Source organism: Pezoporus flaviventris, unplaced genomic scaffold (genome assembly GCF_033815535.1).
Source record: "Pezoporus flaviventris isolate CSIRO_AGI_PZ_B2104156 unplaced genomic scaffold, CSIRO_AGI_Pfla_v1 ptg000011l, whole genome shotgun sequence".
Taxonomy (NCBI): Eukaryota; Metazoa; Chordata; class Aves; order Psittaciformes; family Psittacidae; genus Pezoporus; species Pezoporus flaviventris.
In genome coordinates, this window is record NW_026892559.1 from 153096 (window position 1) to 296924 (window position 143829).

The following is a 143829-nucleotide window of genomic DNA, read 5'->3' on the forward strand; positions in this document are numbered from 1 at the left end:
GTCTCCTCCAGAGGAAGAAACAAAATATTCCTGAGAAAGAAGGAAGAGAATTGCATACAAGTGTTACCTGTGTTCTTGAGGTCAGTCCTGTGGTGAGGCTTTGAAATCTCTGTCTCCCTGCTCCTCTTCTCCTCACCACCCCCTCTCCACTTCAGCTTGCAATGAGTGACGTGTCCCTCTTCATTTCCCCGCTTTCCGTGTTTCCACAGTCTTTCCGTGGAGCCTCCTCCAGCTGTACCTCTCCTATCCTTCCCTCCTACTCCTGCAAGTTAGCCATCTCCCCCCACACATGGGAACCTTATGGGAAGGAAAGCCTGGGCAATGGAGCCCCTCTTGAAAGCAGTTCCCATGTATTTTTGCCCCTGGTTCTTTTGGGCAGCTCTCAACTGCTGGCTCTACAGCACAGCTGTATGACTTTTCTTACTCATCACAGTTTCCACTATGCAGCGCTCCTCTCTGGCTGCTTGAACCCTCTGGCCATCCAGCCATGAATTTGTTCACAGCATTATTCCTGTCTTTTCACAAACATGCCAATTAATTCCCTGCTGATTAGTTCATTTTTGATGCACTCTGCCAAATCTATTTCTGGTGGAATAAACAAGGAGGGATGAATCGGCTGCAGTGTTGTTATCTTTTTTTTCCCTGCCCCCCTCCCCGAGGTCCATGCCAAATCAAACCAGCTCAGGTCTGGTCAGTACTCGATAAAGAAATATCCAAAGAACTGCAAGGTGTTAAAGTGATGATTTTTGTGAAGCAAGGGGTGGACGCCTGATTCTGGTCTCATGTTCTTGTCAGACTGACATTTTGCTGTGGCTTGAGAGGATGTGTGGCCACCACCGCCTGAAGCCGCACAATCGCTGCACACCCAGGCTCATGACTAGACCTATGGCACTGCTTGTGAGTGCCTTGGCCAAATCTGCATTCTTCCTGATATTACTTCTCCAGTATCAGCTGGCAACAACACCCTCTCTGCTTCCTGACTAGCCTATTCTGATTTAACTGTATTTTCCACAGCCAAAATGTCTGCATTCAGCAGCGAAAAAAAAAAAAAAGACTGTCCAGCCACCCAGAATAAAAACAAACACACAGAAGTAAGGAGCCAGAGGATCGTGCAACTCTTATAGACAGAGCAGTTACAAACACAGTATTATGATTGCAACAGTGATGCTGGTTTACCCCAGGTAAGGAGAGGATCAGGGAGGAAAGTTGAGTGGCATCCTACTAAGCATAGTCCATAAACATCAGCCAGCACTGTTATTTAGTCAGCCACTTAAACCCACTCAAGAGAGAGGCTAAACTGGGACCACACTCAGGGGTATCTGTTTCTCTGACATCAGAAGCATGTGGTTTTGGCTGCGCCTTCTCTTCCAGTCCCACTGGCCCTGTGGCAGGGAAATTTCTGAGAAGACTGCCTTGTTTATGGAGCCTTGCCACTGAAACAGCAGGATAGTCATTTGCAAAGTTATAATACACCAGTTCTCAAAAGCAGCCCACGATATGGAGCCTTAACACAGACCAGCCTCCGGAGGAACTGGTAACCTATTTCTTCAGGGCTCAAACAAGCAAACAAAATGTCCAGGCAACAGGCAAGTAATCCAAACAATCATCTGTCTCCAGCTGGTCCCCATTCAGCATGTGGAACACACAGTCCTGTTACACTGCAGTTGCAACTTCCTGAGACGAGGAAATGAACTGCTGACAGTTAGTGTGGGATGAGGATGCAGGGTGGAGGAACACTTGGAGCAAGAACCCCTCCACAGCACGACACAGCGACACCAGATGAGCCAAAATGATGGGTAAACCCACACAGGCATGGCAACACACTCCCAAAGCCCTGGTCCAAATCCAAAATGTGCTGGTGAAGGGTCGCAGTGTGTGCCGAACGTCTTGGTCATGTGCTGGCAGCGTGCTACCTCAGCATGGCTCGCAGCAGGCAGGAGTGTGTGTCATAGAAATTCCCCATTCCCTGTGCTTCCTCATGGATTAGTGGGGGAAGCACGATAGGAGGGAGCTGTGGCACTTCCCTGCCTGTCCCCTGCCTGCTACCATCCATGTTCCCAGTGACATGAAAGAAGAACCGCCCAGCCCACCATCACCACCATGCTGCATTCAGACAGGGATACCCAGCACCCACGTGCCATCGCTGTACCACACTAAGCAGAGACCAGGAACTTTAATACAACCAACTTGCAAGAAACTCCCTCTTTTCTTTATTGCTATGTTTCTGTGTTGTAAGCAACTGCAGGGTGTTCAGTCTGCTCTCCTGCATGAGAATTGCTGCTTGCAGTCGGTTGTGTAAACTTGAGTGACAGCAAGAAGCTACTGAAAGAGGTGACACTGGAAAGGTTTCCTTATGGCATGTTCCACCAAAGAAGGCTTTGCAAAGTCTTCTGCATTAGCCCTATTAGGCAGACCCGAGATATCATTACAACTTGGATAGCTCAGGTGAATATTGCATACTCATAAAGCAACCCCAACACACCAGCATTTCAAAGGGTCAGGTCAGAAATCAGGCATGGCAAATTTACCTTAGAGAGAGTCTTCACCCTACACAGGACAGCAGGAGTCAGTGTGAGCAGAAAGGGCTTGCACAGGCTTATCACTGATGAGGGGCTGGTGGCTGCATATTTTCATGCTTTTTAGCTTGTAACATTTTTCTAATAGACCACATTGCAAACCCAAAGCTCTCAGACTTCCAAGCTTAACCCCAAGTATCTCATTTTTCAGCATCCGGCTTTTTCAAATTGCTTTGGAAAAAAATAAATAGAGTGAACAGCAACATTCACATAAACGAATGATTTATTTGCAACTTCAGTTTTATTTTCACAGCTTTTTGATTGATATTGGTATACTTGGCAGGTCCAATTTATATGCAAATTACCTTACATTCACAATGTAGAGAAGGAAAACTTCAATCCTCATGCTTTGCAAATCATTGCACCCTCTGAACACTTTGCTTAGCCATATGTTCCTGAAAATCACCAGGTTTCACCACAGATCACTTGTTCTGGCTATCCATTAGCCTCACAGAGCTCTCAGGGCTTGGGGAACAAGCCATTTTTGTGGGGATGCATGAAATTAAGAGTAGGCTGGTCTGTACCACAAACGCATGAGTGTTGTAAAGTATGGGCTCTTGCAGTGTTTGTGTGCCAGATGCTAGATCACATATGAGGACACCAGATTTTCCAGTGCTTGCTTCTGGCAGTTTCTGCCATACCTTTGCTCCCAGCTCTAATTGGTGCCAGAAGCATTTTCTTAGAAAGAGCCACTGGACAGCTCTTGTTCCTGTGTATCACAGGCATTGCTAACCAAGACTTGAAAAGCATCCAGGATCTCTCCTGTAAATATTTACGCAGATACAGGACTGTCACTGCTCTTAAATCAAAAAGCAGAGGAGGAGAAATGGCATATGGATTCTGCACTTAGAAAGATCTGAAAGGGAAAGAAACATGATGACTGATGCCTTCTCCAGAATTTGCCACCTGGGACTGTCCCCACAGGTGCTGTGTTCTCAGAAAGGTTCTGAGCTGAAGCCTGATGACATCAGTGGAAAAAAAGCCCTCTGGTAAGAAAAGGTTTTGTATCAGACCCTGTTTACCATTCCTATCTGAAGAAAAATATCTGTTCACCAGCTAAACCACTGGGTATTTCTCTTCTGCTCCCTTTTTATTGCAATTATATGGAGTTCAGGACAGACCAGGACAGGAAAGGGTAAGCATGTTATTTGCAGGAACGGTGCCTGAACCAGGGGAAAACAGCAGCAGCAGATGCTGAGGAAACCCAACGTGTTCTTTAGCCAGTTGGACTCTCTTTTGATGTATTTAGCCAATATGCCTTTCTCTCCTTCAAGGAGTCAGCCTTGAGAGCTCTCATACAAACAATGACTTGAAAGTGGTGGTGTTGGATGACTCGTGTATGGGCCTGGAAATTAGGAAGTTGGAGCCTTGTGGCTTTGGGGAAGCCACAAAACCCTCCTTGTTCAACATCCCCATTGTGGGAAAGGAAGAGTTCACTTTTCCATTTACTTCGGAAGGCTGTGTTGAAGATTGAGGACAGCTTTGGAAAATGCCCTGGCAGTCTTCTGTAATTAAACAAAGAAAAACAACCCCAAACCACCACCACCAACAACAAAACAAACAAACAAAAAAAAACAAAACAAAAAAAACCAAAACAAACAAACCCCAAAACCACTGCAAAATAAAACGAGTAGGTCAGATTTAATCCAACCAAAAACTTCCCAAGAATGAGGGCATATATTTATACCAAGAACAACTCAAAGGACTTCACTTTCTGTGTAAATCCCTTAGGACCACAAGCCTATTTTTGCATGTTTGTGCCCAGCAGAGTCATGCAGGCTGTAGAAACCTGGGTTGTCCTTTGTTACAGCTTGTTGACACCAGCCCCCACCGCCCTCAGGATCTCTGCCCCTGTAAAATAACAGGGAGGAAATAAAGATCAGTGGAACTAGTGAAGTGCTTCGGTTTCGGTGGGAATCCCAAACTTACGCCAACTGCGCAGCCGGTGTTTGCGGGAGAGCAACACTCCCAGCTGCAGACCCCTGCCCCATCCCACCCTCAGGCCTTCTGGCTCCCGGCAGGCGCAGCGCCATGGGGAGAGGCCCTCCCACCTGTGCCTTCCCACCGAGCTCCCCGCGACAGGGCTTCCCGGGCTGCCCCCCGCCACCTTTATCCCTCTGTCCCAATGGAGGGAGGCCGCTGGGACGAGAAGCGACGCAGGTATGAGACCCCGCTAGGCTTAGGGTGTGCGCGTGTGGGGAGCCTCTGTCACCGCACAACTACAACTCCCAGCAGGCAGCGGGAAGGCGTGGGGAAAGAGAGGGGTGGAGCGCATGGGTACTGCGCCTCTCCAGCATGGCTACGGTGCTGTCGCGGGCGCTGAAGCTGCCGGGTAAGGGGTCTGCACCCGCGGGAGGGGGGACGCACTGGACCGTGCTGAATCAGGCCGGATTGGGCCAGGCCGTGGCACCCACGTTCGGGTATGAGCCCGGCGGCGGGGAGGCGCCGTTGTGGCTGCCAGGGGGCGGTGGGGAGCGTTGCCATGGTGATGTGCCGATGTGGGGAGAGGCCTAGGCTGGGGCGAGGGGCAGGCCCGGTCGCCGTGGGGGCGCTGGCGGTGGGGGCTGAGTTTGGTGGCCTCTGCCCGTGTCCCGAGGCAGAGGGAGGGCTGCACCTTGGGGCTCCGGGAGCATCGTGTGCTTCGGCGGGGGGTTTGGGCCTGGCCGCGGAGCTGTGAGGAGCCGTGTGGGGCTCAACCGGAGGAGGCGCCTAGGCCCGCAGGCCGCGCAGAAGTGGGCACAGGGGTCACACAGCCACCTCGAGAAAGCCTTAGTCCTTCTCTGATCCGGTCCTGGCGAGTTTTACCCCCAAAAACTAGTCTGGGAGTCCAGTAAGTGCCACCGGCATTACCCAGATAAATGTTTAAAGTCTTGACTACCACCTCTGCATACCTTCCAGATGGAGAACTTCACCGAGATGAAAGCATATTCAAGCATAAGGGACTATTGTGTTGAGGAACCAGATCTTTCAAAGATAAGGCTGCAGTGAGCAGCAGCCCAACAACCGTTCTATTCAGTGAGCAGATTAAAAGGGAATGAAAATAACATTGCAAAACCATATCTTGAGAGCATGATAGTTGCTGTTGGATGGCGCGGAGACAGTGCCAGTGCACCTGGCTGCATTAACCTAATGGCAAAGTGCATTGTTGCTTCTCCTGACCGTGTCTTGCCTTTGGGACAGCTATGGGGCAGAGATAGGTTCCCGCTGTGCACTGCTGGAGGAGGGGTCCTCCCTGGTACCACTCACACTCACCACTGCTGTCCTGAAGTGCCTCAGTCCATGAAGCTGCACTCAGTGGCCAGCTCATACTTTGCTCTTCCATCGGTCTGTGAAGATCACAGTAATGTCTTCAGAGCCCTTCCCACCAGCTTTTAGTAACCCATATTGGAAATCATTGTTTTTAGTTTATGTAGTGCCTATTATGTATAATCCAAAGAAGTTTTGTTTGCAAATCAGTTTCTTCCTAACTATATATATGTGTCTGATTGGGAAGGAGTATATTTTACATGAAGTTTGTTTAGCAGAAGTGCAAACTTATGGTTATAAGTGTGTGTATTGGGGTGTGACCACTGGGGAACTGTACAATAACAAGTACAGGTCTCTTCTGGGAACTCTGGAACCAGCATGATCTATTTGATATCTGCTGTTGGGAGGCACTTGGAAAAGAGAACACACCTTGCAACTGCTGTTAAGAAAACTGTCTTTTCATTGGTCCTTAGGTTGAATTGCATATATCATACCTTGTTTGTGTGGTGAAAAATGCAGCTTTCAACAGCAATGAGAAAGCAGAAAGCCAGTTGCTAGTGCTGTTTTTTTCCTGCTGTATGTCATTAATTACATCAATATGTGGCAACTTATCTCCCCACGGGCTTAGAGATATGTCTGTTAAGGCCCAGTGACTGGCGCCTGCCAACTGCCAGCTGGGGGGAAAAAAAAGCAAAATCAACAGAACATGAAGTGAGTACAAAGGAGACTGGCACCAGTATGTCGTCATTAGAATAATGCACTGAAAATTGTACTTGTCTAAAGTCCATGATCGGCTCTTTTCACTCCAGAGTGAGTGCAAAAGAAGAGCCTTTCCAGTAAATCAAAACCAGAAAAAAAGATTGCAATTAATATCTTTCAAGCCGTCAGCACGAGAAATGAGTATTTCATTATGAGAGGGATCTGATTCTGACACAGATCACCTCACAGATGCCTCCTTTCCAAATCATAGTTCACGAGTCATATTTTCTTCTTTAAGAGGTTGCATTCTTCTATTGCAATAGTTGGAAGAGCTGCCTGTGCAAAAAGTACTATTAGGCGAATGCATAGGGGATTTGCAGTTGAGAGTCTAACTGCTGTTGAAAATCAGCGTATTTGGGGCATTTTCTCTCTCTTCTGCCTTTGAAAACCTCCTTCTTCAGTATTTGCTTTTTCTTTCAGTGGCTGCAGAAAAAAGAATAAAACCCAGGGTGACATGACCAGTAACTTACCCAAAGACCACAAGCCACAGTTACTTACAGTTACTTGGTTTTATCACTGGTACCATGGGGGAAAATGGGATATGATTTACAGCAGGTCAGAACAGAAGCAGTTTATTTATTTTACCTGTAGGAGATAGCACAGAGCAGCCGGGAAACTGACTTTGCTGCTATGATCTGCTTCCCTGTAAAGTAGATGCAAGGTTTATATACACTTAAGAGACACTATGCAAAAGACCAGTAGCAAGATGGGAATTATACAGATCTGGTACATACACAAGGCCACGGAACTGCTCAAGGTAGGTCTGGAGTCTCTTTTCTTTAGCACAGGGACTAATTTATCATGAAGGTTACACAATGTTTATTGGTGCAGGAGATAGGGTGAGAGTTTGACCAAGAAGCTGGCTCATGTCTCTTAGCATTTATACTTTTGCGGTGGAAATCTGGAAACTGCATAGGAGCATTGGATTTTCTGATAGCTGATCATTTGCAGCAGAGGCACTTTAAGCTTTCTCTTGATGGACAAAGTGTCTTTCCCCAGCCTGAACCTTGTCGTTGACCAGAAAGGAAAGAATTTGACTTCTGGAGCACTTCTCAATAAATCGTAGTTCTCCAAGTGGTGTAAGACTGCCTTTATTTTCACACATTCTTTACTGATGTTTATGTCTCTTTATACTTTTCTGTTGAAAAATCATTTGGGAGCGATTAGTGGAAGTGCTGTCCCTTCTTCCCACACTATGGATACCGGGTGTGGTATCCTTCTTCCCACAGCAAGTGACCTAAAACTCAGAGGAAAAGGTGCATTCCTTCTGCTCTCCTTCCAGCCAGGTGAATCATGAGTTATGTATTCTCTGTAACGTAGAACAACTTTGGGATGCCAGGCTGAGCACGTCCTCACCAGCCCTCCAGACACATTCCCAAAACACCTACAGTTTGACAGGGCTCTCTCCGAACAGTGGCAGGAGAGCATTTGAATCCTCTGAGATTAGATACGCAGTTGGGTTTCCAATGAATGCTCCAGCAGCCATTGTTAAAGGACAGGGTTTTCCATTTTGTTGGCTTAAAAAAAATAAATCAACCAGGCATTTTATAATTTTATGCCTGACTTTACTGAGTGGTTGTGCCTTGTGAGAATGACAACTGATCTTCTGAGAAAAGATAGAAGGAATGCCAGTTTCTGGTTCCTGGTCAGGCTTAGCTGTGAAATACGACTGAACACCTTTCTGCTTTATAGCTCTTCTGTAACTCTATAGACTCTTTCCTGAGTAGATCACCTAAAGCCCTAAGTCATTGTTGTGTAGTAGCTGTTTTTTAGCCTTTCATCAGTGGTTCTCAGCAGAAAAGATGTTCCTGTTACAGATCATTTGTAGTTGACAGCACTGTCGATGTTGCCAATATCTCAGTTCCCTGCCAGTTCAAGAAGTGAGTGAGACACAGTTTCAAGGTCCTGTCTGCCTCCTAGAGATTCAGAACAAAACTATTCCAGGTAAAGCTTGTTCCCCTGTATGCTTTTAGTTGCCCCTAGGGTGGACAGCATGCTTTGGTCTTCTGGGTTGACTGTCTGGAATGAAAATAGTTTAAAAGAATGACAGTATATCTGAAGTAGAAGTATGCTGTTGAGTTGTTTTACTCAAAGCACACCAATTTCCAAAACTGGGAGTAGTCAAGTTAACATAATTGCCTGAGTTTGACTTCCCAGCTACATAGCATTTACTCTTGGGCAAGTAGCATTTGCTTTAAATACCACTCTGACCTGGCTTGAACTGGCGCATCTGGATCTGTGATGAGAAGCTGCAAATACCCTGCCAGCAAGTTGTCTCTGGAATTTCTTGTTTTCACTGAGTACTCTTTCAGCAACTTGTCGGCACAAGTATAGACATCTGTATAGACATCTGGGAAATTCACACTGTGCTGTCACTGCTCCCTGAGCAGAGAGCTGTGCGTTGTCAAGGTCCATGGCCTTCTCTGCTGTTTGCAGGATGGAGCCATTGTTATCAAGACTTCCTGAAGAATCCACACTTTGAATGCATATTTAGGGCAGATCTGTGTGAAACAATGCAATGTCCCACAGGGGTACACTGGACCGTCCCATAGGAATGTAATATCTTTTAGTTGGGTGCTCTCCAGGAACAGCTTTTTGGAGTGTGTATGTGCACCAGATTGTTTTGATGTGAGTCTTTTGTAGAAGCGTCTAATTCAAAAGGGTCTAATTTAGGTATGAGATCTCATTGGATATCTTTTATTTCCCTTTGTTCAATATGAGTGTGTTGTCGTGGCTGCTCCAGTTAGTGTGGGGTGTTTGGCCTTTAGTGATATTGACCATTTAAAAGTGGTACAGGAAGTTGGAGTGAAGGTCCCTTTGTGGGGTTAGAAATGAGAGAAAAAATGAGATGCACGTGCTGCAAGATAGATTCTAGATGATGCAAAATAGGGGTGTTATACTAGATACTACAGTACCTCTGTAACTGTGAGTCTGCCTTTAGCTGGAAAACCAGAAGTAAGGCCGGTTTATGTTATGAACTTAGGCAGAAATAATAATCATGAAAACCCTTAAATTTCCACTCTGCAAAACCTTCCCATCATCTTACTGTCTGAGAGTGGTTACAGCTTGCATTTGTATTCTTATTATTTATGCCTTGCGTGTATCACTTCGAGCATCTTTGGGCAGAAGTTAGCTCCTGTCTTGGGTCATCTTTTGGCAAAGGGAAATGAGACACATATCTAGGATAGTAAAATCCTACCTTGAGATAGGAGAGAGAAATAGGCAGAGACCCTGCAATGATCAGAGCAGTGGCCATGCCTGGTGGTGCAGGGCAGCTCCCTGAGATGTGATCCTGCACTCAGCTCAGGGCAGTGAGTCTGCCCCGATAAACAGATGGTCCTGGCCTTAGGCGAGTATGCACAGCCAGGCTCTGCACATGCCCTCCTCACAGTCATGCTCTCTTCATCTGTCTGGGGCCTGGGGGAGAAGCCCTAGATGTGCCAGGCATCTGTGGGGGAGACACCTAAAGCTAAGCTGCTTTCTTGCACCACCACCTGAAGGCATCAATACTAAGTTCTTTATCTTGACAAGGCCAAGCACAAGCTGTCGGCTCTGGTAGGAGCAGAAACCAGAGCAGGAGCACTGTGGTTTTCTACTGCAGGGGCTGGAGCAATTGCTCTCACAGTGCTGAGCTATGCAGAGAAGGTGGTCTCTTAGAAGGGCAGCTCTGGTCCCTTCAGACACCGGGATGGTAGTGGCCCAAAAGGCAAAATCACTTTGCCCTCATCTTCAGGGATTCTATGCCCATTTTTATCAACACTGCAGGAAACCATGCACAGTGTTCTATCCCTTCTATTCCTCATGAAGCAGGACAGCAGATGTGGCATACTAGAAGACAGCAGTGCTGCCTGGACCAGGCAGGATGAGGAGGGGGAAAATGAGTTGCAGATGGAGGCCCCCTTCAGAGAACACAGGCTACAAGTGAAGAGGGGCTGTGCCAGGATTAGAGGCTGGCAAATGCTAAGGATGTTCAGTGTCTGAAATCAAGAGAATGCTGCAGTTTAGGTACTCAGAGCATTAGCATAACTTCATGTCAGTGTGTCTCATAACCAAACGGTACCAGAATGCTGTGAATTCCATATGTATATGTACGCACACACACACATACATGTGTGCATGTATGTATATAGATAATATATATTTACATCTTTATCTCAAGGAAATAAACTGTTGGCATATTTTCTCCTGCAGCTGCTACTCTGAAACATGGAGAGACCCTGTCTTTTCTCTCACACCTCTCACTTGGACCCGTTCAAAATGCAGGCTGCTCTGTTATCCCCTTTGTATCACTCTCCACTGCAGCCATTTTTAACACTGACATCCCAGGAAAGTGAGGAATTCATGCTTTATCATCTCTCTTAACCTCTTTCCTCAGGAAAGAAGAGCCCAGACCTTGGGGAATACGATCCCCTCACTCAGGCTGACAGTGATGAAAGTGAAGATGACCTGGTACTCAACATCCAGAAGAACGGGGGAGTCAAGAATGGGAAGAGCCCCCCTGAGGAGGTGCAGGACCCTGACTCTGATGTGGAGGTTGGGATGACAAAGCAGCACACGTCAGAGAGCGCACCTGAGGGTTATCCTGCAGAGGCGGCTGGGAGTTTGGAGCAGAAGTCTGCTCCCTCCCTCATGCCATACCTGCGCACAGCGATCTTTTTGCTCACTGTGGTGGTCTCGATGATTCTGGTGCTGGTGTGTGCGTTTCTAATTCCCTGTCCCCCTAGAGACTTGCATAACACGTGGAACCGCAACCTAGGGCAGGGAACAGGTGAGAAAGCCCCAGGAACAGCATCTGGTGTGGGGGAGGTGGCAGCTCCCAGGATGAGCATCAGTGGGAGAGACCTATCTGGGAGAGCCAGGTCAGAGCAGAAACCGTTCCTCACCACTGCAGATGCTCTGAGATAATAGACAGGTGGCTGTGTCCTGCTCACTCTTCTAGCTGAGGCCTGTGAAATCTGCCATCAGGAGATAACAGTACCACAAAATCTTGTTTCTGTCAACACCAAAAAACATTTTGACTCATATCCCACCTTTTTGTACAGATGGTGCACTTTGTTCCAGATGGAGGTGGCCGAGCTCACTTTAAAACATACCATCTCCCTTTCTGCATCCTGGGTTTCAGCAGCATCTCCATGCTTAAGTGTGTGGGTGTGTTCAGGAGGAGAGGGATAGAAAGAAGTGTCTTCTAGCTGGCTTAACTAACCTTATTTCTTTCATCTTCTTGTCCTGCTTGAATCCACAAATCAATATTTGGGATCTTTTGTCATCCTATATGGGCCACTGGTAATATTTCTAAAATATCTCTTATTCTGACTTTTGCAGTAAAGTAACAGTGGTTTGTGAAATAAATTCTGTGAGGTCTAGATATGTCTCTCCCTCCTTGCTTTCTGCCCGTGGCTTCCAAATCTAAGCCTTTCATAAGGCATGTGGCTTCCACATCACTTTGGAAAGTGAAGTGAGAAGCACAAATCTTTTTCCATTAGCTCCTTCATTTTTACCTTTCCTTTCTCTGACCCAGATACTGTATTTTGGCCTTCCCAAGTGTGGGAAGTGTGGTTTGAGCTGCCTGGCATTGGTGCCTGGCAGACTCTGTGGCTTGGCTGCTCATGAGTCCCTCTTTGGGTCAGCCTGCCTCTCACAGTGGGCTGGGTAGCCTTTTTGACAACAGTGTGGTGGTTCTCTATGGCTGTTGCAGGTGGTGTGTTATCCCCACTGGAGCTGTATGATGTGAACGGCGATGGGCTCTCTGACATCCTGATTGTCTTCACTGCCTTGATGAATGCTAGTGTCATGGGTAAGCACCACAGCTCCTTTCCATTCCTCTTTCTGTACATGTCAGTACAGACCTTTGTATGTTTGTCGTACATATGGGAAGAGTTCCTGCCACTGCAAATCCACTGCGTTGCTTTTTTCAGAGTTACTTAAAATGGCTGGTGGACTGTGCCTGTCCTTGTGTAATGCTGCTTATAATTTTCATTGCAAGCCTGCGCTCCCATACCTGTTAGGTCAGGGATATCTGTTTCCTCTTATCTCATCTTGGGGCAAGTCTATCTCTTTGTCTTGTATTTGTGCACACTCGATTTGTGGACAGAGCTAAAGTGATCAGAAAGCACGGCTCTTCAAACAGCAATTAGAAATAAGGTGGGAGTTTTCCCCCTTTATTGCATCTCTGTAAGCCCATCGCAAAAGTATTTATTTTTCATCACGAACGTGTACAGTTCTCAGCATGCTCTGAATGTAGCTAGTCGTACCTAGCTGCATCCTGGAGTACAGCTATGTTGGAAGACAAAAAACAGGCATTAAAGTTGGTGTAAACTCATCACAGTCTTAAACACACACAGCTGGACGTCAGCCCTCCTGTAGTTAGTGCAAAAGCATTCACACAGTGTCAAGTAGGGATAAGCTTGGAATAGATACCTGATGGAGTGAGTTATGACATTGTTAGCTGTTTCTCCAGCTTGTACGCACAACAGCTGTGAACTGCATTCAGGAGTTAGTTGTGCTTGGTCCCTGCCAACCCAATGAAGAGAACTTGGGCTGGGGCAACCCCCTAGCATTAACCAGCTGCTCCTCAGTTTGAGGAGAGAGTGGGTTTTGATTTAGAGAGTGGGCTTAGACTTGCTTTTAGTCAGTGGCACAGATATGCCTTTTGTGTAGTCAGGTCACATGTTTTGCTAGTAAGACAGGAGTCAACTGGGACTGTTGTTATTTTGAAATGTATGGGAGTTTATCTTCAGTTGTGATAGGACCATTCCGTGTGGAGATTACAGTAACCACAGTTATGTCTGTGAGCAGGCTGAAGTAAAAGTTGCTTGCATTTGGTATCAGAGCCAAGAATCCATCGAAGCAACATAGAGCTTTTTTTTTTTTTTTTACAGTTACTTTGTGCTTACTGGTGAATTAAGAAAAGACCCCTGAGGGACACCAATTATTTGCATTCAGTCTGTTTTCCACAATAATAAAACTCATTTGGAAAGAAAAAGGGCAAAAACTCTCATTGCAAATCACCACCTTCTGCTCCAGATTTAGAAAGAACCCAGGACTTTCACATGAGGTGGCATCTGTCTTGGCAGTCACTCAAGGTTACCCCTTGGTGCTAGCAGGAGAGGGGATTGGAAGGATCAGTCAATCAGTCTTGTTTGACAGCAGTACATTTCACACCAGGAAGTCAGCACAACTGAGCAGGTGATCTCCAGGATCTTGGTTCCTCTGTGCCCAGCTGATCACATTTCTTGCTGTGAGCTCAGGTCCTCTATGATTGTGCTATTGGTTGACAGCCCACCTTGTCTGGACATCGCTGCTGTGGGGTGGGATTTGACCTTTGCTTTCAGGCAGTGTGGATGTGGCTCACTTGAGCTACTCAGCTCTAGGAGCTAGAGCTGGAACTCAAGCAGAAAGACCAAAGGCAGCATGGACATAGCCTCTTTCTCTCTTTCCTGCTTCTTCCAGGTGTCTCTAGGCCCTCTGTAACTGTGGTGGCCCTTTCTGGTATGAATGGCAGCACCCTGTGGTCCATCCAGCTTCCAGAGGAGACAAGGAGTGTGCAGTGCAAAGGTCTGTCACTGGGGGCACCTGCAGAGCCTGTCTGCCTTGTTACGGGAACATCAAAATTCCTCAGCCTTCTCAGTGCCTCCACAGGTAGAGTAAACTACCAGCATATTAGAAATATGCTACTGGTCTTTTTGTTTTCTTTAAAGGACTAATAAACATGAATGATTTCGTGCTGGCACTTCAGAGTGGCTGCTATCTAGTGATACACAGGAAGGAGTAGAAACAGTAATGAGTTTCTGGTTACACAGGATAAGAAAATCCAAACCGTTGCAGCTCTGTGGAAGTATCTTCATCATACCATCTCAGAATATTTCAAAGTTTTAATCTGACTCTGTAGCATCCCCATGGCATAAGGGGTATGTAAGGTCCGTTCTCATCAACATTAACCTTTTAGTACAACTTGGCGTTTACATAACAGCACTGAAAAGCTGAAAACCATTCTTGGAGAAGTTATATAAGGACATGTGCTACAGCCAGGAAGCCTTCCAAGGAAATTAGGCCCATAAAAGGATTGGTTAGATGTGAATGAATACTGCATTTTTAATCAGTCGATCATGTGCACCTCCCTTCTCTGATTGCTGTTTGGTTTACCACATTAATTCACTGGCAGAAATATTCATAGGTATAGGGAAGTTTTTGGAATGAGAACGGAGAGTGGAGACATACAAGAAACCTTGTTTTTAAGTGACAAATCTAGTCAATGAATGCCAAAGCTTTCAAATTCTTTTAAGGACCAGATTACTTGCACAGTGTTTCCATAGCAAGGACCATAGGCTGTCTCCTTTGTCAGCAGTAGTAGTGTTATTAATATGCACAAGTGTTTGCAGGTCTGGTCTTTGGTTTGCTTTTGTCATGTAGGGGAAAACTCTACCCTATGGAGCAGCAGCAGCAGCAAAGCATTTTTAAATTCTGACTGAAAAAGCAGAAGTATTGGCAAAAGAATCATGGAAAAATCACCTAATTTCATTTTGCCTTTTTGGGGTATTTATTTGCCAATTTGCTAAGATCAGGTTTTACTGAGTTTCCAGCTGGGGCCATGCTGGACTGCTGAACCATTTGACATCACGTCTGCTAACATGCTTTCACCCTGAGGTAGAGTGAGCATGCCATGTTGGAAGGGCTATTTGCTGATGGGAATTTAACAGACACACAAATTTGCACTTTGAATATCAAAATTGCCCATCTGTTCCCTTTCCTGGCACCTACCTACATACTTTACTGTTGGCTGAGGGAAACAACTGCTGTGCTGCAGAGCAGCACTTGCATTTAGGTTCTCTTTCCAAGAGCAAACCTCAAATATTCTGTGTTATTTCAGGAACTGTTTTGCACTCAGGACTTTCTAGAGAGATGCTAAGAAGGAAGAGCAGCAGGACTTAAGGCATGACTCAAAGACAATCTGCAGAAGTGCTGGGGAAAGGACTTTGCTTCCTGCTACAGCTTGTCCCAGTCTCTGGCCTTGTCTTTCCTCTTCTCAGAGAATGGGAGAAATAACCTTTCTTGCTCTCTCCTTCAATAAGGTTTTGTGGAACCCTCTGGGGATGCCTGCTGGTTCTCCAAGTGCTTCAGGCATCTTTCATCCTGCTTTTCCACAGGCAAGACCATCTGGACGCTGAATTCCATCCACCTTTCAAGTGGGATCTTGGCTGCACCAGCTGCAACTCTTCCAGATGTAGATGGAGATGGTTTTAGGGATATTGTTGTTCTGGCTCTCAAAGAGACACAGGTACAGCGTATAACTGCTCAAGGTTTGAAAGGACTGTGACTATGTAGAGGCAGAACAGGGAGCCTGATCTGGAAAGGCTATAACAGGAGCTGCACAAGCCCCTCATTTTCATTCCCTTGCATGTCCCTGGAAAGCACGTTTTTACTTTTAAGACGTCAGAGCAGTGAGATCAAGCAATAATAATACTACCTGCATTTCTTGTCAACTGGGAATGAACAGAAGGGTTATTATTTACCCCTTGAGAATTACCTGTTTCTGTTCAGTGAAGTCGTGGTTTGAGTTGCTGTTTAGCAGCAGCATAGGGAGCCATGTTGAGATAAATCTCTGGAGAAAGGAGGATTCAGCTTATATAAAAGAAATACTTGTGTGATTAATGCTGATGTGGATTTCCTCTGTGCTCGTTCCTCCAAAATTCTAGCATCAATATTGTTACAGGAATTCAGGTTTTTGAAGTCCTTTCCATCTCTGATGCATTTGCAGTCAAGAGAAAAGGACAAATGTAAGATGCCTAGGAAGCCAGAGAGAGAGACCGCTAGCTAGACCTTGCAGTGGGGGGAAAGAACAACAGAGCTTCATGCTAGGGGGACAGGGGAAGATTCTGAAAGCACAAGTGTATGAAAGCACTGATAAAATTTTCTACATATGTCTCTGCAGCCTGATGTGTTTTTCATCTTGGTGTCAGGAAAGACTGGAACTGCTTTGGGTGGGCCTGTGAGGTACAGCACCAATGGGGAAGGGAAAGTGATTGGTCCCCAAGTCCACATCACCAGTCGGGGAGCCATCTACATCCTGTTTGGTTTTGGTAAGATGCACCTTGCCTCTGCAGCACTTCACCTTACTGAGAAAACATTAATTTTACTTAAAATGGCCCAAAGAATCCCTGGGGTATTTTGACCATGCCTTTTGCTGTAAAAGCTAGGAGTAGAGGGCATGGGAACAAGTCTCACTGCCGTGGTGGAGAAAAGTGCATGACCACCAATACCTACTAGTCTTGAATACCTTGGAATTTCCCAAAGGCACATCAGTGCCAGGGATGTTCCAGCTCTGGGCATTTATTTGTTTTGTACTACAACTGCAGTTGTTCCAAGCACCTTCTGTACTACTAGGGTGCTAACTTTTGCAGGCAGGACTCTTCATCTATACTCTTCCTGGCAGGTAATATTCAAGCAGTTGCCCTGAGGGATCTCTTTACTCAAGCCAGAAACCGGGACAGCTTTTCTGCAATGCTGCAGCAGGAGGAACCTGAGTGGGAAAAGCGCAGATCTGTCAACCTGTCAGAGCTCATTGACATTTACAGGTAGGAAGTGGACGTATCATCTTGCTTCTGCTGGGAGAGGAAAAGGAGGATAGGCACCTCTTAGTGCTCCTAGAGATGGTCACTTCTCCTTCAGTACTGTGCTTTTCATTGTACAATTGATAACAGTACTCTGGGCAACCCATTGTTTCCCCCCTGCCCTGTATGAATTTCAAAGTATGATAAAAGGGAGTCCATTCAGCTTCTTGTCATTTCTCCCAATGCCTGTGCATATCTGGAGGGGAAAAAAAAAAAGATGTTCCCAGCTAACAGAGTCCCTTTGGGAAGCTCAGTCTATGTACAGCATTATGCGCCTGGATTTCTCAGATCCTTCTTCTTTACTGCCAAAGTGTGGTCAGGGTCAGCCTGGATATGAATAAAAGGAGGGAACAAATGTGAACCCACAAACTCCTTGTTTTGTGTAGTAATTCAAGATGTTCAGAAGATCCCACATTAATTTAGTTCACTTAACTGAGGAACCCCCAAAGGAAGGTATGCTTCATCACTGTGAAAAAGATGGGCATCTCCAAGAATAGTTCTCAAATGTTAGGTAGGATGAATTGTCATGGAGACAGGTAGCTGGTGCTGAGATGTGCAGATACAAGCCTTGGAATCTCCTCTCTGCTTTCCATTTGTCCCAGTGGGGGTGTTGATTTCCTGCAAACAATGAAGACACCTGACACAAACTGCAGCAGTCTGCTCATCACAACCAAAGAGGGCTTGATCCTACTGCGGGGGCAGGACCTGGAGCCCCGCTGGACCTTGGAACTGCAGAACATCAGCAGGTCACATACTGGGAGTATTTTTCTGCCCTGTTTCTTCCTCTACCATTTACTGCCTTTCACTTGTAAGCTCATGTGCTCCTTAAAAAGCAGTTGGGACGAATTCTCCAAATCTGCAGAGAGATCTAAGAACTGTAGGTGTGCAGATGCGTTGCTGAGCAAGTGAGAAAGGCAGGGAGAGTAAGGAACAGACGGCTGGAAACTTGAGCTGTGTGATTATGATTGATTATGAATAAGGGGCTTGATTCAGGCACCCAACACTGGTGTCATGGGAATGTCATGGTGTTGGAATTTAGGGGTTTACTCGTGTGTGATTCAGCCCAACTCCTGTCCCGAGCTGCCACTTCCCAGCTCAATGGAGAGGAGCTGTTGCGTTAGTGATGTTAAGTATTTAGAGAAAGGTGTATTGAGTGTGGCTAATGGATCTTAATGTTCCTTGAAAGTTGAAAATGAGCATTCTGATTCTGGAGCTCATTCAGTCAGCACACCATCTATACTAAACGTAAACCCTAAATTAATACTACTCATCCTCTCGTTTCACACATGGAAATTAAGTAATTTGCAAGATCTTGTGGGTTGATAATAACCATCCATTTCAGCTTGCACAGTATTGAATATTTGAAAAGGGCAGTTGGGCACAATTGAAGGAAATTGCGTGAAAAACAAATTGCTTGCTCTGCTATCTAGAGGGAAGAAAGCAGCTCAGTGTTACCTGTCAAAAGCATCTATAGGAAGAAGGCATTGGAACTTCATTAAGCATAAAAATAGTTGTTTGTCTAGGTTTGGTATTCAGATAATGGCCACATTCATGAGGTCTGATGGATGACATAAGCAATGGCTTTTAGGAATGGCTTATATCTAGTGGATCATACTATGGGGAGAAGAGAAGGGCTAAAGATGTTTTGGGTCCAGAGTTCTGGACCTTCTGGATGTATCTGGGGTCTAGTTTAAAGGGTGTGTACTGACTAAGCAAAGCCATTTATAGATGCTGTAAAATCAGTTACACACAAGAAATTTCTAAGTAGACCCACTAATAAATTGAAAAAATCCTATGGGTTCAAATCAGGAAGAGCGGAAAGCTGCTTTGCCTGTTGTATTCACAGAATCACAGTTGGTTTGAGGTTGAAATGCACCTCTGGAGATTGCCTGGTCCAAGGTACCTGCTCAAGCAGGATCAGCTAGTGCAAGTTGCTCAGGGCTGTGTGCTGTCAAGTTTTAAATATCACAAAGGATGGAGACTCCACAACCAATCTGAGCAACTAGTATTCCAGATTGCTGCGTGCCAGCTCTGCTTTTTATGGTTCTGTGCCCCCCCAAAGGACAAAGTACAACACATATACAGGAGCTGCCAGATATGCACTGAAATACAGTAAAAGCAATTCTCGGTCAAGGCCACTGTGATAAAGCCCTGGACTACCTGTTTTCTTAGAATTAAGAGACACATAATTTGGTAGACTGAATATATTGTGCACAAGCATTTATGTAAGAGGGTTTTGGGTTTTGTTTCTGGGGGGAGTAGGACTTTGAGAAGTCCTGTTTTAGCAGTGCAGGCTGGGGGACAAATTCAGCTCAAGGGGGTAACCACAGTCAAACAGACCGAAATGCAGTTTCTTGTTAGACAAAGCTTACAGAAACAGGTGAGAACTCCCCTTTTTGTTGGTAAACCTGCCCAAGCACACCATTCCAGCCAGGCAGACTGAGTCCAGCACTTTGGGAGCAGTCTCTGAGAAAAACAGCCTGGCTGCTGCAGATGTGCTGCATTTCCAGATTGGTTTGGACAAGATCACTGGAAAACCATGAAGACAAATCAGTAGTCATAAAACAAGGGGGGAGTTCAGAGACCATGAAATTGAGTAAGGAGTTGAAAATTGTGTTGTAAATAGATGTTTCAGATGAGAGAGGATTAATAGCATGTTGCTGTGGGGATTACTGTTGGGCAGTAATAATTACTTAGCCTTCTGGTTCATTTGAGGAAGTGCCATGGGGATTTTTCAGTTGATTGGTAGCATCTAAAATACATATGTCTGTCTACAGTCTGTGGGATTTGCTGCTGACTGTAACCATAAGAGGCATCTGAAGAGAGGTTTTAAGTTTGTGCCCATAGGATACAACTACCTACTACTTTCTTTTGCTGCTTGAGGGCTTTCACGCTATAGGAGTGTCCCGTGATACTGCCTTGAAAGCATTGGTTCTGGTTGCCAAAGGTGTCTGTAGAGTGAGTGGTACTGCTGGAGTATGTATAAATAGTCAAGCCACTGCTGTACTGTGATACTGATGTTCAGGAGCCATACTCGTATCCACATTTTAAAGAGGAAGCTGTTAAGAAATGGAGAAAAGGGCTAGAAAAAAAGCTTTAGCATGGAAGATTTAAGTCAGTGTGTTTCTGTGATGAAAGAGAACCCTGACAGATGAGTTCATAAGCATGTGTAAGTCATAGGAGCTAACAGGGATTTTCATCTTGCTATAGCAAGAACAAGTGCCTTGCAGCAAAAGCCATTCATGCTCAAGAAGATGAAAATGGAAGCATGTTTCTTTGGGTGAGTTTAATCATTAGAACTGACTGTCACGAGAAGAGATGAATTTATCTCATCTTTGTATTTCTATAACAAACCTCATGGATAGTCTAGTCAGTGTAAGCCTATTGACACTTGGTTATTTGGCAATCAATTGACAGCAATCTGTCATAAACAATAAGAGGGAGGACATATTCTGATGAACCTTCCTTGCCATAAAATCTCTGATTCTGTGAATCTTGAGGAATCGTTTGTACTTCTTTAGATCCATGTGTCTAGCTGTAGTGAATTTAAGAAAGAGCTAAGACTCAGAAAGCCAAAGGCAAGCAAGATGGTTTGAAGACAGTTATGAGAGATATTCAAGTAATAGTCTTCTGTTTCCCAGAAGGGAGAGAGTGAGAGGGGACTTCATTTCAACTGCTGAAGGTTATAAAAAGGCTTGTAAAACCGCTGGCAGTAAGAAAACAAAGAATCATGGGCTGACATTAACGGAAGGTATATTATGAGCCATTTCACACAGCTAAGGCAGGTTGGGAAATATACTTGCAGCAGGAGGTCAAATCTACCAATGCATTTTGAGAGGGCTGGGTAGTTTTTTATGACTGTAGCAAAACTGTGCAGGTTCTCATGCTAAGGAGAGAGTAATAGAGAGTCATGTCACAGGGTGGTAAACGCATATCTACACAGCCCAGCAAGGGATTTCGCCCCCAGACAGCTCTGAAGAATGGGTAACAAGCACCATGGGCTGCTTGATCATTTCTCACTTTTGTGATCCACCAACAAATACTTTCTGACTGTCAGAACAGTTCTGAGTGGATGAAAGCTCTTATTTAGCATGGCAAATCCTACCTTTTCAAGAGGCAAAATGGAGGATGAAAGCAACGGTGCTGCCTCCATCTGAAATCCCTGTTTTTCAGCCATGGGGTTGAGTGATTCTTTTTCCAAATTTGCAGCGAGCCCGTACCAGGTTACTTCAGTGGTGACCAAACTCTGGACTTCCTGCTGCAAGCACAGACCGGAGATGGGAACAAAAAGGTAAAACAAGTAAAGGCAAGGAGGGCAATGGCAGCATAGGAGCGAGGGAGGTTGGGTACAAAAGGACAGGCATTCCCTGCTCCTTGCTCTTTCCGTTTCTGTGCTGACACTTAACCACTGTGTGGTCACAGGCATGAAATGGAACAGCACAGACCATGCAACTGCAAGGGGACTCTGCATGCCCATACCTGGACACCCATTAATGCTAGATCTCTTCCCTGTCTTGAGGTGATGGTGGTGGATGGCAAATCTGGCCTCCCTCTTTGGAACCAGGAACTGCCATGGCAGAAGCAACAACTCGATGCACTGTCAGTCATGACTTTGGACAAGAAGTCTGTTTTTCTCTTCTGGGCTGATGCAGCACAGCCTGTGTTACAAAGTTTGGTGAGCAGGCATCCTTTCTTCACTTTGAAGTTTGTCTGTGAGACATATAGAGTCTCTGCCTTTTATTCCTAATGTAATTGAACTTTAAACCTGTCATATAAGAAGGCTGTCAGGGACATCTTTTCCTCTTGTTTTGACACTTTTGACTTCTCTGAGCCTGAAGACAGAAGTTTTTGTGTGCTAAGTCGTCACCAGAAAGCTTTATTGACAGAAAGTTTGCATCCACAAAACCAAAACTTTCTGTGTGAATTTAATGTTTTTTTTTCTGCAACTGAGGTATTTTTACTGCAGATTTGTTCCCAGCCCCAGAGCTTTCCTCTGCATGAGGGCACGCAGGTCAGCATGGGTACTCAGAACTTCTAGACTGTAGCCCATCAAGCTGTCTTTGACAGAGCCAGATATCAGCCTTGCCAAAGAGAACTTGTGGAACAGATTCTGTTTTAGAAATAAAAACTTTACAGGATTTAATCTGTGTAGGACCATAGAGTTTTTGATTCTCTGATCCGTATAAAGACAGCACAGTATCAGAAAACATCTTTATTTCTTCAGCAAAGCTAGACTCCTCTTTGCTAGACAGTTGTAAGGTTTTTGTCTGTCCTTGGTTCCAACAGCATCCTGGTCCCAGACCTGAGCGCCCAGGGCTTCACCACCTCTATCTCCTCCATCCTGTTTTTCCTACAGTCCTTTTGGACCTCACCAATGCAACAGACAAAGTCATTGCTTCTGCAGGTGAGTACAGATGGAGGAGAAACTATGTCGGCTAAGCGAAATATGGAGGGAGAGGTAGCTGTGGGAAACAGTGGGGTGTAGTTAAGCCTTTAAAGGTAGCACCTGAGGTCCACCACACATAGGCCAGCAATGGGAAGTAAGATTCATCTTATTTGGTCCTGTCCAAACCCTACTTTGCAGATAAAAAAACAGTAAGTTTCTTGCACATGTTTAAGCAAGGAAAGGTCTGAGTTCGATTTCATGAATGTTTTACGCCAGAGAAGTTTCCTTGCTTTCCATGGAGCTATTTGCGATTTAAGATAGTGCTTGAAGAATCACTATAAAACTTTTCTCTGTCACCTCAAGGTACACTTCTGCCTTTGTTGGCCATCTTCTACTCCCAGGGGAAGCAGCTGTGCTCTGTGCTCTTTCTTCATTTTTCTTTTTGGACGGGGAAATACAAAATATTTAAATGTGTGTTTTCAGGGAAAAGTGGATCTGGATTTAACATCTGTACAGGACTGTACAGTCCCTGTTGGATTTCCTTGTTCTTTCTAAAGCAGTTCAGCCAACAGCCAGCTTATTGAGCATGGCAGCATTTGGGATAGAAGATCAGTTCATCCAGCACAGAGTCCAGTGGGCCAGGAAGCATAGAAAAGCTGCTACATAGTGATACAGCTATTTGGGTTTGTATCAAAAAACACAGCTCAGTCAAGAGCAAATAGAATATAATTTTTAGAGGAGTTTATTAGAAACTGCAGTTCCTGAGGTCCGTACAGGTTATTTTGCAGTGACTGGAGTGAACCTACTTGCTCGTGCTCTATAGTGATTAAACAGTAGCTGCTAAGAGGTGTGAGAAGGAAAGCTCTCTGAAAGTGAGCTGCATTCATGAAATTTGTGCATCTCTATGTCAAGCTCCAAAACGTCTCCTAGAACCATATCTTTTTATTTCTGATCTAAATTTCAATTTATTTCTATGGAAAATTTTTAACTTAAAATTATTTTCTCTGATTAACTGAGGTACATGCAATTGTAAAGGCAAACTTAATATACCTTCAGTCTAGTGCATGTTTTGACTGAGTAAAGACTGTAAGATTTATTTTGGAAGAAACATAATCATTTACTCCTCACCAGTATTTTCTTGCCCTTTTCTGATGGACTAGTTGGAATTAACGACCTCCAGAAGGATGCATTTCATATCACTGTGACAACAACTGCAACCTCTGAAAAACAGCCAGGATTTCTCTCGGTCAGCAAGCTGGGCCTGAAGTGGGCCATGATGAGCCAAGGTCGAATGGTGTGGCTGAAGGACACCACTACTCCCCAAATCAGCCGTGGAGAAGTGAGAAGATTTCTTGCCCGGCTGAAATTTGTTGACTTTCCTCAACGGGTGAGATTGCACAGGAATCCCTAATGAAATACAGACCTTTGAAAACATCTGATCTCTTTCCTACAGACACAGTTAAGTGCTCTTTGTAATGCAGAGAGGATGTTTGCAGAGGCTTTGCTGAATGCAGAGAGACTTGCGCAAGACTGGCTGTCCCTTTTGAATTTAAACTGCACAGATTGTGAGGTCTAACTGTACTTTGACAGTTGGACAAGGAGTGGTAGCTTAGATAGAACCAGGGATCAGCAACTGAGAGATTCACAGAGGGAACAGAGAGGTGGGACAGAGGTCACTTGTTTTGATATGGGCAGACAGGTGCCCAGATTCAGTTGCTGACCTATGAATTGTCACTTTTCTCTACCAGACTTTATGATAATAGGTTTTGACTTTATGTTTTTTGTTTGTCTTTCCTTCTCCAGCTCTAGCCTGCTGGTTCCTCAGATTTTGGTTGGACGCGTGGCCTGTATGGGGAACACAGGAAGCTGTGGATCTTCAGGAAAACTGTTGTGTAGAGGAAACGGGCTAAAAGCACTTCCCCTTTCTACAGCTCTGTGGGGACTGCTGCTTGAGGCAGGTTTGTCCAAGGCAGACCTGTCCTGTACCAGAGGAACTTTGTTCAGCATCTCCCCATCCATATGCTGTTCTTGCATGCTTCCCTCCAGGTGACACAGAAATGTGAATTTAGATTTTATATACATATATATATAAACCCCCAGGTTTTATATATATATGTATCAATTTATAAAATATATGTATATTTTTTGTATGTTTAATTTATAAATGAGATTTAGGACACTCCTTTTTATGTCCAAACAGTATTCCCAGACAGTCAAACAAGCTCTAGGCCTAGAGTGGCCATTATGACTCAAGGCAAATGGTGTGGCTAAAGGCACCATCTGCTTTAGTCTTTTATATTTTTGGACAGAAGCCTCTGTCTGGCCCCTGCAGGGCTAATCTTGTCTACAACCTTTCCTGCGCTCTCAGCCCTCTTCTCCATTCTGACTCCAAACTCACAAACATGTTAGGTCTCTGGCTAAATTACCCAATCTAGAGAAAGATGGTTCCCACAGCATTTGCTGGCCCTTGCACTTGTATATTTCTTTCCGCAGTTCCAAGTTCACGACAGGTTCATGTGGGTGATGTAGAAGCAAAAGGTTCACATTTATATCCATTGCTAAGCTTTTTATAAATGCAAAATGCCACTGTAACATCACACTGCAGTCCAATGGACAGAGTCCTTTGCAAAAGCATCACAGTCCTTTTGGGATAGGTTCCCAGCAGATCCCCCCTGGCACTGTAAAGATAACACTAGATACAGTCATAGCAAAGCTGATTCTTGCACCACTGCTTCAGGGTTTAGAGCTCAGGCGGAGGCAGAATTGGAAAGCTTTTCTGTGCAGTTAACCCATATTCTGGGCTTAGCATTACCATTCCCTTGCCAGCCCAGCCCTGTGTGCAGTTCCAGGAGGAACAGGCTACCCCCAGGGCACATTTGCTCATAATATGTTTAGTGCTTTGAAGTGTGCCTCTGAGTGTGCCATCAGTCTCCTGTGTTGTAGTTGCAGAGCATTTACATGTATCTTCTTGGACTGGAAATGACCATATAAAAGCAACCACTCTCTTGCCTCAGCAGCTTCCCACAGTACAGGACAGCATAGGAACTCTTTTCCTAGTATGCCTTTCTAGGTCTGACCTTTGACATTAGGCAGAATCAGGACGAGATGAGAATTGCAAAGGACTCCTCTGTTCTCCTGCTGACACATGCCCTTCCAACCTCCCCATGCTTCCCTTTGAGTGGTGAGGTGATGGCAAGACTTCGACTCTCCCTCCAGATAAACACATTTACCATGGGTTTACTCTCCTGGGCTCTCGACACCTCTCCTTGCTATGTCACTCTCTCTTTGCTATCCCTGCTTCTCCATATAAAGTTTTAAAGTTTCCAGGATTTCCCTTCAGGATTAGCTGTAAGCCCTAAGGCTGGTTCTTGGGCCCTCCACTCCTTATGTCAGAGCCTGTGAACAGTTTGTATAGGTTTAATGTTTTTTTTTGTGTAAATAGCTTTGTATATATTAGCCCAACTGTAGCAATGTCTCCAGGCCTGGCTTTTTCTTCCATACAGGGGTTAGTATTTATAATATATAGTCAGTTAATACAGCTGCATAACGGGGACTGAAAGTGTGAGGACCAGTAACAAGGATTAAATAGGAGTCCCCTTCCCTCCTCTTTAGCCACCACCTTGCTGGGAAAGGTGAAGTGACTGTTACCTGAAGTAGTTATTCTCCTGAGGTTCTTCTTGAGAGAACTGGTATTTGAGTGCAGTGATGTTTACTGTGAGGGTGGTGAGGCACTGGCACAGGTTGCCCAGAGAAGCTGTGGCTACTCCTTCCCTGGTAGTGTTCAAGGCCAGGCTGGATGGGGCTTGGAGCAACCTGGTCTAGCAGATGGTGTCCCTGCCCATGGCAGGGGGTTGGAGCTAGATGAGCTGTAAGATCCTTTCCAACCCAAACCACTCCATGATTCTATGATGCTATGTTAGCTCCTCCATAATGTGAATTCACCCTGCCCGCACACACATCCCCACTGTGAATAAAGAGTCTGTCTGTATATTGTTGGGAAAATGTATTTGAACTGTGAACTGCAGTGGAGCAAATAAATACCATGTACAGCATCGTGTGTCATGTGAATCAGTGGGAGATTATGAGCTTGCTTGTTTTGGGGATTGCTTGTGGTATTTTTACAATAGGGAGAAGGGGACAGATGAAATGAAGGAAAAAGCAAAAGCCCAGCCAAGGATCCCTAAAGATTGTGGAGGAGCATAGTAGAAAGAGATGGGCAGGAAAGTACCACAGAATGGGAGATTTTGGGGCAAAAAGCAAGAAAGCGTCATGTGGGAGTAAGAAATAGGAAAGAGGAGGAGAGAGATGTCTGAAAGCAATTCCCCATTCCTATTGCAGCAGCACTTTAAATCTGGGGGCAGGGAGCAGAGGAGGTTGGGCCTAAATATGAAGAACGAACAAGGTGTTCAGAGAGGATTACAGCCAGTCAGTTAAGAGCACCAGTGCTCTTCACTGTTAACACTGAACCAGGGGTTGCTGGAAGGTCAGTGTGACACCATCCAAATAGGCCCATCACTGCAATTTGCTAGCTGGATGGTGCTATCTATTCCCAGGTACAATAGTGCTGGGATTAGGACAATTGCCTCAACTATCTGCAAGTCTGAAGAGACAGCTGGCACCAACAACACGTCCCTCTGGTTTCACCCTTCCCAGATGAGGACACCAGTCAAACTGTGATCGGGGAGGACCTACCTTGCTACCGCCTGACCCTGCTGTTGCCCTGTCCCAGTGCCCACCTTCTCACTCCCTGAACTGTAGAGAAAGAGCTCCCCAGGAACTTGATAACACTGGTGCTAGTGTTTGGCTCAGAGCTTTTGTGCTTCCTAGACCCCACTGCTCTGCCCCTGTGCACTCATCCCTAACAATGGTCCTCCCCGATTGTCTGTCCCAAGACCTCATCCAGATCCAGCTCTGGTTCCCGCTGTAGCACTTTCTGCTGCAGATCAGAGTAGAAGTCGACTCCCTCAGAGACTGAATGGAGGGGCTTGTCCTGGGGCCCATAGTAGCTGCTTATTTGCCGCTGTATGAAGCACTGGTGGTGCTGAGGCTGATCCTTGAAGCACCCGTCATAGCCCTTGATGTGGTTCCTTTTGAACTCCAGCACCGTCTTGGTGTAGGTGTTGAGAGTGGTGACAGCAGAGGCCATGCAGCAGGTGAAGGAAACCCAGGCCATGCTGCAGGACAGACACAAGAATAGCACATGCTGTGAGAAGCCAAGTAGTGTAAGGAACTGAACTGCATGCACTGTGATACACCCTGACCTGCCAGGCAGGAGCTGCTGGGCATGGACATGAACTAGAAAGACTAAGGCTCATAGCATTACAGTTCTAGGGGTTATTCCACCGCAAAATCCTTCTTAAATCAGCAGGGTAAATACTGGTGGCCTTCACAGCAGCCTGTCACAGGGAAGGGAGGGATACAGGGAAAATAAGAAGGGCAGTAGGAAAGTCTGTAACTGGTTAGAGCAGGACAGCACAGCTTGAAAGTAAGTTCTATATTACAGGGCTGCTCAGTGTCTTCCTAGATATCAGACACAAGCATCATCAAATGGCCACACTGACATTTGAGGTCCATGGCTGGCACATAGCACTGGAGTGTTTAATTCTTAAGAATCAATGTGGTCATCATCAGTGCAACATTGCAAACTGAGCCTGCACTTTCAATGGGCAGTCTCAAGGCTCATCCAACTGTTTTTCAAGCCAGTTATGGCACATAAGCTGCAGTTACCTTCTTTAGCCTTTAGGAAAAGCAACAGTGAGCCACCTGCTTTTTGCAGCTGCTTTTCGCAGCTGCTTTTCCTACCTACAGTGTCCACATCTTTAACCATGTGTCTGGACTCAGTGCTGCAAGAATAGGCCCTTTGGACATTGGTTAATGGAAATGTCAAACCAGCATGCAACTTACTGAAATGCAGAAAAACAATGCACGTTTGAGAGCATCATCACAAGTGTGACACTGGCCTCTGCACACAGCGAAGAGGTGAGACCAAACAGGGCAAACCACCATAGAGGTAAACCTGATCCGTAGCCTGGTTGAAGGCACTTTTTCAGGTGTGACCCAATTGTTTTGCCAAACTTTGGTAGCTACTCAATGAGTAACTCAGCAGCTCTTTATTAAAGCAGTGGATGAGGCAAAGAAAGATTAGCAGTAGGAAAATCACAGGACACCTGTCTTTGGAAACAGAACGTCAAGAAAGGAGGAGGTGGGTTTGGCAGGGTGTAGCATGGCTGAAGCCCAAAAGGCTGGGGAGGTGAAAGTGGCTTCAGAGCTCACATACTAGAATGCCCAGCCATAGTCCCAGGAGTGCGGTCTCCAGTCCTCTGGTCCCAGATTAACCGTTGCCTGAAAGACTTGAGTGTACATCATGTGTGCCACCATTCCAAGGAGACCTGAATGCAAAAGACAAGAAAACAAAGTTACAGCCAGAGCGGCATACTTCAGCCTTGTGGGGAAGAGGAGGCTGGTATTCCAAGCCTGCAGTAGCGCACTTACCTGACAGCACAGAGGAGACAGCAGCAAAGGCATTGAGCTTCAACCCACAGACAGGATTGCCAGTATGCAGCATTTCCACCATCAGGAGGATGAAGCTGATGAGCAGCAAGCTGATGTACAGCATCTCTGATCCCAGCGACAGCCACAGGATTCCTATCAGAAACCAGAGACTTCTCATGTCAATACAGGATGGCTTTTTCAAGGGAGAGTACTCCCCCTTCCCAACCCAATCCTGAAAAGATGTCCTCGGGAAAGAAGGAAAAACAACATGCAAAAGCCTACTAGCAAGGCTCAAGGGATGCTAAAGGTTACAAAGAGTCTGCCATAGAAGATAGCTTGGCTAATCTGGCATGGCAAAAGCTGAGAGGAACTAAAATGCTGTCTGGAGGCAAGGGAATAAGAGAGGGGGAAAGCTGGTTTGCATTAGTGCAAAACCCAGTGGTTGTAGGTTGGCCGTGGACACATCTGAGCTGGCCATTAGGATGTGCTTACCCATTAGCGTAACGACCTTCAAGGTATTTTTCTAACCACAACAATGGAAGCAAAAAACTTTTAACTTGGGACTCAACTGGTTAAGTAAAGAACTGTATGATACATCCATGGCTGCAGCTGGGACCTTGCCTCTGGAATTCAGAAAGCCACTTGCAGGCCTGTATTTCTCACTGAAGCCCCCATTAAAATGAAACTGCATTCCTTGGAGTAGATATCCAGCTGGGGCAATTACATTCACCACTCACCCTGCTGCTTGAAGAGAGTGCAGGTACTTTCATGCTGGGGTTATGGTTGGGACTCAAGTGATACCACAGATCACAGCTGAGCTCCCTGTGCATTAGGACTTGGAGGAGAATAAAAAAAGGCACTCTGTAATGGTGAGCTGTGGAAAGGCACAGGATTCACTGAGGAAGAAATATTAACCTGACAAATGAAGCAGCACTGTGAACACTACTGTTAGCAGCTATTAATGCCTGTAGAGGAGACATTCAACTGGAGAAAATGGGTGTGAAGAAAATCCTCATTAATGTAGCACTTACTTGACTCTTCAGTGTTACTAGTGCCATAGAGTCACACAGCTCTTCAGCAGGAACTGATGAGCTGCATTCCCTGCTTACAGGAGCTGACTTGCATGCTGCAGTACCATCAAGGAGACTATTTCATTAGGGCTCAGACTGCTGAAAGTTTCCTGGGGGCTGCAGCACCACATGGGCACAGAGATCTCTGCATCACTTTCTCTGGGAATCCAGGCTGGTGACTACACATGCTCTGTAATCTGGTCCTGTAATGCTGCCTATGTATTGTGGAGCTGCTCTATGCACACCCAGCTCAGCCTAGAATCAGCAGTTACAGCACATACCACCTTCTCCAGTGCTGGCCCAACTATATAATGGCAGCAGTGCTGGAGGCCAAGGTCATCTTAAAAAGATGTTATGTGCAGGAAGAGGTGAGGGCAGGTGACAGAGTTGTTAAGATCACAGTGTTACTACAAGTTAAGCTCACAGTGACCTTCCAATTAATTTCTAGGAGCTCAGTGTCTTACATGAGTCTTTCTATCAGTGTTGGGATGCAATTAGACAAGGAGCAGTAGGGGAGGAGTGTAAGGGGGACAGACAGAAAGATTTACAAAGACTCGTAATCTGGTTGCATAAAGCTCCTTTCTTAGCAAAACAGTCTGTAAGGAAGACGTTGGAAGCAACAGAGCCAGCGGCCTGGGCAGGAAATGAAGCACAAGAAGATGAAAAAGAAGAAGAATGCATTGCTACTCCCTGTGAGTTGAGCATTCTGCAGGAAATGCAAGTCATTCAGTAAATGCAGGTGAGTCATTCAGTAAATGCAGGTAAGTCATTCATTTTAAGAAAAAGTGGAGATCTGCGTGACTTCAGAATGCTCTTGTACACCAGCAGTATCTGAATTGCGTGCATACTGTTTCCCAAAAGAATAAGTAGGTGAGGTTTCTCTACTCTGCTGTTGTGCCAAGAGTGACCCAGGTTAATCTGCCACTTGCACAAGACCCTTCACATGGGAATGTGCATCACTTTATAAAGGCAGGTCATCAGTTTTTGCCAGTGTAAAATAGGGGAAACAAGGCAGAAAAAGAAGATGAGCTCCCTGAGAGTACTCATCTCCCTGCTGGCTGTTGCAGTTTCCCATTTCAGATGGAAGGAGGTTTGAGGTTTCCAGCACTGAGCTCACAGATAGCAGTGGTTTAGGCAAACATCTGTGTTTAGCAAATATCTTTTCTCTTTCAGGGTTTCATGCCTGGCTCTTTGGGGAGTCACCCTGCTGTCCTCACACAAGTGATATGTTGCAGATCCCCCATCTCAAGGAGGTGCAATGGGCAGCTACAGTGAGGTATGGGGATTTGCTCTTACCTCTCTCTGCTGGCGGTGAAAGCTCAATAAAACTACGGCATTTCTCTTCTGAAACACAAAACCAGAGAAAGGCATTAGTTCACAAAACAATGCAGGGTACATAAGGGAAAAGAAAATCTCTTCCTCTCTCTCTTCAATGCATAGCTCCAGTCATCCCTGAGTCTACTCATCAGATCTTTTCACCTCTGCTCTCTTTCTTACCATCTTTCCAGATCTTCACTGGGGCAAGATAGAGGAAGGCAATGACTGCCTGGAAACTAGAAGTGTTTTTTCCAGATAAAAAAAAACGGCAATTTATAAACCTTATGAGGCTCTGTTGAATATAAAATTCTGTTGCTGCTTATTCACAACAGTACTGAGGGTCAGGCCTATTAAGTGTGCAGCTTATGACAGGCTGCAGACCCATCACTTCTGCTGAGGACTTGAATTCCCACTCACCCCAGTCTCAGCAGAGCAGTTCCAGCACTGCTTCCCAAAGAAGAAAACAAAACAAAGATTCTTCCTAAGTGAAACTCTGCCTGACAGGGATGTGAGTCCCTCTTCTGTGGCAGAGAATCACACAGAGATATGCATGGTCTTCTGTCCTCGCATTTTAGGCATGCTATTTGGACAAATGGTGTTCATATTTACTTTGGCTTTTTACATTGGCCAGATGCAAATGATTGTCCCAGCTGAGAGTCCAACATTATTATCTGTGTCTCTTACTGCCTACTGTATTATTGCATTTGAGGGTCCTCTTCTCTACTTGGCACAGTATTTTCTCCCAGAAGTATCCGGCTGCCGCTTTTCATTGTAAGAATCTCATTTTCTTAATTTCTATCCCCAGTTCTAATCTCTCCCAATCTCCTGTATTACTTCTGTCATCCACAGCTCTCAGGTCACTACCCAGTTTAGTGCCATCTGCAGTCCTCATTAACTTGCAGTTTGCTACTTCACCTAGAACTTTAATGAGGTTATTCACTAATGGATCATCTAGACTGATCCTGAGATTAGCCTGAATAATGAAATCCTTTCTCCAGCTCAACTCGAACTCCTTCTGCTCATAGCAGCCCCTTTTTTATTGTTATTGTCTGTGCACTTGCTTCAAAAACCCAGAGTGGCAGGTGGGTTGTACTTGATTTACAGGAAGCAGGGGATATAGACTATGTGCTCTACCCCATGCTCTGCTGCAATCCAGATGTAACACTGCATTCCTTCAGGCATCGGGGTTATTCCAGGACAGCCGGGTGGCCAGACAGTTCTTTCAGAGAAAGCTGTCAAGGGATGTAGTCCTGTTCCCACAAGCACCATGGAAACACACCCCAACCCAAACCAGTCCCAAATATACACATCTCCCTCCACATCATGTCTGGAAATGCTCATAAAGAAGCAGCCTTCTCATTACGACAGGAATTTCAAGCACATTCTCTCCTGCTCCCACCCCCCTTCTGTCTGCTTTTATCCACCAGTTCTTTATTTTCAAACTCTGACAGCAACAAGATAAGAACATAAGAAATGCTGTAGTAGAACGGTGGCTTAGTTAAAGGCGAGATGTCTGCTTGGAGACAGCTGGACAGAAGGCTGTGGCCTCAGGTGAATGGGCCTGACGAAAGTGACTTTCATCACCGCATCTTTAGATACAAGTCTCCCTGTTGGCCACCTTCTGGGTCAGTTCTGATCCTAGATGTGTGTGCTAGGTCATAAGGAGCATCCGTGCACTGCAGAGCATCCACCTGTGCTGGCATGGCACAGGTTTCATCAGAAGGATGTCTGCAGGGCTGGGCAGAAGCAAGCCAAGGGTGAAGGGAGGCACCAAAGTGGTATAGTACAGGTTGCATGATCAGCCCCTGGCACTCCAGGCCTTATAGTGCCAGTCCCACATGGTCAAAAATCATAAATGAAACCAGTCACAATATCACAAAAGCTGCTAACAAAATTACAATACTGCAGTTCTAACCCTCAGGTCAATTTGCCTCCTAACTTTAGTTTCTTTGTGTTCAGACCCTCCAGGTTTTCCAGGTTTTCCCTGTATCTATAAGGCAAACTTCTCTCTCAGCTTAGTCCCTGTTCAATTCACAAAACCTCTCAGTTTGGTGATTTAAGAACACCATCTACTGCAGCCCTCACAGTGATAACCATAAATTGTCAACACTAACCACTCCACTTAGATCTCTGAAGAGACATGCACAAATGTGCCCTGGGAATGTGTAGTAAGCTGTGTGTAGGAATGGAGATTCAGGGAAGGGGATAGGAGGCTCACTGCAGTTCACATCAGGTTGAATGACGCTATCACAAGGTCACTGCCACCACCATCACTTGCACTTCACAGCCCTATTCCAGACTGAAGAGCACACCAGAGACAACCATTCTCCCTTGCCCCCTCCCTAAACAGCCTAATGAAGGATGGAACTATAATGACCACAGCAGTGCACAGGGCTGATGTTAGCTAGGAAAATGAATAAGGCTTTTCTCCCACGTATTATCAACCTCCCACCTCTCATTTCCAAACTCCTGTGGAGTAAATACAAGGGAAGAAGTTGTGGCTATCTAGCCAAGACGCTACCTGGCCCTTCCATGCTCTCTTCACAGGAAAGCCACATCCCTGTGTGGAAGTATCGGAAGTCAAAGCGGTCATCCCCTGTCTCCCAGCTGTAGTGCACCACTTCCTGGGATGAAACATTGCCTGCACCTGCATCGGACGGCATGGGGACACCAATGCACTTGGTGGCCTTGCTCTTCCCACACAAAGGCTTGGGTACTTTTTGGGTCCCAGTGCACCAGTAGCTGCCAAGCAAGGCAGTGGTGGAGAGGCTGAGGGCAAGCAGGTTGAGGATGACAGCCAGGAAAGCACGGCGCCATGGCAATCCCTTCAGCAGCTCCATCTACAACACACAAACAGGAGGAACTGTCACACCATCCACGTATCCCATATAGCCTTACAAATCCAAGCTCTTCCCAGTGCGCACCTGCAGGGAGGGGATATGAGCACTCTGCTCTCCTCACAACATCCCAACAGCTCACTAAGCATGAAAGAACCATTTCCTGAAGGCCAGGGCAGTGGAGCAATAGGTTAGCTTCAGTCATTTAATCATTTCAAAGTACTCTAAATATCTGTGCAGGGGAAGAGAGGGTGACTCAGTGGACATTGCAGGGCTGAGAACATCGGGGTGTGTAAGCACATCAGCAAAATAAAAGGGAAGTCATGTTTGCTCCATCTCAGAGATGGTAGGGAAGAACTGTTAACTAACTTCCCAAAATACTGTATGTTGCCTTTAGATGAGGCATGATGAATGCTCTGTCCAGCTAAATGAGAATTCTTGCTGCTGGGTCTCCCAAAACACTTTTTCAAGCTGTTCACTACTATACCTAGGGAGGTAGGGAGTCTGTCAATTTCAGAGTGGGAAAAGGCAGGAAAATGTTCCCAGGTCACTGAAGATCATGTATCAAAGCAGTGACCTGCTCAGAAGGGTGACACAGCTATCCAGATCTGGCAGCTGGAGTTTAAGCCCTACAGCAGCACCTCCCACCTGAGCAAGCACTGCTCTGCACATCAGAAATTGGGGATGGTGGTGGGATGGCAATGTCTCTGCTCTCACAAAGTGCCAAAGGGCTTTTTTTGGAGAGCAAACGCTGCCATGAACACTCTTTCCAGTTCAATCTCATCAGAAAAAGTAATCCAGAAAGCAGTTTCTGTACCAGGGTCCTGTGGTCTTTCTAACTCAGAAGAAGCTTCAGGTTCCTGCAAAACCTTGCACTGACTTCTGAGAACCTCAACTTATCACTCCATGGATTGATTAGATGTCTCCTACCCACACAACTTTCATGTAATCAACGCCATGTCTCTTCCCACGTGGCACTCCCTATGTTTGGCACAACTTCATCCAGATACTCCCACCCTTTCCTATTTATGACTCTCAAAATCTATTTGCCCATGAATTGATTTGAGTTTGTACAGACACTGCCTGCTGCTGGTCCTCTTCAGATAACTTTGGTTGACTCACCTAGGGCTGAAAGGCCCAGCATGCTGTGGATAGTACTGTAAATAAACAATGTGAAACTGAGGTTTGCTTTGTTTGTGGGTGCACCACAGCTAAAAGTGGTGCAGTTAAAAGCATTTGTTCTGCAAACCAGCAAGCTTGGAAATGCGGTCACTAATGATGGTGCTGAAGTTTCTCTTGGAAAGCAGGACTGTCACTGCACTGAGGAAACAGTGCGTGATGCAGAACACCCTCATTGAAGAATGAGGGAAGAAAATACCCAGCTCCTGAAAAATTCCAATATGTTTTTATACTCTGGCTTCTTTTTTCTTTTCACTAGAGCATTTCTTTCAACAACGGTGATGCTGCACCCTGGAGATGGCAACATCTTAGTAATAGCATAACTAACAACTTCCGTGATCTGAAGGCATGTTGGATACCAAAGTTTTCACAAAGCAGGTAACTCCTAGGAACAGTTAATAATGTGAAGGTTTCTGGTGGCAAATTTCTCAGTGAAAGTTTTTTCAGTGCAAAATTTGGTTTATGACTGAAAAGGAAATTATAGATACAATTGTTCTCAAAACCATGATTTTTCATCTGAAAATAGTATCCTTCAGCACACATAGTTTTTCATTAATGCTCGCTTACAAGATTTTCTGTCGTCAGGTTTCAGTTTGCTTCTGCTTTTATGTTTTAAAAATATCTTTCCATTCATAATATTGACAAAAATATTATTTTTAATTTATACCTTCAATAGTGAGAAAAATATTACCTCCTGTTGCTTTGTGATAGTATTTGAAAAGCCATATAATTTCAGAACTGATAAGGAAAAGGCAAAAAACGATATGAAACAAATGAGTCAGAAGAAGGAACTGGATCAAGGATGAGAATGCACACAGAGAATGAGAAACAAATCTGAACTACTCCTCCATGAGTATATTGTCAGAAAAGTTCCCCTCCATGAAACTAAGCACTTACTGACAACAAGTGACCGCAGTATCTCGATAGATGAAAGAGAGTTGAATTTACCTTGGCAGCAAGTCCTCGAAGTCCTGTTAATTCGTAGGAGCAATACAGAAATGAGACTCACACTTTGTCTGCTGGTTTTCTTATCTCTAGATACTCCAGGAAAACCAATTGCTTCAAGACCCCTCTCTCCTTCATCTCCTCCCCTCTTCCCCCACATCCCCAGTGATTATTAAGTGCTTTCCTTCCATCCAGCAGCTGTTTTGTGGAAAATGGTCATTTTGTAATCCACAATGCAATCACAGCACAGCTGTTCTGGGAGATTATACAGGAAGTGATTGGTGATGTGCCCTGGGACTAAGTGCAGAACAGTGACCTGTATTGACTGAGCAGAAAGTTTTCATAAAACACAGAAAGATCCCAACCATCTCCATGTGGTGGCTGTTTGGGAGCTTGTATGGAGCGAGCTGAAGGCTTTCTGAGGGACCTTAGCTCAGAAACTACCAGTGTCAGGAGTGACCTTAGTATCATGTCACCCCTTGCCTTGTGCACTGTCTCAACAGAATGGCAAGAGGCCACAAGCCCGCCAGCCCTGGGATGTCTGCCTGTCCAGACCTGCCAGTTGTGGAAAGGGGAGAAGAAAAAGTAGTGGTGAGAGGGAAGTCTGCATCTTTGAGGACTGAGGATTTCAGACCCTTAAAAGATGCTAAGCCAGCTCTGCCTATGGGAGGATTTTATTGACAAAAGGATCCCCTCAGCAGAAACATTGCTGAGTGGCAGACCAGCATCACCACCATAACAGTGATGAGTCAAACAAGTCCCATATTCAAAGGATGGGAGCATAGGGAAGGCTGTCAGTGTCCCTCTTAGTGGCTGCTTTTACCAAGGTGTGAAGCTCACCAAGAATCCCAGCTCCCAGCAGTTTCACATCGTATGAATCTGGGAAGCTGGTAGGGAGAGACAGAAAGATTCACACTCACGCTAAGCCCCTCTAAGCTTTTGTCCTGAAAGTTTAAAGGCTCCTACAATACCTGAGGGGATTGGTACACCTTGTTTGGCATCAGAACAGTGAGAAGTAAGAATGGCATCACCTCTCGTGAGAATGAGCTGTCACTTAAAAGGGCATGAAGCAGTGCCACACTGAATCAAACTGCAAGGAGCATCCTGAAAGCATTCACCCCATCTTCCCTGCAAAGGCCTTGCCCAGTGTCAAGTGGGTGAGACCCCCACCACCACTGGGAAGGATTGAGGCAGATTTCCTGCGTGTTTGCCCTGCTGCTCTGACGGGACAGAGGAAACCAGTGCTCCATCTGCTTTCATCCCTGGTTCCAACACCAGAGCCCAGAGGCTGGGAGGCAGGCGTACGAATCTCCGTGGGTGACAGCCCCTGCACAGCAGAGGCAGCAGACAGAGCTGACAGGTTCACAGTCCCATATGTGGCCTGTGCTATCACAGGCTCCTGACCCTTCCTGCCCTGAGCAGAACAGTTGGTAGCGCTGAGGCTGCTTTAATCCTGGTCACTGCATAAACTCCTCTAATATAGATAATCATTTCTAAGACGGGCTAACTGAAAGCAATGCTAAATGTTTCCATGGGCCATGGACTGCCTGCAGGTTACCTGGTTAAGACAAAGGTTCTCTTTGACACGGGTGTGCTTAATTTACTGGAGAAAGTAGAATAAAGTTGACACTGTTTAAAAGGAGAGTGGTAACTTTTATTTTATTTTCATTATTCAGTTTATTTCATTATTAAATCTGGACACCTTAATTTTGGCTTCTAAATGCTCAGTAAAAAAAAAGCCTGTTTTTCAGGCTCAGTCCATCTCTCTACTGATAATCCTTAATGTTAATAGGTTCCTAATTTTAAGCTTGATAAAATTCTCATTAAAATCCAGGATGCTATGTCAGTTTCTAAAGCTGTGATCACAGCATAAATGTTGATGAAATGCAAATTAATTAGATTTATATGGACAAGAATTCAAGTTGAAAAATAAATTTATCAGAAATATGCTACAGTTTCCAAAATATGAATGTATGAGGTTTGGTATTCTGAATAATGGCAGATATTTATCCTTCCAGAAGATGGCAATCTTTCTCTAGTCTTTTTTGGGGGAGTCTGCTGCTCAAGCCTATTCTGGGGAGAAGTAACGCCCAACTTTAGACTTCTATTCTTTCCCCACCCGACACCCCCCCACCCCCCCCCCCACCCCCCCCCCCCTTCTATTTTTTCTTCTATCTTCCTCTTTTTTTTCCATTTTTATAAACACAGTTTCTTTACCTTGCCTGCAATATGGGGGCTGGGTCCTCCTCTTTGAGTTATCTGAGCGTGAGGAGACTTCATTGGTAAAAATCATTGGTGAAAAAGGAGGAATGAATGCAGGAGCTTAGCAGGGTATTTGTTCCACCGTCTGCCCTGCACAGAACTATTCTTTCTAATACATTTTCCAATATTTTGTCAAGTACCATATTAACTTTCTCAGTGTGTTTCCATCTCCAGGTTATTGCACGCAGCTTAGAGAGCATCAACTCCAGAGCACGTTTCCTGATGCTCAAAGAACTTCCCTCAGTGAAATTTTATGGTGGGATGGGTTTGATTTGGGTTTTGGTGGTGGTGCTGTTTTTAATCTCCTCTCCAGCCTTGCCTTAATCTGACCATTTATGGACCGGAAAACCAAGCTGTATCTGTCTTTCACCCTACTGTGCCTTCCAGTTTTCTCCTCTTTGTATCTGATATTTCTCACCATAACTTGGCTTGGCTAGAGGTTTTGGATGTCTTTCTCTTTGAACTCAGCAGCAGCCAGTCCCTGATGACTCATTTAAAGTTCGCCCATTGAAGTGAATGCCCATAGCAGTTGATTTCCAGCACAATCAGTCAAGTGCTTTGCTTATAGAAACAAAACAAGGAAACGAAATGTAGAGCACAATCTTAGAACAACACTTCTGTGGAGATTGCCAACTCTAAAAAAGCCTAGGCATTTAAAAGTGATGCATTTTTATCCTGGCTGTACCATATACATACTTTGGGTGTATTTTGCCCCAGTGCGACACCCTCGACTCCAGAGGCTGTTGGTGGAAAAGAAGGACAAGGTGCCCTTATCAGATAAGGCCCAAAATTGCCATACTTAACTGGCAAGTCTCAAGAGGCACACGGCTCTTCATAGCCCTCCATGCAGCAATCCTCCCCAGGGGTATCAGGGATCACACATGCAGTCCTGACTTTGGTACTTCAGCTATCCTGAAGAGGAAAAGAGAGGAGAAAAAGTGGCTATTTACACTGGTAAGGTCAAAGACGGGCTCATACTCATCCCTCATTCCACACATTCCTCACACTTCCCACTGCTCCTGGTTTTGCTGCTTTTTACAGAAAGACTGTCCAGCACTGCAGTCCCCTCTTGTACCACCACCGCAGAAAGCAGGATGTCTCTGGGTGGCAGTGACACTGAGAGAGCCAGGCTTCTCAAACCCGGTGACAGACTGCAAATACCAGATTTCTCCCTGAGCTCTGAATAATTCCACTCAGATTGTAACCTTTATTTAGCTGTTTGCATGATGCATTAACTCTTGCTCTGCAAATGACCTCGCCAGGCATATTTTTTCAAGTCTAAGCACATTTAAAGGTGAATTCTGTTTTTAAACATGAACTGCTTACATTGCTAGACATTAAGTCTATGGCAGAACAGAAATAAAGATTGAATTGGAATAAGTAAATGCATCTTAAAGATGAACAAATAAGCTTGCCATCAGTTTGGACCTAAACACATTTTCCCCTTGTTTTTTTCTTTTCATCTTCCTTTATTTTTTTCTGGAAACAAGTCTTATTTTGCTGGATTTTTTTATAATCTTTATGGTTATCAATGATTCATAAACCACACAGAAAATAGATATGAAAAGAAAAGAACCTCAAATGCAGCAACACACACTTTGAGGACCCACTGGGGATTCTAGATGCCTCAATTTCTAGGTAGGCAACATAAGGCTATTTAAAGGGGGTTACTTTGCACAGAGTACTTACACTCTAGCAACTCTAGGATGTGTTCACCTGAGCACACAGAAAAAAATGTTAGTTAAGAAATTTAGCTTACCATTAAGAAACTTAGCTAATGGTAAACAGACTAGAAAAAAAACCCCACCTTTTTATATAGATCTATAAGGATATTAAAGAGGAACCAGTCCATGAAAGGGTGCATACAAACCCCCAAGTAGACAAACACCTTATCCACTGCTCACTATCCTCATCTGCTCTTCTGAGGCATCCACTGAAATACTACAAGGTGATCATGGACTACCTATCCCCACTATTGCTTTCTGACTGAACATGTAGCAGCCGAGAAATTCCATGAGATCTGACCAGATGCTTTGAAATGTACCATCTGTCATTTTATTGATGGGTTAATTCTCTCTGAGCTTGCTAATTCATCACTGTACTTTATATCAGCTGCAGTTCTGGCAGGGCATCCACTTCTGCGGAATGCATCTGTAATTTGGTAGTCCCTTTCATGAAAATATTTGCCAGTTTTAAATCTGTCACTTATGGGATCTCAGTCTGTTACTCCACAGAAACACAAATACCCAGACTTAATGACGGGCACAGTGTCATGGGATTTTTTATTATTAAGAGGGACCATTGCAACCACATAATCTCATCTCAGACGTAACAGAATCCAAAGAACTTGAAACAATCATTTCCAGTGATACACAGAGCTCCTACTGGAGCTATAGCATGTATTTAATACAATTACCTAGTATCGACTGTGCAACAGAATATGATGGAAAACCATCACATCTTTAGAAAAGTTATTCCAGTGGTTAATTAGCCTTGTTCTTACAATTTTTCTTTTGATTTGTAAGCAGGGTCTGCTTTAGTTTCCCAACCTCACCAGGTTGCTCCAACACACAAATAAATAGCCAGTGAAATGATTTCCTAAAAATGTTATTGTAAGAGTCATAAATCAATGCGTTGCATTAGAGGCACACAGTGTGAGCTAACAAGCTGGCTGACAGCCCCAAATTCCTGGTTCTGTACTTGGCTCTGACACGTAATTTTCCCCTCCCATTAGCCAAGTCATTAGTGGTGCATTTACACCGCAGTCAAAGCAGTGGCAGTGATGGGGAGTAAATATTCAGTTCTTGTTTTAATTGGGTGTTGCTAGCAACTTCCCTCTAGCAACATGGAGCACAAAGCAGGGTACAAACCTCAGTCCAGAAACGAGCAGAGTAAGCTGTGCTGAGCTACACATTGACATGGCTGGACTGATATCTCAAAAATACTTTTTGTTTCCCTGCACTAAAAAGTTGGGTCTTCATAGTCATTCCCACAGATGCAAATCTACAGCACGGCTTATCCTTTTTTACTATTGTAATCAGCCCAATGCCAGTGGGAAAGAAACATTCTGTTTTGATAATGACAAAACTCGAGGATCTAAAATTAATCTGTGCAAAGAGTACATCCCATGTGCAGGTGACCTTGGAGTCAAAGAAATATTTAGTATCAGTTTTAAAGCAAAAATAATTGAAACAGTACAGCTGAACCATACTGCACTTTGGTTTCATGCATGGAAATGAGTAAGACAAAGCAATTCTTCTTTGCTTCAATTTATCTTTTCCTCCATTTCACTGTGGTGAATCAGAATAAGCTGATCTAGAGGAAGCCTCCAAAGTTTATCTAGTCAATCCACCTACATCAATATGACCTCTGCACCCTGAAGACCTTCAAGCCTACTGTTAAAATTTTCTGCAAGTCAGATACTATTCCATTCTGGACTGAAGTCTGTATATTCCATTGTCATATCTTGATTCTGATCAAATCACAATATCCAATAGAAAACTTTTCCATCTCTGCTAAATGCCATGGTCTCCATCCCACATCTCAATTATTTACTCACATGGATTGCCCCCCTGGAGGCCATTGGAGCTACATGATTAACAAAAGTTTTACTCACATGCTAGTATTTGAAGAACCAGTGCTTCAAAGGAAGACTCTAAGCTAGCAGGAGAAGTTTGGAAATCAAAAAGAGTGAGTAAGACAGAGAGTTAGCTTTTCTGAGGTGAGGCGTGGGAGGTGTTTTCGTTCTTTAGCTATTAAAAACTCCTTGCTTTGGCAAGAAAAAGAAAAGAGGGGAGAGAAAACTGGGAGGGGAAGGATTCATGAATAAAGAGGGAGTGTGGCAAGAGGTACAGCAACCAGGGAGGCCAGAAGGCACAAAGGAGTTTCTCAGGCTAGCTTCCCTGATGGAGCAGAGATGGTTGTAAGCACAGGTCAGATAAGCCAGAGACTAATACACTGGTCTAAAGGGAATAATAAAACCAGCTTTCTTTACAATGCTGAGTAGAGACGTTATGATACAGTGGGCGCTTTGAAAACAACAGTGCTACATGTTATAATTGCACCTTTTATCTTCCTGGACATCCTGCTAATTATCTAGGATTGACAGCATCTCCATTTTTTCCCAGATTTAATGAGGTTTAGGATCTCTTCCATTCCTTCATGGCATTCTGGAGCTGTGGCGTCACAGTCATGCTGTGGAGTGCCATTCCTGGTGCTCAAGCACCTCATGCCCTTGCACACTGTGTCTGGCAGCACATCAGACCTGCTTGTACACTGGGGAGGGGACAGGTCAGGACAGGGTAGCAGTGGCACGAGTTTGGGCCCCCAGCCCTATGCCTTGGAGGCCCGGAGGGTGCAGGCAGTGCTGGGAGCAGGCAGTGTGAGTGCTACGGGTACAGGGTGGATGCAGCGTATGCGTGCCATGGCTGGGAAGCTGCAGGGTGCCCAGGCTTCCCTGCATGTCCTGGGGGGAAGGAGGGGCCTGGCAGTTGAAATGGAAAGGAGAAGTACTTTGGGCACTGCCAGCAGAGAGGCTGGGTGTCTCCCGCTCTTCTGCTGGGTTATTTTGGTTGGGCTTTGTTTTGTTTTGGTTTTGTATTTTCGTTTCTCTCTCCTCCTCCTCCCTGTGCTCCGCCCTGTTTCCTCACAGCCAGGTTTCTGCTTGCCTGGGCAACCCTCGTACCACACTCAGAGTGGGGACACCACTTCCCACAGGCAGGTGTCCAGGAGCGATGACACCATCCTAGGCTAGGAGAGGTCAGAGAGAGGTGACCCTGTAGCCACAACCAGGGCCCTTTGTGCAAGTGCATTGTAACCTGGACCTTAAAACATGTGCTATTACTTTTATCAGACCCACAGTTTAAAAAAATTATAATTAACTATCCTTCCTGACTCCTGTTAGTTTTTTCTTTCTGAGCAGTATCAAGCTATAATTACTCAAAGGCTCATTATTTAGCTAAATTGGGGGGGGGGGTGGTGTGGTGTGGAATTTTGCCATAGATGGCAAAAGGTGTGTTCCTGACAGAAAAATTGTGATTTATTTTAAAGCAAGCCATTGCTCGGAAGGTGTTTCTTTAAAAAAGAATGCATTGAGATTTTTTAAAATGTGGATAAACCAAAATATTCCTCTGCCAGCCTTGTTCTCAGAAACAGCTAAGTGGTTTTGACTAAAAGTAAAAACAAACCTGAAAAGAACCTAATAAAACAGCTGAAGCAGATGTGAGCTACATGATGCTGACTTCAAGTCTGGCAAAGACAAAAGCAACCAAAGCCAAATCTTGTGATGGGATGTGTGAAGTGGCTATTGTAATAAAAGGCAATGCTACTAGCAATGTCTTATATGTTCTGTGCACCCATTAGCATGCTAATCTCAACATTAGTCTTTCCCAGGTAACCAAGGATTACAATTGCTGAGTTTTAAAACTAAATGTGGCCAAACAGCTTGACTTAACAAGAATTATTTGCCATCACCTGAAGAGGGTAAGCATGAAGGAGGGAAAACATTTGGCTCATGTGTTACCATGGGCAGAGCATAGGGAAATTAGGTCAGGCAGAATGGAAAAAGAACCTTCAGAAACCTCTTCCAAGCAGTGAGAAACAGTCATCTCATGGGAAGCAAAGGATGTCTATTGCTTAAATCATACACAACCAGACTGGCTAATGCACTGGAAAATGAACGGTAGGCAAGAATCTTGCAGGAACTGGACTGGGCTAGAATGTGAGAAGATGGGCCGAATAAGCTAGCAAGATTTTCCCATCTCTAATTTCTGTAAGTTATTTTTATTGTTTAAACTGGCTGTAGTTTGCATTGCTTCAAATTCTTTCACACGAGTTACAAAATCTCTGAGCCAGGCAAAAGATGGGGCTGGGGAAAGAGAGGTGGGTGTGTTTCCTGAATGACACACAAAAAACAGAAGCCTGCAGCTTCACAGAGGCTGTGAAACTAGAAAGACTGGCTGGAGACAACAGAAGGGAACACAGCTCAAAGGGGCTGCTTCTGCCAGCCTGAGCTGTGCTGAGGACACCATGGATGAGGAGTAAGGATTGGGTCAGTAGTAAAGAAGGTGGCTCTGAGAGAGCCATGATCCTAATTAAGAATGCTGCGGTCACTCATGGTCAGTCTTCAGCACTGGAAATAAGTGGGAAGGCTCAGCTCTCGCTGTCTGCATGACTCTCCCCTGCTGTTTTTTCCTGAAGGATTTTTGAGCTAGAAAAACATTTGGTTAAGGGCTTTTTTCCCACTGTTATTCCTTTTAAAGCAAGAATTTTCTGGTTTACTTTGGTTTGAAATCAGCTTTCAAAGCTCCGGATTAAAACATAGATTGCAGAGCTGGTCCTTCACTCCTTTGTTAATCCAGCACTGGACACAACAAACATCCTTAATTACTCCCCTTACTGAAGCCTCACATGCAGCTTTACCAGTGCACCACAGACCTGACTTTCAAAATCCCCAGTATTTTGCTTCATGACTGGATGCAGTCACAGGTCAGCCGCTCCCCTTTCATGAGACTCAAAACAGGTCACTGGCCTGTGCGACAGCCCTTTACCACTCATCTTAAATTTGTCTGTGTTGCAACCCTAAGGGTGTCCTAGAGGTCCACTAATGGGCACCTAAATGAGCAATCCTCAATCAGCCCTAGGAAAGTCTGTCTGTCCTACTGTACCACATGTTTTACTATTCCAGCCTTGGAACACCTCCTGGTTTGGGCTAACACAGCAGTTCAGCATAACACCTCCCTCTGCAGTAGTCATACTCTGGGTTTGGGATGATGGTGATGTCTGAAGTGCAATATTGCTAAGATTCTCCACAGAACCATTCTGGAATGTATTGGTGCTTCTTTCCACCTACAATTTATTACAGACCTTAAATATGTACTTCACAGCTTTGTTGGAGCTGATCTGCTGATCCCCTTAAAATGCATTTAATAGTTATTAAATGAAAACTAAAATCTGTAGTGATTGAACTGCCTCACCTCCTTCATAGCCATTTTTACAGCTGGCTTAACCTCTGCACTGGAGATCTGGAGACTTCTTTTAAAAATCCTAATGAGGCCCTCAAGAAGCATTGAGATTCTCTAGGATGGAAAAGCTACTGAAGTCTTTTTGTTGTTGCTGAAGAAACCTGTGGGTTTCAGATGAAATCCGGTAAGGCACAAGGTGTCCCAAACAGCACCAATTGCTGTCTTGGGGAAGTATCCTGGCGAGTGGAGGTATGGACGTCAGAGGAGCCATACCTCCAAACTGTCCTTCTTTACTGTATTTCCTAATGGGAAGATTCCTGTACCATTTACTATTTCTTCTCCACTTCTTCACTGTCAAGCTTTCACTGGGGCACAGACTCAGATACCTGGCTCACTAGAACATAAACAAAATGTACATCCAGGGAAAGCGACTTGATGCCTGCAGGATCTCAGCCAGTTTATTACATCACTGCTGGGAAAACGACCATGGCTTGAAATGCTTATGTCCACACCCAGAAAGCTTCTCTCTTTTTTTCTGAGCCCCTCCAGCCCCTCTTGGCTACTGGGTTATATGTAGGTACTGAGACTTCCCACAGAAAAGAGCAGCAGGGAGTATAGGGATTGCACTTCAATCTCCTACCCTAGAGGCAAAGAGATTTAATCAGGTGCTTTCCATAGATCTTAGGGCTCCTAGCAGGGATGATGGAGAATGAGTCTCTTTCTGATCATTAGGAGGTTCTTACAGAGGCTTTTCCTGTAGTGATCACACCCTTTAGGGATACAGGTACATGTTCTGGACACTGCAGAACCCTGTTCTGACCCCATCGTGCACAGCATTCACCTTTGGGCTCTCTCCGGCCCACACTACGGCCACGTTTCTCTGACATCTCTGTCTTTTTAGGATGACATCCAAACTGGACTGAAAGACTTCAAATGACAAGGAACTGCTGTCCTGAAACTGTCCCTCTGGCTAACCAGACTCACACTTTGGAGTGCACACCCTATTTCTAGATGGCCTTCAACTGCCAGCCACTGAGGTGACTTCTGTAATAGTAAGCTATGCAGCTGAGACTATGCACATGCCTTGTCATGCAATTTTCTGCATTGTTAAACTGTTAGCATGCTTCACAAAAGGCTTTGGCTTGTGACAGCAAGTATTCTCCTACCGACAGCAGGGCTGCGCCTGACACCACAGGTCAGGACAGCGTTCCCAACAAGTTATTTGGCCAAAGCTACCTTCTCTGGGGAAGAAGAAATTTTATTCAGAGGGATGTTGTGCCATCTGCCCTCAGGTTCAGAAAACCAGCCCTGGATCTCTTTATTTATTAGTGTAGGTGTAACGAGATTTCAACAAGACCTATTCTGCCAGCATTGTTTACTATTAGATATCTCTCTCCCAGGTGAAGTATTTGTACACTGTGACTAAGTCAGTTCTCAACTTTCTCTTATATAAACCACATTTTGAGTCCTTTCCAGTTTTCAGCATCCTTCGACAAATATAAACAGGAAAACAGAAGACTGTACTCTGATATGATCTCACCAGCCATGCCTGTACTCCAGGTCCTTCCCAGCTTCCCTTACCCTTATAAGCCTAGCACAGGGCACAAATCCTCCTGTTCTTACCTCTGTACTTCAGTTTCAGGGCCAGGAATTCTACATGTATGGGCAACTGGACAATATACTAACCTAGTTCATAACATGAGCTGTCAGGGGACCAGGACTTTAAAGGGACCAGGACACCTCTTTGACACAGAGGTTAGGGGGACTGAAAACATGAAAATGTCCCATTTCTTATTCCCCTCATACATTTAGGAGTGATGTCTTTCCTAAACTGTTGAGGTTTTTGGCTTAAAGATTATTTACCATGATGCCCACATCCTCTGTAGTGGCACTGTGTTTGAGGATACTGACTGCAATATCCTTGGCACATCCCACATACATACAACACTTTGCTATGAGAAGGTAGCCATGGCATTTCATTGTTGGAATGAACTCAAGAATCCATCTCTGCCTGTGCAATTTGAGGTGACTTTGCTGTTGTTGCCCTCCCCACTATTATTAGTATTACATGCAACTATACCAGCAATTGAATTTTTCTGATAAATGAGTTCAGTACCATCAGGCTAAAAGTTTACCTCCATAGGAACCCCACTAGAAGGGTTCCTATGACAAGAGGATCTCTCCCTCGGATGTACTTTCTGAAGTCTAACCATTGATAAGCTTTCATGCAACACAGGTTGGGTTGGCTGTCTTTGCCTCTAACCCTGCCATCCACAAGGCGCCTGCATCACAGCCCACACACTCTTACATGCCACAGTCTTGATTATCACATCATAACATGAAAATAACTGTACTACAGATGAGAGGGTGGTTTTGTATGTTAGGCATTGCTCTTGAACACAGTTCCAAGCTCAGCTGGTCTACAGAACTGCCGCTCAGCCACTGCATGTGTCCATAAGAGCACAGCAAGGCTTGGTCTTTTCTGCTCGCAGGGATGTTGGTAATGTCAAACCAGGGAGCCACTGCAGGGTGATAGAAATTAGGTGAGCACGTAGGCAGTGTCAACCTGTCACAACACCCACTTGCATGACTTGTGGTTACACTGGGGCAAGCACTGCACTGTTGCAGAACAAATATTGCAGAGTTTCAGCCTCACCAACCCTCTGGGGTGACGCAGCTGTCACTGCCACCAGTAGCACCACCTTGCTAGGCAACCATCACAACATGGTAATGGACTGTCAATATATGCAGGAAGGTCAGAAAGCCAAATCTTAAGCAGCAATCTCCAGGACTTCTTTTGTAGAGCTCCTCATGGCTAAGTATCTGAAGAAATGGAGATTTTCTCCAGCAAGCAGTATTTGCATGGGTAATTAAAATAGAAAAAAAGGAAAATAAAAGCCTCATGCTGCTTTGCAAGCACAAGGGCAGATTGCAGCCATGAAGCTGAATTTCCCAGCCATCGTATCTGTCCCTTTTTTCTTTTCCCCAGGACAAACCCTGCACTCTCTGAATCAATGGCAAAGTTTTAGGGGTTAAATCCAGCCCCCGTGTGAAACACCATACCTGCCACATTGGGAGCTTAATGTCAGCCCTTGAAAATGACTGATAACATCTACCGGAGTGCTGCTGCTTGGAGGGACAAGACTTTGCCTTCAGCAGAGAGCAAGCTAGGTGGCATTAAGTGCCACTAGATAAAGCTGAGCAAGCAGGAGACTTATTGTGCTAACCCTTATCTCCAGAAACACCTTTGACATGCAGAATGTTTGTTCACTGTGATTACCTGGGTGGAGAGGTTACTGTTGCTCAAATTATTTACTTTTAAAACCACAGTTATTTGCCTCCACCCTGCTCAGGCTGCCCTGTGCATCCCAGCACTAACACACTTGAGTGTAACTGGGGAACACCAGGAAGGACTGTACAGAGCACTAGGAGGATGTCTCCTCAGTGATACATCTTTCGAGCCACAGAGACGTCCACAGGGACCAGCCATGAACACAAGAGACCAAAAGTGTTGCCTATTTCTGCTACTGGGCAGAGGAGTCCCAGGGGAGCAGAGGGCGCAAGTGAGGAACGACCAAGCCCAGTAGAAAGGCATCTATTCTTTCCCCTTTTCCTGCCTATGCCAGATCAGAGGCCAGGGTGGGTTTCAGTTAGGCCAATAAACACAGCTGTACAGGCCTTATGTACGGCATGGATGTGCTCCCTCCCATCCCAGCTGGTGAGAAGTACATCTAGGTCTCTCCTCCTAGCGCTCTGTGCATCTGAGAGACACTTGCACTCTTGTTCCTTGACAGCTGCCTGAAGGGAGCAAGTGGCAAAATTGAATGGAAAGGCATAGTTTTGAAAATCCTGATAACTGTGCCATCACCACTGCACTGACAAGAAACACTTCCAAGTGTGGAAGGGAGCTGGAAAATCAGCACTGGATTACTGTTTAGTAGGAGCCTGAGTTCCCTGAGGTCACTGGAAACACTTGCATTGATTTTTTATGAAGCAGGGTCACACCCATAGTCTTCTTCCCAGCCAAAGCAAGTTCATTTCCTGGCCTGCAGTGTGCTCTCCTGTGTCCAGTTCAGTTTGGGACCAGACCAGAACTGACAGGCTAGGCTTCCATTACTGGGCTTCCTTTGGGAAGCTATTCCACACACCAACAAAAGTCAGTTGCTAGCAAAGATTTCCTGATATTCAGCTGAAAATTTCCTTCCACTCAAACTCTTTCCATTACTGCAACTATTTTCTTTTAGATCTTCTCCCTTAAGCAGCGTATTCCAGTTGCTTCCATCCTTCCAAGACAAAGTTTCATCACTGTGTGTGCAAGCCCAGCTTTTTAGACCTGCCTGTCCCAGCCCTGCCCTGCCCTGCCCTGGTTCACCCCCCTGTCAAAAGGAAGCACACCACCTGCAATGCTGGCAGCAAGAGCCAGTGACAAGAAACCACAACTCCAGAACTATAGGAATAGCATCTGTGACCATGTCCTGCTGCCCACAGCCGGTGAAGAGCCTACAATCCTGACATGACAGGACTGCTTGCTTCCAGAGGCAGGTCTCACTGCTCATGGATGACATCCATGTGGTCACCAGCAGCAGAATAACTGAGGTGGGAAAGTCAGTATCACACGTATAGAAATCTTCCTCAAGGTATCCAAACTGAAGAGCACATACAAAGAAAACCGCTTTCCTTCAGGCCAACCCTTGCACTCTGAAACAGGGACTCAGATCTCTGTGATGGCCACACTAATGATCACGACTGCATTTTGGCATCACACTTACCTCTAAGGACAGTGGTGGCTTATTATATTTTTGACCAGCACCTAACACACTGGGGCCATAGCTTCTCAGTATTGCCATAGAGTAGATAACAGTAATAATCATGAGGAGTAATATAGTTTGGTTTGTTTCCTCAGTTAGAATAAGATGTCAGTAAGAGTAATGAACATTATGCTTGCCTTTTATACCAGTGCAAATTTAATCCCAGCACTAAAAAGGTATTTCTTTATGTACACAAAGCCTTAGGGACACTTTAGTTCCAGGCACAAACAGCCATATTCCCCAAAATACATGTCTATTCCAAATCTTCTAGTGATTGTGTCATACAAAGAACAATTCTAGCTTGATACAAGAAAAAAACGTAACTTGTTCACCAGAGCTACTAATCACTTGTCCTCAGCAGTCTTCTCAGGGAAACAGTTATAACATGTGAGCCAAACTGAAGTAGCATATAGGCTGAATACAGCCCAGATAGGTGCAGACCATTATATTACGTTACGTGGAACAGCCTAGAAAGCTAAACTGATTCAGACAAGTCCCTATAAAATGTGCCATAGTTTAAGTCACTTTTGTTCAGTGGTTTATTACTGTCCTCTCAACTAAGACACAGGAGCTGAACTGGGCCTGTAGTAGTATGAAGTGAAACAGGACAGCATGAATCATACCCTGCAATAGTTAACTTTTTAAAAGGTGAATGGGTGCCTTTAATCCATCAGGGGTTGAGAACTAGAAAATTGATACAGCTCTTTTATAATATATTCTTCTGTCTCTTGAGTGCATGTACATTAACATCTATTCTCAGAATAAAGCTCACTTACTTAAACAGTAAAAAATTAACAACCAACCATTAATGGTTCCCAGCTTATACTAACGTAGAAGAACATAGCCTCTCTAGTCTGCTCAGATTTGCAGTACAAGAAGGAGCATCAGGGTGGATGTTTCCAGGCAAGCAGGCATACAATATGAGTGCAACAATACCTTAGTGTATTGCTAGAAGTTAAGGTAGTTGGACCCATTCAGGTCCCAGAGACCCAATACAATATGAAACACCCCAGACCAGTGAGCTCTTCAGGGAAAAGGATGTGTCACAGGGCACAGACGGTCACTGGCCTTCATCAGAACATAAAAGGAGACAGAATTCCATTGAAAAAGAAACAGGACAAGCCCTTTATTTTTTTTTTGTTTGTTTGTTTGGGTTTTGTTTTGGTCTTTTTTTTCCAGGTTTTTTGGTTTTTGTTTTTTTTTTTTTTTCTGTAGGGAAAAGACACACCTGCTTTCTGTGTGCCAGGCTTTAAATACCAGATCAATTATCTTTGTCCTACTAATCATGACAGGGGCATTTATGACCATGATGAGTGTGGTTGCTAGCACTGTAAAGCACTCAGCAATGCAGTCATAGATGAAAGCACATACAGGCTAAGCAAACACAGAGATAACAAGTAAGCCTCTGTTCCAAGGTATTTAAAATGGAATTACAAATTATCCACCTTGCTGGCAAGAAAGGGTCAGAGTACAACAATTTATGTGGGCAAGGAAGATGCAAGAAATCTAAAGTTTGGACAGTTTGGAAAAAATCAGTTGTGGAAGTTGGAACCTAAACAATGCTTCAGACAGCTTAATTTAACTGTTGCTGGGTATGTTTCACACCCCAGAAAAACAAAGCTCCCTTTTTGAATTGCTTTCAAAGTGGATATTTGGCAACCTCAAAACTAGGAAGCCCTAAACCCAAATAATAATTGCCTTGTGAGGAAGAAAGTTTGTAGTCTCAATGTCTGGCGCTTGCAAAAAGATGTAGGGATCACAGGCTTCTTCATGGACTCTCCTCACAAAGCTCCTTTCTGCAGAGTATTTAGACAGAAGGTTACCCGGGTTGGATTTCAAAGCAAAGAATGTCAGAAGAGATCTTGCAGCTGTGAATGGCCTCCAGATGTGGGCTTTCCTTCTCCAGGCCTGGGGGAGGGGATGAGAATGCCTTTCGTTTGTCTCATAAAATTAAATGGAAAAACATTGTCTACTGAGGACGGTGGCAGGCAGAGAAGGTGGAGTCAAACTGGGCAGAACAGAACAGGAAAGAAAAAAGCAGAACCACAGCTGAAATGGTTCAGGACACATATCATCCTAAATGCTGAAGTCTCTGAATAGATGTTGGTCACTAAATGACATGGCTCACATCAGCAATTAAAGCATTTGAAATGGAAAGGGCCAGATAAACCAAAATGCAGTTTTGTTTGCCGAAAGTATATTGTCTCCTTCCCAGAGCTGCAACATGATCTTCCTTTGTGAAACAACCCCAGAGAGGCTGTGGCCAGGACTGCTTGATGTCTGAAACTGTGCTAAGCCACAGCCAACATGTTTCTCTTACCATTAGCCCACAGTCCTGGACCTGTAGCTAGTTATCGTCTCCTCTGCAAAGATTGTCCTGGACAGTTCATACTTCCTTCCAGCTTATTAACGTAAAATTATTCTCCTCAATTGAAATTAAGCCCCAAGCAATGAATCTGTGCAAGCTGGAAAGACCAGAGACCCTGGGGACAAATTTTACTCAGTTATTTCTGCAAAACTCACTATAGTAAATACATAGAATCCAAATTTCATTGCTGATATGGAACTTGGCATTCCTTGCTTGAACAGGTGTAACTGGATCAGACAGCCAGACCGTATTTACTGCTCATCCAGCAAGAGGAGACTATGTGTCTCTTCTACCTATCTCCTAAATGTATAAGGATATCTACTGTCCTGGCAAAGCTAATAGGGGAGCCAATGCTTCTCTCATTTTAAAAAAATGACCACAATCTTTACCTGCTTTCACTCAAAAGTCCCTATTTCTGGTTTAGGACATGGCAAAACACACCAGTGCAAAGAACATTAGCAATGTCCATAAGATCTTCATCTGGAAGTTTGTGGTCTTCTCCAGCTCCTTGGTTCACTTTCCACTTCTCCTGTAATATCACACCAGGTGTCACCTATTAATTTGGGAAATGACCATAAAAAAAAAAAAAAAAAGTGCTGCTAAAAATGTAAGATTACCTTTACAAGCTCAGGCTGAAGAACCAGTAGCTCTTGTCTGGCAGTCAGAAGGTATTAAGGAAAGAAATGTATGAAACAGAGGAAACATAAGTACATCCCATTACACTTGCTCACCCACCATTAGTCTGCTGTTTAAGACACTTATGGTGCACAGGTAGCACCTGTGCTGCTTCAGTCAGCAGTAATGAATTCATTCAGGAGGAATTCAGGAGGAAATATGCTGCATAGATGCACCCAGCCCATTCATGCATTGTCTTCCACATTCAGTCTGTGGCAACAAGTTCCATTATTCCTTGATGCCTACGTGGAAAAGTCCATAGCTTGTTTGTTTTAAATCTGTTGCCTAACCATTTTATCAGGTGCCATTAGTTTCTGTGATATGGGGCTGCATGAATGTTAGTTCTCTGTTGACATTCTCCATACCATTTTTTATTTCCTTTGAGCTATCTCTTTTCCATGATTAGCAATCTGTGCTTGCCCAGAAACTATCTCCTACTTCAGATCACTGTTGATGTCCTCTCTATTCTTACTAGTGTTTCTTTATGCTCTTCAAATGAGTAACCAGAAGCACTCATAACTTTCAAATTATCATCAGACCATGAAGTATACAGAAGTGTAATCATGTTCTTTGTTTCTTCTGTACTCATTCCTAACATTTCAGTTTGGCTTTTTAACCTCTACAGAGCCTTGAGAGAGTGTTTTCAGCAGGCTGTCTGCAATGAATCTGAGATCTCTTTCTCTGCTGGCAGCAGCTGACTTAGAACCATTCAGTGTATCTGTAGAGCCAGGCTGTTTTCTTCCTTGTGGAGTTCCCTTGCATTAGCTGCCACTGAATTTCATCTTCCATAGAGTGCCCAGTCACTCAGTGCCAGGAGATTTTCTGCAGTCCTTTGCAGCCAGCTCTGTATTGCCCCTCTGGAATGACTGTGGGCCATGAGTAAACTGTTAACTTGCTGCTCATGTTCCTCTCCAGATCATAGCAAGTGTGTTGAATAGCACTAGTGTTAGCACAGAGCCCTGTGAGGTCCTTCTGATGAGTTCTTTGTCGAGACTGACCGTTTGAAGTGCTCAGGTTGACGCTTGCTTTCTTACTTATGATCCCATTTGGCAGAGATCTCCACAGTCAGGGTTCTCCTTTGAGAGTGGTCCAGTACACAGGACTGCCTGGCACCAGCCTTTTACAGATGCAGTGTGCTCAGACAGGAGGTATGTGAGGACCCTCTTTGTGATAACTAGATGTAATTGCTTTTATGGCCTGGACCTTAATTAAATATAGCAAATCTGTGATAGAAGAAACTGGACACAAATGCTTGCTGGTTTCTCTGCTGTTGAGTTCCAGGAAATGTGAGGGCTGCATAGGAAAATTAATTACTGCATGGGAAAGGATGGGACTCTTCAAGTGAGTGGAGTATAGTGTGCAGATCTGTACCATCCCGCTGCAGCTCCTCCCCTCCCTTGATTTGGATCATTCGTGATATGTCCCTTTACTTTCTCAATGGGGCTGTGATGGCAGACAAAGACGCCTTGGGCAAGTTTCCACCAGCTGTGAACAAGTCTGCACACAGAAGGATCCTCCTTGAGCCATCCATCAAGAGTGGGATGGATCAGAAAACAAATCAGTGGGCCAAGTGTGGGCACAGCACATCGTCCACTCTCCTCTGTGAAAACACAGGCTCTCTGAGCCAGAATGTCACCCTGTTGTCTTCTTCTGGGTACCCCCCAGTTCCTTTATATCCAGCCCCTCCCAACTGGCATTCGGACCTGCAAAATACGTCTTCTCCTCCTGACTTTGCAGCTGTAAATAGGCTCATGATCATGTGGACCATGGTTTCAGGTGCCACACTGTCTCCAAGGTGAGAGGGGCCACCTTGGGGGAAAGCAAATAGGAAAGTATCCCAGGCATGAAAATGCTTCTGTGGTTCTTGAGACAGGAATTTCTTTCACACCCATCCCCTCCCCTCTATTCCTCCCCACTGCTCAGTGCAGCTAAAACCCAGCAGCAGCAACAGCGGGCAAGTTTAGTCATTCCACCACCTGGGTATCGATTACACATGCAGGTGGGAACCAAGGAAACAAAACCAAGATGCCAGCTTTGCCAGAGGATTCTCCTCAACTCCCAGTTTGGGCCTAGTGCCAGTCCTCACCCTGTTGCATTTCAGCATCCCAGCTCTTCCCATGACAGCCTGGCAGGTGTTTATTCAGGCAGAGGCATTTCACTTCACATGTCTTCAGCCTTCATAGAAAGGCAGAGAAATTCCAGAGCTGTTTTCCTGAGTAGCATTGAGCAACCCAACACCACTGACAGCCAGGACAGGCAGAAAACAACAGCTTCTTTGTGTCTGGGTCTTTACTTGTTTTTTGCCTTGTTTCTGCCTGCTGACATTTCCCTAGACTGCAAAAGGATTTTTAAATCACAGAGACAAGCTGCCCTTGTATTAAGACCTCAGCTTTACAAACAGCACCTGTACCCAGCAAGGCACTGGCTGAACAGCAGCCTGCCTTCAGAGACTGCTCTCTTCTGAGGAGAAGCCTCTAGCTCCACAACTCTCTCTGGGCGTTTTCGGAAGAACACAGTGCATACCCAGTAAGCCATGCTGGTGAGCAGCATTAGCTGCTGCTGGGACAGACTCAGCTGCCAGCCAGCACAGGGAGAAAGGGCAACCAGTAGTTCGTTGAGTACTGGGCAGGATCAGTTTTCAGCAAAGAAGGCTGGAGACATATATCAGTTACCAAAGACTTTGCAGCTTCCATTTTTCATCCTGCTTTCACTCTGCAATACTTTGGTATCTATGACATGCAGAAGTCTCTGTTAACTTTCAGAACTCTGTCATGTCCACTCTTTGGCCAATGGCATGGATATCACCTCAACATTGAACCATGAAGGTGACAGCACTGGACTGGAATAACCACATGGGAGGCAGCAGAAGGAACCTCCCTAAGCAGCAGTGCAGCCCACAAGTGTTCACTGCCTGATCAGAGCTCGTCTACCTGGCTGCACCACTGCTGCTGAGTCACATGGAGGCCATCCTTGGGATGCACTCTTTACCAGTCTGCCATGTCGTTTGCTTCAATTCATTCATTCATTCTCATTTTTCTCTGATTGATCATATATCTCAAAGGGCTGTCAGTGCCCAGGTACACCTATAAAATTCAATCAATTTTGTGCCATTGAGACATCTTGCTGATTTTTGTTCCACACTTCACAAGCATCACCCTTTATAAGCACACTTGAAGTCAAAAAGCCCAGGCTTTTTATTCTTTGTGCTATCTTATCCCCACAGACAGGCAATATGGTAAATGCTCCCTTTCTCCTCCCGCTTGTCTAGCCCATGTCTTCCTACATGCTCCCAGCATGGACAGGGACATGATGTCTCTGACTAGTATGAAGGCACCACAGACCAGCCAGGCAATTCCTCAGTCCCACAGCGCTGCTTGGACTACACTAGAGTAATTCCTTGCCATAGGATTTGAGGCAAATCCTCTCAACAGTGAGAACCTTCAGCTTTTGCTGTCATTGCCACTGATAGGACCACTCAGGGGTGAAATATAGTTCTGAGGTTTGTGGATGCAAAAAGGACATCAGCAGCTGAAGAGCTCTAAATTACATTGGCTGCCTTCTCACTCTCTAAGTGCGTGCTTTATCACGTTGCAAGCTCTTTTCCAGCTCTCTGTCTGCTGTCCTTGTTGTTTCCAGTTTTCCTTCTTTCACAAGTTCCAAAGGTCCCGCCCTCTGAACATCTAACTTTGAGTTTATTTTTCCCCCAGATAATAGGTTTTCATTTTTCTAGTTTGAATCTTGTGTTACTATTTTCTGCCCATATCCTGCCTCAAACACAAGGGAGCCATGAAAGTGGTGACTAGATTACAAAAGGAGAAGGAATGGAGTCATGAAAATACTTGTATTTATGAATGAATAAGGCACAGAAAGGGAACATGTGTGTATGAGGGAAAGCAAAGCATAATTTATGTTCCTTTTCAGAAGACCATGGACAGCTGACAAGAAGCAGGCAAGCAGGTAGCAAGGAAGAAGAAAGAGATTACTTCAGTGGTCAGTCTCTGTGCTTGTAGCTTTTCCCCCTCACAAATTCTCTCTTTACCACCAGTTTCCTGACACGGTAGCACTGCTTCAGCCCCTGATTCAAAATTAGAAAGACTGCTATGAAGTTGATGCGAGTTTTTCCAGTTCTGCGCTGATGCAAATAAACTCAGAGGCTGGCCCGTATTGTGACATGTGTAGATACTTCCTCAGTCAGAAGGGAACCATGCCTCTGTAGCCAAAGGAATAATTTCCCTCTTTGTCAGGGAACGAAAAAGAAAACCTAGAGAGTGACATATCCCTTCTGCCATAAAACAGCAACAGGAGGGAAAGGACTTCCAGCCTCCTAAGAGTGCTCTGCACTTGCTCAGGGACTTGGAGCAAAGAGGTACTTTTCATATTGGCTGCAACACCCATGGTGTTCAGCCCTCTCTGCCCTGCCCTGACCCTTCCAATGCCCAGCTGATCTTTCCACCTCAGCTACACTCCCCTGTTGTCCTTCTCCTCCCTTCTCACTGTGGTGCTTTTCCCCTCCCACCAACCCTCCCGGTTACGAGGACACCAGTACAGGTACCACTGTTCTCCCTAGCAGACCTTCCCTGGGCTGTTCTTCCAGCTTAGTTGAGTAAGTAATCTGCCTGCATGGTTTGTTCATACACCAGGTCCCTTTCAGTCTCCACCATTTATTTTCCTAGGCTAGCACTCTCCTTTCCTGTATACATGTAGAGCCTGTGACCCTATAACATTACTTAAATAAATGCATCCTAGGATTCAAAAAAGCAAGATGTTGCAGAAGTGAGAAGCAAGTACAGCTGGCCTTCACACATCCTCCAAACGTTATCTCTGGCTGCACAGCGAGGTCTTACAACTTTCTGAGGACACCAACATCTTCTCTAAGTCCAGAAAATCTTGAGTAGAGCTAACACATGGAAACAGCATGTGGGAGCACCAGGTAAATAGAAAAATGTCCCATTATTAAATCTCAAACACAGCACAAATGGCACTTGCCCTTGCCTTGGCCTCTTAGTCAAGGTCCATTTCTACAGCCAATGACCCAATTGCAGTCCAGGCTGCAGGGATGGTCAGGCTGCTAATTCCCTTTGTCAGCACTGAATGAAAGGACAATAATAAGGCACGGTCAACTCATGCCATTTCTTGGTGCTTGCAGAGTTTTTTTTCTTCACTAAAGTGGTAAAACCTGCCGGTGAAGCAATTGGTAGCATATACTGCGCAATACAGCAGCCACAGAAGGCAGAGATAGAAATGAGCCAGGAGCAGGAGAAACCAATAAAGAAAACCTCCTTGGCTGGCAGAAGGGATGACATAGGCTTTCTTGTGCAGGTGGAGAATACCACCAGCCACTGCCTCTTTGATGTGGAATGGGAGAGGTGCTTGGTGAAAGTGACAGCTCAGATGGGTCTGCTAGGGCAGAGGTAACACTGGCTTGTTACAAGCAAATGTCTTCAGCTGGGCTGTTTCCAATAATAAAAAAATAAAATAAAAGGAAGAGATAGAGGTAGAGGTTAAAGTAAGGGAAAACAAGATGCAGAGTGGTTTCCCCTGCCATAAAAATAGGGACAGACCAGTGAAATCATAGAAATTATGGAAATAATGGAATGGTTTGGGTTGGAAAAGACCTTAAGATCATCCTGTTAGAACCCCCCTGCCATGAGCAGGGACATCTCATGCTAGACCATGTCACCCAAAGCTCTATCCAGCCTGGCCTTGAACACTGCCAGGGATGGAGCATTTACTACTTCTCTGTGCAACCTCTTCCAGTGCTTCATCACCCTCACAGTAAAGAACTTCCTTATATCTAACCTGAACTTCCCTTTTTTCAGTTTGACCACCTCATTTCAGATGGCTCTCATCTCACCACACCTTTTGCTCCACAACATAGAAGAAAGTTATGATTTCATAGGTTTCATGTTTTCCAGGTTCAGGTATCTATTCCCAGCCCCAGTCAGTTCATGCTGCCTCTTCCAGGTGTTCAGAACCTCAGCCTGAGGACCACATTAAGCCCATGCAACAGTGTCTGGGATGGCAAGGCTTAACTGGCCCTCTGAGAACTAGTCCAAACCCCTTGGCCAGTTGCAAATGGGTTGCCATTTATCCAGTCTGGCAGAATCTCCAAAACTGCTGCAGAGACCACAATGTGAATGTCTGTACTCTACAGCAGCACGAGATGTCAGAGGAATCATAACCCATCTTCATCTCCCTCTCCAACATAAGATTGAAGTATATGGTCCTTTTCATACGGCAGGACAAAACTAAATTCTAATCACTTTGCAAATTATGGTAGGAATGGTTTCCTTTTTTTTATTCCTATTAAGAAACAAGGCAAGTTTGGGGGGCTTCCCAGATGTGGTAAGTGGGATGTGGGGAATGCATTCTGGCATAGACCCCATTCATAGTGCTCAAGTCCTGGAGGAAACAATTGCAAGTCTTGCCTGTGAAAACTTTTGACAAACCATTCCTACACAAATACTACAAACCCAGGGCATTTTCAACTCTGTACCTGTCACCCAACTTAGAAGACCAGTCAGTCTGGCAGTTTTTTGGAAAAATCAGATGTAGATGTTTCTGTTGGTTTTGTTCTTCGTACACTTTACCAAAGTATTTGGGTCAGACAAAACCAAACCAAAAAAAAAACCTCCACCAGCAAAAGAGAAGACTGTGAATGGGAAGAGTTATATCTGTTCAGTGCTGACTGCACAATCTTCCCCTTTCTTGCACCACTGAGCTTGTAACATCAGCTTCCCTAAGTACTGGAAATCTAGCAATCCTTGGAGGGACAGGAACATGACAGGACACATTAAAGAAATGACAAAAACCATAGGTGTGACTTCCAATATCTGCTTCCTCAGAACTGAATGAAGTTATAAAGAAAGCACCGCCCTTTCCTCTCAGGTGGATGGATGCTCCCATTTGAAACCCTTCAGGTTCACGAGTGACAAATACAGTTTATCATATGGCTCTGAGACCTATCATATGGCTCTGCAAATTACCGTATCACAACAATAGGTGTGATATGAACACACAAACATATCAGTGGCACCGCTACAGAGAAGTATGAAACTTGCTGGTTTCTATTTTTTTAACCCACATGTTAGCTCAGGCTCAACCCCACCTTCTCCATGTCATGACAAGCAAAGAAATAGCAAGCGCCATGAAACCTAACACTTCCACTTTTTCTTCAACCAGCCAGAAGGATGTTGCACAGAGTAAATAGCACATTATAGAGAGGAAAGGGTTTAAGTATTGTCAGGTGGAAAGACATGCTATTTAGACTGAGGGGGTTAACGTGCAACGTGTGTTTGCAGACAGCTATCCAGAAAAGCAAGTCCCAACAGCATATGTTGAATTCATGCTGAATTTGTACTTGAAAGTATCCCAGAGAGCACGGGAACTCAGCTGCAGACCTCTCCCAAGCGTAGATTCTGGCATCTAAAGAAACTGGAGAGAGACCATGGCCTATTTCCCCTACCCTTCCTCCCCCACGCCGCCCCCTCTAGAAACAGAATGTTCTGGATGCTTCAAGCCAAGCTTGTCCATACCTCCTCCACCCCTAAATCCACACCCCATCTCCCATTCCCTGTGGTCCATTCCTCCTTTGATCTGGGCTTGCAAAAGCTCGATGTTTGTCTTATCTAATGTCACTGTGAATGCTTATCTTGTTACACCAAGGGCTACTGTGCACACGCAGTAGTGATGTCTGCAAATGTGTGGGGCATGACAAAACAAGCAGACATACAGCAGACACGAGCTTCAGCAAAGGCATGGCACACATGGGACAGCTTCACCCCTATTATTGAACATGGAAATGCAAGTCCAGATTTCCACATCTTAAATTCTCATGGCTTCGACCTGCCCACCTTGTATTAGTTGGCTGTTGGCATTCAGAAAAGCCTGTGAAATGCATGATGCCTAGGTGAGGGGACACTGTTGACTATGGTCTGAGGACCTTAGGCACACTATGGTGTGAGTGCCTTAGTATGTCAAACTGGCAGCATGCTTTATTCTTCTGATCCCATGATGAGACTTTTCATATGGTGAGTTTCCTATTGCAACCTGCCTTGTGAAAACCACACACCCTAAAGGAAGAAGTTGCTGGAGGCACGCAGAAAGACCAGATGGGTGGATAGAGCTGGCTCTCTGTCACACACACAAAGGTTTAGTGAGCTAACTTCATCCACAAAAAGCTACAGAAAACATGATGAATCTTATCAACATGAAATGTTCTCCTACCTTTACCTATCACTTCTACTCTGTCTTCTCGTCCAGATGCAAGGTGGAAATATCCTAAAGAGCTAGTAATCTGCTCAGTGGAAGCTGAGCTCTCCTGTGGCCTCACCATATCCTGACATTAGGGGGTTACCCTGACATTACGGATTAACTTTACTTGCTTAAACGAGCATCTTGCCCACATGCAGCATTGCTCCCAAACAGGAGCAGATATCCACACATTTGTTCCCTTGACACTCACTGTTACCCCCTCTCCTACCTGGCTTGACAGGTATGACAGCAGGGATGAAGCCAATTGCTGGCAGGGTACCAGTGCTCCTCCAGGGCCATAGTCACAGCCTATGTGGCCTGTTTGGTTGCTTTTCTTTACTCTGATGTCTGGGCACCAACATTTCCAGATGGAGAGTTAGGAAGCAATGCTCCTGTGGGCAAGCTGACACTGCAGAATCCCACTGCCTCCATGTGATGCATCTGATGTTGGCCATTGCCTGTCAGTCTCCTAGGCTAGAGAGCAATTTATACAGAATGTGTTTGCTCTCTCTGGACAAATAATGTTTTGCCATTCATGGATCACTTTATACCCAACTTCTTAGGGTGCTCCCCTGTAGTTGCCCCATGTGAGTGTGTTTTAGATGCAGGTGGTTTTGGCTACTGGATCTCAGATAAGGAATTCTCTGAGCGTTCAGGCAGCTGCTCTCTGGCAGGTGGGCAGTCACCTCTGAACAGATCTGGGGCAGAGGATGCTTCACCACAGCTGAACTCTGGTCCACAGATTCTGCTTTGGGACCACATACTGCAGTATTTTGTGTACACTTAAGCATCCCTCACTCCAATAAACTCTGCTGGGAGACCAGGGAAGGGCAAATGGACAGTGCAGCTCAATGTAAATGCCAGTCCTTCTGCAGGGTAAGCAAATACATTTTAATATCCCTGGATATAACATTAATGCAAGTCATCAAGAAGCACTTGTTTAGAATAATACCTATTCTAACCCACAGGTATTAAATATACTTAGGGTTATTCTGTCCTGGGGAAGAAAAATCTGTATTTTCCATCAGTGGCAAAATTCTCATGGGATTGTCTGGGCACAGTGTCTTTCCCCATCAGTATCATCTTTGCTGCTGTTTCATCCACACTTCTGTTTTTATGCAGGTTGCTGTAGTCTAGAAATTAGACCAGACGCATATCAATAACACCAGAGGGAAAGAATAATCTGAAAAATAGCAAGGACTTTTAATCTGTGTAGACTTCAAAGAGCATCAGCTTTGTCTTTCAAATAAAGGCAACCCAGTGTCCTCCTCATGTAAGTGGGAAAGGCGTTGTTTCCCAGGTTTTTTATCAGTATCTGCTTATCTCTTTCTGGGCCTCTGCAAAGGCAGGCTTGATTCCTTGCAGTATCAGATCACCAACTCTATCACAATATGCATCACATTTTAACCCAAATGCTTTCTGACACACTTCTTCCCCCTTCACCTACGTCTCAAGCACATCCCCACTGAATATTGCCCATAGCATCCACAAGACAACTACACCAGCCAATTCTCTGCAAATTTCAAGGATCTATTTTTAGAGGTCTTTAAGATGACAAGAAACGCTGACCTCAGAAAACTGTGAAACACAAACTCCTTATTTCATCTTCCTTGCCTGCTCTCTCTCCATGGAAGCAAACCACCACCATCTGGCCAACTTGCTCCGGAGTCACCACCAAAACAACGCTAAATCTTCAGCATCTCTGCTCCTTGGTATATTCCCAAAAGTTTTGTCCATGACAACCCCACATGTCCAATTTCCGTTCCCCAGTGCTGCCAGCTTTGGTGACTTCTCTCTGTGCAGCACGGGGAGGGGATACTGTGACTCACCCGGCCTCATGATGAATGACCCCTGCCAACCGGCTGTTTGTTTGAGTGACTGCATTGTTGAAGTCCCGTTGCCACATTTGTAACTATACTTTTTTCTTTTTTTCTTCTTTTTTTTTTTTAATGACAACCCGAAGTTCAGTTTTATAAACAGATGCTGTTGTGGGCCTCTATTACTCAGCTGGATCAGCGTCAATCGTTTTTCCAGCCTGCGGTCTCTCTACTGCACACTGAGTCAGATGCAGCCCTGCACAGACTCCTTTGACTCGCTGGTTTCCTCCCAGCGACTCTTGACTCACTGCCAACAAAGCAGGGCGTAGCTCATTAATTTTTCTTCCCCCCCCTTCCTTCTCCCTCTCTTTAAAGGCAGACTGATTCATAGTAACTCCTTTAAAACAAAGGGGAACGGGGAACGACACCACCCTCCCACACCACCGGAGGAAACTTAAACCACCACCAGGTCACTCCCCTTCACTACAGCTCCGTGCTCCAGGACATCAGCTCTGCAGCCCAGCACGCTCCTTGCTTCTACAGGTGCCAGCCCGCACGGTAAGACCTGCTCTCCAAAATTCTCAGCAACTTTTCTCCCTTCTCGGTGGCTGCTGCCCTCGCTCAGCAGCTCCTGCCTGCTTTTCTCCTCTACTCTGCAACGTCTCTTCGACTTGGCACATGAGCTGGCAATGAGATGCACCTTAACTTTTCAGCCTTGACTTTGAAATCCAGCTGCATTATGGGGTAAAGTGATGCTGCAAGGCACCTGATTGCAACCCCAGAGCGCTGACAGCAGTGATGTTGTTTTCACCTCCAGAGCATGTGCAGTGAGGGGGCAGGCAAAGGGTGCCCAACCTGAGCCAGCGCTGGCATAGGAGCTGCCATGCTTTTGGAGTAGCATTGTTTACAAACGTGAGAAAACGCCTGCTTGAAATGAGGGCTGCTGTTTCAGCATTTCTGGCTCTTACTCACATTTTTCTGTGTGTCTCTCTCCTCTTCATTTGTAGTTTGCCAAGCTTTACTTTAAAACAAAAACCATTCCAATCCATGTGAAGTATGAGAGTCCCCAAAGCTGCAGATTTTGGGGTACAATGGGGAGGAGCTCTCATTTTCTATTGGGGTCCCAGCTCTTGAGGGTGAAGCTCTTCAGCAAAGCCACACGACAGACAGAAAGGCATGCTATGCCTTCCTTGGCAGCACAGACCCCAGAGTAGGGAGCACTGAGAGGTGAAGTGAGGAAGCAGGGGGAATTGTGAAGAGCACCACGGGCTGCATGGTGGGATTTGGGGAGGGAGGCACTGACGGGAAGTGTCGGATTGCAGGGACTGGCAATTTTCCCTATTCACCTGCCTTTTTCCAAACAACCACCCTTCCCTCTTCTTCAACAGTTCTCTCACTTCATCTGTCTGCTATGGTTTGCATCCTGTGGTCAAATCTGAACTATTTTTGAGGTCTGAGAAAGGGAGTGAAGAAAGACAGTTTGTTGGCACCAGTCTTTGGTTCATGTTGCAGGAACCCAGCCCACCCCTGCACAGTTTCATGGATCTGGAAGAAGTTGAAGCAGTATTTAGCCGAGTCTGGCCAGAAATGGCTGGGGCTCAGGCTGGTGCTGGGGACAGTTACTGTATGAATGGCCAAGAACGTGAGCTGACCTTAACCTTATGGCAGAAGGATGGATTTTGTGCATTTCAAGTCCCCTCTGACTTGTGGCTTGGTCATGCAGGGATGCCTCCTGCCTGAGAAATAGATGTTTTTGAGTGGTAGGGAAGCTGATTGAGGCAATGAGTGTTTCCAGGGCAGTCAGCAATCAGTCTGGGTAGAAAGTGTTCTCGGAAGTTGTCATTTAACATGGCTAACAATGAAATCAGTTTGGAAAAATTAATAATACAGAAAAAAATGTTGTGGTGACAGAGCAACTTTCACTCAAAGGCTTTGAATTCCTCAAGGCACCTCTGAGAGCAGCTTTGCCCTGGAACTGCCCACTTGACATTTCTGGACAGAGTGGGATTCTTGTCTGAGCAAACAGGCAAGAGTGAGCTGGGTATGAAAAGTGGAAAACCTGGAACCCATTAGCTATTGTTCCTATGATAACAGGGGTTTAAGTCAGTCAAATGCCTCCACCCACCCTACCTCACAAAGCTGCTAAACCTGGGAACTCTGTGCACTGAAAGAGTGCTGCCTCAATGGCAGCTTATTTCTATTTGCTTTCTTTGGGGATCAGCCTAGGGAAAGGATGAAAACTGAGGCATTTTACTACCACTAAGTGCTGTGCCTGGAAGCACACCCTGAAATGCAACTCGTTCATGCAAGGCACTACACACCCACCTAAGGAGTTCCTCCCAGTAGGCTCTGGTGGAAGCTCCCTCCAGCTATGACTAACCATTCAAACATGAGGCACACGGCCTGAGCCATTCATCCAGGCTCACCCTCGTGTGAGAGCAGGGCATCCACAATGGGCACGTGCCACCCCGAGGTAGACATCAGAGAGATGGAATCATGCCACACCCCAGAGACACATTATTGGAGGAGGGACTTGGGATCTTGTGGAGAAACACCCCATTTTGGAGCAGGAGCCTCAGAGCTGCAGGGCTCCTAAGTGCTCCACAGTACCCTGCTGAGGACAGAGAGCCCTGGCTTGGAAAACCGGCCCTTCTGGCCCAGCCAGTGGTCTTTGAATTGTGCAGTGTGCGAGCAATGCAAGTGCATGGAGGAATTACTGTTTTGTGGCCTGGGGTGGAACAGAGGTTGTATTTTGAAACAGCTGATAACAGCTACTGTGTTTGTGGTAAAAGACCCACCTCAGGGCCTTCTTTACGATGAGATGGGGGAGATCTGCTGCAAGCACTAATTCTTCTCTCATTATCCTCAAGCTGTAAGGCTGGCAGACATCACTCTGCCGGCCAGAAGTGGGAGGGGTGGTGGGTACAGCCTTCTTCTGTAGCCCTGTCTGCTCCCATGGGGCTTCACAGGCTCCATCAATTCCATGTAGCAGCCATACACCCCTTCCACAGCACATTCCGCTTGCTTACCCTCCCAGTTGCCTTTGGCTGCTGGATGGGTGCTCTGTTCTTAATGGGGTGCTACACTCGATGGTGATACACTTAATGGGGATAGGGCAGGCAGCTGATATGGGCCTGGGATTTGCCCTTGGACACTCGAGTGTCCCACAAGGCAAGCAATAGTACTACAAGCCCTCTTTGATCTCAATGGGCTCTTGTGCCTGTGCTCTTCAGCAGGGAGGTGACAGCAGTGTCACCCAACACAGGGTGCAGGGTGCGGCACTCCCAGTTCTTCCCCTTCCTCCTGTTCTCCTAAAAAAAAAACCAAAAACCCAACAATGAAAAAGGACCAAAAGATGAGATTTCTTTTCCCTTCCTTCAAGGCAGGGAGGAGTAAGAGACCCAGAGGCGTTCTTTTACACCTCCAAAAGGGAGGGCAAGGGATTTCCTATCTCCCCATCTGAAGATGGATGCTTAATATTTCACGGGTCTTTTCTGCTGAGGCAAAGCTCCTCTCCATGGCCTTGCTCTTTTGATAGCACCTGCTGGTACTGATCACTAACTGGTAGCCACAGTGCTATACTAGTGACGTTGACTAAATGTGCTGAAGCACCAGCTCAAATGTGACTATGCAGATGCTCAGCCAGAGCCAGTCTACACCCAGTCAACCCAGAGCATGACACAGGGCCCGGTAGCAGCCTTCCTTATAAACTGCCCAGAGGGAAATCTATAGTGGCTTCTTTCTTAAATCTGCATTCTTCTGTCAGACTGCAGGCAGGGCAGCAAAGCAGCACATCCTGGGGCTGCCATCTAGAGCATGATTTTTTCCAACCCCACTGGGAGGATTTTGCACAGTATCTCCTTAGAACAGCTGGACATTGAAAAAAGGAAACACCAGTCAAATTTGCAACCCCACACACCCTCCTCCCAAACTGCTTATAATAGGGCAGAGACTACATGGAAGCTGCTGCCTAAGACCAAATGTAGCCCATGCCTTGTCGTAGTAGGGAGAGACAGGTTAGAACAATTTAGCTCCAGAACCCATGTTGCCCAAGGGAGTGACCGGTTTGCTAAGCTCATGATTAAGATCTATCTCCTTTAACGTGTGAAAACCACTTTGTACTGCAGGCATAGAGAAACGTCCATGATGGGAGCCCAGGGCCAGATCCTGGGCTAGGTCAGCCCCAGCCATGCACAGAAATGCAATAAACTTAATGATCATTGGAGTGGCTGATAGCAGGTGAGCTTGTCTGAAGGCTGAGCTCTTGCTATATGGGGCCACCTGGCAACACATTTGGATTAGAGTAAATCCTGGGCAATCTTGGCTGCCCTCTTGCCCTAGAAGGTCTCAGGGAGGGGAGCTGCAAAAGCAGCTGCCATGAATGGGCCCAGAGTCCACATTCTTCTCATTCCAGAGAGACACCTCCCCTATGGGCTCCAGCAGCGCTCCCCCCCCCCCCCCCGGAAAGGACAGCGAGAGCAATGGGAGCAAGACAGGGGAGCTGCAAAATGCTCACGGCTAGGAGCAGGCTGGTCAGGGCATTACTGAAGGTCAGGTCCAGGAATGTGGACCACTGCCGAAGGAAAGCTGGGTTCTGAGGCTGGCACAGTGTCTGTTGTGCAGGCTCAGGCAGCTGAGACAACTGTCTGCTAGCTGTCCTCCAGCAGCTGCAGCCCAGCCAGTGTGTTGTGCCCTGACAAAAGAAGCTCTTGATGCCTCTTGGAAAGCCATTTCTGCATGCAACACGAGCTAGAATGACCCTTATGCTGTTCTGCAAGACCCTACTAATCACAGGTGTAAAGAAGCCCTCTTGAAACCAGACGAGTCATTTTACCTCATACCACCTTTATACCACACCTCACAGAGCACTGATCAACTCCAGGCTGCACAGCATCCTCTTTTGCTTTATACTCATGCCCCTGCTCCACCCAGTCCACCACTTGTGCGCTGTGGTTTGAAAGAAGGAACTATCACAGAGTTTTGCAATTTAAACCTGCACAGTCTTTTGTAAACTGGATTGCAGGAACAGGGACACCCTGGAGGTAGACTGACCTAAAAGCTCAGACTCTTTAGATGCCTTAGTTGCATTGACTTCAGTGTCTCATAGTCTGTACTGACGTGTTCAGAGGTTTTGCAGTCTTGAGAGGGAGGGATGCTATCTGATAAGGAGCCATTTCAGAGTTAGTCCTTTGAAACAAAAAGGGAAGATCTGTATGAAACTGTCTATGTTAATCAGGGAACTGAAGTTTTAATTAAAAAATGCAGCCAAAAGCACAGCTGATGTGGGCTTCACAGACCTTCTACCTCTATCTAAAGGCTGTTGCAGGGAGGAAAAGCTGGAAGTCCCACCAGAAATGATCTGTGTGCTTTTAGTTCACACCACACTGTAATCTGAACTTTTCTGTTAGAGCTGTCAGATGGTTTCTCCCACGTGGGCACTGTCAGTGTTGAAGTTCACAGACAGATACATGCACCCATGAGGAATCTGCGCATGAGCACACACACAAACAGACACGTGCTCACAAACACGGTGCAGCTCTGCTCAGAGACAAACCGCGGATGCACACTCCCATTCACAGTGTGAGTGATGCAGAACTGCAGATGCACACCCCTACACACATACCACCTCATCACCCAGACTGCCAGCCCTCCCACAAGCATTTCTCCTGTCTCTCAGCATCTTGTCTGAACCCCTGCAAGTCTCAGCAACTTCAGTGTCTAATTAGCCCACCCTCGCACTGAGGGGTGAGGGTGCTTCCCATCACACTTCCAAAGGCACAGAGGAACACTCGTGTGCTTCCACTAGGTCTGAGGTCTTCTTACCCACCCCTCTCTGTCACTCGCTGCCCATGAGTCCCAGCCCTTCCCTGGTGTGTCTAGTGTGAGGGGTGACAGTGTTTTCCTCCAGCAGCAGCTGATGGCTGCCTGACAGGCCCCAGGCAGTTGTCTCTTCTGACTATGAAGTGAGCTTTGAAGTTTCAGTTGGTGTTGTCACATGGCTGAGAGCTCGAGGGTGGTTTCTTCTGGAGAAAATGCCAATTTCTCACTGTCTGCCCTAGGAGCTGATATTTCCCCACTCTCATATGAATCACGAGCATGAGAGCTGGAAAACCCTTGTGTGTCATCTTTCGTGGCCCCTCCCTTGCATCTCTCAGTGAGTGTAAGTTTGTTACCAAGGGTGGATTCTTGAGGAATTTGTATGGTCCATCACAAAAACGTGAATCAAGAAATGATTCACCTGCTGGACCTTTACCACTCCCCTGGGAAGGCAATTCCCCTGATCCCTTGGAGACCATACCACCAGGAATACTTCCCAAGGACCAAACAAAATCTTCCATTTACTTAAGCTTATTTTCAGTTATAGCCCCTCAGGCAGCTCTGTACTTTCCTTTTGGTTGGCATTGTTCTGCTATGTTTACAGCCTAACTGTACCCCATGTGGTCACCACAGCCACTACCCATGCACGCAGAAAATCTTCTCATTGCCATAAATCAGAGGCTCCAAAGGTCTCCATGTGCCCACATACATCTCCTTCCTAACCCTTTTCCCACACATAAAAAAATTTCTTTCCAGAGGCACCAGCCTACTCATCCACATGTCTATAAAAAGCATCTGACTTGTAGACTGAGTCAGTCCAGTCTTTCAAAACCAGGTTGCCAACAGCAGTGCTGGCAAACAGTGGTTTTTAAAAGTCGGGAGTCAGCAAGGACTTTAGATTCAGCTGCACCCAATGCAAGAAACAGCACAAAGGATGAAAGCAAAAGGATGCTTCCTTGTGGTTGTTTAAAGTTATCATGAACTTTCTAGTAATGATGTGATAGGTCCAAAGTCACAATGCCACCAGAATACCACAGAGATCTTCACATCTTTGTATCCTGCAAAATGACCTTGGGCACAAGGAGGACTCATGCTCTTTTTTTTTTTTTTTTTTCCTGAAATCCCCTTGTTGAAGAATTGAATGTATCAACCCAAGGGACTTCAGCTGAAAACCTGAGTTTTAGAGAGTCAGAAGTTACAGTGGTGCCCATAGTGCTATTCAGATGTCCTCTGTTTCCTGGACACTGCAGGCTGCTATAGGCTATTGGCTGAGTTCTCCCCTCAGCCAGCATCTCTCACAGTATGCCTCACCAACTCACCCTGGGAGAGGCAGTCCCAAGCAGGATCTTAGTTCAGAGAAGAGAATGACAATGGAAGTCAGATGAGCTACATCCCTTAGGAACATTTCAGATCTGAAATATTTCAATTTAGTTGAGAGTGCTCTGATTTTTCACCCCAAACAACCTGATCATTCCTGAAGAAATATGCTCTACAAATCCCCTCTACTCCTTTCGCTGCAGTGCACTTTCTGCCAGAAGCAAAGGACCACTACCTAATCTGGTTTACCCTCTTGAGTAACCCACTCCCTCTATTTGAGGAACTATACTGCTGGCCTTTGTCATATCTCCAAGTGGCACTCTGCATTCCATCCTGATGCTTTGCTAAGTAGCAAACCAAGGACAAGGACTCACTTCTCCAGATTGCTTTCTGTACAGAAGGATCCAACCCAGTTAAGTAGACAGAGGGGAAAGATGGGTGGCTACACTTTGCCTGCATGAGAAGACTTTATCTTTGTTCTTAACGGATAGCACTTGCTTGCTTGAACTTGAACTAGGGTGCAGCAGAGCTCTGTGTTGTTCTACAGCATGTGTACTCTTGCATGGTCAGGGAACACAGATAAGAGTCTGTCATGCTTATCTGTAGGTCTTTTTGTGCTGAAGGCTGCTATGGTGATTGTTATTCATGGTTACTGTTGGTGTGGCTTGTTATTTCTCCTCATCCATCATCCCAGGAAAAGGAAATTCAGTCTGCTGTCATCAGTGCAAGGTCTTCTCTTGAGTCATGCAGGCTGTTCAGCAGGTGCATAACACTGACTTCTTCCCCACTAGCCTGTCCGACATCAGTAGTTATTCTACTGTCATGTATCAGCTCTGTTTTTCTTGGCTTAGCTGGGGTCTCTCCTCTAGAAGATGTGCCAGGAAGCTCAGTGCAGGATCCACAACCTGGTTGCTTGACTGGTTCTTGAGAAGCAGTCCTAAAACTAACAGAGTTTCCTGAACACTTTCAGGGTTAAATAATTGTGGTTTGGGGAGCCTCAGGCTGAGTCACTGGAAAAAACTGGCAGCTCTAGGAAGTCTAAGACTGACTCATAGGCCAAGAAGAGCCTAAGGAGGTCCAAATCCAGCTGCAGTTTAGGTAGGGAAATGGAAGAAAAGGCAGTTGCATGCAATTGTGTCCTATTGTTCCAGCAATGTGACCCCACCCTGTAGCAGAGAAAGATATCTCACACTTAGAAAATGGACAGCTATCCTGTCAATCACCAGTGCTGTGCCTGCTTCCCTAAGGGTGGAAAGGTCCATGCTGTACCATCGTAAACAGAGATGACTGTACTTCTACGTCGTTCATTCATCCACTGCTCCTTTGGGATTTTTCCCCAGTGTTTTACTTAAAAGCTAGGAAGAGATGAAGGAAAGGGAAAAATAATGAATAGAAAGGAACGTTTGTGTTTTAAGTCACAAAGAATCAAAACTAATCTGTGAGCACATATCCCAGGGGGAGTTTGCATTTTATAGAGTGTGTATTCAGGGAGAGGTGCCGACCTTCTCAGGAAGGAGGTGCACTGAAAGCACCTGAACTAACAGTGTTCTCAAGCAGTGTGAAAATGGGGCAGAGAAAGCAAAGAGAATAAATATTTTAGGATTTTTTTCTTAGCACACTGGTCAAAGTTCTGAGTGTGGGTTGTTTGTTTTTTTTTTGTGAGGGGGTTTACATTTAAAAGTAACATTTATCGCTCATTTTCATTTCTGAAAGCAAAGAGAAGATGCATTTTAAATGATTGTTGTAGTCCTTTAGGGTGTTATGAAAGTTCATTTTCAGTCTTTCAAGAACAGGGCTTTTTGAAGATCCTCAAAAATAATCAGCAAGTTAACTTGCTAAATGAATTTTTAGAGAGACCATGGAAAAATAAATTTACCTAAGAAAGAAGAAAGCTTAGCCACTGTTCAGCAAAGGCAAATTTCAGGCAAATTTGCCACAATTTGGTGTATGCATACCCAACACACTGGTGGCAAGAGTACTTGTTACGTTTGTGTAAGAACCAATAATCAGAAAAAAGGATGACAAGTAGTCAAAGGTATGGGAAGATCTGAGTCAGAAGCTCAATTCAAGCCACCTGCTGCAGTGATATTACTTAGTCATGGCAATAGCAATAGTTTCTCACCTCAAGCTCAAGGTACAGTGGTGATATCCATATCAGTTGCCATCCAATATTTTGAAACCCTCATTCCTTTTGCAGTCAATGGGAAGAAGGGTTTTAACTCTCAGGTCAGGTGTGTTCGTTCGGTAGCCTGCATATGGTATTGAGAACCTGGATTTCAGCAATGCTCAGCTCATAACTGATTGTCACTACTCTTAAGAAGGCTGTACTTTCACTAAGTTCATCACTAGGGGAGGTACTGTGACAAGAGAGGACACAGGGACCAGGCCATCCAGGCAAATGAAGCCCTAGAACTTGAGGAGTTTGCTAGGATACTCCAAAGTAGACAAGTAAGCCAGGACTAAACAGCTCCAGAGTTCTCCCAGGTGAAGGAAATTTCACAGCAGACAAGTTCTTGCTGGGTAGATAGGACCAATCAGTTACCAAACCTAATCTGTCCTAAGGAATGGCCTCATTTGTGTGGGAGAACTGACCTAACAGAGTTGGCTCCTTGAGATCCTGAATTCAAGGAATTTTTTCTCGTCATGAGCTAATAATGAACTTGACAAAGAGCCACTGACGGAGAAGCCTGTCTGCCTGCCTGCTTTGGTTTGAGAAACTATATCCAACGCAGTGCGAGGAATAGCTGTAGCACTTTACAGGAATACACTCCCCCACACATGTCCACAGTGAGAGGAAACACAGGAGTGGAGAAGGTGAAGTCATTGAGTAAAAAAGCCCACATTTATGAGACTTCACAAAGCCTTTCATTACAGTTTGTGTGAAAGACATCAGAAAGTATAATTGTGTTGCTCAGTGACAATGTTACCACACCCTGTACAAATGGTGACAGCATCAAACCTTACCTGAGTCACCTGGACCAAAATAACTTGACAGCCAACATTAATCACATCCTTGAAGCTGCTCTTCATTACTAGCACTACGAAGAGAAAGCAACACAGCCCTTTGAAACTTTCTAGGAAGCAGTCTTTTTCACAGAGTGGACCTAGTAAACTTTTCTGCCCGATTTCTATGGCTATACTCATGATTAGTAATAAACGCCTGGGTGGAGGGGAAATATACTTACTCACTTTCCGTGAACTCAGTCTCACAACTTAGATTCGTTCCTAGTACTTTGCATTTTCAGGGGATAAGTCAGCAGCCTTGATGAACAGTGTCATGAGCTATTCAAAGCACATTCCACTCCCTTTCCAATTACATGTTCATCAATGACAGGGAATCTTCTAAAAAGTAAAAGCTTGCAGAGTAGAGAGGGGGAAAAAAACCCAAACCCTAAACAAATCACAGAGGAACTTGTCTTACAAGAGAATCTTGTTGCAGTAATAAAGCGATCTGCATACCTCAAGTTTTCAAAGGGAAACAGACAGTTTTCATAGCAAACCTAAGCATCTTCCTCTGCCCCAGAACACCTCCATGGCATTTATGTTCTGGTTATTCTCCTCTTCAAATTGAGTAAGGGCACCCCCAGTCCACTCTACCACTGCTCAACACATGATGCACCCAGCAGCATACAATCCTGCACTGCACAATCCCCCTGGGCAGTGTCCCAGACCAACTGGAGGAGGCTGCACCACGAGAGGAAAAGGGAGAAGAGGAGTAGAAAAACTTTCCTGACCTCTGCGAATCCTGTGGGCAAAAGCTCCTCTTCCTGGCGTGTAGGCCTGCAGTATATCATTTTTACTTTACATAACCACACACCAATTTAAGCAACCTGTGTAAATACTCAGGTTATTTTTAAAATGCCCCTAAGCTAACTACCCCTGCTCTACATCTCCTCCCAAACTGGTTTCTTTACCTCCAGGCTTTCTTTAACCTCTTGAGCAACTCGCTTGCAGATTTTGACAAAGGCGTTTGCTTCCAGGATGGATTTAAGATCAACCTGTTTTCTAGTGTGTAAATAAAGGTTATAGTAATGTCATTCTTTGATTCATCCCTTCACTTCACATCCTCCCTCTGCTCTCATTCTCTCCAGAGCTCTCTGTATCGCTGACACCACCCAGAAGGGATCAAGATGTTGGTGCTACTGGCCGGTATCTTCGTGGCTCACATTGCCACTGTCATCATGCTCTTTGTCTCCACCATTTCCAACGTAAGTAGACACCCCCAGTGAGACAAGCCTGTAGCAGGAGTAGCCAACCCTTGGGTGCTCAGGTCTCTAGGTGGGGACACCCGCTCATGGCCATGACCGAACACGAAACTGCTCCCAACGCTGCTCCTGAGGGAAGCCCGACCTAACAGGAGAAAACCCCACGCCGCCATGGCCGCGGGGGAAAACCTGGGCGAGGGCGACCCCTGGCGGCTCCGCGGGGCGGGCGGCCGCGGTGCCCCTGCATAAAAGCTGGGGCGGGTTTTGGGGCCCCCTCGTACCTGCTCGGCGCTGGCTCGCCCCGCCTCGCCTTCTGCCGCTCCTACTGTGGGAGTGAGAGGCTCGTCTGAGCGTACTCCCACCCCCTGGCTGCGGGAGCAGGCTTCCGGGTGTGCTGCCTGGACCAAATGCCTTCTGGTTCTGAAGAATGCGTTATGTGCACCCGTGCAGCTCTTGCCTCGCGGCACTTGGGCTACTCTTGCTCCCGTTACGGTTTAGTCTGACAAGTGGCCGGAAGGGCAAAGAAGCTCCCCTCCCCCTTGGTGCAACTCTTCCATCCTGTTTCAGGTTTGGATGGTGGGTACTTACAACAAAACAGTCTCATCTGGACTCTGGCTACTCTGCAACCAGACCTGTCGTGAGCTGCCAGTCAGGAATGACGATGCGGGTAAGCTACATCTCCATCGTGGTGGTGAATTGCAGGACCTTGTTGTACAATGCCAAGGATGAGTCCTGACCCTCTCAAATCTATTCCCTGTGTGTTTACAGCTTCCCTCAAAACTGTGCAAGCCTTTATGATCCTCTCAATCATCTTCTCCGTCATCGCGCTTGTTGTGTTCATTGCTCAGCTGTTCACCCTGGAGAAAGGCAAACGTTTCTACATCACTGGAATCATCATGCTGGTTTGCTGTAAGTATGCACGCCTTGTGATGGCTTCACATGCATCCCGCAGCGTCTGCAAGCGCAAGTAGCTGCATGAGTCTGCCACACATGGCCATCAGGAGAGGTTGTCAGCCAGCTAAATGTTTACAGTGGCCCAATTTTTGTGATGAAACAAAGCACTGAAGAATTGGAAAGGGTTGGTTTTGGGTTGGTTTTGGGTGGTTTTGGTTTGGTGTGTTTTTTTTTTTAATGGTATATAATGAAAATATGTCCCAATTTTCATTAGAAAAGCTTGGTGGGTTTTGCAAAATACCTTTGAAAGACAACAAAAAGTGTTAAATTATTTTTTTACGGGGCAGAGGAATAAAGAGTTAGGAAACTACTGCTCATGGGATTCAACATGTAGGACCAAACTGTCTGCAGATCTTGTTACTGATTTCCTCCTAGTAAAGATTTATTCCCCATGGCACTTACTAACCAAGCCCCGAGTGTCTTATGTCATCACATCTGCGAGAGAAATCCTCTATAAATAAGCCTATGGCCACAGCCCCTCTCTCCTATGGCACAAGACATGCATTACAATCTCAGGGGACAACAGTACTTCAAAACTCCTGCAGGAATGCTGGTTTCTCTGCATTTTCCAACTCTTTTCCTTCTTCTTCCCACAGGGCTGTGCATTCTGATTGCAGTCTCCATTTACACAGCCCGGTTCACAGGCCAGATATATCCATCCGTAACTTCTCACCATGGCTACTGCTTCATATTGGCCTGGATCTGCTTTTGCTTCAGTTTCATCATCGGCATCCTCTACCTTGTTCTTAGGAAAAAATAAGCCTGATGAGAGTCCAGGGGAGAGGGTTGGCTACTGGGAATGGGGAAGAATTGCTCTGCTGAGAGAACTGTTGGGTCAATAGACAGAAACAGCCACCACTATCACCACTGCCACTACCACAGAAAAATCACTAACAAAGCTAGAATCGTCCGAAACTCCTTCACCAAAGAGAGGGAGATACAGCTCCAACTGATCTAGCACTCCAGGGGCTGTTGCACCAGAAACCTGCAAGTGACCCAGACAGCTCTTCTTTTCTGCAAAGTCATGTCATACCTTTACAAAGCTTCAAGGTCAGCAGTGATGATTGAAGGGCACCACAAAAACAAGGGCTACAATCTTTTTCCTTTCCTAGAGCCCTTCTCACTTACTTTTCGGTGTGTCTTGTGGGTTGGGCAGTGAGGCTTATGACCCCTTCTTTTGTCCATTGAAGTAAATGGGATGGGCCTTTTGTTACATTTATATATATATATATATATATATATATATGCGCATATGTGAAAGTTAAAGACACTTAACTGAGAAGCAACCAAATCAGAATCAAGTTAAATTCATGTTAAAATATCTGCAGAAACGAGGCAGCAATATTTTTTGCTGTTCTGTTTACTGTTTGACATTCCAATGGTTGAATCAGATACAAGGAGGAAGGGCAAATATACAGGCATAGATAATGGAGAGAGAGGGAGAGAAAGAGAGTGCGGGGTGAAGATACATAGGGGTTCCTAATTACAGAGGATGCAGTTGCTCAATGAGGCACATGCAGGGAGGGCATCATCTGGGTGTGTGTCTACAATAAAATCTTCTGGTCAGCTCCAGAGCATGGTAACAGAACTGCAACATTGCAGATCTTTACTGAGACAAGTCCTCATCTGTAGGCAAGGTTATTTTTTTTCCACATCACCCAGTACATGGTACTAATTGAGAACCCCACCTTGTGACACAGCAGCTCACCTCAAAGGCAGATGATACTGGTTAGCAGATAAAATACGTCCCCTAGTGAGAGGGCCAGTGAGTTCTGTTCAACAACCTTAGGCCAGTTACTTAACTGCATTCTTTTCCATCTGCCAAATTCTTGATTAAAACGATACCTACCTCCCAGGGTTGCTGAGAGATTTTGTGTCCACTCTGTGTAAAGGTCCCCATGTGAAAGGCTGGCATGGGAAAGTGAGGCATTGGTCCTGCTGCAACCCGCAGATTTCTGTCAGTTTGAAGAATCTCATTCAGAAGTGGCATTTGTAAGAGACAAGAGGTCAAAACTTCCTGTGACTCCATCCACAACTAAAAGGCAGAAAGTATGAAAAAACATGCAGGTGCAGACTGTGCATGGATGCAGTTTACCTCTCTCTCTCTTTTTCTCTCTGTTACATTTTCTTCTTATGTAGACTTTATCGTTTGGTGGATATATTCTAGTACTGTATGTTGCTGTTTCATTATTAACAAAGGTTGTTTCATAAATAGTCATTGTAAATATTTTGAAATGCATATTTTTAACTTTGAGGGTATAAAAATAAAATCTGATTCCCTTTATTATAAATAAAGGGAATTTGTTTTGCTCTGGGTTTTTTCATTAGTGTTTCAGATATTTGTTAACAGAAGCATTTGCTGCTTTGACTGAATCAAAGCTCAGCCCTTTAAGATGATGCAGAACTCCCAACTTCTTTTGCTTATCAGCATATGAGACTTCCTGTTCTGAAGGGGAGGAGGAAGTAGAACAATTTTCAGAGCTCCCATTTCAGGTTCTCTGCAAGCTCAAACAGATAGTGTGAGCAGCGGCAGCACTCAGTCCCAGAGCTAGGCTTTGCTTCACTCCCAGGAGAGCTGCAAATGTACTTTCTCACTCTGGCAGGATCTCATTTCTGTGGAAGCTGGTGCCTAAGATGCTGCAGAATGTATTATGACTTAGACCAACCCTCAGAACAACTGAGTCTCAAAGCAGTATCACCGAGGTGTTTGCCTGGACCACATGAGTTGGTATGCATTCAGACAGACAATGCTATGACAAACAACTAAATCAGGGCATTTGACTACAGTAAGTCAGCTGCAGGAAGCACTAAAAATGAGGGGCAACCAAGGTGCAAAAGCAAGAGACAGTCTTGCTCTGACCAGAGTCAAGCTATGCAGGCTGGGAAGCAGTAGTCCCTACTCACATTAACAGGTTTGGAATTATCTGTACATGTTCATGGGAGTGTTGCAAAAGCTACTGCAGACAGCTCAGGGGAAAGCCCTGCTCTGTGAATGGCAGAAGCCAAAACCAGCCAAGCAAAGTAACTGACTCCTGGGCTGATCAAGGGGCCATGACAGCACTTCAAACACAAAAGAAGCAGCACCTGCTGCATTTATAAAATGCAGCTGCCTGCCATCACACCTAGAGCAGGAGAATGGCTTGATTCCCTTGCAGCAAAGAGGACAGAATAAAAACAAACCACCAACACCATCAAACCCTGTCCTCTCATTTGTGCAAGTGATGGAGAGATCACAGGAGGCATAAATGATGATGCTAGGGGTTGTGTAAAAGATTATGGGTCACTTTGAGCACTGGAGTAACTCTCCACTGCTGGCATCCAGGGTGCAATTAGCCCAAGAACCATTTAATAGAGGAAAGTAAGATGAAATCAGCATGAAATATTACCCCACTTAAAACATACCCAGGCCAGGGGGCAGCCCAGAAATGTATAACACAGTTATATTAGTTGGCTTTGGAAGGCTGCCTAATCTAGTGGTTGTTTACATGTGCAGCTCTGCCTGTACATAGTAAGAACAGTTAGGGTACCAGTGGATTGCTGGAGGAACTGGGGAAGAATTTTAATTCCAGACCCTCTGTTTCTGCATTGCACTGTTGGAGAGGTGCATCAATGCAGACAGCTCAGCTCTCCTGGCATTGTCAGAGCTGTGGTACTGGATTAGATACACAGCGATGTGATGCATGATGACAAATCTCATGTTGCACAATTCACCCAAAGTATGTGGGTATCTGGTATAAATATACACCTTGTCATCTGTTACAGTGCTTTAAGAAACTTGATTGCCTTTCTGCTCAGCCTAGCATGGAAGGCTGTAGCTGGCAGTCTTCTTCCATTCTACCCCCTATAAGGCTTTTCATGTGGACCAGATTAGCCACGTCAATCAGTAAGAAGGGGGGCCTCCAGCCGACTTACGTGTTGGGGCAAGTACAGGAGGCATGCTCCTCATCAGAGATTTATGAGAAGCCAAGATGTTTTATCTGATCTATTAGGCTAATCCCAGCGTCAGGATTAGGGCAATAGAGCCAGGTCTATCTGCAGTAAGGTCTAGCGGAAGAGGCAGTGCTGTGGAGCTCTGCCCTGTGAGTATGATCACTCTCGTACAGATGACCTGGAGAACACAATGCAGTCAGCGGTGCTAGAAGAAGGGTCATTGGGAGTGCTCCTGCCTCTCTCCACCTTCCAGATAAATCTGCGGGTGGACAGAAGCCTGGCTTTTGGCATTCACAGGTGGATGTGACTATTTCTTCCTGAATGTTGTGGGGCATCATAGATCATTTCTTCCTCTGGAAGCAACTCTCAGAGTAAAAGGTTCATTTGTTGACATGCTAACTGTAGAACTTTTTGGGCCTTGCTCCAATAATAACACAGAGCTAAGGGGGCTGAGCTGAAATTCAGTGAGTCAAAGCACTTCCTCACGCTTTGGGAGGGTAGGGGGATGCGTGGCTCTGAGAGACAGGGGAGTATCAATGGGCTGCGGCACTGTCTTGTTACCAGAGCCCAGAAACCACATATCCACATACTAGGGCAGCTTAGCCAAGCAAGGAAAAGGTGTTGCTGTAGGCATAGCCTGTGAGAGGGGGGTCAAGCATGCAGGGATGGGGGGAAGGCTGGGAAAGAGGCTTCCAAATGCTCCTCACACTGCAGCCATGGCAGATCTCCTGCCATGCTCCTGGGCAATGCAGGGCTCCCTGGAAGCTGTTGACAGCCCATGAGTCCTATTGATGTCCTGAAAAGCTGAGGCTGTTTTGGGAACACATTTCGCAGTTCCCAGGATTGGATACAAAGCTTTCACCATTTTGTTACAAACTCAGGGAGGTAAAAGATAGAAGATAGCCTCAACACAGCTTGAATGTATTTTTTAGGCAGTTCTGTTTCCACATGGCATTGTGAAACAGGAAATGCTTGATGTGCATCATGTAGGAGATGATCAACCACACAGCACAGTAGGCAGCTTTGTGGCAAAGAAGCCAGAACCCCTGCACTTTGCATCCCAGCTCTGGAAAGGGCTTGTAGACTCTGCAAGAGAGCCAGGGTGTGGGGAAGGGGAGGCAGAGATGAGGCACAAGAGTGAAATTACTCAGGACCATCCTGAAAGCAAGGACCATGGGCACTACCTAGCCAGGAGAGCAGGCTGGCAGTGCTGGAATCCATCAAATGGATGCAGGAACAGGGCAGCAGAAAGAAATGGGGGATCAGGTTTATGGACAGGAGGGGGAATGGGACGGACAAGAAGAATAACACTGGAGAAGACTTGAAGACCATCATATCGCTGGTGGTTTGGGGTGAGGAAGAGTAGTTTAGTGAGGAGGTGTGTATAGAGTTTGGGACACCTGAGATCCACTGCAGTCATCAACCAAGCAGACAGGCCCTGATCAGACAGCAGGCTTGCTTTGCCAAGGCAGTACCAGAGGCTCATGTGCGCAATCCTGTCAGAAACTGGGGCGGACCATTGTAAACCACCCAGTGCCCGAGTATGCACGTGTGCACTCCAAGCCCCTTGACGGCTGAAGACCCCGGTCCCCTGCATTATCACTAGAGGTCAGTGCAACCCCAGCAAATGCCTCTGCTGAACGTACTGTAAGGATCCTATGATTCGAGGCATGGGCCCCCCCAGCCAGGGACAGTGCTGCTTTAGCATAGTATAATTCAGAAATAGGAGTGTGCCCCAGCCTCCAACGGCAGCCCTCAGGTGGGCTTCCTGCTGGCCTGTGGCGTGTCATGTGGAAGAAGAAAAAGGCATGTCACGGGTGCCTTGTCCCATATAAGAGGTAAGCACTGCGTTTATTGCCCACAAGAAATCTACAGGGCAAATGGCAATGGAAGAAGAAACTCCACAGGGGAATGGGCAGCAGCTTTCTAACCATCAGGCCTGAACAGAAGACCATGGCTCATTTCCCTTTGACCACTAAAAGCTGCTTTGGACTCAGGGAGATGAAAGGATTTGCTCCTCACTCCTGCAGTTAATGACATTATCTCTTCTGTGTACTGTTGGAGAAATTGAGGCAGAGAAATTGCATTAAGCTGGGTCAAGAAGGCTGGAAGCATGGAATGGGGGAGATGCTGGGGTGGTCTGAAGATGGAAAAACTACAGTCCTTTAGGACCTCCATGGTTGCTGCTTCTGGGGGGACACTTTCCCGCTAATTCCCCTTAATTTCCAGTAGATCTTAACAAAACAAGGTCTTTCTCAGGTTCCCAAAGAACAATCCCTAGGTTCCTTAAAGCTGATTGCTTCAGGCCAGCAGCTAAATCTGTATTAATTTAACCAGCTTTCAGGGGTGTGGTTTTAATACTGATAAATTGCCAGTAGAAATACAGTGAAATCTGTAGAAGCTGCAGGGGCTCAGCAAGGTCTGTCAGTTAAGCATCTCATTTCAAACACCCAAGCCAGAAAAATTGAACACAGGCACCCAGCAGAGACCTTGAAACCCCACAGCAGGGAGACAAAGAGATCAGAGAAGTCATGGATTTTTTTTGCCATGTGCCTACCAGAAGATTTGCAATGACCTTGCTGTAATAAAGGCAAAGTTTGTATTTGCAGTGCAGTAAATCTAGTGGTCCCTGCCATACAATTGCATGCCCATAGAGGCACAACTGCTTTCTTGCTGGGGAAAAGGTAATCACAAGGTGGAAGTGTGGTAGAGCCCAAAGAACAGAAGATAAATGAAGCTGAGCATAGGAGGCAAGTTTCCCCACTCACATTCAGGGGATTCTGTAAATTATAAAGCATTTGTTCAATCCAGCCATCAAAGCTCTGGCAGAGGTGAGAGAAGTATAGGAAACGGCCATGGCTCTGGGGAGTTCTGGAAGTTTCTGTTGTGCTTTGGACCAGTGCCTCCTTTTTCCCCCTCAGTCAAACCTTTCAGGTGAGGGAGAGGAGACCTTCCTTCCCCTCTAGCCATTTGCTTCCTTGGCACACAGGGTGTCACCTCCCAGGCTGCTGCTGCAGAAGTGGGAGATCAGAGGGGACCTGCCAGGCTCTTTCTGTGATGTGCTGCACTTGGGACAAGGGAAAGGGAAAGGTTGTGGACATAACAGCCAGTTCAGAGGAGATCTGGGGGGCAGGACTGATCCAGCTACCCCAAAGCCTTCAGCTGTGCCTCCCCCACCAGCAGAGAGCTCTGAGGGCAAGGAAGGGATATCCTATCCCCAGACAGGATGGGGAATAAGCTATTTGGACCATGCTTGCTTCATGCAGCACAGGTAAAGCAGTCAGTCAGGTCACTGTTCACCACCTCCCCAGCTGCTCTCCTGGGCAGTCTTTTGCTCCATCCATGCCTACCACTAATGAGCAGTAATGAGTGGTAGAAGGAGACAGGCCTCCAAGGAAAACCTTTCCATGTTACTTTCACAATGTAAGTAGCAACCAAGAGCGTTAAGGTCAGGATTCACAAACCCTCAAGCAGATATTGTGAAAAATCAAGCACAAACACATGCAGATCCTGTGTGACTCTAAGCAGAACCAGTGCACCACAAGGAGCAAGTTTGGGCTGACCTGTAGTGCCAGCAGACCTGTTACTGCATGCTGACCCTTATGAACATTCATGTTCAGATGGGTATGGCTTTGACACATACTTGAGCACCTATGCTGAACTTCTCCCATGCTGGGTCTCTCTGTGCCATTTTATTTTTCCACTCACAGGGAAAAATCAGACTATGTGCTTCTCAGGCAAAGCTTAATGAAAAACAGATGCTTTCTACCATGACTGTTTTCTTTCATCTTTCCCTAGATGACTTCTACCCTCTCCCTACTGTGGAGATGGAAGCAAAATTTGGCAGAGCATCAAGCTGGGAGTCATGCAGGAGTCCTTTATTACCCAGAGAAAAATCAATTCCACTTAGGCCAATACATACACTATAGATAAAAGCACTACTTGCTCAGAGAAGCCACGATCAAGAGTTAGCCCATTCCTAACTTTCTCACCATTCTAGCTGATTTTCACATGTCTCCAAATATCAACAAAGCTTTTATGCCATAGTAGCATCAGATCTAGATGCAGTCTAGGTAGAAAACTGCACAGCCACTCATATGTCATGCTGGGTGGAGCTAAGAGAACAAATGCACATCCTTGTGCTGTAATCTTACTTTTTTCCCCAAATCACTGATCTTCATGTGATAAAAGCAAAACGGGGCTCTTCTTTCAACACAGTGCTGTCTCTATGAGAAAGTGCAATGGATGGGAAGCCATAGACCTTGTGCTGTTGCTTATCTCTTTCACTGTCTGGAATTGTTCTGTTTGTAACAGCATCCTTCATATGCATGGATTCATCTCAACTTCCATAGTTTCATATAACCTATTTTACAAAGGTTGAGAGCACGGTTGCAAAGTCACCTCCAGCAGATCTGGGAGGACAGATTTCTAGTATAAGAGAGAGAAATTATACTTCCTCTGCCTTCTGGCTCTACCAAAACCTTGCATATGACTGTTCACATTGTGCAAAACAATGCTACTATCTGCATTCCCCCTTCAGGACAGCAGATTAACAGGCACAGTGCAGGCATCACTTGTCATTTTTTAACCAAAACCACCTTTCTCCCTATCTGATCTCCAACCCTTCCAGGGCTGGGCTGGCTGACACAGGCCATGTCACCCCCTACCGCTGCTTCCTAGGGGACTGTTTTCCTCTTGCTTCCCAGAGCTGTCATCTTCCAGAGCTCTTACAGGTACTCAAAGGGCAAGCCTCTCAGCTTTAATCCTCAAAGCCATTAGCAATTATCTTGCATCACATTTGTACTCTTCACATGTGTACTCTTAGTCCCCACTAGTGTTGAAAGCTTCCAACAGCCCTTGCCTTTTCAAAGGCCACTGCAGACAGCCATTTACACTTTAAATAGATATTAAAATGAAGCCACCTGCACGCCTTCCAGTTCCCAAACTGTAGAGCAGAGTGATAGATAATGGAAGTGTACCAACACATCAACAGTTTCCACTAGCAACTGCTGCAGAATGGCATGATATGAACTTCAAATATGGACAGGAAATGGCTTTTGATATCAAATATAAGTTTCAACCCCACAAGAGTCTCTAAAAATAAACATTTTATTCCCACCAGCCCTTGATTTGATACGGAATGGATTGTGGAGAAGGACCAAACTCTAGAAACAGAAATAATAATAGAAGTACAGCTTTAATTAACTGATCCTATATTCTTTCCCTTTCTACTGGACCCGCTGCCTCATTCAGCACACTGAAGTGTTCCACAGATGAGGCTATCTTCCTTATTCATTCTGTGCCTGTATTTATCTGCATGCCAGCAGCGCACTGCACAGCACAGAGAATTCTGCTTTCCTCCTGGGCTTTTCGATTTGCCTTGTTATTATCGCTACTGAGCAGCTCCCAAATTCAAAAGGACTTTTGTCTTTCAGTCACCTCTACAAAACCAAACCATTATCACAGGCATTTTGGAAACAGGGGAATTGATTCATAGGCCAATCACAGCTAAAATCTGCAAAGCTGACCATTAATTTTGGCAACTGCAGTGCCTGGCTGCCTCTACATACAAAAGGAAACAGCTTGTAGCCATCACTGAAAAGTTGGGTGTATGTGATTTGCTCAGCACCATGTTTAGAGTCTATGGTAAAGGCAGAGAGAGAAGAGTGGGTTTCTACAACCCACCACAATGTTTTTAATACAGCCAGCTGTATTCATCTTCTTGCTTGCACACAGAGGTTGAATGAAGGTTGCACACTTCTCCTTAAGCAACCAGTCAGGATTCCTGATCTGGGAAGCATCAAAAATCTTCCCATCAGTGTGAACCCTCTGGATGGGAAACATAAGAACACAAAGATAAATGTCAACAAGAATCAATTAATCTAAAGTGCCACTATCAAGACACCAATAGCCCATGTATAGCAATCTCCATGAACTCAAAGCACAGCTCCCTTGGTTTTCAGCTGCAGTGGTGATTTCTCCAAAGCAGACCCCAAGGGCTCCCATCAGCCCCTTTCCTCCCCTGCAATAAGTCATGTATGCCTAAATCTGCTTTTAAACAATTGAGCACAAGCTCTGTCTTGGCTGAGAACCAAATGCTGCACATTTGCATCCCAACTTTACGCCTTCTTGTGCATTGAGCCCATCCAGATGGCAAGCTGTATTCGAGGCTTAATGATCTGCTTCCCCGCCCCCCCAGTAAGAGCACAGTAAATCACTGGCAAATCTTGTTGATGGTCTTTTAGAGGGAAGACAGATCAAATACATATAACATGTTTTAAAATGCCAAGTCCTTGGGAAAATTATGGTCTGCAACATTGGTGCAGAGCATGGATTCAGTTGAATGACTTAAAATGCTTGCAAGTAAGCTTTCCCTGCCAGCCCACCCTTCTGATGTCCCCACACCTGGGACTCTCTCCTTTGCCAAGCAAAGATTTTCCCAGGCTTGGCTTGCTCACTCCACTCTTGGTCACTGTAGTTCCCTGCCCTCTCTAAAGAAAGAAAGGCTGTTTTGGCAGAGACAGGCAGACCAAAACTATTGGAAAAAATCTCTAGAAGAAAAGCTGGAGTTTGGTCTGTTTGAAGATTTGGTGCTGCTCACCACAGAGGCTGCTGGAGCCCTGGCTGCCAGGACAGAATTTTACATCCCCAAATCATGAGCAGAAGATGTACGTGTTCATGACATGAGACCAAGCTGCTTCTTCTGCTCACAGAGCACTGGACAGGGACCTGCTCATATGACCAGACCTCAAACACTGGAGAGAGATATCTTAAGATACCATTATGTGCAGCCATATCAGACACTTTTCTCATTTGATGAGAGGGTAAAGTGGCACACACAAACTTAATCTCAGTAAATGGCCACAGCACCCTGACTGCGCTCCATATCATCGCACAGAAAGCTGTGGCAGAGGCAGGCACTGCCTCTGAATTGTCCTGACAGCACTTAACAGCATTAACATAAAGATACTTCTGTGTCTACACTGGGAAACTCCATCTCATTGTCTTCAAACTTTCCAAAATCTGCAGTGACTAAGGCAAAAGCTACATCCTCTGCAGTCCTTATTGCTACTGAGCTCTGACCTCCCTCAAAAGCTGCTTCCACTGTGCCTGCTCAGTGAGGCATGTTCCTGTGTTGAAACACCGTTTGACCTTGTATTTAAAGATTGGCAAATGATTTGGGATGCCAAAGCAATTCATTCAGATTCACACCAAACATAATTGTGGCATTTCTTGGATACTCTATCTTGTCCCTCAAATTAAGCCTCTTTATCGTCAGAAGATGGTTCTCCAACGTGTTCAGTACAGAAGAAATTCCTCCTGTGGAATTCACTGTGTTTCTGTCCATTTAAGCAGGATTTGACAACTTAAGTTATTTGTATGCCTTGAGCTAACCATCTGCAAAGTAGTAAGCATCAGCTATAGCTTACATGTAATATACTGCACAAAACATAAGTATACCCACATGTGCATTCAAACAAAATGTTGATGCTATTTCTCAAAGAATGTGGAAGCAAGGGCCAGGGGCCAGTGAAATAATTTTCAGCATTTCAATGACAGACAATGGAAGTGATCCAGTCTTGCATCTTATAAGTACTGGCAGATTGGCTAGGATTTGGGTGCTAACAAAGAGATTCAGTACATGGGCCTGGTTTCAATTAATGAGCATGTGTCCATATGGTTCTCTGTGTATGTGTTTATACTGAGTGTTCTTTCCTGTTAATGGGTGTTGCATAAGTACAAGCGTGCATACATGTGCCTGTGAAGACAGGTTCAGACCTGGTTCAAAAAGTGCCCAGCAGCTCAGGCAATATTTAGCATTGACACCCAGGACAAAAGATCTGGATTATTAGCTGTGACAAGACCCAGGAGGTGGTGTATTTTAAACAGAAAACCTCTCTTCCCTGGCAGGAAACCAGGCTCCCATGACAGCAGTGAAAACACCAGACCTGAGCCGCTGACTGTGTGGAATCCGCAATTGTGTTGGGGCAGTGCAGCAATAGCTGGTGCAGACAGAAGGACCAAATATCACACACCTGCTCCTGGCAGACATACCAAACTAGGCTGCCCCACTCTGTCTGCAGAGCAAGGAGGCAGGGAGTGCCAGTGCTTATGGCTCAAGTGGCTGATACCACTGTCCTCTTACAGTGACAGCTCTTGCCGTTCTGCCACTCCAGGCAGGCTAATTTCCTACGGAACATCCCACTGCAGCTGGCCCACCTGTGTGCATGCCAGACCATGGACTCGCCTGGGATCTGTCAACAAACAACATGCTGTGTGTCTTGTCCACAGCACTTGCTGCTTCTTTGGCTTTCTTTAGTAAACAATCTAGTTGTCAGCTCAGTAGTTATCAGAGGGGTAGAAGGAACAATAGGCCAAATGAGATAAAATAACCTGTACATGTTAGGAAATTCAGACCCAGCAATTTTTAAACAATTTGTGCATCCTTGAGCTTAATTTAATTCTTTATCCCACCCCCACCTCTGTTTCTTAAGTTAGAATTGTTTCTGCAAATGATAGGCTAATTCAAAATAAAGATGTACTAAGGAGGTTGATGATAACCATACAGAACCAGAATCTGATAAGGTGTTTACCTGTTATTTTAGGTCTGTCTTGCCTTTTCAGCTCTACATTTCTTTCCCCCAGGATGCACTAACTTTGCATTGTTCTAATGTTTAATTTAAGCTGGTGCACATTCACCTCTGTTGATATCAGTGCCTAAATGTTTCCTTAAAGTACTCCATCAAGCTATTCTCTCATTTTATTCCCAACATCCACTTACAGGGGGCTCAGGACCTGACAGTCCTGGCATATCTGTGGATCCCAAAGAGCAGGATGGATGTCTGATATCACCAATGCATGACTGAAAGCTATTTGGGAAGGAGGGGGCTAGAACAAGATATGCCGTGGGGTCTGTCTGAGTTCAGGGACAGCTCAGCTGCTTGAAAACAAGTCTGGGCCCAGAGATCCTAACAGTTTTGGGGCTGTGTGCGAGACATTCACCTTTGCCTTACCAGACCCCTTGTAGCAGTGCAGCCATTGTCTAGCCCAGTTTTAGTCCTAACTCTATCTGCAGTAGAGTTAACCAGTTTCTGCATTCCACTATGCATAAGATGTTTACCCCAGCCTTCTCCATCCTGGGGAGAACTCTGGTTGCAAAAATAATATGAGCACTTCAGCTTCTACTGCTCCAAGCCATGGCCTTTATTGCCACCCATCTCTCACCTGCTGCACACTCAACCTTTCTGGACCTTTTACAAGTGGAGGCATTCTCCATCTTCTATACAGAACAACTGTATTTTTCAATGCAGAGATAATGCCCCATAACAATTAGCAATGAAAGTCACAAAGTAATCCACAACAAAATTAAACCATTACTCCAGATTTTCTTTACAGAATCATCTCCAGTATCTGAGCACCTCAGAAATACTCTCTGCAACTTGTGTTAATTTTGCTGCCCCACTCCATGCCCTCTTGGTTTCCCCATAGGATCAAATATACCCTGAATTATTATTTTCCACTCACAATAATTCTGTAAGGTAGGAAAGTCTAATTCAGAGTGCTCAAACGCAGCTTTAAGAGCTTTCATAAATCACAGTCTAGAGTATCCTGCAGTGAAATGGCAGAGCTAAGTACAAGCATAAGCCCTTCAGGGAACTGTGCCTGAGAAAAAGGTCTACCCTGCCACAACACAACCCCAGCAGCACTTCTGAGGCCAAATACCACCACCACAAAGCTTGACTAGACCAAAGAGCCCATGCTGAGGACTCCAAGCTGGAAGCAATGAAAAGTAAGGGATCTCAAGAGTCTCAGATCCTACTAAGACGGCTGGAAGATACGTAGTCCAAGTGACTCAAGCACCAGGGTACTGCCTGGAACTTCTCAACCCAACACCATTTCACAGAGCCAGCCTCTGTGAAAATGCCTCTCTCCAAAACATAAGAGCCTCTGTGCATAATGCGACTCTTCAAGCCCTCACAGTACAAATAAGTTACCCAGTCCTCTCCTCTGTGAAAACATGGTGGCTTGAGGGAAAGCAGTTACCAAAGTCCTCAGGACAGCTTGGCAGAGGGGCAACTGGCCACTCCTCTCTGTGTGCTCCTGTTTTTCAGCACTGTGAAAGCCATCCCAGAGAGTCCATTGAAGAAGCAGTTGCTCACATGACAGCTGAACTCCAACAAGCCTAGATGGATAAAGGTGACCAACTTTCATCTCCTTCCCAGCAGGAAACCTTTAAGTGACCAAGGACATTGTCTTCAAGAGGGCCACTAGTCTCAGAAGGCAACTGGGAGGCTTCCAGTAGGGAGACTATTGCACAGGTTGTGGGATGTCATAGGGCTGAATGAAGAGAAGCCTACCAACAGAGAGAAGGGCAGGAAAACAGTAGATGCCCAGCCACTGACTATGTGATTATGCAAAAGGAAACACTTGTCTGCCATCTTCCCTTCAACAGGAGCACATTGTCAGCTCGAGGTGACCTCTATGAAGAAAAACTTCATCACAGACCCTTGAGGTCCCAGCTCTGCTCAGGAGTCCTCAAGGTATTGCACAGCCAGAGACATGAGACATGCAGGCTAGGAGGACAGGATTACAGTGGTGGGAGCATGGACAAGGGAAGTGAGAGATGCAGGGAGGTGTACCTGTCTGGCAGAGCAGCAAAGTCAGGAGTGGGTCTGGGGACCACAGCTAAGGATAGCAAGAAGACTGTAGTGTTTTATGGGTGGGGTTAAATTCCAACACTCATTTATTCTAAAAGCCTTTTTATTTCCCTTTGATGATGGGATGCAATTACAAGCCTGAATTACTACACTAAGACAAGAGACGACAGATGGATACCAACCAGGAGGGGAGTGAGACAGTGAAGCAATTCAGGTCAGTCTGACAGATCATGAGCTCAGCAGCCTCCTACCCACCCATATCCATTCATAGCGCATCAATCTTTGTCCTTCAGACTCTGGTTTCACTATTGCCAGGATAATTTTATTACTGTCTTTGGCCTCATCAGCATTTTGATATTTACTGTTAAGGACCTAGTGTCTGAGGTCTCACAATGATGGAATTCCCAGCCAGGAAAGAGGCCTGAAGATTTATAGATGAACCAAGGAAGAGGGCACAAAACCAGCTCAGAATTCATCTCCTGTAGTTACAGCAGCCTGCATATGGCATGCCAGGCCTGTTGTCTGACCTGCAAAGGAATGGAGAATCCCCACAGCACCTACATACCCAGAGCTTGGTTGAAGCTATGAATTTGCAGGTTCCAGCCTGACACCATGCTGGGGCTATTGAGGGGAAATACAGCAAGCAATTCTTCCACCCTGATGATTCATTCTTCCATGTCTGAGACTTCACAGAGCTGAAGCCAATTGTACTTTTTTCAAGCATCTTCTTCCTCAGTTAAATACAGACTTAGGTACCCACAGCAAAGACTACTATCCTTTACGAAAAAGCTAACAACACTAAATACCAGTTTTCATCCTTATAAAATCTCTGAGGCCAACACCAAGCATGTGATGGGTTTAACTCTTTGGAAAGCATGAAGAACTTCAGGGCTAAAACATAGAAATCACTTGGCTGAGTTGAAATTGTTATCTTTATGGAACTGATAATTTTGATAACGATGACAAATTCACTTCTTCCAGCATAACCTATCCTAGAGAACCTGAATGCACTTTCTGGATGGCAAACAGCAGGTACTATTAAATTTTTGCAAATGTCTTAAAAAGTAGTTGAAATTATCACAGCACTTAGGCATTTCTTCCTCTAAGAGTATTGAAGAACCCCAACACCTGGTAGCATTAGTAACTTGCAAAGGTTTTAAATGTACATAGTAGGATGGAAAATGCAGAAGACAAAACTGTGATGCACTTTCACTTGAAACAGCACTCTCCCTCTGAGCTTTTGAAGTGAAACTCAGGCATTAACAAAGCCATCCACTAATTTTGCCTCTATCTTTAGTGGGACCAGATTATCAAGAAAGACATCACAAAAACTGAATGAGAAAACAGAGGGGCAAAAACCCAGAGGAGTAAAGAAACTGTGGCATAAAGAGAGATGAGAATGACTGGCTTTGCTTGGTTTCAAGAGGCAATAGATAAGTGAGGACTGAAATAGATAAAAAATCAAAGGAAGGAAAAGGCAAAATGACTGCCTCATGCAGGAAATAGAAAGGCTTTTGATTACAACAGGGGCAGGTACAGTGAAATGTTTTTCACATGGCATCTAAATAACATGTGGAACTTATTGTTGGCAGATGTCATTCAGGTTAAGAATTTAGCAAAATGTAGAGCAGGATTCATGCATCTTGCAATGGATGGGAATTTTTAGGAGCTTTGTGTTTACCACAGGACATAAAAAAAAATGTTTCTAAGTGTCAGGGATTAAGCAGAAAGTATCCCTCTGGGAAGGTTATCCCTAAACTCTATCCTGTGGGATGATTCCCTGTCCTCTGAAGTGCTACAGACGAGCCAGAGGTAGCCTACCTCATCCTGAGCTCATCTACAGGATAATTCCAGGGAGGTGTTTTCACAGCTGAATGGAGGAATTGTGTACTATTTAATCTGAGCCCATTGGAAAGCCTAGCAGCATCTCAGGTTGCACTGTCAGGAGATCAATTATTGCACCAATAAAAGGAATTAAGAGAAAAACATCAGGAAAGCAACCACCCTAAAAGACATATAGACCAAATTTTCATGCCATCATTGCTAAAATGGAAGAAAGCCCTCCCTCCTGTTCCCACAGATTCATGCCACGGCAGCAGGAGGGAAGCAGATTACAAGGAATAATTCTTCCCAATCCCCCAGGTGAAAACACTACTTCCCCCCAGTTCCCAATAATGTTAGTGAGAAAACTCCTTCTGGCCTGATTTACATTGACCTACAGAGCCATATATGTGAATACAGTAAGTGTTGACCTCAATGTCACAAAATAGGAGTAGCAGACACAGTGTGATGGCTTGAGGCTATTGCATAGTTTGTTGAACACAGAGAGGCTCTGCCTGCCTGGTGAGAGCTGTTCAGGCAACACTACAGTGGTTCCAGCAACCCTCAGCCTCAGAGCAGCTGGAAGAAGAAAGCGGAGCTAAGGGGAAGAGAGACTGCTTAGGAGGTAGGTACCATTTCTTCTCATCAGCAAGTGTGTGAGGAAGTGTTATCATGACTAGCTATGGGGGATGAGAGGGAAAGAATGGAGCTTTTCTCTTGAGTTAGACCCTGAAGTTTTGGTTTGCTGTAAAGGAACATGCATTCTGGGGATGAAGCTGTAATTTGGATATAAGGCCATTTGCCTGTAGGATGTAAATCACAGTACTTCTGCATACTTTAGGGTAAAAACCCAAACTAGCCTCTAATTCCAGACAACAGAGAAACCCAAGACTGTTTTTATTTTAGAAGAGGTTCTGAACAATTATTTGTAGTTTTTACTTTCTACAATATTCAAAAAGCAACAGTACAATCCTATTATTTCCCTGAAGCAAAATAACCTCTCTTCCCTCTGTGTTCTTTACTACCCCAGAAATCTTCCCCAAAGGATGGTGAAGAACTAGCTGCTCTCTAAGAGAATATAACATAGAATGGACAGTTGGGTAAGCTATGTATCTACTAGAGGACTTGGACAGACCTCCTTTGCATCTCTTAAGCCAGCACAGATCAACTCAGCTACTACAAATGGCTTAACCAAGAGCACTCAGCTCCTGACAGAAGTTTGTGGTGCTACACCAGCCTTGTGCCTTCGACTCCCTGCCTTCCTCTCACATGTGCATACATGCACTGAGGAGGACAAGTTTCCACCTCTGAGTGAAAGGTAACATCTCTTCTCTTCAGGATGGTCATTCAGGAAGTTGGTAGTTTGATCCAGGCTTTCAAAGCTCTCATGCTGTCCAACGGCTTGGCTTCCTACTGCTCTGTAAAGCTTAGAGGTTCTTTGTTCTGTAGGGATTTGATTTTTATTCTCTCTGAGACTGGAAAAGAAAGATTCTTTTTTTAGCATGTATCAGGGGCTGGCTTAGCAAATTAAAGAAAGGCAAGGTCATTGGTTCAAACCAAGCCATATCATTATGAAAATGCTAAGAAACATGATAAGAAGGGAACTAAGATTCTTGCTTCATACGAATCATTGGACCACAGAAGGGCCATCAAGTCGATCGCTATGTCACAGACAGAGTCCTAACGTCATCTACCATATCACCCAGACCTCTCCGCCAAAGACAGCGCAGGCCCTACATCTACTTGGTTTGTAATATCATACCATCTTCAAATTGATAAACTATTCAACTTTCTCAGCAGCCTTGAAGGGCACGTAACAGGTATTACTGCTATTCAATGCAAGAGAGAATTATGTCTGACAATTACTTAGACTACAATCAAGATAGTGATCTGAGAGCAGCCTGACTCCCAGACCTCCTGACCCCTACAGCTTCCACACAGCTCAAGAACAAGATGTCATGAAAAAATCTATACAAACTGTCTGCCCTGGCTGATTCTTCATATGCCTAGTGCTGCCAGAGGGATATTTCATAAGTGACCTCAATAATTCTTTTACCCACTTATGTGTAAATCAGAGCATTTTAGTAACAAGACTGGGATGGTGCCTACCCAGAAGGCAAGCAATCCAAATCTGCTACAGTTCTCAGCATGATGACAGGAGCAGCAGCATCAGGTTGGGCCCTGCCCTGCAGCAGGTCCTCCCCTCCAGCTGCTCCTTGACTGGCCTTGAACACATCACATCATTCATAATCCATCCTGCAACCACTGAGCAACGAGCTCACTGCCAGCACACCAAAGGGACTGGCTGCCTTTCCTCCAAAGGTTAGAAGGCAGAGGTTTATCTGAGCCTTCTGGGAATAGGGTTTTAAATTCCCCTGGGTGTACATGCACAAAAACACATACACAAAAGCTCACTGCATGTTGAATACCAGAAAGATCACATGTGTCCTCTCAAGCAGTATTTGCTCTTTTCCTGCTGTCAGCCTCTTTGTTTTCTTCCAAGATGACCCTTGCTTCTTCCTTCTAAGAGGCAGCTGCCTCCTTCCTCAGCTGACAAAAAGGGAAATACTTCACTGTTCCCTGTTGGATTTCATTGCTAGTAGCCTTTCACTGGCCAGCTGAGCACACAAATCACAGCCCCACTCATTCAGAAGAAGGCAGCTTCTTCCAGAGGTCCAGTATTGGTCTGTACTGGGATGTCCCAGGAACACCAGATAAAGAACCCTGCATCTAGTGTTTACCTAGCTAGTTGACTGTATCCTGTGATTTCTTAAAGGAGAGCAGCTCCTGTTCTCTCAGAAGATCTTCAGAGATGACCTCCATTATGTCCTGTAGACTGTGGGAGGGTCAAAGTCTCACAATGGCGTGGAGAGGAAGGTTTGGTTTTCAGATCCAGACAGACAGCTGCTCCATAGCTTGATAATGCAGGAATCAGCATACCTGGAGTGCAAGATGTGAGTCTAACTTGGGAGAACCACCTTCTGACCATGATGTGTCTTGAAGGCATGACACCAAAAGATATGTCCTTCCGGTCTAACAAAGTGTGGCCTATCATGTTTTTAAGGAGTCTGGGGTAACCAGCCAGGCAGTGGCGCTGTTTCAGCTAAAATGCTCAAGAAGAGAAGGCTGAAGGAGGGGTGACATATAGAAAATACAGTAGCACCTTGTGTTGACTCTTCATGTGTCCTTTCTCGCCCATTCTTCTAACACTTTCCCTGTTCTCCTCCATAGAGTCAGCCTCCTTGGAGAGCAGTTAAAAATCTGCTTCTGAGCTGGAGGTTTAAAAGGAAATGTTATAGGAGAGTCAAAGTTTCAGTACCTGCTAATTTGAAATTAATTCCAGCTTCAAAACACTCCCTGAATTTTCTTTAACTGCACAGCAACAGCTTCCATTGCCTGCAGAGTAAATATGCCACTTCTCAGGCCAAGACAATTTTCCAAGTAAACATTACTGGGCAACAAAATAGTACAATTTTTAACAGACAGAACTGATGAAAATGTGTGGGAAAATAAAGTAAAAAATGTTACACCAACGTTTGCAAACCTCCCCCTTAAACAACACACACACACACAAAATAAGTCTTACAAATGGCCATATACGTTTGGATGAAACTCAAAAAATGGAAATAGAAAATCTTCAGTGACCACCAGAGGGCTCTGGGTACGCACGAGAAACGATCAGCTGAAGTCGGTTTCTTAATTCATATCAAAACGCCTGTGTAATGCTAAATGCCAGGCAAGTCTCCCCATTCATTGCATCTCCTCCTATGCAATTAAAAAAAAAAAATATCCCAAGAGGAAATATTTTTCTGAATCTTTTTTTTTTTTTGAGAAAATGCCCATGAACACTGCTCCAGTAATACGACTGCTGCCTCCATGCCTTCACGTGAAGGAGAAGCCACCGTTCATCTTCTGACTGAATATCAGAAAACAACAGACACTGCAGAAAACAAGACGAGAGGGAGGAAGGGGTGGGGAAGCAAAGAAAGGGAAAAGAGAACGTTTCCTTGGAAAAGCATCATTCATGCAATATGCAGGGCATCTGTGAGCAATTCTCAAGGGTGCTGTACATAGATACACACATTACCCACCTGTCTAGGGGGAAAATGTGATCCTAGACCCTCTGAATCTGGGCGAAGACATAAAGAAAGATCCTTCTCTACCACAGCATCTTTTAGACCCCCTGCTGGATGCCAGCAGCAATAACCAAGCTGTGTAACATGCACTGTTTCACTGGAAAGAGTGGAACTGGGCCAGTTTCAGCAGGACCAACAGAAATAGCTGCTTTCCTGCCCCAGCAGACACCCACACTTTACTGCAGCAAGAAATGCTCTTTGGTGTGGTTTGGAGTAGCTTTTATTTGACTTCTGCTTCTTTCCAAGGATACAAATTTCCCCCCTGAGAAGCCCAAGGGATGTGCAAGTAAATCAACTAATACGGAGAAATGGACAGTCATGTATTCAGGACTCACGCTGCTTGGGAACCATAAGACGATCAATGAGATGCTCCTAAGGGATTATGCCTCTCACCTCTCAGTGATTTTTGTGGTGGTTCTGACACTTGCTTGGAGAGGTGGCATTTAATCTTTAAAGTACTGACAGAACTGAGGTCTCAAGGTGAAACTCAGGCATATGCTGAGTAGCAAATATTCTTAGTGGTGTACATCCTACCACCTGCTATGGCTGTGGATGATGAAGACAGAGCATGACCACTGTGGGAATGATCAGTAACCACTATTCTTTACAATATCAGGCTAGTTAACCTTTACTGCTGTGCTTCCTCCCAACTTTCCCAGGCAGAGCCATGTCCCTGTATCAGTTGCAAAGAAGACACAGAGAAAGGGAGGTAGTTTGCGTTATCTAATGTTCATTGAGTCAGCCTGCAGCACATAAACTGAGACAACAGCAAAGACAGTAATTCCTATCTCTGAACTGAGCTGCCTCTCACCTTTCCGTATTAGAATGAACCCCCACCCAGAACAATAAGGAACAAGAATGTTGCTTGCTTATGCTAAGTTGGGTTTTTCAAACTGGAGCTGGAATGATAGACATGAGAGTAGATCATATCTACAAAAATATCCAGAAAGCTAAAACTGCAGATAAGCCATTTATTTAAAAGAGAAAAAAAGTTTCCAAGAGAGGTAGACATCTCCTCACCAGCCTTCTTTAACTAATGCTTTCCTGGAAGTGTGTATAGATCACATGAGAAGCCAACCTTAAGCACACGTATCTTTTCTAAGTCTGATTTGGTATCTAAATTTCAGATGTTGAAACTCAGGTGTTTCTGCAGGGTAAGTGTGATTATTTCCATTCCATAACCACCATTCACATGGATTATCCTCACTCTGTTGCTATTACTAGAAACTGTAGTTGGAAATCTTGCCAAAATCCAGCACTGTGCTAGTTGAGGGTACATATACTGCTACAAGTCTATAACCTGTGGGACTACTTGAAACAATTAGCACAGAGTCTTCCAGTTTGATCTGCTTCAAAGAAAGTGTCTACCTACACTTCTGAGAAAGGATCCAAAAGCCCACAAGGCAGTAAACCCAGGAGGCATCTTGCATAGATATCCATTAGGTTTCTATTCTTAGAATGACTCTAGCATAAAATGTTCCCCAGTTTGTCTTGCTGATGAAGATAGTTCTTAAAACTGGACATGATGAAAGATACCATCATGGAAAAAGGGGGCACAATCAGTGTGTGTGAAAACAGCATGTGTCACAGTGTATAAGCAAGCAACAGCATTATGCTCATGACTAATATCTCTCCAAGAATCCAAGCAATATCTCCTGAAGTAGCCCAGCTTCAGTTACTCAAGGGGTATGGAAAGTACTGATGATTGCATTTACCAGTGAGGACATTTTCCAAAATGTCCAAATGACATAAATATCTAATTCCCATTTTCAAATTTGAACTAGACACACGCGATGAATGTGAACAAGGTGTAACATTCATCAGACTAACTTTACTATCTAACAACTAGGCATTTCAGCAAAACTAATTATTTGGGTTCTCTCTGTAGCAAAAGCAGAGAAACTGAAACATAAAGAGGGCAATTCAGTGGGTCTGATCACAAGTGGGTAATACTACTCACTCATTACTCTGTCAGATGGATGCATATCTCTTCTTGCTCAGGTTACAGCATGACCTCACTGGAGCATGCTGTTGATTCATGTTTCTCTCCCTGACTGTGAAAGGACCCCAAACAACAAGCTGTGCTTAAATGCTTATCTTTCCTATGAATAAAGTTAAATGAGATGGGCCCACCCTCTTTTTCTATCACTGTGTTAAAATATTTCACTACAAAAGAAACAGAGGCAGCTATTCTAGAAAAGGGATTTCAGGAGATACTAAGAAAAATCGTCCCTTTAGCAGTTTTTAAATTGAAATAGGAAGAATAGGTATTTCAACCGTTCTGGCACAAAAAGTTGATAACAGCATGGCACTTTTTAAGAACTCGGAGATGACAAGACCAATATTCTAGAAGTGATTCTTCAGTTTCATTTTGAAAATTCCCTGAAGAGGAAAAATCAGAAATACTGCTTTTCATTCCCACTCACCTGGAAAAAATGTCAAGAAGCATCGACTTTGGCAAAACCAGAGCTTCCAAGGCCCAGCAAAATCAAGACCTACAGCCAGCACTATCACAGCGCAGAAGCAGCTCCTTAGAAGGAATTTTTCTGCAAGTTGGACTGCGCAGTTCATTTACATCTGCAACATGGCAGAAACCTTGCAACAAGCAAGAAGACTTGATACTAGCTAGTCTACTCCAGGATGGTGAGAACTGTGGTCAGTGGGCTGAATTCAAACATAATGGGGTATTGGAGATACCACAAGCAACATGAGTTGAACAAAAGCAGACACGGGATGACCATATAAACCCAAGCAGAACTAGTCTGCAGCTTTTGAGTATTCCTGGGTATACCCACCCATCTCCCATAACATTCTTAAGAAAATCTTGCTGTGCCTTCATTTTTTAGGAAAAAAAAAAAAAAAAAAGAAGGCGGCTTTTTGCTGGAAACAGCAAATCTATAAATTTGGTAACTAGAGACAGGAGCAGCTTAAAGAATGGCTGCTTGAAAAACTTACTGTAAAATGCCTCTCAGCAACAAGCAGGATTTATCCTAGAGGAAATGGAAGAACATGCTCCCTCTGGATGCTCTCCCTGCAGCCGAGGTTGTATAGAAAGGGGTGAAAAAAAACCCAGCAGCTCTGCATGTCAGGTCTTGTCTCAGAGGCACGGCCCGGCGGTGGAAGGGCAGGTGAAGGTAGGAGCAGCACAATGATCCTCTATTGCTAATCATAGTGACTGCCGACAGCCTGATCTGAGACCTGGGTTAGTCTGGCCTCTTGCCTCCTGTCTGTGCCTCCAGACAGCAAGGTAGCTAAAGAGGCACATAAATGTAGTGCTTCAGTTGGCGTTGGAGTCTACCCCATGCTGTCACCACCTCCTGTGTGGTAAGGCTTGGCTCTGTCCCTAGAGGGATGTACAAAGATACGCAAGAATGACAAAATGCCAGCGATAAAGCCTTCCAACATCTCCTATTACTGTAATTGGAAAAGAGAGTGGTTATACGTTCCCTTAGTCCTGGATTTTCTTGTGGATGACATCAGGTTTTAATGAGAAATAGATGCTCACATGACAACTCACACTCTTACCTTTCCACAACACAACCATGTGAATCCACATCTCCAGTCAAAACCCACATTCCCTCCTGTCTCTGTACAGACACCAAAGCAAATAATAAATGCACCAGAAACATCACAAGGAAAGGCCTCTCCCTTACCCCCTTTCCAAGGAGCATCTTCCCAGAAGAGTCAAAGGCTGAGGTTTCCCTTGGATATCCCTCTTCCTAGTGGTGCCCAGCACATCTTCAGCATTGCTGCCCATGCACAGCCCACCGTACAACACACAGCATCTGACTTTCCTTCAGAAGGAGCATGAAGAATGGGCGAAAACCCCATCCTGGCTCTGCAGGTCTTCTGCCTGTACCAAAAAGCCAACATTCCTCACTTCTCCTCCCTCTTCCACCTCCTTCTTAGAGAAAAACTCCGTACATTACGGTAAAATTAGGACTAATGTTGCGTAGAAGAGTCAGAGGGATAGCACACATGGACACACAAAAGTGCTGCTTCACTCTTCTAACACAGAATGAGTGACTTGCAAAGCCACTACAGATTAGCCACAGGGACAGCCACAGTGACAAAGACGGGTGTCTCACTGCACAGACCTCATGTGCTGGTCCCACTGCAGCGCACTGCTGGCCAGGACGTTGTCTCCAGCCCCTGCCAGCAGCGGTGACAAACGGCAGGAAATCAAGACAGACTGCCATGTCCCTGCTCTGTCCCTGTCCCTTCCTCAAATCCAACCTGGAGCATCCTGGAGGAAGCCCCATCTGCTTCTCATTCCAGACCGTGTCACGTCATAATTATTCCTAATTATGCCTCATTTAGCTTGATATGTACCAGATTGGGAAAGATGCCCTGGTGAGAGCGAGCATCTTGGGCGGCTGCAGCAGCGAGGCGAGGTGAGAGGAAGTGTGAAGCAGAAATTAATGAGGGCGGATGCGGGGCCCCGCAGGCACAACCCTGCAGGGGAGGCGCAGTGCGGGGCTGGCAGCCCGGAGGGGCCGCATCGCTCCGAGGCCGGGCCCGGCCCCGCTCCGCTCCGCTCCTCCCGTAGGGGCTGGCACTCGCAGCACCCTCTGCAGCCCGCACGGTGGCGCCCGCCGCACCCCGGTGGAGGCGCGGCCCGGCCCCTTTGCGGCTCCGGAGCGCGCGGGAGTGCGGCACCTTTCTCCGCCTTGGGTAGAGGGGCTGCCGGTGCGTCCTGATGGCGGGGTGGGCAGCCCCAGCCCCTCCTGCCCCTCGACCGCTCACTGACCGGCTGCTCTCGCAGAAGAGGGGCTCGGAGTGTCCTTCTCCCCTGCGCTCACCCCAGGGTCCCACTAAGTCCCAAGTGGTCCGTGGGTCTGATGGCATAAATTCATCCTGGTCCACTCCTTCGCTGCAAGAGGACACACACAACAGGTCGCTACAAAATTAAAGCTGCAAAAGTAGCAGTACCAAGACACTGGTTAGGGGCACAGCACTTTCCAGCTTCCTGATGGAAAGCCTACATAAGTGTTTTTTCAATGGGTGTGCTTGTCGTGCTGCAGGAAAGCTCCACTCCCTATTTTTTTCCACACAGCAGCATGCCCAGGTATGCACAGCACCCTCAACTGACACACCGGAAGGCATGCCGAGTTCAAGGCAGCTGATCCTCAAAACACAGGTACTGGGAATCTCATGTATCCACTATGGACCCTGACCGACACTTCTTCATCCTTGTGCATCAGCCAAAGGTGGAGGCTGAAATGCCGCCTGCTAACATGTGGGAGCCAGCAAGTAAAACATGAGAAGGTCTAAAACCAGCAGGGATGCTGCTCAACAGGGGTTCATTTGGAAGGGGCGCTCACTGCTCTGCACCTCTCCGGTGCCTGCTCTGCATAAGAACAGTGAGGAATCCTGCTTCAAAGGCAACTGTATAACAACAGCATCACTGTGACCTAGTCAAAAAGACATTTTGAGGCAGAGGGAAATTAACCAGCCTGGGGACAAAATATGAAGAAGTGGCATCTTCACATGCACTGCTTAATTTCTGGAAAAAAAAAAAAAACAAAAACCCAACAACTTCTTTTTTGCTTGGATCTGAGCTCATGCAATTAAAATGGCTGTTGGGAGAGCCAGCGCTCCACCGCATTCAGCAGCAAGCTGCATCTCTGAGCTGATGCAGGCATTGCATCTGCAAAACCACTAGCCCTCCCCTCTGCCTCTTTTTCCTCCTCAGAATCCACCTCACGAAAACCTCACCAGGGAGGCAGGCCTGCCTGCAGCCTGTCCTTCTCCCAGCTCACCACTCTTCTGTGCAGCGGGAGAGGGTCACATTCCAGAGGGAGGGAGGCAAAGCCACCTGCAATGCAAACAAGCAGCTGCTGTGGGAAGAAGCTGGGCAGTGAAGGAAGGATGATATACTGACACAGGCTGAGCCAACATAAACACTTGTGATACAGGTGTCTGTGCTCTAAGAGATTGCCTGACTTCATTCAACTGTTTTGTAAACCAATTTAGTTAAGTCTGTATAAAACCAGTGTTTCAAACAACCCCAAACACTGTTTAAAAAGTCATTAATAAAACATATAATCCTAAAACAAATACATACTATGAAGGCTTTCTTTTTGCTGACAGGATATATCTTTTACCTCCGTATTTCTTTTCCCCTCTGTTCTTTCCTTTAGAGGTTATACATTCTTCTGTGCCATGACTGTCCCTTTCTTTCTGTACTGTACAATAATAGGGTTGTCTCCATTCAAAAGGGTGCAAGTCCACTTTTAGCATTTCTCACTTCTGTGTAAAGTAGAGCTGGAGAGATGTTGGTTCATTTTTATATAACCTCCGGTAACATTCCACCTGAAACAATATTTTTAAGCAGATTTTAAGCAAAGTAGTCTAAGCAGGATCCAGCCAGACCCCTTTCATTCTTCCAAACTGACCTCCCTTATAGTTTGTAGTTATTTAATCACTCTGAAAAGATGTTCTTATTTTTCTTGTTTTCAGCAAGGTCACTTTTTTAAAAGCAATGTTTGTATTTTTCAGTGTTTGTAAGTCCTATCCCAAAATCACCTAAATCGAGTCTTTAGCTGTGTCCAAAATTAACCGTTTCAAAACCCCAAGATCTTTTTGCAAGCTTGCCCCAAATGCCCAATTAGTTCCATCTCCTTCACCCAAACCCCTTCATTTTTAAAACATGATAGAGTTATAAAACAATAAACATAAAAAGACAAAATTACTGTACTCCTAGCAGAAGTCACCAACATTAGGACTAGTATAGGTCAAGTCTTCCCCAGACACATCCTCTTTTGTGATCTTTGTTTCATCCAGAGGAGGAACTTTGGCAAGTGAAAACAATGCATTGAGGGTGTTGAGGAAGACTTCATGCATCAGGCGGGCAGCTCTGAAGAGTTAGGAAGGGCTTGAGAGGGGGCTATAGAAGCAAGGCTGGCTGAGGCTGGTCTGCCAGGAAGCACTTAATCTCTGAGCCACCAGTGTGACAGCTACAGGCTCTGACTGAAAGGGGCCAGCAGTGCCGAGTTGGGATGGAGTAGCTGGAGGATGCACCTCTGACTGGGACTCTGGCTTGGTGGGCAGAGGACATCCACTGCCTGCTCCTACTGCAGTCAAACTGCAAACACAGGCAGCCTCCCTCTTGCCTAGAGAGCACACTGGCCTCCTGCCCCATGCCACACAGCTCTGCTGGTTTATACTCTGGAAGATGGACAGCCCCAGAGGACAGCCTTATGGCACGTCACTGTTACAGAAGGGCACACGGGACCCTCACATTGCTGCCCTCTAAAGAGCACAGACCTCCACCTGGGGAAACCAGCGTGCACGCATGTCCTGGGAAAGGCTGTCACCCACATGCTCCCTGCTGTCCCAGACTCCTGCTCTTTATCCCAGAGCCCCTTTCCACCGCAAGATGAGGCTCAGACTGGCTGTGGTGCCAGTGCAGGGGTTGGCTTCTAAAAGCCGTGCCAGTAAGACTGTTCTGCTCCAAAGGAAATATTCAGAGGAAGCCTTATGTACATTTGGCAGGGACCATAGTCCAGAACCATCCAGCCTGGTGACTTCGCTGGAGGCCTCATGGATAGACAGTCCAAGCCAGGATTTGAGATTGTTTACCTTGACATCCATTTGGATACACTCCAAGTGTAAACAAGGGATTTAGATGTACAGATTATTTGCCCTCATGGCACCAACACACGAACACAACTACTAGGAAGATTAGAGACATTCCATCTGCTTAAACTGCTCCCCTTTTTCCTGCCAGCACTGATCACTGATAATTCTGATGATGAGGATTTAAGGCCCAGTGCCACTAACTGTGACTGGCACCAGGGTGATGATTGCATTTCCCATGGGACCACCCTCCCAGCTCTGTGCAGCCCATTTCTGCTCATCTCATTGCAGAAGTAGTCTCATCTCTGCTGCCATCCCCAACAGCTCTTGTGCAAGGCACTGGACAAAACTGTAGCAAAAACATGGTTCTTGCCTTTTTATTTGGCTGTTTAACCAAACTAAGATGGTCCAGATCATGAGAAAAAACAGCAGACAACAGAAAGAATCACAGGAAACGTAGATCTTAGTTGTCCTCACACAATTGCAAGTTGTTATGCTAGTTTTATTCATACTTTGAAATGTCACCTCTTTGGGCTGTGGCCAAAAATAGTTTTAGTTCATGCTGGAAAAAAAAAGAGGCTTTGACCAAAAGTATCTTTACTAAGCTTTAACTAAACAATTTGTTATCAGTAATTACTACAAAATAAGAGACTCTCTGTTCAGCCCTTCATCTTTGGGAAGAAACACAATAAGTAATTATGAGTTTGCAGTGCAATTACATAATGGTTTAGTGTCAAGCATTTTCCTTGGTGGTAGACAATTCTGTCACTAAGCTGTGAACTCAGAATGTGGTTTAGCACTTTTGGCTCCATGTGTCATTTGGACCTGGGGAGCAAAGCTTTCCACGACTTTAAGTGCACACTTTTGTAGTGTGAGCATGTTCCACAGACTCTGTGGGAATTTCACCAATGCTGAATCCATCAAAACCTATTTTCTAGCCCAAGTTATAGTCTCCTAACCAGATAATGACTTAGCTCAGCCTGACTCTGTTTGAGAGCACAGATAAGAACGCCGCAGAAACTAATCTCCATGGGAGGCAGTCACACATATATGCTGTGCTATTGCACTCTTAAGCCTTCCAGCACTGCCCCCATTGGGCTCTGGTAATGTTCCCCTCCAACCCTTCTCCCGGAGTGGGCCAACTGATTTAGATGATGGGGAGTTAGTGATGATGGTTGATGAGTGGTTTAGGGCATGTGATCCCATGCTACCAAAGACTAGCAATTTGGATCATAGGCACCCCTTCCCTTTATTCCTCTCTCTTTCTGCAGTAGGCCCAACACCCATTAAAACTGGTTGTTGTTTATCTGCTCTCTTGTGATCCCACCTCAGTATCTCAGCTAGGAGATCCAGATCCCATTCTTATTCTTGGAAGGTAAATGTAGTAACCCTGTGCATTCTCTACTGCTTTTTGTCCTAGCTTATTCTTTTGATGGGTCAGAGGATGCCTTCAGTGCTGTCCAAACCCCTGCTGTATTCAAATAAATTGCCTTTTTCTTTTTTTAATCTTCTAGAAAACACTGTTTGCCCTCTAGAGCTCACAGCTATTTCCACACACTCAGAAGCAACAAAACCCAAATGCACTAAATCCTTTGCAGTCAGCTTAGCAGGTAAAAGCAAAGGTACCCAAAGCTGTGCTTGTAGAGGGGCACAGAAAGAGCAGAGAGAAGCAGTGAGTAGGGAATGTGTTCATAATAATGTTTATCTGAAGTGCAGCCCCTGAATGCAGAGGGGATGTACCATGACGACCACCAATATAAGACCCTTTTCTAGGCTTTTTGCAGAAGTTTTCATGAGACAAGAGTCACCTGTGGGTCATAATGGAAGAGCTACAGTGGGACACGCGTTGTTTAGATGGAACTGCACGGCTAGTTAATGGAATGGACTATGTGAGGAAACAGGCAGCTGCACTGCGTAGTGAGGACCATCTCTACAGCTCAGTGCTTAACTGCTCCTAAATCTCTTCTTTCATTTGTTGTGTTATTCAACAACTGAGACTCTAATAAGTAGGTACACTCAGCTCAATGAAGCAAAGAGGCTGGGGCTTCAGGTTTCACAGCAGAGGCTGTAAGGCATTGAAACTGCAGAGATGGAAATCATTGCTGTGAAAGCACATTTCATCACTTTCTTCCCATGAGTGGAAATCCTTACACCTCCTGCCTCCTCACCCCCAATACCCTAAACGACATTCAACTGCATTGTGTAACAGGGAAAAACTTCATCTGCAAGACAGGTCCATGGTAGCAGGGCATCTTCCTCACCCTTAGGGAGAGCTTTTGGGCACAGGCAAAGGAACTCTGCATCACACAAAGCAAATTGCTGTTTCTGAGTTAGATTGTCATAGAAAGCTGAAGCCTCAAATGACAGAGATAAGGAATATGAGGGATGGATGGCAGAGAGACAGTCAGTTGAGATGAGAACAATTTTGTGGGTTATTTTTTGTTTGGGTTTTGAAGATTAAGAACATTGTACTTCCAGCATATGATGCACAGTAAATGCTGAAAGGCCAGAGGAAAAATGGGAAAAGTCCCTGAAAACCTTCAATACGTTATTGAAATATGAAAAGGAAAAGGTTTTGTTTCCATGGCAACGGGTCCTATAGTGCTTCTGTTGGAGCAATCTACCAGAGAAAGAGGACTTTCCCTGTTAGGAATGCTGGTGAAGCGGAAGATAACTACAGAGACCCCTTCTCTCAACTGGGTGCATTTGCAAATATTCCACTTGATGTATGTAAGTGCTCAGATGTTACACAGCCCCCAGAAATGGATGTCTCATAGATGACAGAGAGTGAGCTCCTGAGCATGTGTAGGTGACTGTCACAGGCCAAATGTCTGTGCGGGTTTGAGCACCTTGTGGGTTTTTGCCCTTCCACTATGCTTCTTCTGTGTATGAATAAGACCTGCGGTTTCAGCAGAAAAACTTCAGAGTTAAAATCCTTCCTGACTGCAGATTTTGGATTATGAAGTTGCAGCTCTCTTCCCAGATAAGAGGACTTTGTTCCCATCTGTCTCCTCCCATTGCCTGCATACATATATGTCAAAGCTGAGGTGCTCCATGGCAGCTCTTTTGCCACAGCATCATGGCATGAAAGACTTCAAGAGAAAAAAGGAATATGAAACAGGAGAGGAAACTTCTGAGATACAGAAGATACTGATATAAGAAGAACTGGAACAGGACTCCAAGCATAGCTTTCATCCTTTTGCAAAGAGCATCATTAGATCATCCCTTACTAAAAATAATCATCTTTAATACTGAAACTATCTGTCTAGGGTATGGTCATGCTAGAGACTGTCACACATTTTATAAAGAAACTCCTTTTTTCCAAAGAACTTAAAATGCAAGTGGGTAAGAGAAAGATTTAGATATCTGTATTTTGCAGGTGGGAGGGAGGGATGAAGTATAAGAGGTTAAAACACCTTGTCTGAAGTTACACTGGAAGTTTATGATAGAAGTGATTGAACCTACAGCTCCTGACTTCCACCCAAACATTTAATGATACATATATCTGCAGAGCCACATTTCCAGTTGAAGAACTCAGCAGATGCAGCTCAGCTCCTGGGTGGGACCCAGCATAATCATATAGGTGCAATAAATACGGGCAGCACAACAGCTCCATGATTATGGGGATGTGGCAGACAGTCCTCTTCCCACCATGGTTTCAACAAAGGTATTTTCCTCCCAAACTAGAAAGAGCACCAACTAAACAAAATAAAAAATAACCCAGCATGCTTCAGCCTTAATAGCATATTACATAGAGGAAGCAGGAGAGTATTTACCAGCTGGAAGATATATCCACACTGATCAGCTGCAGTACAGTCACTTAGGGCAGCAATAAACCACCCTCTCCTATATTTTAAGGGCCAAACTCTGAAAGGACATGCTAGGCAAATTTTGTGTTGGACAGGTCTATCTGCTGTGCTTCTTGCTTCCACCTGGCTAACTTTTGGGAGAGGAAACATGGGGAGGAGGCAAGTAGAGACTGAAATGTGCCAATAGCTAGAGAAAACAAGTACATGTTCTCTCAGGCACCAATGCCAGGATCACCATCAGCAGGTGAATGTTACAAAACTGTGCTCCGCATGAGCAATCTTAACACCCCTGGATCCTGAAGGGGAAAATGTACATAGGTGTTAGGGCCTGCACAGCAGTTTCCTTTCCTTTCTCTGGGGGAGCTGGCAGTAAATGTCAATCACAGCCTGAAGCTGGCAAAACACTTCTAGAAAGCAGACCAGGCAAAAACCAATGGCCACAGATAACATCCTCCCATTGTGCTCTGCAATTACATTGTAATACTTCCCCTCCTTAGTGCTATGGGCTGGCATCCAGTCTTTCTTTCCTCCCACATAGTCAAGTGCCATTCACTCACCCCTGACAAACCATAAGAGCAAAATCCATGTGGCATCTTGTCCATTCTGATTTCATGTTCTGCTCCAGTCACCTACCATGGATTTCTCCTGTATACTCTCAGAACACACAAAATCTAGACATCTACACCTATGTGTGCACAAGACTCTGGCCTCCATCAGCCTCATATCATTATAGTCGTTAAGGACAGCATAACATTACCCACATTACCAAAGAGGTAGATTTCTTTCTCTGATCAGGCATCAGAACAGCACAGTGGCCATTTGAAAAGATGCAGATTTTGAGCCAACCATGTCTTTTAAATTTCTTTTTCTTGCAATATTCTCCATGTAGAGTCAGAGAAAACCTGCAGGGTTTTTCTGCAAGGCTCCTCTGACACTTCCTGCAAAGCTGCAGGAAGGTGATCCTGTAAAAGCATTTTCAGTAGCCCTTACAGGTATGGCAGTGATACAGGGACAGTCACAGCAAGACACAGTGCAGGACTCAGAGAGAACACAGAGACTCAACAAATGCAAAAGGACTGAATATTCCACAAACAACACAAAGATGCTGTAAGTGATCTGCCTCACACCTCACCTCAGATCTCCACATTTACATATAGGTATTACATCCTCCTGGGCTCAACTCAGGAAATTCATGTTAGAGTTCAACATGCAGGACGCTGGAGCACAGGAGAAACAGCAGCTGGAATAACTCTGAGGAGAAGGGGAGCATGGCTTCCCTGTGAACACCCCCAAGGCATGCAGTCTTTCCTAACTCAACACCAAGGGCATCCCAATGGGCTGGCTTCAAGTTAACATAGCACTGTGATTCTCATCTGCCCAGTACTAAATTATTCCTTCTTATTACCACTTTTCCCTGCAAAAGTTAGAGAAGCATAGGGGACATCTGAATATTTGGTGGCTTTACATAGCCTACAGGCTGCTCTAAGTACAGAACTGGTACTTTATGTCCAGCTCACGCTAGTGATGCACCCTACACGGGAGACCATATCAGGAATGGGAGTCAATGTAGAGCCTTGCACAGAGCCTGCCCTAGGGGGAAGAAAGGTTTTCATTAGCTCTTTTCTGATAGAGCAGCTGCACCCATCCCATAATCATCTCTCCTAATACAAGCTAATAAGTGGGCGGAGAGCTCAGTGCCTTCTCCCTTCTGTGAGGACACCCCACCCACAGCTGTGTACCTAGATAAAGCACCAATACATTACGGATGTGAGGTAGAAAATCATTCCTACAGCTCCATTTGCAAGATAATTTATAGCATCTGCTTCTGAATTCAGACAAGAGCAATGCTGCAGCCTTTCTAACCTGCTGCTCTTGTTGCATGGTTGTTACCATCTTCTGGCTGTTCTGGAAGCTTCTATGAAAGGGAAACACATTAAGGAACCTCAGGCTGGCTATTAACAGACACTTGTCCAGATTGCAATAGAGATCATAGCTTGTCTGGTTGCCTGCAGTCTCAGAAGAGGAGTCAAAGACTGAAGTAGTGTGACAGAGACAGTATTCCTGCTGTCACCTGGCAGTGCTGGAAGGATCAGCAGTCAGGTGTAGGAGGCAAAACAGGGCACCATAGTCTCTCCAGTCTCACATTAGTAATCATAGTAGAAATGGCATTAATGTGTCAAGGAAAAGTGACTCAAATGTGTTTTTCCTGTGTCATAATCTCAAGATGGGAAATCCTCTTTTTGAACCTGCCATACACTGCCAGAATGCACCAGGACACCCTATTCCTTCAGTCATAAAATCTTTCAAGCCTTAGTGGTGTGATGTGATACTCTCCCCTTGCCTATGCCTGGCTGACTGAGGCACAGATTAGCATCTCTCCTTTGCAGCATATGCCTGTCTCTTTCTCCTGTACACTTCTTCCTCAACCATATCACAGTTGCCATCTCCCTGTGAAAACTCAGCTTCTCACCTGCAGTTGGACCCCAGTTCCTACTGGCAAAAGGTAGGGAACAAGGTGCTACTCCCCTTCAAAATAATAAACCCCAGGGTGTTTGTCTGGTCATACCTGGTGCCCACTAAGAGGACAGAGAAGCAATCCAGCCTGCCATCATCACTTTCAGAACCTGGCATCTTTAACTTGGATATCTTTAAGTGTAGGGGGAATTGTCCTTTGGAGGTCTGCATATCCATGGCTTGGACACTGGATTTACGGAAGACATGTCCTGCTTTCTTCAGTGAAGGATTGGCTTAACCTCTCTGATGCACAAGGATAACATAAGCCCTTCCAGGCTTGCTGAGGTAAACTGTGGTTCACACCAGGATTCAAGCTGTGCCTGAGCCACTCAAGCAGAGCTGCCCAGTTCTGGCTCTCCTGTGGTCAGTGCCTCCTGCCAGGGAAGGAGCAGACAGACAGCAGCAACTGCTGCCATGCTGCAGGACACTCATGTTGCTCCTGCTGTCATTGGCCTTCCTTCCAAGAGCCCATCTGCTCCTTTTCCTCCCCCCCCCCCATTTTATGCAAAGCAGCTCATTAGTCCCATTAGCAGCCAAGCACCATCTCTGATTGTTCATCAGTGATTACTTTGTTGCCCTCCCTCACTCCTGTTGAGCCTCATTAGTGCTGCTAGGAAGCAAGGGAGCTGTTGGGATATTTATAGGAAGTATGGGGTGTCCTTTACACTTTATTGCTGTCTAATATCCTTTCTCCACTCACCACATGTCTCCTTACCCCAGACCTCCCCAGAAGCCTCCTCTTAGTATGGTTGTTATCCAGGAGGTATACTGAGACTGGGAAGGACTAGACAGGTTTGGAGACAGGGAAATGAGGAAGGCGAACTGGGTATCTGTAGCAGCCCACAGATGAATGCAAAGAGATCATCATGTGCACACATTCATCCTGGGGATGTATGTGCCCCAGCTTCAAGCACGGCAACCTGCACGTGGTACTGTGTCAGAGACTGGATACAAATGTACCTTCATGCAGGACATGCAATTCCCTGCCTGTAAGCTGATGGAGAGCTGTACCATGTTCCCAACAGCCCCACAGGGAGTGACACCCTTGGTTACTCACGAGAATATTCTTCCATCTGCACTTCATCACGGAAGCAACTAGACAAAGACTAATCATTCATTCTGATACAAGGGAGAATAATGGTTCTGACAGCAGGAGATACTCAGCTTCTCTGGGAGGAGAAGAGAAAGTGTGGGGAGGAGGAGAAGGTTGAAGAAAAATCACAGAACAAGGAGAGGAGGAGGAAGGAGGAACAAAATCCTAAATCAGTTACCTAGTACAGACACCTTTATGACTTCATAAATGGAATATGCTTAGTGTCAGCAATCTATGCCTTACAGCATCATGAGGATACTTCTCCCTAGTCAAAGCCACAGGCCCCATTTGTGCCAGCAGTCAAACCAGGTGACATTTTAATACCGCTTTTCATCTCAAGATTGCATCTTCCTTCCAAAGGGTCCCAAGGAGTTTTTAGAACCTTTCCAGACGCATAATTCATGTCTTGCAGCAGTGAAATGGAGCCTGTTCCTGAGAAGAATGAGCCAGCTCCACCACTGTGCAGGAGTTTTGCACAGAAAGTAGTGATAGCTCCTGTGTCCCTCTGAAACCATGCAGTACGCATATGCATGAGGAGGGGGATTTCAGGGTACCAGAATGCAACTGCTAAGTATGGAAGCTGGCCAGGAGCTGTAGCCAACTCCTCAGCTAATATGTAGGTTAGCACTGGGAGCTGTAAAAAACAGCACTGGTGATTCAGAGCATGACAATCCTCCCTCTGTTTCCCTGGTGGATCACACCCCTACAGGTGGTCAGACCTCTTTGTGTCTGGGGATAGCTCTTGGAAGAGGCTGCAAGCCAATGTTCTGACATGAGTAGTTGTTCCGGATCAATCACCAAAATGTAGGGTATTGTTCCAAGTGTATTGGACAAAATCCAAGCTTAGGAAATGGCATCACACACTTCCAAATCCCTCTTTTGGGTTTCAATCAATTCCTACTATTTTCCTTTCCCCTTCAGAATGGTGCCTTGCTGGGAACAGAGACAGCTCTGTTCCCCACTGTGCTTCTCCCCTGCTCTCTGAGTGCCTGCTCCTTGCCCCAGACTGGCATGGGTGAAATGGATTATCCTCCTGGAGACAGTGCACCTACCAGGCTGTGTTACCCTCAGAGCTGCTGACTGCTCTGGTTATGAAGAATCATGGTTTCTAGGCACCATGAGTAATAGCATGATATCGCCATTTTCACATCCCAGAGCTGTGCAAACATTAACTAACACTAACTCTGATTAGCTATAACTCACTGGAAAGTAGGTAAGCTTAATATTAGCCCCATTTTTTAGCTGATGACACTAAGAAGGCCCAAGTTACTTGTCTCTGTTGTGGAGCCGAGTTCAGCAAAAGGACCTGGATGAAAATGAGCAAATATGTTTTCTAGGCTGTTTCACCATTCTGAGGGATATCCTGGTCTCCCACAAAACATACATTTGCCCTAGCTGTATCTTAGGAGCTGAGGACAGGATGCCTCAGTCTGCCATGCCACAGCCCCCTGGAAGTGCCTGTGTGATGCTCAAGCAGTTGAGAACCCCTTCACTTCACCTGGGAGGCTGATGGTTCCTTCACCTGCTACCATCTCCCCCAGGGCATCCAACTGGCACACACGACGTCAGCAGGCCCCAAGGAGATTTCCTACAGCCACAGTCATGCAATACTATAGCACAGGCTGCCCCCTTTCTTCCATTTCCCTATCTGAAAGATGTTGGATGAAATAGTAAAAGTCTGTACTGACTGTGCTAGAAGGAATATTACGGGTGTAAAGTGATGCTCTGAAGTCCTACCATGGTCCGGTTAGCAATTGCTGAAGAATATGCAGTTTCTAAATGCTTTCTTTAAAAAAAGCATGGCCTTTGTGCAGGGACATTTGAGTTTTAGATATTGCAAGTCACTGCTGTGTCATTCTGTCCCCAGAAACTGACTGTGCTTTCTTTTCTTTCTTTCTTGGTTGTTCTTTTCCACTAAAATCCAAAGCTATCTTTAGCAGTTGAGAATCAGGAAAAGTCTTTACTTCTTCCTTCATTCTTGCTCCTGTGGTTCATAGTAGACTTTTCAGCAAGGTCATCAGAAATACTGGCTGGAAGGTTGGCTTACGAGACAACTACTAACTCAGGCAGTTAGTCTGCCTCAAAATCCCCCTCAAGCCACTTCCATTAGCAGTAGCCCTCACCTTCACCCCTCCCTGTGTCACCACATTCTTCTACCTGCCTGCCCAGAGGTGGCTGCATTTCCCTTGTGGATGCAACTATTGGGGTTCTCTTCACTGCATTGCTTGCAATGGAGCCTGAGCTTTGAGCTGAGCAGTCACCATGTTACAGAATAAGAAGTCAGGATCTCTCTCTTGCAAAATCACTGTGGAAGTTTCTCTGCTTAGTGTTGTGTATACAAGGACAGGAAAGGTTGGAGAAATATCACAGCTGTTGATGAAAATACTTTTGTCCAATAGTAGGAATGGACAAGAAGAAGTGTCAAAGTTAATGCTGACCAAAGTGGATGATTCTTGAGTGGAACAGGATGCCACTCTGCAGGCTTCTTTCTTTGTATCTTTTTACTACTATATAAACCCAGGATGCACTCAGGTCTGGAGAACAGTAGGCAGTTCAGGTCCCTGCTCTGCAGGAGGGCAGAGTGGAGTCAGATTGGGCATGGAGAAGATCAGTTTAAATGGCCAGGGGGATGGAGCAGCCAGCTTGGGAGGAGAGGCCAAAATGGCTGGGGTCTTTTCTTTGGAAGGATGTTAACAAGCTTTACAGTCACCAAGGCCATAGGACGCTGGGAGCTGGGCTGCTGGGACCATTGCTCTGACTTGGTGGGTCATTACATTTTAGGTCCCACTGGTACCATGCATAGCGGGTGTTCTTTCACACAAGCCCAGCCAGTACAGACACATATCACACAAATGAAAATCTGCGGCTGTCCCAGGGTTTTTGGTTTTGCTTATTTTCATCCTGGTCCTTTTGCCACCCTCCACCTCCAACCCAGTCACATGTCAGTGTATGCAGTGGGCAGACAGTGGGACAGGCAGGACCCAGTCACCCTCTAAACACTGGCTCTTTACACAGCCACAAAACTGCTGCAGTGTTATCTACGGCTGTAGCCTTGCACAGCAGGAGTTCTGCTTGAAGTCAGCAGGGCTTAGAAGAGCAGAAGGAATAAAGAAGCCATTTTGCATTTAAGTGGTGAGCATAGTTCCCCACTTTCTGAGAGAAAAAGTGAGTGGGGACTTCACTCGTGTTATCTGAGCACCCTGAGGTGCTTAGAGATAGAGGGGAGGATAAAATTGCAGTCGCTCCCAGTCTTCCTGGGAAGACGAGCATTGCACCTAGCCAGTAGCCATCTGCCAACTGGGATGAAGGCTTTGCTTCTCCTTATTGCTATAGCCCAACCCTCGTTTCCTCACTAGATATATTTAATAAGCAGTGCTCAGTCTGACAGCTGTCTTACAGCTCACACATGAGTTCGAGCCAGAGTTTACAGAGAAATGAAGGAAGAACATATATAATCTCTAGAATTTCTCCCTCCTCATTCACAGCCTGCCTTTTCAATATTCCCAACTCACCTTTGCCTCAGGACTACAGCCATGCATCAGCGTTTGCTCATTCAACATATAGTTTCTGGTGACGGAAGACATCATATGTGGGAACAGGTGGTGGAGAAAGAAAGAAGCAGAGGAGGAGAGAAAATTATCCCTCCTTCAGTTACATTCTGTATGGAGGGGAAAGCAATGTCAAATTGAGGAGCTTTAAGAACTGATTCAGCCACAGGCTTTGGAGAGCACACCTACCTTTATGGGGCTGCATATGAATATCCCGTATTCTTCATGCAGAACATCCTTTAGGGTTTATAACACTTCAACTTCCTTGCTAGGAACTGGACTGCTCTGCTGTTGCACAAATCTCAACTAACGCAGGAGAGTTCAATGAGAGACCTTACTGGGGGAGATGATTTTATTCTAAACCACTGATTTCATTCACAGTCATTCTTTCATGACCATGTGTTCTCAGGCACCAACAGGTGCCTATGTGCTGGAGCTAGGACTCCTTGCAAAGACAGGGAGACAAGGGACATGAGCTAACGAGCCATCACAACTCCAGAGTTCCTCTTAGGCAGGTGGCCACAGGTTGGTTTTGGAGCTGCCTTTTGCTCACTCTAAGGGTTCACAGTGGTTGTGATTTTTTGTCTCCCCACCCTGGTCCACCTGTCAGAAGTATTAGGAAACACTATTGATTTACTCATTCTCTTTAGTCTCCTTACCATCTTTAGTGGCTTCAGGCTTGTCATTTATCTTACCTCTTAACGGCTTCAGTCTGTCTTTTGCTTTTTCCCAATCTGGGTATATTCTGAGCAGCTGTGAGATGTGCTATGATCTTGATAATCTTCTAGCTTAGGTGTCACCAACGGCTGTCATTCCTGTCCTTCTGCCACGTCCTCTGGTGCTGTTCATGCCCATCCATTCCGCTCTCAATGTTTCTGTTAGATCTCTACGATATTTTTGGCTAAGGCATAGTCCCAGCCCACACACCTTCCATCGCTATGCGTGGAAGACCCTATCACAAAGGATAGACATTTTAAATGCATGGCATATTTAGTGAAAGAAAAGCTGTTTCACTCATTGGTGAGTTTTGTGTCTGTAAGAAGCATGTTCTTACTGCACAGTAACCTGGTACAGAGAGTTTGTCAACAGGGCTTCCGTCGTCACCAAGAGACATGTGGGTGTATAGAAAACCTGTCCCTTGGTTGACCAGTGTCAATCTGACTATAGACCGGTGCAACTAGGCAGTGGGAAGGGGAGAAATTCACATTTGGGCAAGTAAAAATACAAAATCTGAGAGGTAGATTTTTGTTTTTTCTTTTGTAATGATGTCTGTCTGAAGTTGGTTACTTGGTGGGAAAGCTGGGCTGAGCCCTCGTGGAGGGGGCAGCTCACTACTCAGGCTGGAAAAGGTTTCTGGTGAGTTCAATTTCCCCATCATTGCAGCCATTTGCTATTCAGCTCCCCTGGGCTCAAGCAGAGTGGTGTTCCCCAGAGTGGTGGTCCACCAGCCACCCAGTAGCTTCTCCATACAGATATATTCAGGATCCTGCTGTGAGGGACTGTGTGAGGTGCAAATTTACTGATGCACTTGGGTGCCCATGAGTTTCTGAAGATCTCACTGTCAGGCACCTACATACTGTTGTAAGTCTTCTCCCTAGGACTAAGGGATTTACCCTGAACACACGAGAAGCTGAGACCAGGACTGAGGTCACCACAGCTTCTTTCTGGTCCTAGAACCCATCTAATAGGTGAAGCTGCCCTATGGAGTCTTCCCTTGGTGTAGCCATGACAGCACAGAGGTGAGACCACTCACTTCAGGAAAGATGGTTTTATTCCTCAATTCCTTAGGGTAGGTGCCTAAAATACCAGGACATTTGGGCCAGATTTACTTGTGTTGAATTTGTGTCCTAAAGCCTTAAGTACAGCCTCACATTGATGTTTGCACCTCCTCACCAGAGTTGCCATGTGCAGCATGCAGATCCCCTCCCCAGACACAGAGGTCAGTGTGCTCAGACCCCAGCACTTCCTAACAGCTCAAAATAAAGAAGCAGAGCTGGACTGAAGCCAGTGGCAGTTGCATGCAACAGATTTCTAGGGATGCTATCAGATGGGGATGCTGTGGTTTACCGTTAGCAGAAGAGATTGCTTATATTGTAGGAGAGCAAAAATGTGGGGTTTGTGGACTTGTTTTTTCTTCAATGCTAGACAGCTAGTGTTAGAGTTAAGGTTACAGTGTGTGTAATCAGTTAGGTGGCGTAAGTCAGATCACTGACCCTGTCTGAGTAAGGTCTAAATGACCTCCTGAGTTTCTTCTAACCTAAATCTATGGTTTTGGCCCCAGATGCAGAGTCCATTTTCAGTTCTGGAAGAACTGCACTGTGAATACCAGGCTCTGAATTTATCTCATGTATGGGAAAGTGATTTCTTTCTTTGCAGTAGTAATCCCTAAAATAAACTTTAAAAGATCTTACTTAAAATACCTGTTAACCTGAAAGATACATAGTGGAACACACATGAATAAAAGAGCTTAGATCTACAAGCAAAAATAAATGAAAACCAGCAGCATCCAGGAACATAAAGTGGGTTTGAAGATTTTAATAGAGTTGAGAATGAGTTAGCTCCCTTGTGATCAGCAGAATAACAGCCAGTGGCTGAAATGGCTCAAATAAAATGCAGCTGTTTTGGAGGCAGTGACCCTTTACCACTCCAACAGCCACTCTCCATTTACCATCTCTGAGAGAAAATGTCTGGATTTTCTGCAGGTAAGAAGAAGGGGGAACATTAGCAAACAGAAAACATGCATGAAAAGGCTGAAGTAATTACATTTAAGGCTAAGGTCTCATGGGAAATATGGCAATGAAGAACTGATCTTATCTTGACCATCCTAACCTCTGTTAGTGTATGAGGAGCTTTGGGTAGGTATCCTGCTCTGTAGAGGACTAAATCAGACCAGTCATGGCATTGAGACTGCTGCCTGTCATCACATGCAGTCACACAGGAGATGCTCAGGGTGTTTCTAACAAACTGTTACAAAATTAAGACCAATAACATGCCACCACTGTAATGTGACATTGTAAAAGGCTAGACAGAGCAGTGCTGTCATTGTTGTGGACCTCTCTATTAAAGGGGAATTTGTTAAGCTAAATTCCCAGGTCATCCTAGAAGGCAGCATCCCTGCTCATGCAGGGAAGAGCTAAAATCTAGCAGGAAAATTAATAAGCTCAGCAAATGTCTTGAACATGTGAGCAGGACACATCAAACATACCTGAAGCTCTGCCACCACTCTGTGATCTGCACCCTGTCCTGAGCTACGACTGCCTCCAGTGATGTAGAGAAAGGTAGAAAAGAACCAAATGCGGAAGACTGGACGAAGTAAAGTCAAAGTCCTGACAATATCAGAAACATTGAACTATAAGCCTGACACAAGATAAATATAATAGAAACACACAGAGATTGAGTTTCCTTCCAAATCCATTTGACAAGCCAATGCAATGGACAGTTAAGAACTCATATTTCAAAGTTATTTCTTCTCTTTAGAAATCCATCTATTTAGTTAACATATATACTTCCCAAGCTTCTAATGTAATATACTACTGAGTGGGGTTCAAACATTTCTGTGGTGAAAGCAGCATTAGAAACAGAGATAAACTGAGCACAGGAGCAAATCTGGATACCTTGCCAAAGACCCAGACAGCTAGACATGTTTTCAGCACATTAAAATCAGTGTATTGCATGCAGATGCAGCTGCTTTCAGTGATCCATCCCCACCTTAGTTACAGAACACATGTCATCCAGTTTTGGGGAAAGGTTATGGCACCCACAGCTCCAGAGTCCACACAGATTCATCTCAAAAGCATGCTGCAAATGGTGTCACCAGCTCTGAAGCTGTGACCGTTAGGATAGCAGCAGTACCACAAAGGCTGGCAGGGTGTTGTGCATTGCAGGACAAAACGCTCTTGGACAATGGAAAGGGAACAAACTCTTCCTGGAACAACAGAGACTGAGCTTAATATCCATTCAGAACAGAGCAGCTCTGCTTTCACACTTCACTTGGAGACTATGATACATCACCTGAAAATGAAAGCCAGGCACACTTGACATTCCAGAAAGAATTCTCTTTTTCAGAAGTATACATAGCCTACTATGCTAACTGTGCTCTCAGTCGGCCTGACATTGCAATTTAAATATCTCAAAATGGGTTAAGAATCGGGGCAGGGGAAGAGAATGACAGACCTGTCTCCAGGTGGTTTCTCCCACCTTTGGCAGCACCCAAAACTGCAGGACTCTAATCTGGATTGCTAAACTTTTCTCCCCAGGCCTTCCCAAACTCCATAGGAAGAGCCAGATGCTATTGCAGAGAAAATATAAGGTAAGCAGCATGTAGCCATCTCACCTGGAATTTGTCAGAGGAACTAAAATTAAACTTTGTTGCACTGAAAAAAAGCACAAGGGTCACTTTTCACATCTTTTCTGGGCCACTGCAGTGGCCCAAGCACAAGTGATCCACTACATGCTCAACATAGGGTGCCTTCCCACTTTGTTTTCCTTGAAAGCTCCATGTCCGTGATCCACACTGATCAGGGCAGATCTGCCTCAATTACATACACAAAAATAACTCACAAAGGTGCAGCTCATGGCCAGGGACACTGGAGGTTTCAAAACATCTGAGGCCACAGATGCATACAGAGAAAAATGCTGAGAAGGAGAACTTGAACAAAATATTTGAAGAGTCTAAATGGGGTTTTAGTCTCTGGTTTAGGGGCTGGAATGGGAAGGATGAGAAAGTACACCCATCTGGGGTTTTGATGTCATCTCAAGGTGTGTAGTGTATGTCAAGGCTGGGATAGATTGAGGTTTATTGCAGCTCTCATGTACTTAATGATCAGGTGAGGGGAAAGATTAATGTTACAAGGGGATTCTCCACCACTGTGGATTTTGTCCTTTGGATTATCAGACCTCTCTGAAAAATGAGAAGAAAAAGAAATCTAAAAGGGATTGGACATCGAAGCTGAGCAGGGGGAGATTCTTGACACAAAAGAAGTATTCCCTTCAGATTTGCCCCGCAGATTGTTGCTCTGTTTGGAAGTACATCTGGGCAAGGAGAAGAAGCTCCATTCTGGAGAGGATTCCAGTATTTTTAGTTATGTTGGAGGGTGTGTCCCCCAGTGTGGAACAAACCTCCAGTTTTCACAGGAGGATATTCTTCCTAGCTTTGGGCAGGCCAACCGATGGGTTGCCAGTAGACCAAGGAAGCCTGTATCTGTGCAAGTTAAAGGTGATTTGCCACTCAGGTAGGCTAAGGAGGAGACAGAGATGTTTCCCAGAGCAGACAGGAAACATACAGGCTGTGAGACTCACCTGGCAGGCATCCTCCATTATGATGCCTATTAAGATCAAAACTTCCTCCAAATTGGAAGATCCTGAAAGCAGAAAGAACAGTCTGAATTCTTCCAGCCACCCCCAAATGGGAAGCTCTCACCAACCATTAGCAATATCCTGCCAGGCCCTATCTCTGAACACACAGCAGGACTTTTTTGTGTTGTGCAAGGAGTGTAGAAGCACAAGGAGTGTAGAAGCCTCATAACCCAGCCCACTGAAATTCACTGAGGACCTGCCGGGCTGTTGGGGGTCCAGTTCAGGCCCAGCCAAATATTCTCTCTGACACAGGAAGCTGGTTTAATACTGTTTCAAATGGCTCGAGCATCTGAATGTCACTGCTTATCCATTTATATGACCCATATCCTAAGAGTGGCCAAGGGATTCAGACAACGTTATGAACTGCAGTAAAATTTAAAGGCCTCCCTACCCTCAGCCTCTCCATGGCCATGAGCGCTCTATAAAATCCTAGATAGATCAAATTAAACAGTGTGAGGAACAAGTTAATTGGTGGTGTCACCCAGACTGCTACATCTCATTGTTTAATTAACCAGTAAATCACCACAAGCGGCAGTGTTGTCCCTTGTAATATTTGTAATAGATAGGGAAAAGTTGCCTTGAGGGGCTACTATGGAGCACATGCAAGTACTAACACAGCCCCTCTCCCTCTTGATGTTGCATTTGCCTCCTACTGCCCTGGGTAATGGAGAAAATAATGAGCTAAACACTTCTTCTCCTGCACGGGGCTGATCACTACCTAGGCAAGAAGGAGGCCTAGAGACAAAACTGAGTGAGGCTGGAAGCATTACTACATCACAGCAAAGGGGAGCCTCTCTCCTGCCTGTCAGCAGCAAATCTCCCACAACACCAGCTGGCTGGAGCCTGGTGCTTCAGTTAGGCCAATGAAAGTTTTCACTTCTCCCTCCTTGTATGAGCACCAGTGTGGCAGCGGGGCCAGGGCAGTGATCACTCCCCTGTACTGGGCACTTGTGAGGCTGCACCTTGAATCCTGTGTTCAGTTCTGGGCCCCTCACTACAAGAACACATTGAGGTGCTGCAATGGGTCCAGAGAAGGGCAGTGAGGTTGGTGAGGTGTCTAGAGCACAAATCCTGTGGGGAATAGCTGAGGTAACTGAGATTGTTCAGCCTGGAGAAGAGGAGGCTCAAGGGAAAACTGAAAGGAGGTTGTGGTGAGATGGATGTCAGCCTCTTCTCCTGAGTAATAAGCAATAGGACAAGAGGAAATATCCTCAAGCTGTGCCAGGGGAGGTTTAGATATTGAATACTGGGAAAGATTTCTTCACCAAAAGGGCTATCAAGCACTGGAACAGGCTGCCCAGGGAAGCTGTGAAGTCACCATCCCTAGAGGCATTTAAAAGATGTGTAAATGTGGTGCTTAGGGACATGGTTTAGTGGTGGACTTGGCAGTACTAGGGTAACAGGTGGACTTGATCTTAAAGGTCTTTTCCAACCTAAATGATTCTATGATTCTTTAATTCTAATAGCTTCCCTCCAGTTGGCAAGACAAGCTCCCCCCTTCCGCTTTTTTGGGGGGTTTTAGCACCTAATTAATTAGTACTGACGGCAGAGTTTTATGCAAATTTTATTTAAATTCCAATCAATGCTCTCATTTCCGTGCAGTTATTTTTACCATAGCATCAGCACTCAGGTGGGCAAGGAACAAAACTACCCGGGGAGCAGAATCTGATGTGCCCAGCCTGAAAAAGAGACTGGAAGCAATGGGACCATAAGAGGGGCTGCCAGGTGGCACAGATGCATCCTCACCATGCAAGCCAGTGCTGAGGGGAAGAAATAGAAGCAGTTATGGTTGCAAGGCACTGATAATCTCTAGTAGAGGCAACCAAGTCTTGATTGTGGAGACCATAAAGTGCTGTCTTCTGAGGACCCACTCCCTTCCACTAGGGAATGTCCTAACATACAGGGATGTTCATGCTACAACCACCAAAAGGATGATGACAGCAAGCCGTAAAACCAGTCTGGATCCAGGGGCAGTGTTTTTAGCCTATCCACAAAAGCATGGAGTGTCACAGCAGGAACCTCCTCAGGGGAGTCTTCCCAATCAAGATCAGCTTCCTACTCACTGGAGCTGTCTTGACAAGGCACTGGAGCTGTCTTGACAAGGCACCCTGAGCATCTTCACCTCTTCCTACTCAGTTTCAAGGCCTGTGACCTTCCCACCTACCCCATTTCTGTCTTTCGAAATACTGTTAGGCATGGGAAGGCCTGTGGAAGCTTTTACCAGCATCACCCACATCCTATGAGAGGGAGAGAGAAAAGCACATCTTTCCTGGAACTGGATGTCCAGACAGGTCAAATTAGATCCTCAGGCACCTCACTGTGTTAACCCATGTATCACTGTAATCCATAGGGTCCTTTGGCAGCAGCACACCAGGATTTTTTGTGCATCATTGCTAGAGCAGCCAGATATGGGACTGACACTGCTGGGGTCAGTCTCTCTGCTACCAGGCCTGGTGCAGAACCAAAGCCAGGGATGGAAGTGTTGCCATCTCTTCCCAGTCTATGGAGAAAACAGACTCTTCAGCATCCCCTCCTGAGACAAGATGCTTGGAACCACAAATAGTAACCACCCACTAACCTCTGACACAACCACCCAGAACAGGTAGGAGGACCTAGTAAGGAAGTCTCAAATTGCTGCAGATTGGGAAGGTGAGCTCAGCTAGGTCATCCAGAAACAGCAGATGAGTTAGAACAGTTGGATCCCCTGTTCAGCAGAACAGGACAGATTCTTTTTCCTGACTGCTGTTTCACAATTTCCCTGGGAGTGCTTCCTCCTCATGCTGCTTACATTTCCCTCTCCCCTGAGGCAGCCAAGGTTCACTGAGGTCAGAAAACAATAAAAACCTAGTCTACAGTGCAGTCTGTGGAGTGCAGATTTTCAGCTACCATATCTGACTCTCCACAGGGGACACAGCTTTGGAATGGCTTTTAACTCCTCCTGTTCAGATTTTCTAGCAGCAGCTGAGTCAATGCAAGTGACTGTGTCTCATGCTGGATGGATTCATGATGTTGATCCCCTCCACCAGTCCTTCAACAGCTCTTGCTGTGCTACTCAACTCTTCAGAAATCTATCGATTTGCTAAAAATACCTCCATCTTTGGTTTGTACCTCATGTAACCTCCTCTTACCTTCAGCCTGGATAACTATAGTTTATTTCTTAGGGGAGGAGGGAGGAAAGGATTTCCACTGGAGACACAGTTTGCATCTGCTACCCAGAGAAACAACAAGGGGTTTGCCACTGATAACAAAAGTGTCATAGACAGTATATACTCTTTTACTGAGAAAAACAAAAAGCATGCCCACTACCAGTTTAAAAATGTCCATAGGCTGTGGAAGGCCACTCATTGCCATCTCTGGTGGAGTCATTAGAGAGAATAGGGTGCAATAATAGAGCAAGAACTTCATACTACTGCCATTAATCATTAATGTCTGAAATTTGGCAAATCCAAAGCAAGTCTTTGCTAAGCTCCCTTACAGTCATTGTCCATCCACAGAGAGAGACCATGCAACAGCTTTGGCGACACTGGAAGAATCCCAAGGTGGAATTATTCAACACCTAATATTACTTCATAACCAATTAGATTTATTAACTTCCCCTGCCACCCTGACTCTTTTGTGTGATGGCAGACAGATGTTCCCCAGGTGTTTGCAGATTGGCTTAACTAACACTTTTGATAGCCTGAACCTGCACAACAGATGCATTAACAGATTTTGACATGATGCCATTAGTTTTGCAGCTGATGGCAGGGAGAGATGAGGGGGAAGAACAAACAAATAAATGTTAAAATAGAGAGAAAAAGAAAAAGAGACTAATTTATAGGCTTCTTTCACAGTCCGGGTGCTGGTAGAGAGTACTCTCCATCTGCACCATTCCTAGGGTAATGGGGCAGATTCCACAACCAGATTCATCCTGCCAGTATCTCCCCTTTCCCCCTCCACCTTTACCCCTTCCTTTGAAGTGCAATTCCATAGACTTCCATCTGGCAAGGAAGCCTGTGTTTCATGAATGCACACCCACTTTGAAATCACAGTGAGGAGGGCGTTTAAGGTACAGAGACAGGGAAAGTGCATCGCAAAAGGCAGATAGTGGGTAATACAGAAACACTCTCTTTTCTGTTTGTTCCGATGAGTCAACGTGATGAGTCTGCTGTGTAAAACATATGCTGCTTATACATCTGCATAAAACGAGGCAGCGAGAGCTAGGAGCATTCACTAAGGATCTGAATTCAAACCTTATTTTTAATCTCAAGCTTACTCCTTATCCATAATTAGGCCTCTAGTCAGTCATTGAAGCTCTATCTGGTTGTCTTTCCTCACCCTTAAGAGAGGATTAAACCTTCTACCCAAGGAGTTGTAAATAACTCATTCGACATCCATAAAGCCTTGTGTTTTACATCTTTGAAGAAATAAACAAACAGTTTACGACTGAGCAAGATCTGAAACAGATGTAATGAGCTTTCCAAAATAAGACAGAGAAAACCCAGATCAAAAGTTCTTTTCACCTTTCTCACTGGAGGTTAACACCACAGGCAGAGGCAAAGCAGGGGAGATGGAAGAGAGAGTAGAGCCACCACCTTTACCAACAGTCACTGTTTTCATGCTGGAGACAAGTTCAGGCAGCTGGTGACAGCTGCCCTTTTCCCAAAGAAGCTCAACAAATGCAGCAGCATGACTTCAATTTGCAGCCTTTTTATAACCTCTGGTAACACATTTTACAAATGAAACTCATGAGGTCTATGGACTCATTACCGTCTCTTGAACACAACTCCCTTTGGATAAAGTATGACCACTTCTGCACGGATACTGTGTAGCAAACTGTAGTATCCCTGCCTGTGTGTCATTTGGCCAGATGTTCATCACACCAGTTAATGTTTCCCTAAACCCATACACCAAAAGATTTTAAATCTATCCTTTAAGAGTAATGAGCATTTTGATAGAAACCAGCAGACATTCACTGAAGGGGCCAAAGAGATTGTCACCAGGACATGGCTCAGCAAGTACAGCTGCTTCCCACTCTCTAGTCACGCTTATTCTCCTCTCTTCCAACTCAGTAGAGTAGAAATCGTCCCCACCAAAATATCCACTTCCTCCACCTGAAGACTGCACCATAACCAAAACCAACATCAGGGTTACTGGGTAAGCCTTCGCAAAGGCTTTATCTGTGCCTTTCATGTGAATGTCTCCTGCACCATCTTCCTGCCTGTTTATCAGGGGATCATTATTCCCATCTTGCACAGCTTTGCTCAGGTTTTCAGGGAAAGAGGATGGCAGTTTAAGGTACATCTGATTTATACATTATCAAAGAGAAAGTCACTTACTTGGGAAAATTATGTAAGCCTGCATGTGTCTAAACACTCCATCTCTGTTATACAGGAGTGGCAGGCAGCATCCTTCCTGGTGAGATTTCCAGTCGCTCTGGGATCAGTGCACAGTTTGCCTGTGTAAGACATTATCAGTGCAATGAGGCAAAAGTGAAGACCTTGTGGCTCCAGCCCCCTCTGCCTAACTTATTCCAGCAGTTATCCTAAAATCAGGGCAACAATTACTTAAGGCAGAGCTCGTTCACACACAGGGGAAACTTGCATAGCAAAAGCCTACATTCCTATAGGCCATGAATCCCATGCCTTTACTTCTCTAGCATTAATGATATGAAATCGCCAATATTAGATGGAAAGGATAATGCAGGGGAACAGAAGATTATTCAGACGGACATGGCTGATTGCTGATTTATTACCATCTAGCTCCACAGTATCAGTCAAGGCAAGAATGCCGGGGAGGGGGAGCAGAAGTGCCATGACCTTGTTCTCTACCCTGCAATCAGCCAGCCTTGAGGCTTAATGTTCACAGCAAGAACTATGCTCCCCAAAAATGTGCACAGGGAATATTGAAAGCCTTGCAAGTTTTGCTTTTATCATAGAAGAGGGCTGATCCAAAGAAGGGGAGGCTTTGTATAAGCCTTTAGAGACATGATGCATCACAGCCACTGTGAATTAGAGCTCTTGGCTCTAGGCCTCCCCTAATATATTGTGCAGGGTTGGTTTGTCTGGCACAGCGCAGACACTGTTGCCTCTTGGCTCTATATACCCTGTTATTTCCCTTTTATGCCGCCCCTGGCAGAAACATCACTACAAAGGGGAGAACAAATTATTTGTTCCTGTACTGGAGAGAAAAGTGGTGGCAAACAGTTGCTTCTCCCCAGATGACAAGTCAAAATTCTCTTCCTTGACCAAGAGAACAAGCCCTGCTCTCACCCCCAGGATGGCATTGGATGTCCCCTACTACCATGCATTGCACTCCCAGATGTCCCACTCTAAGATAACCAAGGCACTCCTACAGGGCTGGCAGATTGGCCACAGGGCATCCAAGCCCTCCTTGAGTGGTAGCTTAAAATAACTCAACTCAGGCACTGCAGGTGATGTAGCTTGGTGATGGTCCCAGGAAACACTCCTACAAATTCAACTACCTGTGCAACAGATTGTCAGAAAGCTAGAACAAAAGCTCTAGAGAGCAATGGAGTGCCAGCACCCATCTATTGTCCATACCACATCAGAAAGGCAAGCTGTCACTGTCAAGCCTGATTTTATCCAGTCATTAAAGCACAAACAGCTGAGTGTCAAGATGAGTGTTCTGCATACAGCTCTGAATAAACAGCACTTTCTTTTTTTCATGACACATGTAGATTTAGGTCTTAACTCATTTAGGTAACTTGGTGGATCTGGTGTCAGACAAGACACCATTCCCCTTGCATTAACCCTCTTTGCAATTCACCTGAAATATGGCTCTCGGTTCACATGGAACATGGACTGTGGTAGCTAGTGGCAGAAGGCCTCCTGGGTGGCTCTGTAATAGTCTGCATCAATGCTGCTTCTACACGCAGAGTATGTGTCAAAGAAGGTAGCAAGCCAGAGGTACAGAAGCATTCATATGCTGGCAGTGTTCCCCTTGCATGGTGCTTGGAGGGAGACAAGAGAGTCTCTGCTGTCCTACTCCTCCCCTAGGTCGAATGTCTTATAATAAACACTGTCAGCAATTCACCCACACAGAAAGGTGTAACTGTATTCAAATGACCATTCATCTTACCCTCCCACTGCACAGGAGAAGCAGCACATGTCTGCCTCCAACCCTTTGATGATTACAGACACAACTGCACAGGTGCAACTGCCACCCATGAAGAAATATCCTTAACTGATTTTAAACTAGGCTACGTCAGTGACAGTCTAATCCCAACAGCAAGCCCTCTTCCATCAGCAGCTGAGGGTCACCAGCCCACCACAGCTTGGATAGGTGCAAAGTATGATACTTGGATGAGTGATACATATTGTTATCACATCCGAGCTGGGGTGCTCTCCCCAGCCAAACTGAAAACCCTTTGTGTAGGGATGTTGCATTTCATTGCATGCCTTACCTGGACTTGTCACTTTCTGTTATGATACAATTGGCATTGACACATCACTCTTATGTTTAGCATCTTTCTGGTAGGCTCTGATGCTAGTAATTTGAAACTGTGCTAATTTACAAGGACTCTGTGAGGCCTGGACCAGGAAAACCTGATTTGCTCATGACAGGCTGTTGTAGATAGACCTTATTCAGCCATATCTGGTTCAGCATTAGCCACAGCAGCAGCTGCCCTGAGTCAGGAAGCAGATGACCAGAAGTTTAAGAGACTCAAATATAGCTACAACCAGGAGTTGCACAAATGGACATAATCCTGTCAATTATCTGGACTCAAGTGGCCTTTCCACTCTACAGCACCCAATTTAGGGCTCAGTCTCACTACCATTAACTCTAAGAGCCTACTAATCGCAGAGGTTTGTTTTGCCAGATAGTCCTCTGATAGGCTTTTTCAATAGCTGAAATATCCTTTTACCAGTAAGATCCTTAGCCATTCCAGGAAGGTAGAGACTTTTCAAGTTCATAGTTGGTAACATCAGGAGTTAAATGAGAAAACAGGAAATGTATGACAGGAAGATTCCATAAACCTTAAAATAGCCAATATTTATAATTATGAAAATTGTAGGTTTCACAGTGATTACACACATGACTTTGAAAAGTGATCAGGAGTCACTCAAAGAAAATGAAATATACCCATTAGGATGCAGCCAAACTATACTTATTGTAAAGATTTTACAGCCAAGGGATATTCATCTTGGAAATTGCAGGAATAACATACACGGTGTTAAGCGTGACCTCATCAAAACCATACTGCTCTTTCAAGCTCTAGTGTATTGGAAGGCTTACTGCATTCTTCAAATTAATGTATCTCAAGTCAGCGGGTGAAGAATCAGCAAAGCAACCCCTGTCCCTGGTCCCAGCAGTCTCTGGCTATGTGCTATGGTTCGCATATTTGATTTGGTGAGGGGAAGGAGTCACATGTCTATTCACAGCTCTTAAAGGTCCAGTTTTTCAAAGGGATCCAGCAGGTTTTCATGATAAGTATTAGCCAGAGCCTTAGTGCAACTGTGCTAAGTGCAAACCTGACAAACCTCCAGTTGCGGAGCTCACAAAAAAATGGTCCTGAAGACTACCAGCATTTTATTTCATTTTATTTTATTTTCAGTTGAGCTATTTGGGCTGCAGCAGGAACTTATTAACTGATCTTTTAATAGGTGACATTTCTGGAAGCATTTGCTCCAATTTGAAAGGTAATTTGTATCAGCTGTTCTGGTTCCTGTTCTGTGACTCTTTCCCCCTCCCCTGCAGCGGGCACCTGAGCTGGCAATTTTATACGTGCTCAAAGGAAGCAGGAGGGTGAAAAGGGTCATCTTTAATGCAGAATGAGAAAAAACATTTAACACAACAGGATCCTGAAAATGTCTTTACTTAAACCTTTGCCTTTCCCCACGTAAGGAGCCAGACCTTAACAAACACACCTTCTACAGAAAGGGTTACTGAAGCACATCTCCCTTTTTATTCTAAGACTGAGAGAACATTTTAAACTTGCAACAGTTGAATTGTCATTGCCCTAAAACAATACTCACTTGGGTGGCCTCCTGCATTCTTCATACCATTTACCTAATAGTTTGCATTTAACAGTTTGGATGGTTTAAGTCCTGCTGTTCCAGTTCTTGCAGGAAACACATAACCTACAATTTGAAAGCCCAGGTTAACTTTAGGCATTCAGTAACTCAAGGAGAAGATCTTGGAGGTTTGGTTATGCCAACTGAGCGTGATTTCCAGAAGATTAAAGAAGTACATATAGATTCAGAATACAATTAAAGCAGCTGCTCCCCACATCCTTTCTCTTGTGCCAAGTCACCACCCAGGACCCAGCCAAAACTGCCTTCCCTGTAGGTTCTGACTGGAACCCACACAGCCTCAATGGCCAGTGTGACCACCTCGTCTTCAACTGAACTTCTGCTGGTAAGCCAGGCCTGAAGAGATTTCTCACAGCAAGAATAAGACTGGAGCCTGTGGATAAATTGTACCCATGGGCATCACAGCCAGATTTATATGTGAGACAGTGGCAGGACACTTAAATCAGGGAGCAAAGAATATGAGAGCCAGCCTGGTGTGATTCCTTACTGAGCAAGTCTCAGGTTTGATCGCAATCCCCTCTGCTCAGAAGAGCAGTATTTAAAGCAGCCAAGAGCTTCCTGTAGATGTCAGAGTGACCTCAGAAGAGTGAGGCATTGCCTGGATGAGGGACTGGCTCCCTGTACAGTTTGGTTGCATGTTCATCTTGCCCCTGCCTCAGCTGTGAGGGAAACAGCATTGCCTTGATGGGCTTGATTCAGAAAGAAAAAGGCAGTGGCAGCCTATGGCAGTAGAGATTCAGGCAAAACAAAAGTTAAAGCACCCAGCCTTCCCTAGGACTATTTTAATCCCAAATATTTATTTAAATCAGTTTAAGGTCAATCTAGAAGTCAGTACTTGGAAGACATTGTGCTAGTAAAATGCCCTTTTTGGAGGATTTGCACTCTGATTTGTAGTAAAGGCACAGCAGGTTTTTGGCGTTCAAGAAATGTCTGGATTTCCTGTGTATGGGATCTGCTGGATAAATTGCTGCAGTTGGCAGAGATGAGCCACACATCAGCTGCATGTCTCAGCAGTAATTGCATTTAAGAAAAGCTTGATGTTTTCCCCCTTTAGGTCTTTAAACTGGGTAAGCTCAGCTTTTGTTACCAGCACAGCCAGGACATGGTATGTCCACCTGCTAACTATCCACATACTCCCCCAGTTTCTCATGTGCAAGTTTTGTCATTCACAACAAGTACATATAGCAGTGTGGTATAGCAGTAGCCTCCCTCAGACAAATCTGCATGCCCATGAGTGGAGTGAAACCACAGGTACCCCCATAAGCAACAAAAGGCTGCACTTGGGCACAATTTTCTGGATACAGCTCAGGGAGAATAAGAAATCACCACACTTCAAACTTGCCAGAAGTGCAGCATCATCTGCACTGTCTAGCACAGCTCTGTAAAAATAAACCAGCACAGCCAGATAATTTCTGTAACCCAAGACTTGTTTCCCCAGCCCAGGAACAGGGTAGGTAGTGAGCATTCACACAGCTATAGCCTCAGATCAGAGGTCTTGGGAGGAACAACAGGTAGCTATCATCATCAGTTTCTCCAGCCACCACATGCCCAGTGACAGCCCTGAGCAGCCCCTCTTCCCAAGCCCTGAGCAGCAGTCATCACAGCCCAGTCCCAGAGCAGCCTCCTGTTGCCAAGCACAGCTCCAGAGGTGGCAGTTATTCCCAACCAAGGGCACCAGGCTGTAGGAAACTGCAATAATGAGCAAACTCCAGAACAAGATAGCTTCAGAAGTACATTAGCTGAAGGGTCGCTTACTGCTTCTCTTCATACCTTCCACCTCTCTGAGGTGCTTTATAACCCAAACCCACCCTATTTCTATGACAAAACTCTCAAGAAGATCAACATAAAGGGAGAAACAATGAGGATTTGCCCTCACCTGTGAATCAGATTTATCTTTCATGGCCAGAAAAGGGATGGAAGGACTTTAGATGGTCACATGGTTTCAATACCTTTTGCTAGGAGGACAAATATCTTCTGTAGTTGTTGCTGTGATCATAAAGAATCCCAGAAGGGGGTTTTGTATACTCTGTGGGTTGTACAGTTGCTATTGAAAAGTTAACAGCATTAACTGTGATGGATTATTTGAGTATGAAACATTCTTAGTCATAGCCAGAAGAAGAGCTGAGCAAATATTTGCCATGAAAAAATATAAGGGTGGGTTTTGTTTTTTTTCTTTCCCCATCTCTATGAAATTCGGCTGTTTGGCAGCCAGGAATAGGTTTTATCAGAGTTTAGACATGAAGTGAGAGGGGTGTGTGTGCCTGAACATGGAAAAAGGAAGCTGGAGAAAGAGCTGCATGCAAAGCTGGAATGCAGCAGCTCCTAAGCTCTCCTTCCAGCTCTCACCTTGGTCTGCTTAAGTGATGCACCACCCAGCTGAAGCCCTGAATTCGGGTCCATTCCCAGATTCCTGGGTCCAACTCCTAGGTCTGCCTCCTGTGAGACTGTACATGAGACAAGCTCATCCACTAATCATTCTGAGCATGTGTTCAAGAGATTGTTCAACCGAAGTGCTGCTGAGGGAGGCTGCAGCATATGGACTCAGCTAGAAAAGCTAGCTTCTGAATTATACCAGTTGTGGATTTCCTAGGTAGCAGGGTAATTTTGCCCACTCAGGCCTGGATACAGGGCATGCCTGTGCACCCAGGGATGTCTGCAGGTTGTGTTGCTGCTCCATGAAGGTCAGAACTGCATCTACCTGCGCCTGTTGCTGTCAGGTGGGAATTGCTAAAGCAAAGCTATAGCCTAGAGGGGTGTATGTACAACACCCCATAAGACTTGCCAAATCAGATGCCTATCACTGATTATAGGCTATGCAGGCAACATGCCAGAGATGATACTTTCAAACTTGCATCTTGTATGGACATACACATTTCAATGTGCATAAATAGACCTATGGAAGAAACTGGAGATAGGAACATCTTTGCTAGATGATGTTAAAGTGCTCCACAAATTACTGTGTGTACATTATGGCTACACCAAGAACTGGACAGAATTAGCTAATGGGAGATACTGCTGCATGTTTTATTAGGTTATTTATCAATCAAGTGAAAAATAGCACAATATACTTCGTTAGTGTATTTTCCTGAGAAAAATCCGTATTTTTTTAAAAGGTCTGTTTTCATTTTTCTCTGTTGTTTCTATAACAGCTATGATCCAGACTAGGTAATTTTGTCCTGTCAGTGGCTGTTCAGCTCTCCCACCTCCAGTTAATTTGTTTTTTTTCACAGTTCACTGTGAATAAGGGTCTCTTTGCTCTTGTTTAAGGTGATCTCCTTGTTCTTATGCAAATGGAAAAGCTTGAGGCAGAACAGTATCATTCTTCAATTAATTTAGAAATTACATTTGTCACCAGAGATCAATATTTTTCTACCTGTGGACAGCTTCAAGATATATGGACTAAAGGCCTTTCATCTGCTTAGCATCTCTGGTGATGCAGAGCCAGTACGTATGGTGCTCTGAGCTATGCCTGGGAGAGAGCTGCTATGCAGAACACCTTTATCTAGTATCACCCTCATACAGCTTCCAGCTTCACATAACAACCTTGTATCTTCATCAGAGTCTACTGTGGGACAAAACAGATGTACCCACTCGCTGCAGTCACAAGCCTCTCCTCTGTTGGGTCGAGGCACTATCTACCCAGTGTAAGAGCTGGAGCAGGCTGGAATGCCTTTAAGTAGCTTAAACTTGGGATATTTCCCCCAGAACAAAGGGAATAACTAAGAGGCCTGCTTCAGACAAGCAATTTCTTCTGGGCTGGCAGGATCTGGACATAAAGATAGAGGGAGAGATGCTGAGCTGGACAAATCTTTTCTAACTGAATGTGTTTTTTCTCTGTTATCCTGAAATTAGAAAAGAGATTCCTCTTTGGACCTGGCACAGAAGAGGAAACTCACTCATTTTCTCTGTCCATATAGGGAGGGTTCAACTGTGGCCATCTTGAGCAAGAAATAATGTCTTCTCCTGGTTCTGCCTCACTAAATCATGTTTAATGTTCTGACCTGGTTAGTTTATTCAGGGATGCTCTAAATAGATAAACAAACAAACAAACAAACAAATGAATAGATAGGTGAAACAAAGCCGAGACTAGTCTAGGACTCCTGAAGCCACGAGAGAGAAAATGTAATGAAAGTCTAAATGCATTAAAAGCCAAAGAAGACCCCGGTCTAAGGCCAAGAGTAAATAAAACTATATTTAGATGGAAAATAATTCCAGCAGGAAGTCACACAGATGAGCTATGGACTGAGGCCTACCCTTCCACACACCACCTGGCTGGGCAACCGCAACCTTCACTCCTTGTGACCCACCCAGCCCCTTTACTGTTCTTTTCTGCACTTTGCAAAGGTATTGGGTTTGTCTGTGAGGATTCCAGTACGGAGCAGCAGTGCCTCTTAGATGCTAGGCTCTAACAGAAGCAAGTAAATTCATCCTCTGAAGGCAGAAGAGGGCTGTTAGGAATGGAAATCAATTTTTTTGGCAGAAATCAAAGCTATGTGGATCTATGTGACAGCCCTATCTTTGTTCTCGGGGTTGTGATCCCACTATGTACTTTTTTCTTGCTTAAATATGAGGACATGCAAACTGCAGCAATTGAAGGAGTGCATCCTGGCCTAGGCACTTCCATCTAATCCAGTCTCAGACAGCGTGTCTCTTCATTGGAGACAGGTCCAGAGCAAGCCAGGATTACTTAGTGTGCTCTTTCACCCCAGGGATGTTATTGCTAGCAGCCGTGCATTTTCTATTCAAAGATCTTAAAGCTTTTTTTTTTTTTTTTTCTGAGTACATCTCATTAAGCTTCCATCCCTCCATGTGAAGACAAAAACCGTTATTGCCCCCATTTCAGAGATGGAGAATCTCAGGCATGAAGGGCTAAGATTAAAGCAGCCTTTCTAAATGGATACAGGGAAGCTTTCATGGAGTCCTGGAAAGAACCTGGCTCTCCCAGGTTACAGGGCTTATGATTTTATCCTAAGACCATTTTTATCTCTCCTGTACCAAGCCCTGATAGTCCTGTGAGGAATATTATGTAAATACAGGTTGTAGCTGTTGATATAAATCACTGTAAATCAGTAGCTGACATCAAAAGCATAAAGCTGCTGCTTTTTTCTTAATGGATGGATATTTCATACACCTGACAGGGCTGAGAATCACATCTCCCTGCAAGCCTGTTCCTATTCCTCGTTCTCAGGGTAACTGAAGGCAGTGCTGCCCTGTCTCTGCATCCAGCTACATGAACTGTGCTCAGGCCTGCTGCAGGAAAATATCCTTTCAAAAGCTGCTCCTTTCTATTCACCCATCTCAGATGCACTGCAGACTAAAAGCCTTTTCTCCTTTGCATCCACCCAGCCACTCCTCCATAAGCTGATCTCAAACCCAGTGTAGGATGAAGTCTTCTGCTCCTGCCCCTCCACTCTTTCCATTGCTCTTATTGCCACCCCCCTTGCATCAGTCCAATATCCTGCAGCAAAGGCTTCCTCACCTGCCAAGCCAGGAGCTTTTCTGAGCCTATCCCAGGCTCAACACAGGACAGTGGCTCCTTGGGCCTTCTCTGCACAGGCAGGGAAACTAGGGTTAGTCACCTTGGCAGCCAAAGCACAAATGGACCAGGGGCCAGTGCTGCTGTCTTTCCAGCAGTGTGCTTTTGAGCCAGAACCAGCTAAACAAAATAGGAAAGTCTCCCTTAGCTTGAGGGCACTCTGGACCAGGACCCATGATCAGATAGGATAGTGATGCTGCAATAGAGGGCCAACATGACAGGGGGAGGTAGGCTTGACCATGTGGTGGTGGCTGCCTGTGTTATGGTTCAGAGTGAAGAATAAAATGTGACTTGCTGTGGCAATGTTTAATGATCTGGCTGTGTGGTTATGCTGCTAGACACCCCACAAGACATCATCATACAAAACAGACTTGGCAGTCCTGGGATAATGGTTGGACTTGATGATCTTAAAGGTCTTTTCCAACCTAGCTGATTACATGATTCTATATGAGGTTGGACTCAGTATCAGAGTATGTGAAGAATCTGCCACAAAGCTGTGGTGGCAATGAGCTATCCACATCCCACTCCAATCCTCTGTGTCTTCATCATCCTCCTCTGGCCCCGGCAAGCTCTGAGCCCAGGGGTCATCCAGCATCTCCCATTGTTGCACCCTGGGTCTACTCAGAGCTTGCAGGTGCTGCTGCAGTTCTCACCCCTGCAGTGCTTGCTGGGTAAGTCATGATCCTCATGGAGCAATACAACATCAGTATTGTATAGCCCTCCCTCTCACTCAAGAAGGTGAGTGTCTCCAATCAGCTGCACTGATATTTTGGCCTAGAAACCTTGGCAGTGCTGACTGAAAGGATGAGCAGCTTGATATGAAACCTCCCTGAACCTGTGCCAAATTCTGAGCTTACTCCTCAACACAGGGGGTACAGAGCAGAGGGGAGATGTCATACGCAGCCTGGGAGAAATTACAGCTCAGGTCCCAGGCAGCTGGGTTGCCATGGTTGAATAAGCTAAATCTAGACTATGGACCATGGTGAAAATAAATGCATCAGTACCCAGTGGAACAGGAAAGCTATCCAGGTAGATGTCCACTCCTTTTTCAGGCTTGACCACATGGCTTTGCTCCATTGACTTGTAGGAAAGAAATCTTTGATTTTTGGAGCTGATTATCTGGCTAAGAGATGACAGGGAAGAAAGAAGCAGTAGCTTTCAGCCCCCGGTAACTTATCTAGGGAGTGAATGAAAGTGACAAAAACCTGCCAGCACGCTGCCTACACATGAAGAAATTCTGTTTCCAGTCCCCCGGGGAAGACTTCTCCTGAAAAATCCCTTTCCTGTGAGAAAATAAATAAATAAATACAATTACCCCTCTATATGTGACTTTTCCACTCGATTTAGACCTATACAAACAACAGCACTATGACAGTCATCAAATTTGTGTCAATGGAATGGGACAGCCTTGCAGCTCTGGGTTGTGACAGACTGGTACCTGGGGTGACTCTGGTGAGGGGCAATACCTGCAGTACCTATCCCCAGTGCACTGTGGGCACTATGAGAGATGACAGCTTTAATTGTTAATGCAGAAACAGGGACCACGGAGGCAGAGGTGCAAAGGAGCTGCAGGAGGAGGCCACACATGGGATCTCCCCATCCCACTCACATGCTTTCCCTGCCTTCTTTCCAAGAGCTGGAGAGGGAGACACTGGGGAGTGGAAAATGGAAGGGGAGGAGGACGGCATGCATATCTCCTTCAGACAAACTCCCCTTTGCAGTGCTCAGTGCAATTTACATATGAATGCTGCAGTGTTCTTCATAAGCAAGATTTAAGAGAACAAAAGGGTGCAGGAAGTGAGGGGAAGGGAAAGGGAAAAAAGACAAGACAGAAACTGGAGGTGGTGACAGGCACCCAAAGGCAAGGTTACCACTCAGTTATTCAGTGTTGTCCCTGCTTATGCATACTCCGAGGGTATAATTTAAGGAGCTGCCTCCCCATGCTTTGTCCCCATGCCCCTCAATCCATTCTGCCCTGATTTCTAATACATTTGTGCAGCATCCAGACCATCTTTCTGGGGTTGACATAGCAGGCTAAGCTCTTCCAGCCCAAGGAGAGCTTCTTTTAGTGCTGCAGCCCTCCCTCCCCTGTGGTATGTGCAAATCGTGTTTGCACATTTGGGATCTCCAAGGTCAAGAGTAGCAAGCACACAGGCTAAGATCCAAATTCCTAGCGAGGCACACGCAAATCACAATATTCCTAAACCCAGAATCTTATTTGACAGAAAATAAAAGTATACGAATGATCTCAAAGGTCATTTCCAACCTAGCTGATTCTATGATTCTGCGTCCAAGCGTACATACTTGGTTAGAGAGTTCCTTAAAAATACTTACAGGTAAAACAGAATTTCTACTATGAACAGAGAATCATACCTTTAGTCTTTTGTTAATTTACTGAATATCAACAAATTGCTCAACTGTCAATTTCATCAAATAGGGGCTACATCCCCAGGAATTCTTCTGACAAAGCGGTCCCTCAGAATTTGGAAGACTATCCAATTATAATTTTAAGAAACTTGCATCCAGAATGACTGAGTAAAGATTAGAGCACTAGGAAAAGAGAAAGACTGTGAGAGCATGTGAGAGACAGAGCTTCACTTTCCTATGAGTGAAGTGAGGAGAATTATACCTGTCCTTAAGTTTTGTGGCAAGCGGAGCCAAGGTTCCGGCTGCTGGGCTTGGACCAGCTTGCTTTCTTTCCAACTCTTCCTCTTCTTCTCTCTTTCACATTTGCTATATGCAGACCCTGTATTCTTATGGAAATGTTACATTGCTTCTTATGTAGTCTTTTGAGATCTAAATGCATTAACAAGAAGGTTAAAAGCTCTGTTCAGAGCATTCAGGGAATAAAATGCTGCTGCTACTGCTGGGCTAATTCAGTTGGAGTGGCAAATAGCTTCTTCACATGGGGACACAGAGTCATTACCTTGAAATTCCACAAAGAGCTAACATCTCTTCCTACCTCTATAAGTACTAGGAATTGTCCCCCAAAAACGTCTGTATTATCATACCTTTATCGATGATACATTCCCATCCCATGCCCATTGTAGGCATTGCAATCCGTGGCCTGTCATGGGAGAATGTCCAATTGATTCAGAAGCATTTAAGAGTGGCAGCAGACCAAGCCTGCCTAGTCTTCCTTATTGCTAGCATCTCCTGCCTGACTCAACCTTGGGCATGGCTGGGCAAAGCCTGCTGTTAAACACTTGTATCTTCAGATCTGACCTTCTGCTTTGGCCAGCATAGCTGTGAGCCAGTGGACTGCCCACACATCTGTGATGTGTGTAGCCCTTTGATCCCTCTGTGTTTGGCTGAGCTCTGACTCTTGCTTCATTAAGGTGTATTTACAAAGTATTGCAAAGTCTGGAGGCTGTAGAATGAGAAGGTTGTAGAACAAAAGGGAACACGGAAAAAAACCAAACCCCAAATGCCTTAAGGGCAAGAAATAATCAGCTGGAAACATTTGTTTAAATTATAAAATCATTTTGCATGTTAGTACCCCACCTATGGTCATTTTCACCATGTTTCTAGGAAATGAGTTCACTTGTGAGCATGCTTGCAGAAGCAGCAACATTTAAGTGAGTCCTACAGGAGATGTGAGAAGAGAGATTTCAAACTCTTTATTGTAAGAAACTTGATTCCAGGAATTACACACATGCAACAAGAGAACAAAGACCTATTATGTGACCTACCTGTCCAGTCTAACCAGTTCAAACACTGAATGAAATTAATTACAAAAATTAGAAACTGAAATGAATATGCCAGTGCTTCTCGAGAAAAGGAACTTGTTAATGTTCCAATTATTTAAACATTCCAAAATTGTTTTCAGTTCTCATATTTCATTTTGATTTAATTTTCCAGTTTTATGTTACCTTTTATAGCTTTTAAGTTTGCTCTAATAATGTCAGCACATGTGATCTTCCCATCATAAAATGTAAAAAAAATGAAGAAGAATCTCTAATGAAAAACAGTGTTTTCAAATGCATTTCCAGCGTTTTCTGAAATTAAATCTTCTTCATATTGAAATTTTCTTTTCCCACATCCTCTCAAAAGGAATGTAATAAAATTCATTCAGCTTCTGTCCAGGGAACAGAAAAACAACAAAGAAACAAAACTCACAACCATTGAGATGAAGAAGTTTTCAATGAAACCCTTCTGCCTAGCCTTGCTCACTGCAAAGTCTTTCTGGATGAGTGACAGGTCACAAATTCTCTGTAGACATCACCTGCCAAATAATTTCAAATTAAGTGTGCAAGGAAACCATGATGTGCTCTTGAATAATTCAGAGTCACCTCTGCTATTGGTGATCTGTGGGTGCCCAACTGCATCAAGGCTGCTGCCAGCCAGTGCTGAGACTTGCTGTGCTGGCAAAGCAGGGTGAAGCTTTGGGAAGGAGGAGAAGGGACTGACAGAGGTCACCATGGTCACCGTGCTGTGAGGGTACTGAGATGGGAAAATAAAGGCACCGGATTTGGACCAATCCATTTGGGCCTATAGCTGAAAGTCCAGGGTGCTGGGTATATTAGAGCCCAACTCTGTGTTGTTGATTCACTGGGAGGTAGGATGGGAGCATGCGGAGCTTTTGTAAGAATCACAGCCTTGCCTGTATCCTTCCTCCGGTGGCCTACCCAGGCTTCTCACCAGCCAGCCAGTGCGAAGGGTTTCCAAGAAAGTCATTCAGTCCATTGCAGTCAATTAATCAGAGCAAGTCGTACACTCTGCTGTCACAAACCATTGAGAAGAGTTTCTGTAATCCTGCCGTGGTTATTGCCATTTACAATGGGTTTATTAGAGGCTTAATTGAATTGGTGCTGCTTGCAGTGCTCATTGCTAAAACACTGGCCATTAGCAACTGTTAATGAGGGAATCCAGAGGATTACTGCATCAATTATCAGGTTTGGTTTGGACCAGAGGGGCAGCCCACAGCAGGCTCCTGTGAATTCAGCTGCAAAGTGCAGCACAGCAGGCACGCAAGGAGCCGATGTGTTCCACTGGCTGGTGATGTCTCAGAGAGATGCAGTGTCACATCCCCACATGCTGGGGCTCATCCACCCAAGTGGTTATCCCCATCCTGCAGTGGGCATGCTGGATAGGAAAGGACCAGCACTCCCAAGCTACCACTGGAGGAGGAACCGAGTGGTTTAGGGGAAAACACCAAGAGAAAGTATGCAAAGCTATGGGCAAGGAAGTGAAATGACCATGCTCTCAAAAAGTAGACAAACCATTTTTTTTTTTTGCTAGAAATGGATGGTAGAGCTTTGTGTCCAACAGCCCAGTTACACCAGAGTGTCAGAAAAGTTGGTGAGCATCCTGAGTAGGAAGGCATCTTGCATGTGAAACAACACTGTGTACTGCAGTGTGCAGATCCTTACTTGTGAATGCACCCACTTCAGGAGAAAGGAAGAGCTCCTCTCCTAGGAGGGAAGGCATTGTCCTAGAAAGAGGGAAGAAAGGAGGGATGGTCTACCATAGAAGGAAAATGCTGCATGCAGCCAGGACCTCACAGCAGGAAGGAAGCACCAGTCGCAACCTGCTTCCCTGAGCAACAGTGTGCTCTTCAAGACCCTTCAGGTCCTCCAGGAGGCCTGACCCTGACGGGATGTGAGCAAGTGCTGCAAATGCAGCATGCCAGGACCACAGGATGCTGGCTGCCCATCTGCTGCTTTGCTATGCTGCCAAACAAAAAAAAAAAAAACAGGGAGTGGGATTTTTTCCTTTTTTCATTTTTTTTCTACTTCTCCCATCTCCCTTCCCTGCAGCTCATTTTTCTTCCCTGTTTCAGATAAGAGAGTGTTCATGAGCAGAGTTAATGATGTTCTGTGGAGGTGAACACAGGGCTGCTGGGTTGCAGCAGCCACGGTCTCTGCTCTCCTGCCTGAAGGCAGCACTTTTACTGTTCACCCATTCTGATTTGGAGCCAGAGAATACCCTGCACAGGGACATACTCCAGAGATGGGGGCAGGCTGTGGGGTGCCTTTGCTGCAGCTGCTGGTCTCCCATGCCATGGAAGACATGGATACTGCAGAGAGCAGGTCCAGCTGCCTAATGAGCGACGGCTGTGAGGGGAAAGGAAGGAAAGAAGAGACTAGTGAGGGAAAAAGCAAGGAGGTGGATGGGACAAAGAGAAGGTGACACTAGGAGGATAAAGAAATGGGGAGTCCTGCAGAAACTGGTCCTTTTTGCATTAGACATTTTCTAATGCTGTGAAAATAGAATTTTTACAAAATGTTAATGGAAGGAATCAAGCTCTTGATTCCCCCTTCCCCACATCCATTCTCTGCTCTTTCCCCTGCTTGCAGTTGTAGCAGGAGGCCTCTTTTGAAAAGTTGCCTGTGGAGGAGAGATTAACACAAAAGCATATTTCCACTCCCAAGCTAGAGGAGTACAATAATTGGGACTGCTGGGTGCCAATTTCTGGTTGGGAGACAAAAAGGCAGTCAAGAGGATGACCAACCACGACCAAAAGGGACCACCTCCAACCAGTTGTGCCAGTGAAAGGAAGACCTGAGTAAAAAGAAGGTGGGGGACTTCCAAGGTGCTCTCTTATTTTTCCACTCAGCCCTGAGAGCAGTCACATCCTAAAGGAAGGAAATTGTGCTTCTGGTCTGAGGGCTGCCAAAGCTAAGCAAGCCCTGGAGGCAAAAGAGGTCACTGACAAGAGGAGCTTGCTGGCAATGGGAAGAATGAGAAATTATCAAATTTGGATCAAAATTACACTGGGAGAAAGAGAAAAAAAGCCTTTAGCTGAGGTGGAGGAAACTGGTCATTAGCTCTTGCGAGCAGCAGAAGGGGAGGGAGGGTGCTGGAGAAACCGGTGGGACGATTACTTGGGGACCTGAGGAGATGACAAGAACAGCTATTTCCATTTCAAATGGGAAGGCAGAGGAGATCAAACACATTTCACAGTAATGATCCAGAGCCTTTCCCTGCACACTGAGCCACACAAACACTCAGTGTAATTGAAGCCACATGCAGCTAAGATGGAGAGGCTAAAATCTGCTCAGGGGGCTTGGGGGGAACAACACCCACAAAGCAAACATAAAATCCCAACCTACAACAAACAAACCTCTCTGCAGTATTCACAGAGCATCTGAGAAAAAGCTGTTCTCCAGGACTGGGGTTCCTTCCCTCCAGTTTGCCTACCACAGGCTGTCCACATGCATCATGAAATGCTCTGCAGAATGACACCACCCCACTCTTCCTGTAGCTCCCCAGAGTCCATGGACACCTATTCCCAATCCCATGGGTGAATGAGCCAGTGAAAAAAAAGGAAAATAGGTAATAAATAAACATTACCTTGTTTTCAAATGGATATGGACTAAGAAAAGAACGCCAGTGCAGCACAAGATGGACTTGAGATCTTTTTGCTTATTCATCAAATTTTCTAAAAAGACTAAGGTGACTCCTGTTTAAAACTAGTGATGAATATTGATCAAGTGCTCACGGCTTTTAATTTCCTGACCTCCTACTGCGTCTGCATTTAGGTATTAAGTGGTAGATTGATATGGTCCCACTCTTCCTACTCGGAATTCAGCCTGAGATCTACCAGCGTACTTCAGAGGGAGAGACCTGTTGCCATTGTCACCACAAACCCAGGGTTTAAGAAACTGACTGTTCCAAGATAGTAAGAATTGAATACCTTACCCAGCCCCAGATGTCCAAATGCCATTTAGAGAGCAAATCTGAGTCCTTCCCAATGCCACTTTTCCAGCCTTGGAGCCTTCAGGCAAGGGTGGAAAGTGTTTCCATATTGCAGAAAGTATGAGAGCCAGGTTTATTTAATGTAACGTGTAGGGTGTGTATTTATTCAGTTAATCCAAACTTAGTTAAAAAAACTCTGCCCCAGGCTAGAAATACTTGCCTTAAAACCAAGAGCATCCACAACAGTGTCAATCACCACAAAGACTCTTAGCCCATCTTCCCTCTCCACATTGTCACATTCGCCAAGCTATGGCAGAAAACCAGGGCTCTTCACATGGTCAGCAGAGCCAGGAGCCCCTTCACAGGGAGCAATAAGATGCCTCTGCAGAGCACTCGGCCTCCTCAGTCAGAGGCAGGAGCCTGTATGCCTCCTGCTACCTGTTACTTAACCTGTGCACAGCAGCAAGAAGAAGAGAAAAAGCAGTTTCTAAGGTAACATTATGTGCTGTGGAAGATACAGCTGCTGGGAACATCTGGGAGACAGGGGACAGCACACAGGTGAGTGATGTACCCCACAAGAAGCCCCATGCAGCACTGCAGAGGAACAATGCTGCACTGAGCTGACAGAAGGAAAGGCTCTGTGTGGGCCACGCTCCAGCCACCCCATGCTGCAGGGACTGGGATGTGGTCAGTGATACAGCTGGCCTTCCAGCACCGGTGATGCCCTGTGATCATCTCCCCACATGCAGGTGCAATGAAACCCTCTCGGAGCACACCAGTGCAGAGGCTCACTGCAAATCCCACAGTGTTTTCTCTCTCCTCCACCCAGGTTTGAAAGGCTGCTCATCGCCCCAGCTGCCTGTCTCCTTCCCCATAGTCCTACACTGCAGATCTGGCTTTTAACCCTCATATCATGTCCTTCTCCAGGGCTCAGCTACTGCAATAGCAAGAGACAAGGAGTCTGCAGTGAAGCAGAACCTCATGGTTCTCTGAGCCCAGCTGAGAAAAAGCTCAGCGCTGTGACACAAAGCAGTGCTGAAACAACCATAGAGTTGGGGTTGCAAGGTATGGAATGAGCAGAGGAGGAACCTGTGCTCAGGGCCCAGACTAGGGAGGGAGAGGGAGACATATGTGTACACACATATGTGCACGTGTGCCATCGGGCTGCATGTGGGGGACATGTCAGTGCGTGGATGATTGAGCATGCCTGGGGCACAGAAGGGGGTGCAACAACCCTGGTGGCTCTCAAACTAAAGCAACTGCAGTAAGTAACCCTCATCATGCACAGGCAACATTGAACCTCCCAGAAACCCCTTTTCA

The 143829-nt window shown here is 45.3% G+C and overlaps 3 protein-coding genes across 6 annotated transcripts; 2 read left to right on the forward strand and 1 right to left on the reverse strand.

Moving 5' to 3' along the window:
• The first annotated feature begins 4763 nt into the window (after positions 1 to 4763).
• Positions 4764 to 26626, forward strand: FAM234B (family with sequence similarity 234 member B). The gene is made up of 13 exons (XM_061450616.1): positions 4764 to 4908; positions 10957 to 11349; positions 12277 to 12375; positions 14031 to 14219; positions 15725 to 15855; positions 16510 to 16657; positions 17011 to 17152; positions 17791 to 17934; positions 21398 to 21479; positions 21708 to 21863; positions 22475 to 22592; positions 23735 to 23961; positions 24378 to 26626. The coding sequence occupies exons 1-13, from the start codon at positions 4872 to 4874 to the stop codon at positions 24381 to 24383; spliced, it is 1872 nt and encodes a 623-aa protein (XP_061306600.1). The 5' UTR covers positions 4764 to 4871; the 3' UTR covers positions 24384 to 26626.
• A 690-nt stretch (positions 26627 to 27316) lies between these two features.
• On the reverse strand, positions 27317 to 115839 carry GSG1 (germ cell associated 1). Of its 4 annotated transcripts, none has more exons than XM_061450619.1 (6): positions 115638 to 115839; positions 33975 to 34293; positions 31433 to 31480; positions 29067 to 29219; positions 28852 to 28963; positions 27317 to 27748 (listed from the first exon to the last, which is right to left on the reverse strand). In XM_061450619.1, exons 2-6 carry the CDS (start codon positions 34291 to 34293, stop codon positions 27433 to 27435), a joined length of 948 nt encoding a protein of 315 aa, XP_061306603.1. In that variant the 5' UTR covers positions 115638 to 115839; the 3' UTR covers positions 27317 to 27432. The 4 variants fall into 4 exon arrangements, with proteins under 4 accessions (XP_061306603.1, XP_061306601.1, XP_061306602.1 ...); XM_061450617.1 differs by lacking the exon at positions 115638 to 115839 and adding an exon at positions 63312 to 63941; XM_061450618.1 differs by lacking the exon at positions 115638 to 115839 and adding an exon at positions 36418 to 36550.
• EMP1 (epithelial membrane protein 1) lies at positions 63976 to 78162 on the forward strand. Its single transcript, XM_061450621.1, has 5 exons — positions 63976 to 64117; positions 74785 to 74901; positions 75466 to 75565; positions 75667 to 75807; positions 76449 to 78162. Exons 2-5 carry the CDS (start codon positions 74824 to 74826, stop codon positions 76610 to 76612), a joined length of 483 nt encoding a protein of 160 aa, XP_061306605.1. The 5' UTR covers positions 63976 to 64117; positions 74785 to 74823; the 3' UTR covers positions 76613 to 78162.
• Positions 115840 to 143829: the final 27990 nt, after the last annotated feature.

Excerpts from the sequence above, each read along its gene's own strand:
- FAM234B (XM_061450616.1), top strand. The coding sequence starts at position 4,872 with ATGGCTACGGTGCTGTCGCGGGCGCTGAAGCTGCCGG. Across the intron at positions 11,350-12,276 it reads CAACCTAGGGCAGGGAACAG|GTGGTGTGTTATCCCCACTG; the intron begins GTGAGAAAGCCC and ends TGGCTGTTGCAG. Across the intron at positions 22,593-23,734 it reads CAAAGTCATTGCTTCTGCAG|TTGGAATTAACGACCTCCAG; the intron begins GTGAGTACAGAT and ends CTGATGGACTAG.
- GSG1 (XM_061450619.1), bottom strand. The coding sequence starts at position 34,293 with ATGGAGCTGCTGAAGGGATTGCCATGGCGCCGTGCTTTCCTGGCTGTC. Across the intron at positions 29,220-31,432 it reads TTCACCGCCAGCAGAGAGAG|GAATCCTGTGGCTGTCGCTG; the intron begins GTAAGAGCAAAT and ends GGTTTCTGATAG. Across the intron at positions 27,749-28,851 it reads GACTATGGCTGGGCATTCTA|CATGGCCTGGGTTTCCTTCA; the intron begins GTATGTGAGCTC and ends TCTGTCCTGCAG.
- EMP1 (XM_061450621.1), top strand. The coding sequence starts at position 74,824 with ATGTTGGTGCTACTGGCCGGTATCTTCGTGGCTCACATTGCCACTGTC. Across the intron at positions 74,902-75,465 it reads TTGTCTCCACCATTTCCAAC|GTTTGGATGGTGGGTACTTA; the intron begins GTAAGTAGACAC and ends ATCCTGTTTCAG. Across the intron at positions 75,566-75,666 it reads AGTCAGGAATGACGATGCGG|CTTCCCTCAAAACTGTGCAA; the intron begins GTAAGCTACATC and ends GTGTGTTTACAG.